Source organism: Apodemus sylvaticus, chromosome 17 (assembly GCF_947179515.1).
Source record: "Apodemus sylvaticus chromosome 17, mApoSyl1.1, whole genome shotgun sequence".
NCBI classification, from domain to species: domain Eukaryota; kingdom Metazoa; phylum Chordata; class Mammalia; order Rodentia; family Muridae; genus Apodemus; species Apodemus sylvaticus.
The window spans coordinates 72014982-72158780 of record NC_067488.1 but is presented as its reverse complement, the minus strand read 5'-3'; the positions used below and the strand labels follow the sequence as shown (position 1 = coordinate 72158780).

Genomic DNA, 143799 nt, shown 5'->3' with positions numbered 1-143799 from the left:
CATAAAGTAAATTAATAAATCTTAAAAAAACAACAACAAAAATTAATTACCAGAGACGGGAATTAGTTAAGGCAAAATCAATCTAGAGTTGAAATGGACAAAGCCGGGATAAAATGGAAATTGTTGAAATTCCGCAGCCAACTCTAGAGTCTCTTCATGCAGAGCACAGAGATGGGACTGAGAAGAGTGGAAAAGGCGCCATCGAGGTAGCCGGAACTTCTGCGCCCTTCTTACTGCGTGTCTCACAGTCCATAACTAACATAGCTCATGGTTTACACAGGCAGTGTCACCCGACCTGACCAACTTGATGCATGCAAACAGAGCAGCTGCTTGGAGAAAACACAAGGAGCGCAGCGGCAAGGGAGCTGGGCCGTGGTTGGATGGAAGAGGCTTGCATAGCATCACGAGGTTCTAACACCAGGAGACAGGAAGGACCGTGCTGATAAAACAGCAGCCCAGGGCTGAGACAAGACGGAGAAGCAGCATAAAATCAGCATGGAGTGTGTGAAACACCAGTGCCTCGGTAAACAGGACGAGGGTCAGTGGTGCTAGGGTGCGCACTGGCTGCTCTATAGCCTCCTGCACGCCCTCACGGTGAAGTCAGACTCCTGAGGGCTAGCTTTCATGGTGACAGAAGGTACAACACACATTTCCAAAGGAGGGACCGACCAAGAGTCCTCCACGCGGCTCTGATGCAGATGAACACAATGACCCGCAGCTCGATGACCCAAGGGTGCAGGCTGGCAGGAATACCTTGCCAGGAACCAGTAGCTCTCTATGTGGACTTTTGAACTTCTTAACGAGAGAGGAGTCGTGCCTGGGACTGAAATGCAGGTCAACTGCCTAATGCAATCATGGATCTTGGAGGAAAGCGTACAACCACCACGTTACCAAACCATCGTAATTTCTAATTACATTCTAAATATTTGTCCTCATGCCCACAGATAAGTGTGGTCCTTGCCCCTTGCGTCTCTCTTTGCGACAGACGGAGATCATTACAGAAAACCACAAACAATCAGAATGCAGAGTTGTGCAGCCCAGTCCCAATGGATAAATCTATAATGCAACTCCCATACCTAAGGCTCAGGGATCACGGCTGAAGAGGGGGCAGGAAGATCATAAGGGCCATAGGAACGGGGAGTTTGCCGTGCGACTGTGTGCCCTGGGAATGCCAGAACTTACACTCAAAGTTTCACCAACATGGCGACCTAACAAGGGCTGAACAAGGACTACAGCGGACATGCTTATAGGGATGCGGGGATGGGAGGAGCCTGAGAAGCTTCAACCCTACACAGAGAACTAGAGAAAACTAAGGAACCCGACAGGGTCGGGGAGAAACAGTGTTCCCTAGGGACAAGCACGCCAGTTGGTTATCAGGTACTGAATGCTTAGCCCAGAAAACATATATGCAGGTAACATTATACAGACTGAGTAGGTTGTAGTTACGTATTTATATTACATATACATTCCTAACACACACACACACACACACACACACACACACTGTTGTTTGTTTGGTTTTCTGAGACAGGGTTTCTTTGTGTAACAGCCCTGGCTGTCCTGGAATTCACTTTGTAGACCAGGCTGGCTTTGAGCTTGGAGATCTGCCCGCCTCTGCCTCTCAAGTGCTGGGACTAACAGTGTGGGCCACTATAGCAGGTTTACATACATTCTCTTAATGTGGAAAACTTTTATGCCAATATCAGATAGGTGAGAGGAACAAAGAACTTTGTCTTCCTTGCTGGGTAGGGGACAGGACCTGATGATTATCTGAGAATGTGACCCCTGTGACATCACTGTTTCCTCACACATTAGGAGTCAGGAAAGTTAGGAATTAAACAGACACAGCCTGTATCTACCCAAAATCAGACAGCTCGGCAAGATGGGTCAGTTAAGTCAGTGATTTATGTTGTATATAGAGAAAATAAGCAGTCCACTATTTTTCTCTCTTTTATGAAGATATTCATTTAGACTTTTTTTTGAGGTGCTGGGGCTTGAACTCAGGGCCTCACACACACTAGACAAGCACTTTTCCGCCAAGCTATGTTCTCAGCCCAAATTTAGACTTATGTAGACACTACCTTATTGGGAAAGATATTAATAGGCATACTGTAAAGACAAGCTCTCTTTCTTTTCCTCTACCTAAGTCCACTTAAAGCCGGTGATAAAGTAAGGAAGGCCCCATTCTGAAGAGGTAAAGCCCGCCCCAAATACGGCAGGCAGTGAATGACAGGCCTCACACAGCCTGGGAGGGGGCAGGCCTGGCTCCTGACAGACACTCGGCCTCTGTTGGCCGGGCTCATTTCAGACAGCCTTTCAAGACGTGTTTGTGTTTACTTTTGGCATTTGGGGCCAGAATAACAGGATCAGGACTGTCCAGGAGAGGGCTTTTCCAGATTTATGGTGTGCATTCCGTTCCATAAGTGCATAAATGCGCTACTATGGGTTCTCAAGTACAAACAGCATTCAGAATCCTACCCAGACCAGGGCCTGTCCCAGGGCCGCACAGACTCAGTTTAGATCTTATGCTAGGCATCAACTTCTCCACAAGATAGAGGCATGGAACGAATCTAGATGCTACCTCTGACTCCAAGGGGATGCAGGAGAAACATGGGGAGGGAGGAGGGGTAGAGAAGGAGCAGGGCGAGAAGGAAGGGAGGGGCACTGGGAGGGAAGAGTTACAGAAGCAAGGGCTGAGCAGAAGCAGGCTTCGTGAAGGAGCTGAGTCTGAGGATGCCTGGGTTTGGGAACTCCTGCGTCCATAAGATCAAGTCCTGTGTGAGAGCACAGAAGAATGGAGCAAGGCAGAGACGTGGCAGGGGTCCAGAGCGGTGTAAACTACAAGGGGCGGGGGAGGTGGGGTAAGACGCAGAAATAAGGGAGGAAATTACAAAGAGATGTGGAGAGCCCCTTGAAAGTACTGGTTGCCACGGAGTCTGGCTCCTACTTATATTGATTGCTTCTATTTCAGCCCCTTCAGTCTGCTTGTGAGCCAGACCTTTGGATGGGGTTGGGAGAATAAAGATGGGAAAATAAAGATGCCTAGTGTTTTAGCCTTCCTTTTTGAAAAAAAAAAAAAGGAGCTGTATTTGTATTCATAAAGATTTTCCCATGTATGTATGCATGTATGTATGCATGTATGTATGCATGGATGGGTGGGTGGATGGGTGGGTGGGTGTACCTTTCATAGCAAACCTTGAACTTTCCTGAAGTAAAATAGCCTTCTGGCTTTAGGAATGTGTGTCTCTCATTGGCTCTCGAGGGTTCTAAGGGCAGAAGGAAAAAATGCAAAAGCCTCAAAGAGAAGAAACTTGGAGCCCCCGGCAGAGCAGATGCTGCAGGTGAAGGAATTGAATCAGTTCTGCATCAAATGTAGCCGTTTCCAGGAGCTGGAAAGCTCCAGCAACCACGTAATGTGGTGGCTCCAGGAGACACCTTCAAAGGGCCAGGAACTCACGAGACAGGACCAAATAGGCTTCTGCTTGTCATCTCCCCATGGCAAGTGCCATGGAGCTGTGCTTCACTCCCCCCTCCCCCAACACCCCTCCCCTCCCCCAACACCCCCTCCCCTCAACACCCCCTCCCTCATCTACCTCAGCTTGATTGGTAAAATGCTTGCCGCACAGCACGGGGATCTGAGTTCAATCTCCGGCATCCCTGGCAAATCTGGGTGGGACGGCAGAGGCGTCTGTGATTTCATCATCGGGGAGGCTCCCTGAGACTCTCTCTACTTGTGAATCTGGTAAGATTCAAGTTCAGTGAGCGGCCTTATCTCAAATAATAAGATGGAGAGAGATTAGCAAATAAGGAAAGCACTTGACCTTTAACCTCTGGCCTCCACATCTATGCTTACACACATTGTATGCACATCTGTGCACACACACACACACACACACACACACACACATGATAAAGAAATCCAGGAGGATAGGCAGACATATGGAGCACCCTGACAGGAGAGAAGGAAGGTATGGTGTGGATGGCCGGCAGTTACAAATGCCAGGGCTCTGGAGGCAGGCAGGTCAGAGAGCAAGGGCGGGGGCTGAGCTACCAGAGGGAGAGTGGGAAGGAGTTAGGAGAGAGAACCCTGCGATTTGAACATGACTTGTTCACCTGAAGGTCATGAGGTCTGTCCTTGTGCCAGTGTGTGGAAATGGGCTGAGCCCTTAGGAGACTATGAAGAGACGAGTTTGTCCTTTCAGGAGCAAGGCTTCCTAAGGAGAGGGGTCCTCCCGGTCTCTCTCCTCTCACACCGCCTCTCGCCTTCCCCTTTCTGCTAAGAGGTGTAGCAATACCAGACGTTAAGACGTTCAAGGCTCCAGAGCTGTGAGCCAAAGCAGCCTTGGTTAGAACATCTCGGGAAGGTTGTTATAGCAACAGCAAATGACAGAGACAGGGTGTTCAAACAAGGCCTGTTTTCAGAGGTGGCGCCGCTGTGACATCTCTCACAACCTTCTCTCCTTCACAAGTAGGTGACGGGTCATTTCTGTGTTCCTGTTCTTTGGTAGGAAAGGGTAGATCAATGCTGGGAGGGAGATTGACACAAGACGAAGCCCTGGCTTGTATAGTCCAGAGTACAGGGAAGAGGGAAGAGGAGAGACCATTCTGCCGTCCTACCCTCCTTCCCACTGTGGCCAGCTCTGCAGAAAACATCTTTATCCATGGTGGGGCAGGCCTTCCAGGAAGTCTAAAAAGCTGGAGAAAACATTTCTCATGGATTCCATGGCCAAAGACAACACAGAAAGGGAGCAGAAGGGCACGGGGTCCCAAACTCAGGAGGGCGCCTGGCCTGTTTTTACCCCAGACCCCTGTCTGGGGCAGCCACTGTTACACTGTCCTCTGCACCCTCAGCCTGACTCCAGCCCTCAGGACTGCGCTCACAATCCCCCTGATTGTCTCTTCTACACTATCTTCTGTCCTGTCAGCTCCCTCCCCCCCACACGAGGCTTCACTGTGCAAGAACACACTTACCTGGAGGTGCGGAGACACACAGAGGGAACTGTTAGCAGTGGCTCTCTCCCTCAAGCCCATTTGCCCTCTCAGGGGAGGGGACATAGTTGTATAGAGTCTAACTTGGAGGTGGACAGGTTTTAACATACCTTATGGCGAGGTGGCAGGGTATAGTTGCTCTGCTCCAGAGTACCTTTGGTGTCACCTACAGACAGCTGTCAGCCTCTGAGCTGAAAGATCTCTTCTTCACACAGGTTGGGCAGTAAAAGAAGCCTGTTTGCATTTGTCCTCTGGGGTAACTGAGCTAAGATCATCAGAGACCTGCTGTCTCTGCACGCTGCCCTCTGTGTGCAATATTGGGCCACCAACAAGGCCCTCGCAGCAGCTTTTGCTCCTCATCTCTGGGGGAGCAGACCTTAGCCTGTAATCCTCATCCGGTTGTATCCGGACTGCATTCCCATGAGACTGAGAGCAAAGTGCCTTCTTCCCCTGACATAGTAAAGCAACAAGTGTGAGGTTTCCACGTAGTGTTGTGCCCAGGAAGCTCACGGGAAGGCTTGTAGGCATTGGTGCCTGTTTCTTTCCCCAGGAGGGATGACAACCTTCAAGGTTGTCCTGCAGCCTAGGAAGACGGAGATAGCAATTGGTGGCTGACAGCTTACAACAAGATGCATTGTTAAAACTGGGAAGATCTATAGTGGGGAAGAGAGACCTGCAAGGTGTTTTGTCTGTAAGAAATCTTAGAGGACACAATTCAAAGGATAGGGGGAGGGGAGAGAGGGAGAGAAGGAAAGGGAAGGAAGGGAGAGAGAGAGGAGAGGTGAAAGGAAAGAGGAGGGGAGGAGAGAGGGGGGGGGACACAAGACAGAGGACAGACGACAGACGACAGACGACAGAGAATATACTCTAGTTTTATTCTACCCTAACTCCCCTGGTAATCTTGGTCATCTTGCTTCCTCCTGTGGCTCAGATTCTCCATGGACAAGGAAGCAGTTGATGACTGACAGCTTCAAACAAGATAGACTGAGGGAGCCGGGAAGACCCCAGCGGGCCGCGCTGCTCGCAAGGCCTTGCTTTTATTTTTTATTTATTTTATTTTACTTATTTTATTTTATTTTATTTTATTTTGGTTTTTTGGATTTGGTTTTTTCGATACAGGATTTCTCTGTATAGCCCTGGCTGTCCTGGAACTCACTCTGTAGACCAGGCTGGCCTCGAACTCAGAAATCCGCCTGCCTCTGCCTCCCAAAGTACTGGGATTACAGGCGTGCGCCACCACCGCCCAGCTAAGGCCTTGGTTTTATAAGAAACTCTAGATTCGCAGGACACAGAGAGAAGTTCCACTTTTACTTCTTCTCTCACCCCTCCCAAGCCCCTCCCCCTATAATCTTGGTCAACTTGCTTTCTTCTGTGGCTTAGATTCTCCATGCATGGAATGAGGTTGCTGAGGGACTCTGTGATGAGAGGCATCAGCTATGGCTTCTGTTCCTTCACCTCTACAACCCTAATGGGATCGTGTGCTCTCAGTAATCCCTTGACTAAATACTAAAATGAACCACTGAGAAGCGAAAAACATGTCATGGCTTGGCCAAAGCTGTGATTCCTACCTAGTGTGGCTATGACAGGCAACTCCTTGCACTTAGGACTCACTCTCTCACACAGGCTCACCTGCTCTTACATCGTTGGCACTGGCCTAGGAGAGTGAGCAATGAGCGAGGAGCCAACTCCCTTCTTCCATGGTCCAAGAGAGATGCCTCAAGGCACACAGAACGTTCCAATTAGCTACACCTGTCATCTTGGCCCACCTCCAGGGCCTTTAGTGACTAACAATGGGCAGATGCTGTGGCAGATGAGACCACTTACACCCCTGAGTGTTGTAGCCTGAGTTGTCTTATCCTGCCAGGATAAGACAGGCCATCTCCATTGCAAAGCTGAGACAGCCGCTGAGCTGTGTCCTCTGTACAACATCAGCAGCAAGCTAATTAATGTCCAAGCAAAGAGTAGCTAGTTGGCTAGTGTTTGCCCAACAGTGCTCTTTGCAAACACCTTAAAAGGAGCTGGCATTAACTAAGCACCTACTACAGGTCTAGCCTCGTTGGAGTTCTACAAAAGATCCATTTCCAAGTCTATGCACCAAGGCCTCTTCCGCCCATAGTCCTAGAGACAACTGTATGGGAGTTGGGGGGCAAGATGCTAGGCTGGCGAGATCTCAGTGGGTAAAACCTTGTGCCACCAAGCCTGAGGACGAGTTGGAGTCTTGGGACTGACCTGGTAGAAAAGATTCCCGAACATCGTCTTCTGACCTCGACACATGCATCCAGGACTGTGAGTATCCTTCTGCACGAATAAATGTAATTTTAAAAATCCAAGAGGAGGCAGATCACTGCCCTAAAACATGGCGGCCTGATGGAACATTTTGATGGTGTTCTCTTTGTGCTGTCCAGTGAAATGACGTGTGTTCTTGAGCCTCTTAGTAGTGGCTAAGACTACTGAGAACACAAGTTCTTAAAGCATGCTTAGCTTTGCTGCTTTTCATCTTAAGTCGCCATGTGCGGTTGGGCGCTACCATCCTGAGCAAGTAAGATGGCCTACTAGTCTGTGTGGTTTGAAGACTAGATTGTCACCTTACCTGAAGACTCTTGGTCCCACTTCAGAACTACTGAATTGGAACTTACATTTAACAAGGCCCTGGGCCAGGTGGTGGTGGCACATGCCTGAAATCCCAGCACTCTGGGAGACAGAGGCAGAGGCAGAGGCAGAGGCAGAGGCAGAGGCAGAGGCAGAGGCAGAGGCAGAGGCAGGCGGATTTCTGAGTTCGAGGCCAGCCTGGTCTACAGAGTGAGTTCTAGGACACCCAGGGCTATACAGAGAAACCCTGTCTCGAAAAAACCAAATCCAAGAAACCAAAAAAAAACAAAAAAACCAAACCAAACCAAACAAACAAACAAAAAAACCAAGACCCTGGGACCATTTGTTTGCACATGAACACTTAAGCATGGTGTAGGGTGGTTGTGTGCGTGCTAGAACCACTTAGAAGAGCTTTTAAAATCCTTGTACTGTAACTGAAGCCCAGATTCACTAGGCCAGAATTTCTCGGATGGGCCCTCCGAGGCCCAAGCATTTCTGAAGGGCCCTGGCCATCACAACCTATGTCCAAGGCGACTCCCTGCTCCCCCTGCCTGAGTTCACTTGTTGGTTCCAGCCAGTTGGGAAGCCAACGGGGTTTATTCATCCCTCTGCAAGTGTAAGAACTGGCTTGGGCCTGTGTTTGTTTCCAGTATCTAAGCGAGATGTTCATTAGTTTTTGACAAAACATGTCCAAATACCACACCAGGAAAGGGTGCTGGACAAGCCGGGGTGACTGAAGGTTGAGTCACTTCCTCCCTCTGAGGCCTGCAGAGCCCTGGCGTCCCACAGCAGTCAGTCCCCATGAACAGAGCCATTCTTCCCGCGCAGGGTTGGGGGAGGCCGCTGCCGGTTTTGCTGTTTTCACGGTTGGGAGCCTGCCTGCTCCTCCTCCTGCACCTCAGCAAGTGTCCAAGAGGCAAGAGTGAAGAGCTGAGCTTTCCTGAAGAGTTGCGTTCTTCCATGGTGTGGATCAAACAGGCCAGGGAGGCCATGTGTGCTTTCTAGTGATGAATTATACTTGTCAGGATCAGTGTTCATCTCTGAGCTGGTGAGGGCTTGAGGAATTTGTGAATGAAATAAGCTTTGAGGAAACTGAGGCTGTCCCAACGGCTGGAGCTGCCAGCGGAGCACGGACTGACAGGTTCGCGGAGGAAGAGCATCTCTGACCCGGATGGTGCAGATAGACAAGAGCTTAACTTTGGAAATGGGATTCCCCAACTGCTCCGCCCGTAGCTCAGCGTAGCGTAGGTGTCTCCCTGTGCCTGTGGGGTTTCTTGGGCTTTGTGGTAACAGCTCTTCCAGTGCATTTGTCTCATACCTTCGAGGATTTGGTGAAGACAAATGTGCTCACAAGAAGGTTACAGGAGGGCGAGTCTTTGTGCTTTGCCAGGGTAAGGGAGAAGAACATGCCATGGCTGGTTGTGTCCTAAGACACCAGAGCAAGCTACTGCCACTGCTGCCCTGCTCTCTGCGGGCAGCTTACCATCATTCTTGACCACAAGCCACACCTGAGGGAAGCCTCTCTGTGCTCTGACTGCGTCTGAGCCCCATTCCCAAGGAGAGTCAAGAAAGGCAGGGAGCAAGGTCTCCTTCCCATGCGGATGACAACCTATCCCAAGTGGAAAGGGCAGGAGAAAGCTGGCCAGCATCTTTATCTCCTCAGGCCACGTTGACTCACTCGCTTCTCTTTCTTTCCATGAAGTGTGCTCTGCCCCCAGCTCCTGTGGCTGTCTGGCTCCACAACTGGGCTCTGTTAAATGTTCCCCTATGTTTAATGGCACTTCGTTTCAAAGCCATAAACATCAGGGCCCAGCAGGCTCCTTGATAGTAAAATGCCTTAACCCTCTTGACTTAGAGACTGGTTGGGGGTGGGGGGTGTCTAGGGTCAGTACTAAACCAAAGAAAACTCATTAATAATGACCCATTAAAATTGGACATTTTACCATGGATTTCTTACACTAACTTATATATTTGAAATATAATATTGTTCATCTTATTTACTAAGCTTTTTTGATGCTAACAGATTAACAGTAATTTGTTTGTACTCTGAGGGTTGAGGATGTAGCTCAGCCAAAGGATTCTAGTTTGGCATGTGTGAGGCTCTCGGTTCAATTCCCAGGACTGCAAAATTAAGTAAAAGCCAGGTGTGTTGGCGCATGTCTTTAATCCTAACGCTCAGGGTTAGGGGTAGGTAGATCTCTGTGAGTTTAAGGCCAACTTGGTCTGCCCAGTAAGTGCCCGAACAGCCGTCATTAACATACAACGGGACCCTGTGGAGTAGTTTGAATATGTCTCCTCCCACCCCCAGTGGCATTATTAGGAGGTGTGGGGTTGCTAGAATAGGTGTGGCCTTGTTGGAGGAAGTGTGTCACTGTGGGGGTGGGCGATGAGACCCTCCTCCTAACCACGTGGGAGCCAGTCTTCTCCTAAAGGCCTTCAGATGAAGATGCAGACCTCTCAGCTCCTCCTGCACCGTATCTGCCTAGATACTGCCATGCTCCTTCCTTGATGATTAATGGGCTGAATTTCTGAACTTGTAAGGCAATCCCAACTAAATGTTGTCCTTATAAGAGTTGCCTTGGTCATGGTGTCTATTCACAGCAGTAAAACCCTAACCCCTCCCCCCCCCCCCCCCGTGTAAACAAACAAATAAATCAATAAATCAAATGCAAAACTGTAACACAACACTGAATCTGTGTAACAAGTACATGAGGATGGCATGGCTGTAAACCCAGGGCCCATGAGGCTGAGACAGGAGTTCATGTCAACCTGGAGAGTGAGACACTGCCAGAATGGGAGGGAGGGGGGGAAGGAAGGAGGGAGAGAGGGAGGGAGGGAGGGAGGGAGGGAAGAGGGAGAGAGGGAGGGAGGGAGGGAGGGAGGGATGACTTGTCCACCTCATTCTTGTCTGCCAACCTCAAGTACTTCCCTGCTTCTCCAAGAAAGGGGAGAGTTCGACCTCGAGGCACAGCACATTCACGGGTTATTCGCACATTATTGTGTAGTCAAAGAACCAAAGGTATCTGAAAGTTCAATAAATTCATACTATTCTCTAAGTTTGTGTGACTGCTGCCGACAAAAGAGAGACAGTGGTGCAACAGGGAGCTGAGATCCAGGGACATGATGTAGACTGGCTGCCTAGCTAGGCCGCTGACCTGCGTGGCCGTAGGAGCCGGGGGCCTCCATTCCTCGCTAACCCAGCCAGAGCCTTTCCAAACCTTGCTTTGCCACACTGTGTCTTCTCCACAGCTTTCTTCCCCACTGGCAACTTGTGGTACACAGCAAGGCCACAGGGCACAGGGTAAGGAAAACCCAGCAGCTAGATGTGAGGGTCACCTCTTCTACTTTTGCAATGACTATACTGCCTGGTGGTTCTGTGTGTGGCCACGCCCTGCTTTTCCAGCCTTTAACTAGTTGTTCTAGGACATTTATAGTAAATTACAGTCAGTAATTTATATTACATTACAGGAATGTCTCCAGTTCCTGCCTCAAAAGGCCTCTACTCCATGGTTATTGAAGCTGTGTTGGGGTGTATCAGTCCTGCCTCTCCCCAATGCATCCAGGCACAAAAATCATAACTCTTTTCTTTGAACATCTTTTTTTTTTTTAATACTTATTTACTCATTATATGTAAGTACACAGGTCTCTTTATGGATGGTTGTGAGTCACCATGTGGATGCTGGGATTTGAACTCATGACCTTTGGAAGAGCAGTCAGGGCTCTTACCCACTGAGCCATCTCTCCAGTCCCTTCTTTGAACATCTTGCAAGGCTTGTCCTTGAGTCTGGGCAGTGGGAGGGGACAGCTGTTGGGTATTCAGGTCTCATTGCTGCTCCATTGTCTCCAAAGAGCCTCTCTCACATATCTAAAAATTCATCTTTTGCTCACTCTTCTTAAAAGAAGAACAGAGCCAGGCATTAATTCCAGGCAGAGGCGGAGGCAAGTGAGTTCCAGGACAGCCAGGGATACATAGCCGACCTCATCTCAAAAATAAACAGAAACTACAAAAGCAGAAGCAGAAAATACAAGCTCTTTGTGGTGGTTTGAATCAAAATGGCCCCCACAGGCTCACAGGGAGCAGCACTGTTAGTAGGCGTGGTCTCGTTAAGAGGAAGTGCGTCACTGGGGAAGTTGTTTGAAGTTTCACCTGCTCAGGCCTGGCCCAGGGTCTCTTCCTGCTGCCTGCTGATGGAGGTCAGTTTGAACCTGGGGGCCTGGTTCAAAAAGTTTCAGAGGAGAATATTAGTGTGTATCTTAAAGACCATTCTTGTGATATTTTCAGCAAAGAATGTGGCTGCTTTCTGCCTTTGTTTGTTTGTTTGTTTGTTTGTTTGTTTGAGACAGGGTTTCTCTGTGTAGCCCTGGCTGTCCTGGAACTCACTCTGTAGACCAGGCTGGCCTCAAACTCAGAATCTGCCTGCCTCTGCCTCCCAGAGTGCTGGTAGTACAGGCATGGGGCCACCACCACCCGCTCTATTTTGGTTTTTCAAGACAGGGTTTCTCTGTGTAGCCCTCGCTGTCCTGGAACTCACTCTGTAGACCAGGCTGGCCTTGAATTCAGAAATCAGCCTGCCTCTGCCTCCAAAGTGTGGGGGTTAAAGGTGTGTGCCACCACTGTCTGGCCAGGTAGTTTGATCTTAAAGACTTTACAAGCACCTTAAACAAACCTTGTAACTGAGCCTGAGCTTCCTCTGCTCCTTCCCCTTGATGTCTGCCCTGGGGGCTGCTCCACTGCCTCCCACACCTAGTCCTTTGTTAGCCCCTAGGGCCTCCCGTGGCCTCCTTCTCCTTGGTCCACCTGGACCCAGGATGGCTGCCAGTGATTGCCAATAAAACAACAACCAGAGTTGCATCTCCTCCCAGGGAGCAATGTGCCAGCACAGGGGTACAGCTGGAGATCCTCTAGTGTGCACAGGAAGCCCGTGTTAGGAGTCTGTGCCTGGCTGTGACTGACAGCTTACCGGCAGGCCTGTAACAGAGAGAGGCTTCTCTTCTTAAACATGGGACCAGAGATTCCTTGCTGTTCCTGAATCCAATGCCAACATGAAAACTGAGCGTCTGTGAGAGAAAGATGTGAACCTAGGATTTGATCCTAAATATCTTAGGGAGGGGAAGGCAAAGATGGGGTGCAGAGCTCAGCTGTAGATTAAAAGCTCTGGCATGAGTTGAAGCTAGTGAGTGACGGGTGCTCGGGAATGTATTATATTATTCTCTCGTGAAAGATGGAGGGATGGGGAGGAGGGCAGGCAGAGGGAGAGGGTGGGCAGGACGGAACGTGCATTGAAAGGCCGAGGCAGCCCACAGCCAGCGAGCCAGCTCCCTACGATGGAAGGAAGCCTAGCATGTCCTCTGTAACATCCCAAAGCTGGGAAACTTACAAGTGCAAACACACATTCCTTCTTCCACTCTGACCCCCACCCACCCACCATCCTCTGCATTTCAGAGAGAAAAAGATGGAGAGAGAGAGGGAGGGAGGGAGGGAGGGAGGGAGAGAGAGAGAAACAAGACCCCAAGGCCATCTTTGTCTAAAGACCTTTCTGCCAAATCTCCCATCAGGAGTTATGTGGGGGCAGGGAAGGGGTCACCTGAGGCCCAGGGCTCTCTCCCCCTCCATTCCAGGAAGCAGAAGTCACACTGGCTGGGTAAGCTTGCACAGGAGAGAGTGAGGGCCACATGTCTGGATGTGCTTGAAGTAGAAAATTCACAAATTCCAAGTCCTGATCCCAAAGCAAACTCGACAGCCCAGGTGGCTGTGTCTCGCTTGTCCCCTTCACCAGCTCTGTGGAGCCTGGGAGGCCAAGCCGGAGGCTTTGAAAACCGGCTTGTGTTTGAATTCTGAAAGCACCAATGTCTGGGGTGTTTGTCCAGCAGAGAAGGGGCCTATTTTCTCCTTTCCAAATGCAACCTCGAAAGATGCTCCATGGACTTTTTTTCTTCAGACTTTCCACAGGAAACATAAACAAGGAAGAAAAATGGCTGTAGGTGCTGAGACCTGAAGTGGAATTTCAACCCCGAAGGAACTGCCTGGTAACAAGCGTCCTCTGTCCCAGTATAGACTGCGAGAGAGTTGGCTGGTGGTGTGTGAGAAGCCTTCCCAGACAGGCAAGGGGAGGCACTGGACCAGTTCTCATGTCTGATTCCAGCACGTCTCCTCTCCATTGAAAGAACAGCCCTTGCTTGGGGTTGAGTGTTGGGAGATTTCCTACCTAGTGTTAAAAGTGTATGTGGTATACACGCCTGTGAATCTGTGTGTTCACAGATGTAGGTGCATGCTGGTGCAGGGGAGGCAAGAGAACAACCTTGGGGTGTTCTCCCAAGGAATGTTGTCCATCTCCTTTGAGGAAAATGTCTCCTACAGAGCTGGACTCTACCAGTTTCTCTAGATGGGCTGGCCGGTGAGCCCCAGAGCCCTCCTGTGTCCGCCTCTCCAATTCTAGGATTACGTACGTGCATGTACCACTGTACCTGCCATCTTTATATGAATTCTTGAGGCTTAACTCAGATCTTCATGCTTGTAGGGCAAGTGTTTTCCCAATGAGACATGCATGCAGCCCTCCTTTTTCTAGATGGTGTTAAGTGGGGTGCTCCCATACCAAGGGCCCCTCAACCTTGGGGACACGCGTCCCGGGGGCTTGAAGCCTACAGTCCACTCACTTTCACTTAGGTACGATGTCCTCTAGTCTGCAGCTTATAGTTTGCAAGCCAACACAACATAAGAGCAGCTATAAAGTAGTGTCTGAGTGACCTGTGTGCACTGGGGAAGAGTCAGGTAGGTATTAACTCTCTCTCTGTGTGTGTGTGCGTGCGTTCGTGCCATGGATGTTATAGCATATGTGTTGAAGTCAGAGTGACACCTTCCTGGGGTAATTCTCTCCTTCATAGTGGGTTCTGGAGATCAAACCCAGGTCTTCAGGTTTGCACAGCAAGTTCTACTGTCTACTGAGTCAGGAATCAGATACTCGATGTCCATAGGTTAGAGCTGCCAACGGACTGCTTCCATGTTAGGAATCTGCAAATGATGTCTAAAGCCATCTGAACCTAATGAACACAGTGCTTCAGACCAAGAGACAGGGCTGCCATTGTGGGTCTGTCCCAGTGGTCTGGGTGCAGCCTGCTGGCTGACTCGTGATAGGCAGCAGGGAAGCTGAGCTTCCTGGTGCCACAGGGGGAATGCCCCACACCTACTGCTGCTGGCTCTTGGCATATGAGAGTATTTCCTCCATGTAAACTCTGTTTAGTAAAGACTTTGGGCCCCCGTCCTAGAATATCTGCATTATCACTTCCTACAGCCCTGTGATAAGTGCCCTAAAGAAAGCTGGGAGCACCATTCCAACTACAGCCTGGCTTTGAGAAGTCAAATTCTGAGAAAGACTCAGAACACACCACTTCTTTTGGCTGAGATTTATCTATTCTATTTATCTGACACCAGTACAAAAATCCAAAAGGCTATCAATGGCTACAAAAGTTCCTTGATTCTAGGCTGATCCTGGGAAAGTCAGGCACCTGGGAGCAGCTGCCCCACACTCGTGTGTGGTGACATGAGGAAGGGGATTTCCCCAGGTATTCTTGCAAGGAGATCCACTAGCTGTCGTTGGCTCTGAGAAGAAAGTTGAAAGAGGCCAGGAAATGAATCATTCTGGTGTGTGAGTGTGTGTGTGTGTGTGTGTGTGTGTGTGTGTGTGAGAGAGAGAGAGAGAGAGAGAGAGAGAGAGAGAGAGAGAGAGAGATTGCCTGTGCTTGCTTCTACAGTCACAGAACAAATCTGGGGCCAGACAGCTAAGCAGGCCCTTCCACTCAATCGCTAAGCAATCTGACGTGTTTTTGCTTCCCAACACATCCGTATTTGGGATCAGAATTATTTCTGATTTCTATTCTCTCAAGATTTTAGCATACTTGAATATGCCTTCAGGCTACATGTTTAATATCTGTAAGAAACGTTGTAAACTTCTGGATTTACATTTTAGTTAGGGATGGTCAACCTGCCTCTTCCTCTCTCTCTCTCCCTCTCTTCCTCTCTATCTCCCTTTCCTTTCTTTCTTCCTGCCTACCTATCATCTATCTATCTATCTATCTATCTATCTATCTATCTATCTATCTATCTATCTATCTATCCTGTTTGTTGAAACAGTGTCTCACTCTGTAGCCCAGGCTGTCCTGGAACTTACTATGTAGCCCAGGCTGACCTCAAGCCCACAGTGACCATGCTCAGCTTCATGAGGGCTGAAATTACAGGGAAAGCCACAGCAGCTGCTCAGCTGTTTTGCTACTGTTGCTTTTCATTTGTTTGTTTCTGTTTTTGTTTTTTACTTTTGAAGTGTTTATATGATTAAGTAAGACAAAACAGAGAACTCTAGTACAATACCAGACCCAGGGCATGGGCAATTAGGGCCTGTTCTAATTATGTTGGGTTGGAAAGAGGACAAAGGGGGAATGTTGAGAGCCACAGTGGGAGGAGGGGCAGAGTAGTGACCTGCAGACAGCAGCCCCAACCCCCAGCTTCTGGATGCCAGCGACAAGCAGCACTCAGTTCAGGGAGCTCTCGTGTTTATTAAGAGACCATCTATTATTTTAAAAGGGAGGAGGAGGAAAGAAGGAAAGAAAGGAAGAAAGAAAGAAAAGAAAGAAAAGAAAAGAAAAGAAAAGAAAAGAAAAGAAAAGAAAAGAAAAGAAAAGAAAAGAAAAGAAAAGAAAAGAAAAGAAAAGAAAATAGCCAGGTGGTAGTTGTGTATGCCTCTATTCCCAGCAGAGGCAGCAGAGGCAGGTGGATTGCTGAGTTCAAGGCCAGCCTGGTTTACAGAGAGTTCTAGGACAGCCGGGGCTACACAGAGAAACCTTGTTTCAAAACAAACAAACAAATAAAAAGAACAAAAGAAAAAAGAGAAAGAAAGGAAGGAAGGAAGGAAGGAAGGAAGGAAGGAAGGAAACCATCTATAAAGTTATCAGAAGGGTTGGAGAGATGGCTCGCCTGCTAAGAGCACTTACAGCCCTTGTAGAGGACCTGGTTTGGTTTCCAGCATCTATGTGGTGGTTCATAACTCTAGCTCTTAGGGATCTGACACCTCTTCTGACCTCCATGGGCTCCTGCATAGATGGTGCAAATATAAACAATCAGTCACACACACATAAAAATATTTTTATGAAGTTACTGGAAATTGCATTCACAGTACCATCTCTGGTACTGTGAATGACAAAGTCATTCACTTCCCTACGTCCCTTAGTCTCACAATGGAGGTCCCCTACTGGGTTTTGTTTACAAACAGATGGGGACACACACACACACACACAAATCTTTCCTCCCCTGTCCCTGAGTGATTTCTGACATGTCTTTTCATGAGAATGAGGTCTCTTCCAGTAAGGTTACTTGACCTGGGAAAGCAAGGAGCAGATCACAAGGCAACACTCCCTGAGAGCAGAGGCTGCTGGGTGACTTGGGGACGGCTCTGTTCAAATGATTAAGATAATATGAGGGGAGATGAGAAGCTGACTAAAGAAACTACTAAGCCAACAGCAGTCTGTGGTGTCCTCTGACGCCACACTTGATCCCAGTCCTCACTGAACACTGCCTGGACGTTGCGATCTGATGTGGGGCGGACGATTTGGTCTGAACATCTATCCTGGGTGTCCCAACAGCACAGATGAGGCTTGTACAGCCCCAGCGAGCTATCCTGGCTCACATGGCCAGGGTTCTTCACAGGTGGTGTCTGCACTAGCCAGACTCGTTCTCTTTAAGAGTCGCCCTCACCAAAGAGACAGCAACTGCTGCACTGGTCCTCAGGACCCAGCTTCCAGAAGCAGTCCCATGCCCACTCCACACCAGCTTCTCCATTGCACCCAGGTGCTTCCTATTCAGGCCGGGGGGTGGTGGTGTCCTTCCTTTGGTCTTCTCGTTCTCCCCTGGGCTTAGGCTGCTCTATGGTTGTGAACTGCCTAGCAGTGTTCTGCCTGTCCCTCAGCATCTCCTGTCCTCCCTGCAGGTGAGAGAGCTAGCACAGCACGTGATCGAGGACAGCTTTCAGTGTGGTCCTGGAACTACTGTGGACTAGCTTTGCATCCTGTCTGTCAGAGTCGTCTCACCCATAGGGAGCGGGAGATGGCAGCAGTATCTACCGCCTCCCTCCCACTCCGTTGGGGTACGTGAATGGCATGGGCACCCAGAACACAATGAGATCTGTGCTAACAGGCGTGTCTTCGATGAAAGTTGTGCTCAGCTCTTGCCAAGAGCATTCTAGTTGTCTTTTGACACTCAGCAGGTATATGATTAACATTTATTGGTTGCGTGTGTATGTCCTGTACTGAATTCCTTGTGGATGATTCTCTTGATTGGAGATCCCATAGAGCTTGAGAGCTGAGTCCCCTGGAAACTTGAGGGGTATCTATTCCTGGCCATCCCAAAGCCTCTTTTTTGCATAGTTTTCTCCAAGGCCCCTTCTCAAGCTTTGTCTTCTCTTGTCAGCTTGCTCCAACAACTGGCATCTTCCCGGGAGTGGGTCTAGCTGGAGGAGGGAATGTATGGACTTTCCCAGTGAAGGATACAAGCAAGGAATAACAGACGGTGTCTGGGGACAGACAGGGTGTATGATCTGAATAGACTAAGGAGGGGCTACAGCATTCACCAGCTTCTACCTGTACTAGGCGTTGGACGAGGAGGTCGGAACCCTGCTTCTTAGCCCTGGCTCCTTCAGTTCTTGCTTACATGGCTACGAAGTATAGGATGGGGCGAGTCCTGGGGCCACTCTGGCACATGCTGACCACACTCCCCGCCCCCATGTCCTTCTGGGTAAAGAGCGCTGTGTGCCCTCCCTGCCAACCTGCCACATCTCCTTCCCACAGGAGCTTGGTCCCCTAGGCAGCAGCCCAGCAGTCACTTCAGCAGAGCAAGCCACTTCCCAGCTACTCATGGCTTTGTTAGGATCTCATTAGCAGTGACAGAAAAGAAGCAGCTGAGTGAGGCGCCCCAGGTGCCCGTGAGAGGGGCCAAGGCAGGAAAGGCTTATTAGACCATAACTAAGGTCAGCCCCCAGAGAACACAAAATTAGAGGCCCAGAGAGGGGTGGGCAGAAGCCAGAGTTGTAGGGTAGGGTCTCCAGCTTAGGTTGGGTCTTAAGTGGGCTGTCAGGTCTCTTGCTTGATTTGGGGTGCTTAAGAGATAAGGCCAGAGCAGTCTTCCTTATGCAAGCTTTGGAAGTCGAGACAGGGTTCTGGAGTCTGGATCTCAGTCTCAGTGTAGCCATTCCCAAGCCAGAGGGAAGGAGTGAGGATTTAGCCAGAGTCCTGGGGAGGAGGGCAGATGCTGCGACTGCTCAGGCCTTGGGGGTTTTGTCCCTGTCTATCTAAGTTCTTAGGACCTCAGCGACATATATATTATTAGCTCTGTTTCAGAGATAAGGAAGCGATAGCTAGATGTGTTATTTTGGGCTCTCAGAGAATTCTCTAGATCTCAACCTCCTAACGAGACTCAGAGCTTCTAAACAAGGGACACATTCCTTCATTCCATGACTAGTTATAAACAGGCCAAATGTGTGTTGAGGCTGAGGTGATTTCTCTTGTAAGGGAATTAGTATGAATACCCAGAATCTGGAGTTCTCTGTCTTGCCCGGGAGAAGGGAGGCTCCTGGAGCTGGGGCACAGGCTCTGCTGAGGACAGTGGCCATTTGTGAGGACATCCCGTGCTGCCCCAGGGATCTGTTTGCCTTTGCTGTGAAGGGACCTGCCGAGGCTGTGTATTTTTGTCATGGCTGGCTAGGAATGTGCATGATTTATGTTTTTTTTTTTTAACCCGAGGCTTCGTCATAAAGGAGCATTGAGACTTCAGTGAGACTGCTTATGAAAGACCTTCCTTTCTGAGGCTCTGCTAGAGAAGGCACTGCTGGCTGCTCCCCTGGAGGGTTCTGGAATGCTGTGCCCACCTCAGCTCTGGAATGGCCTGAGATGCCAACGAATCTGCACACCAGTCTATACCTTGTCCCTACGTCTTCCCTGGCTTCTTGCTCTCTGTATGTATGCTCTGAGCTGAAATCCTTCCTTACAGAAAACCTGCTGGGTACCTTTGACTTCAGTGGCACACAAGTCCCTCCCTGGGCAAGTCACCTGACCTCAGCAAGTGTCAATTTTGCCAACTGCATAAGGAGCATAAAAATATGCACCTCAACCTGTTGTGGTGTGGCAATCCAGGTCCCCTGTCCCAGCTGGTAAGCTCTTGGAGTGTGTGTCTTGTTTATTTCCATCTGTCTAGTACCTAACACAGTCCCTGGCACACAGCAGCGGGCACCGAGTGCTGACTAGTTCCAGCTGATTGTATGCAGTGAATGAAGAATGTGAGGAATGTGTTGGAAGACGCAAGCCCAGCTGGACATTGATCAGCAGTTAGGAAACCATCAATTGTGTTTGACTCTCCATCTTTCCCTATAGATTCAGAGGTAGAGTACCTGGCCTTATGCTGCAACCCCAGAGTTCCAACTGACCCCCAACTCCCTGTGTGTGGGGGGAGGGAGCATCAGAGGCTTTTATCACGTTAATTGCCTGCCTAGACACTCTTCCAGCCTGGACCCTCACTTCTGGGAAAGGCAGCCACTCTGGGCAGTGGGCGTCCTCATGTCGGCTTGGCCAGGCTGGGCCCCTCTTCAGAGGGGCGGAGGGGTGTGAAGGACTGGTGTGTGTGACTTTGTTTATTTTCTCTGAAGGATCCTGCTATAAAAATAACCTGCCTGGAAACCTCATCTCTGAGGGGGAGAAAGAAGCTTTTGTATCCGAGGAAGTGGCTCTAACTGCAGCCCTATGCCTGCCCTGCCCCCACTATCAAGGAGGGGCGGCTAAGGTGAGAGGGGAAGGGCCCACAGAGGAGTGGGAGCCTCTCTTCCCAGTACTGGAGGCCTCTCCCAGGCCAGCGAGGGCTAGCTCTGAAGGAGGCCTCTCCCAGGCCAGCGAGGGCTAGCTCTGAAGGAGGCCTAAGTAAGAACCGTTAATGAAAGAAAAGCTGAGACAGAGAGCCTAGAGGAAAGGAACACAGGGTTCTGCAGAGGGGAGCAGAGGGGGAACTGGAGTCTGAAGTCAGGAAAACCTGGAGGTGCTCAGCTCTCTGGAGAGAGCTGCAGAACCCAAGAACTCAGCGTGACATTGTGGCCAGGTTTCTAAATGTAGCTAAGAATTCGATCCAATTCTCAATTGCCACTATCTTTTCATCACTGAGGGACAATGGCAGGGCAGGAAATAAGCTGGCTGCCTGCTCTGTTGTTGCTCAGATTGTGACAGAAGACAAAGGATTGCAGGCCAGATCCTGGGCTAGGCACAAGATCAGGACCCACTTGGGACCCTCATGGTTTTCTTGCCCAGGATCCAGGCACAACAGCAAAGAAAGACCTGGACTTACAGGAGGCACATTCTCCCACTGTTTAGATGGCTCCTGTCACACAAAACATTTAAACCTTCTCCAGACTAGTTTTCTTCCCTGTGAACTACAGACAACAAGCTTCCCTTGCCTAGTCATTGAGCCACTGAGCAGATCCGAGGCACAGAGTCTTAAGGAAATATCCGGTGCCAACAAGACCCCCTTTTGGACAATTTCCTCTAGGCACAAGTTAAAGGCAGTTGGTTGGTATTGACCTATAAGCCACCAGAATCTTGGGAACCAGCACCACTGGCGCCCAGAAAGCTGTATGATTGACTGTGTTTGCTGTGCCAAGAAGACCATCAAGAAGGCTATAGAACAGCTATCTGGACTAGACTGTGGTATGAACTATAAGTGAGACCATTGTCAATACCTCAAACTTGCGATTAACTCCACAGGACCAGGGGTTGGTAGGAACCACTGAAGGAGCCATTGAAGATGCCCCTGACCATTCTGTCTAGGTGAGAGGTTGTGTCCTTGAGAGAACAGGGCATCAGAAGAGGGTGATGCTTATCTCCTACAAGTGTGGGACTGGTATTGGAAGAATACAAATCAAAGGACAGAACAGGGCAGGGATCCAGGATGCCTTAGAACAATGTTGAGAGGAAAATCTTCAAATGTCGTGGCCACAAAGCTATCGTGATAGAATAGCTGCTGGCACAGCTGGGAGAGAGAAACAGGGCTGCAGATCCCACGGTCAGGAGTGGAATCAGAGAGCTCCAGCGTTGAACAGATTCCCTGGGGGCCTGAGATCACAGCCTGTAGCCCTCGGGCCACTCTGACCCACTGCGGTAGGCTTGTAGCAGTCAGGGTGTCCACAGGCAGATGAACGGGTGAAGCAAGCATTGTACGTACACACACGGAATGCCAGCCTACCAGAAAGAGAATGAAGTCCTGTCATTTGTGGCAATGCGGGTGAAACCTGAGGATAATTATATGTTAAAATTAGCCAGGCACAGCTAGACAAATACCACGTTTTCATTCATTTGTGGAAGCGAAAAATGTCAATATTATAAAAGAAGAAAGTAGAACAATGGTCACAAGATACTGGGAGTGTGGACAGAGATAATGGGTACCAAAGATAAAGGAAAGATGGTTCAGCACTTAGGACCCGGGTTCAACTCCCAGCACCCACAACCACCTGGAACTCTCCTTCTAGGGAACACAACACTCCCCTGGCTTCTGAGGGCAGCAGGCACATTTATGGTACACAGGCATACCTTCAGGGAAATCACACATGTACAATAAAAACAACTTTTTTTTTTTTTTGGATGAGTTCCAGGCTGGCCTCGAACTCAGAAATCTGTCTCTGCCTCCCAGAGTGCCACCACCGCCCGGCTAATAAAAAACGATTCTTAAATAAGAGAAATTCCTTCTTAATTTAGGAGACATTTTCCAACTAGAAAAGAACCCAGCGATAAAGCGCTTAGGGGATGAGAATCCTGGCTATTCATATAGATCATTATATACTGCATACAGACTAAATTGTCTGTGCTCCTCACATAGGTTGTACACAGCAAGCGTATCCCCAAGCTGGTCCTTGGTGAAGTACTGAAAGCTGATTGTGTGTTCAGGGTACCAATAATGCTAAGTTAAAAAGAATGGCAGCATGTCCTATGTGCCAGGCACTGTCTGAAACCCTGAATGTTATCTCACTTAGCACCTGCGAATACCCTCTAAAAATGATTCTGTGGCCCGCGTCTCCAGTATGTCACACTCCACACCACTGTGCAGAAAACTGCTATTTTGTTAAGAGTCCACTCTAATTCCCTAGTGTACATAAAAGCCCTGAGTGACCTGGGTCAATTAGGCTAATTCCTGGTCCCACACAAGATGTTTTTTTTTAAGTGTATGTGAGTGCAGGTGTGTGCAGGGCCAGGGGTGCTCGACCCTTTGGATTTGGAGTAACTCAGTTGTGTGTGCTCAGACCATCTGATACGGGTGCTGGGGAAAGAACTCAGGGTCCTCTGCCAGAGCAGCATATGTGCTGAAGCACTGACCCATCTCTCTAGCCCAGAAAGGTTTCTTCCGGGCTGGTCTATAGAAAGTATGGGACAAAGCTTGGTTTAAAGGCAGGGGAGAGAAAGACCGCTCTCTGTGTGGGCAGCACTTGGGTGGGTACTGAGTTTTCAAGGGAGCTGACAAATCAGGCAGAGCCAAGGGAATTATTGGAAACAAACTTAAGCTTGATCAAGCTGTCCTGAGCCTCCCATGACTTTCAGATTCTCAGTTTTGTAAATTAAGTCCATTATGCAGGCCAACTGGATTTATTTTTTTCATGAGACCCAGTGGATACAGCCTTGCCAGTCTGATGGTCATAGGCTGTCCAAGAAAGGCCAGGAATTGTCTGTGTCACTCTAATGTAGAGAAAATTGATTTTGATCTAGAAAAACAGAAACCAAAAATAAACAAGATGAATATAAATTCAGATCCCAGCCCCATCTGTCTCTGGAGACTACATAAAGGTAAAACTGAAGGGAGCAGGAGTCCTCAGCCCAGTGTTAGGACTTTCCTATTATTGAACATCTGACTTCTCAGTGGCTAAGGCCAGTAGGCCAGGGCTTTGGGTCATCAACGGTGCTGACGCGAGGTGCATGCTGGGCTTGACACAGGAAACATGCTTCTTAAGCTGTCTGCCTCCCAGGCCTCAGTTTCCCCTTGTGCAGTGGCTGGGCAGTATTAGGCGAGGGCTGTGGTCTCATCCAGCTTGAACATTCTTACATTCTGGAATTCCCACAGGCAGGCCTCCAGGCCCCAGGGCTGGCCGAGAGAACAGAGCTGTGGCTGTTTGTCACTGTGGCAGAACAGTGGAACCCATTGAACCTGTGGTCTCCCTGCAATGGCCAAATGGCACATGTAGCAAAGGTAAATTCATCTGTGGGGCTGGTGAGAGGTGCTGAAAAAATATGCAGCTCTTGGGGACTGTCCAGGGACAGTCAACCTTCAGTTCACAGGCTGAGACAACCGTGCGTCCGACAGGCTACACTGAGCTTCATCTTACCACAGCCAGAGGGAAGATGGTGGAGAGTAGTCCTCAAAGACACCGCAGGGACCAAGCAGCCCGGTGTGGTGGGAGTTCTCTAGAGTCATGCCTCTCATGGTCCTAGTTTTGTGGTTGGTTGGTAAAACAATAATCCTTTAAGAAATATACCTTGAATAAAATCTAAAGTGTTGTTCATGTGAAAAAAACTGTTTATTTCACCAACTCAGCCTGCCTTCAGCTAACTGTGAGCCCCAAACTGGAGGGTCTGAGGTCTCCTTTCCTACGGATCTTTGAGCTGGACTTGAGGCCATGATGTAGAGGAATGGCATCAGGAGTTTTCTGGGGGCCATTCTGACTTTCCTTCCATCCCTTTCTGTCAGTGTGCTTTCATATCTGAAACTGATGATGTCATGTGTATGGGTGGAGTTGGAAAGACAAGCCAGGGGCCCCTTAGTGACTGATAGCTCTGGGGCCCAAATAAAGCCTCTAAGTTCTAGAGTTCTCTGGTCTTCTACCCCACAGGCCTGCTCTTCCACCCTCAAGAGCTGTGGGAGAGGGATTCTTTGTTTCCCTTCTTTGGGAATGATACAGAACCCTTTGTTGCAGATTAAAACATTTACAAGTGCTAATCATTGAAAGACTGGCATTTCAAAAAAGCAGTTATAATGGTGAAGAATTCTAAAGTTCCAACTTTTTCCATAATGATGAGTTATTTTGACACTTAAAGAATATCAAACATTGAAGTTAAACATTAAGATTTTAGCTACATAGCACCTGTGCTTACCTGGTGTGTTAAGGTGTTTCTAGACTGCCTTTGACTGTCCAGCCTATATTTCCTACCATCATGTAGGGCCCCAGGGGCCTCTCAAGGTAGGAATTCAGCCTGTGCTGGGGCAGGAATGGAAGGTCCTCGGGTAAACTGGAAGAGGCTCCTGTTCGGGAACATCCTCATGTTCACTCTTGCACAGGCAGGATTAGGAACATGGAAACATCCAGAAACTGAGGGCCCGTGGAGTTGTAATCATATACTTTCTGGTACACAGGATTGTGCTACTCTTCCCAACATCTGCCATCTTCCCTTGGACCCTGCAGAGATGGACCCACTCCAGGAAGTGCTCCATCAGATGACAGCACTACAGTTCGACAGTGGGATTGTTTCCACAGCTTGAGGCATAGGAATAAAGATCATGAAGACACTATGGGAGGGTGAAGTTGACTCTGACCCTAAAGGACTGAGGGGCTTTAATATAGAAAAGCTTGCATCACTCACAGAGAAGCTGACTCCTGGAATGTTCAGAACTATTTTTTTTTAAGTTTTTTTTTACACATATGGGCATTTTGCCTTTGTATGTCTGTTCACCAAATGCACGCAGTACCCACAGAGGCCAGGAAAGGGTGTTGGGTCCTCTGGAAATGGAGTTAAGAGACAATTGTTAGCTGTCACATGGGTGTTGGGAACCAAACTCTAGGCAGGTCCTCTACAAGAACAGCCATTGCTCTTGGCTCTTGACCATTGGGCTGCCTTACCAGGCTCAGCTCCCTGGTTCTTAAATTTCTGGGGGTGGGAATGGGGGTGTACTCAAAGGCCTCTGTGCTTTGTACATCATTCCAGTGGCCTTATAAAGAGCTCTTTCTCACCGTCTTCTCTCCCACCTCACAGCAAGAAGGCTGAAACCCAGAGAGTAAGTATCTTGGGAAAGGTCTCAAAGCTTGCTAGTAACACAGCTGTCACCTGGACCCCTTACTCTTAGACAGGTAATGTCTTCATGTTGTTTTTTAGCTATTTCTCCTCCCAAATCCTGGAAGCTTCACAAGTACCACCCAGGTGGGCCGCCTGTGGTCCAGAAGGTTGTCAGAGGTAACTCCAATGGGTAAAGACCGAGAAGCACAGCCAGAGCCTGAGCCAAGAGGCATGTGGTATGGAGGAGTTAAAGCGCCTGAGTGTGGCTTTTGTGTGTGTGCCTGAGGGCAAGGCTGCATGTGCAAAGATGCACGTCCTCCCTGCACACTGGTGGACAGGGCTAGGACTGCAGGCCAGCCTGAGAGGTGCTTTGCAGCTCCTGGGATGAATGAATGGGCCTCTGTCTTCAAGACTGTGAGAGGCTCTGTGTAGGCAGGTCCCACTAACCCCACCTCAGCCACATGTAGAAAGGGGAGAGGCCTGGGAAGCCCAAAGCACACAGTCCTTCTGATTTTAGAATGAAGTAAAATGTGCGGAGGATGTCACATACACTGCAGCTCAGAGTGTGTGTGTTGGTGCTCCACCCCATGTCCTGTTACTATCCGTCTTCTTGTTCCTACTGCTCATCTCTTCCAGCCAGAGAGCTCTGTTCCTAAGTCCATGTCAACCTCACACAATGCATGTGTCTGTCAGGTGCCTGGGATCCTCAGAGTGGGTTCTCCTCACTCAAACTCCAGGTTGTACACTCAGACTTCTAGCCCACCAGCAGCTTCATTCTCACAATTTTATCTGTAATGGACAAGCAGGCTCAAGTCCTGTCCGGGGCTCCAAGATCCCACTCTCATTTTCAGACCACTCTGGGCCCAGGCCCCTGTTGCTCTTGGCTGTAGTTTGTTTAATAGAGTGACTTCTGTCTGGGAACAGCCTGGAGCACAGGACACAGAAAGACACTTGTCCAAGCTTGCTATTTTTTTTTTTAACCAGCATAGCCAAGCCACAGTGATGGGCTCAGTGACCTGGCTGGGTACGATCCTCATTCCTCCAACCACTATCCTGGCCCTAATTATCAATGGCCTCTGGTTTAAGACTTCTAGTTATCCACTGGAAGACCTCCTAGGTTGGAGTCTGGTCCCTGACATAACAGAAGGGAGATCTGGCTTCTGAAGAAGGAACCAAAGCTGAGAGAGGTTCCTATGGAGACAAGCAACCATACTATATCCTCCCTATACCCTAGAGCCTGGCACAGAGTAGGACCTAAAGAAGCAATCGAGTGAACAGAGGTTAGTAGACAGACAGGCAAATGGATGCATATACTGACAGGAAAACATTCACTTGCCCATAAAGAAATTTTTATAAAAATCTTATATACTGACCCAAACATGGGAAAGGCTTCAATAGACACAGCATGATCTTTCCATCACCGAATCTAAGGGAATGTTCTCGGCCCAGACCCTTCCTGGCACATTTAAGAGACAACCTTAGATGTCTGCAGCTATGTAAAACTGGTCCATTCTCCATTCTTTCTTCTACTCCCCTGGATTTCTCTCACAAAGGATGCTGTGCCCACTAGAAAAGGTCCTGTACAGCTGAATGGAGCTGTAGAGTCAAGGTGAAGGGATTGGGAGATCACTGGGTTGTAGCTCAGGCTGTCAGAAGTCATGGAACTGGGTATGACACTTAGGGCTGGTGCAAGAGCAAGATGTACCAGGGGACAGAAAGCTAGTGCAGGGGCCTGGCACACCACAGGCACTCTACTAAACACTGAACCACTAAACATTTCTATGCCTTCTCTCTGGCTGTCACCCCCAAATCCTTTTCTAACCAGTGTATTAGACTCCATGGGACCCTTTTTTTGAGGGAGAATGAATCAGGATCAGTAGCCCAGATGAAGGAGAAAGGATAGTGTTATCCGCCACCCCTCAAGCTCTCTAGCTCCACTGAGTAGTTGCCATTCCCTCTGACAGACCCCAAAGATCCCTGGTACTGAGCATCTCAGAGAAGGAAGTGCCCAACACCCCAGAACCCTGCTTTCCTGGTCACTGTTCTCTGTGAGCCTCCCCTTTAAATTCCATCTGGAAAGCTGGGGTTTGAGACCCAAAGGGGCTTACCCCCTCCCTGAGTCCATGTTCTAAGGGCAGCCAAGAAAAGCCTTGTAAGCCAGGGAAAACAATTAGGAGCAATTACCATCAAGAGAGGCCTTGGGTGAGGGTGCCAGCCATCTGTGATGAAAAGTGGCAGAAGAGATCTGGGGAGGAGCAGGGGGCTGGGGGTGGGGAAGAGCTGAGAGGGTACTGCTTTTCTAGTTAGAGGCTCAAGACTCCTCCCTGTTAGGTCCTTGAATAAAACTTCCCTCACAGGGCCGGGGGTTGGTGTGGGGGTGTGGGGGGGTGGGGGTGGGGTTGGGTGGGGCTGGAAGACAGAGGGAAGGCCCTAGGTTCCACATCCCTGGGATTCTCAAACCAGGGCAGAGGGGACTCCACACTGACAGGAATGAGTGGGGCAGAGATGGAAAGACAGGATGGACGGCTAGGAATGTCTCCAGGGTTGTTTTGTTTTGTTTGTGTGTTAGGGGTGTACCCTTACCTAGCACAAACCTTGCCTTCTTCCTGAGGCCATGAGTGTAGATAGGCTGGGGCCACCTGGCAACTCTAATTCATCGTCCTCCATCCTTGGGCTTATCTTTTTCTGGGTCAGATGACACCAAAGAAAAATCCTGGCTAGGTAGTGAAGAGGCCAGTGGCACTTGTGGAAGGTGACCTCGTTACCACTTGTCTGCAGAAGCCAAGGAGGCAGGAATCCAAAGGCAGAGGGACCCACCTGTCCCTTCACCCTCCCAAACTAAGGTGAGAACAGAGTGGACCTCATCACTCTGCCTGGGTTTCAGCTTAATAGAGCTAGCGGCAAGGTCCTTTGCTCAGGTGTTTCTCTTGTGAGCACGAAACAGCTTTGAGGAAGCAGCAGACTGTAGTACTTTTAGGGCCCTGCAGTTACCTGCTTTGGCTTGGAAGATGACTTAGGACTTTGGGAAGGTCATCAATGTCTGTGCTTATAAGTGATGGCAGGAGCTCCGACACCACAGGCGTGTGAGGAGCATGGAGTGTTTGGCATGGAGGAGTGAGAGCAGGGCCTTAACTTCTTACTGTTAGTGCATTAGCAATGCTGTTAGGAAATAGCTTTAGCTGCTAAGTAGAGAGGAAACTTGAAGCCAGACACTGTAGCAGCCAGGAAGCAGAAATGAAAAAGACTTAGATGAGGGCCAGTCCAGCACGTGAGAGGCTGAGAGAGGCCGGAGCAAGTGTGGCATACATGGTGAGTTCCAGATCAGCCAGAACTACATAGTAAGACCCTTTCTCCAAGATAAATAGTGAAAGTTCTTAGACGGAAGCCAAGAGATGGAGGTACAAACTACACATTCAGGAGAACGAGATGGATCAAAAGCCCCAACTAGACTGTGAGGCTATCTCAAAAATGAACCCATGGGGCTGGAGGGATGGCTCAGCAGTTAAAAGACTAGCTAAGCTACTCTTCCAGGGAACCCAGATTCCTAGCACCCATTCAGTGGATCACAGCTGGTTGTCACTCCAGTTCCAGGGGATCTGACACCCTCTTCTAGCCTCTTCAGGCAACACACAGGCACTCACAGACATAAATGTGTGCAAAATACCCATATATGTAAAACCAAAATGAATACATTTTTAAAAGCATAATAAAACATGAATCAAAAAGAAAAAAAAGGACAGCTGTGATACACACTTGGGAGACAGGGTCAGGAGTTCTAGATCATCCTTGGCTACCTGACAAGTTTGAAGCCAGCCTGAATTACACAAAACTCTCTCTTTCAATCAACACACAACAGGGAGACGTCAGTAGTAGTAATCCATCCATTCCTTCAACCAGTCTGTCTAATCCACTGTTCTAGACACCTGGAGGTGCTTAGCACAGGTAGTAACAGCATGCCCGGGTGCTGTAAATATGGAGGAAAGATGTGAGTGAGGAAGCGACAGACTTTGGATCTGGGTATTCCAAAAGTACAAGGAAGCAGTGAGGTAAACGAATATTTCGCCTGTTAGACAAACAGGAGCAAGAGGCCAGGGTGGCAACGCCACGCGGCCTGGGAGAGGAGCAGGATGGCCGTTAGAAAGGTGCTGAGCCAAATGCAGGGTATTCCAGGCCACAGCAGACATAGGTAACTGAAATGGCTGACGGGAGGGGTAGGTGGTAGACGAGGAAACTAGCCTTTCTCCCAGGTCTGAGAGGCACCCGGTACATGAAGAGCAAGCAGCCATCTCCTTTCTTTTGGAACTTTCTGCAGAGCCAAGACCAGAGCAGCACCCAGGAGGAGCTGGGGAGAGGTCTTTTATGGACACCAGATGCAGATCATTCCTTTTTGGTATCAGGTGGAGAAGGTTCAGGCAACTGCTAAATATTTATATAAACCATATAATATGGTTTAAAGGTTTCTTTCCTCATCCAGCCATTAGGAGAGGCTTGAAAAAAACCATCTTAATCATGCCTAAAAACACAAGAGTTCAAAAGTCTGTCCAGAGTCATCCTGGGCTCTTCTAACCCAACAGATAAGCGCTTTTCTCCAAGGCTGGGAGCTGTTGTGCTTTCTTAGTTTCACTCTTGTGAGCACAATGTACCAGAAGCACTTGGTAGAGGTAATATGGTGAGAAAGGGGGGCAGGAAAGCACCGAGACAAGGGTGCAGTTAGCAGAGTTGGCTGGAGTCTGACTGGTGCACTTGGCTTCGAGAGCGCCCTGGCAGCCTCTGCAGACAGGTTCAGTTTTAAAAAGCACCAGAAAGCCACAGATTTGCATGCTATTTGTGTTCCAGGCTTCATTTCCAGGTATGTGGAATAAAATGAATGAATGAACAGTATTCAGTCTCTTGGTTAAGGGGTGGATTCAGAAATCCAGACCATAATGAGGAGCCAATCATTGGTACAGATTGGATCAGCAGACAGTATCAGGAGAGGGGGGTAATCTATCTATGTTAAAAATATATACATATATCTAAGTGTATATACATATATATATATATAATACTTTCATAAAAATGAGGAGACAGAACAGTCTCAGAGACACACAAATATATTATTGAGTCCAGGGAGTTCCCAGTCAAAGTACAGAAGCAAAATCCACAGAATTTATTTTAAATAAATCAATTAAAAAAAAACCTAGGGAGTCAGCCGGGAGGTGGTGGCGCACGCCTGTAATCGCAGCACTCTGGGAGGCAGAGGCAGGTGGATTTCTGAGTTTGAGGCCAGCCTGGTCTACAGAGTGAGTTCCAGGACAGCCAGGGCTATACAGAGAAACCCTGTCTTGGGGGGTGGGGGGAGAAGCCTAGAGAGTCACACATACAGAAAAGGCAACATTATCCCTAACACATCTACACCTCAATCCTCTCCTCCACTTCAGCTTCATTCTGAACTGTGTGCTAACGAGCCTGTATTCTTTCTTTCTTATACCTGTGTTTGCTTAGTCTTCCAAATCAGGCAAACTATAAACTTACAGACTGTAAGACCCTGAGGACAAGGTGGCTTTTACTTCCTTTGTTAACCCATCTTTCTCACCCTTCAGGGCTCCTAAGTGAAGTGCTTGACCTCACACTTATGAAATCTTCAGACGGAGGATTCCCTATGAGTTTCAGGTAAGACAAGTGCCTTTACACGACAAGACAAAGAGAAAGGAACCCATCGTCTGAATGTGCAAGGGATATTCCTGTCAATAAAAAGGACGGAGGAGGAACCTAGCTAATGGGTTAAAAAGCTGTTCTGATAAGCCTCTTGGGCTATAGCCCGAGAGCCCCAAATGGCAACATGCCGAACTGATGAGGAAGGTGCTTCTGTTAAAGGCCAAGAGGAGCCCTGTTTGAGGTCGGAATAGATGCTCTGGGCCTACAGTATTTGGAAGTTATGACAAAGGACTAATTCTCTTGCACCCTCACAACACTACTCTTCTTTAAGAAATGTTTCAGAGAATGAGCCCTGCCTTGTTCTTTACAGACAACACAGATGCTTGAACTCTTTGCTAGGAAAACAGCACCAATCCAGTCTCCCGGCCTTGGCAGCTCAATGCTGTGCCAACCAAGAGAAAGTCAGAGGAAGGACAAACAGAGAGAAGTTAGGCCACTCCCTCATCAGGACAACAGAAGTCCAGACAAGAGATTTTAAGGTAGTGTGACCAGGGAGAGCTCTAGTCAGGCCTGGGTGTACACACTTAGTGGGTACTTGGACAAGGACCAGACTGGGTGTGCCTGAGCAGAATGGAGCCTGTGCTCTTGGGTACCATCCTCCCACATGTGCCTTCCTAGCAGCTGGCTCTGTCTAGGGTAAGGCAATCTCTAGCAGTCACTGAACTATCAGCAGCTGTTCCTCAGCTCAGACAGAAGGCCAGCCTACACCTAGGCATGCTGTATTGAGCAAGGCTCTTGTGTAGCCTTAATTCTACAACCAAGGCAGTGCTGATACTAACCGTCAACATTAACTTACAGCATCTTACTCCACCTAGCATCGGGCATGCGGGTAGAGCAAGGAAAAACCAAACAATAAAATGTTAGTCATTTCTTATTCTGACCTTTTCCCAGAGCTTGGAGGATGGCACAGGAGGATCAGAGGTTAAGATTTAAACACAAAGCAGCTCTTTAACAAGCCCCCTCTCTCTCCATCCTCTAATGACTGATCGTATCATGGGTGTATAAGACCAGGTGGTGGTGATGGGCAGGTTGTGAGATGGGGTAGATAGGAACGTTTTGCTGGGTTATCTGCTGTCCCCTTCAACCACTAAATGCTAAAGCAGTGCTGAGGGCATCTAAAGGATAGGAGGAAGAGTGGACTGACAGCGAGTCCCTAGGCTGTCTGTGGACAAGTACACTGAACCCTACAAAGGACTTCTGGTAGTCACAGTGGGTCTCGAGTGATCCCCTGGGTGCAGCCATCTTCCATACATCATAGCATACGTTCTCAAAGGGGCAGAAGCAGTCTCATTTTCTGTGTACACTCTAGATGACGGCCGGGACTGTGGATTTCACTGAAGAGTCTGTAACTGCCATGCTATCATCCTTCACATATGCCTTGTATAGCAGAGGGGAGATGGTTATCAGATTGTTTAGAGCAGGTTAAAAGAGATACTGGTAGCATACCCTGGGCCATGAAATACACAAACAGCTTCAGTCTTGGTCGCCAACGTCCACTTGAACTGGCGAAGTTTCCAGATACTTGTCTGCACTTGGTTCCCATTAAGCCCCCCCACCCCCCACAGTCTGACTTATTCCTATTATTCTGCGTGGACAGTGGTCTTAGGACCATTAGCTTTTACCTGGTACATTTAACCTGCATTGGAGTTAAACATCTGCATTGGAGTTTAAATCTGAAGCCAGCCAACTTCAGACTGGGTCAACAATTCTATATATTTTGCAAAGTGCTTTTGTTGCATGTCTCATATTCTGCAATTCATGGCAATAAATATTTGTTGTTTTGGTCCATACAAAAAGTCTCTGAGGATGATAAAACAGATATTGTCTAAAGGAAAAAACAACCACAGAAAACCATCTTGTGATGAGCCCCAGATAATATTGAGAGAAGTCTGAGGAGCGTGTCTGTGTGAGCGGTCACTTAGTCAGACAGTAGCTTTGAGTCCTGTGCTGAGTCTGCCTGCCAGTTTTCTAAAAGAGAATGTGAAAGGGCCCAGCAACTCATATATAGAAAGCTATTTATTTCCTATGGAAAATCAAGAGAAAAAGAAAGGGAGGAAGAGTGAGGAAGGAGAAGCAGCGAGAGAAAGAAACACCAATGTACAGCGGGCCCTCGGCCCCCAACATGCAGGGGGAGGCAAGAGGGCGCAGGCTGCTGGAGTGGAGACGGTAACATTCATTTAACAATGGAGGAGTAAAAAAAATAGTTGTTGTTGTTTTCAAATTGTAACTTGTGGTAAAACATAGAAAAATGTACTAAACAAGATTGGTATAAAACAGAGCAAAATTTCCAAATAAGCCCAAGGAGAGAGCACAGTGCTGGAAGGGCTGGCATAAGGGAAGCGGGGAGGAGACTGCATAGAAAACTACTGGTCACCATACAGAAAGTAGAAAACGTCCCTGTTGTGGAACTTAAGTACAAAAGGACACTGGCACTGTGTCCCCTCACCATCTCACCTCAGGAGCTCTGTGAGGGGTAGGGGGAGAGGTGCTACAAACAAGAAAGAGCAGTTTAAAAACCTCAAGCCCATCCAAGTTCCACCCCATCTTTAGCTGACAGCGTCATCCACCTTGATAACCTTTACTCCTAAACCAGATTCATCCAGGCCTCAAAATACTCTTAGGAAATCTACAAATGCCCGATACACAGGGCTTGCTGGGATCACTGTGTGCTGGAATTTGAAAGATGAAAATAAACCTACAGACTAAATGATGAACACATTCAGTCTTTTTTCTTTTAAAAGCATATCCCTGTGAAATATATATTTCACATTGTGTGTGTATATGTATGTATGTATACACACATATAGGTATATAGGTATATAAAATTCTCTGTGGTGGTTAGAAACATATTTAAACTAACTAGCCACAGACCACCTAGACCTGTACTCATCCAACTCTGGTATGTGGTGCTAACCACTGGGGTCCTTCTCGGTCAGAAGCAGGCAGTAGTGAAGCTGGGGCCCGGCCGGCCGCTGCACTCAGTGCTTCGGGGTGGGCCCTCCCACAGCACATGTGTGCTTGCACATACAACCCCTGCGTGTAAGGAAAGGACTGCTGGAGATTTTAGGGTCTGCCGGGGCTTGTGCAGTGTGCTCACAATGGGATGACTCTACCAGTGAGGAAACAACTTTGAGGAGAAGCAGTTGGTTTCATGGAGGGCACATAAATAGGAAGGTTCTGGAGGAGGAGACTTATGCTTGTGCCTCAGAGTCCAGTTTGTGGTTCCATTCCTGACTCTGCATCTTGGGGACTATGTGTATGTCTACATGCTGGTGGTTTTTATCCCTACCTGCTGCCCATGCCCTTTCCTACTTCTCGGTAAGGCCTAGCAACAAGAATTTATATGAAACCAAGATTCTTCCCAAGTTTTCCTTGGACTCTTAATGAGGGACTCAGTGATCTGGAGCCCTTGGAAAACAAGACAGCAGAGCTGAAGTGAAAAGCAGTCTCTCTTCAGGAGGGATGTTCCTCACCCCTTTCACAGCACCAAAGTTTCTTTGCAAAAATAGTATCTGAGATACAAAAGGAAAGGCAGATGTGCTTGTGAATGCATCTTGCCTGGTCTGGTCCAGGATCAAGGGCTGTACAAGGACAGGGGGTTAGGAGCAGCTGTTTCCAAGGTCTCCGGCTGTCGATGGCAAAGGCTGGTTCCCCATAGGCTCAATGTCTGTCTTCTCACTGAGACAGTCTTCACAAGAGCTTCCGGTGGAGGATCTCCCAGACCATTCGCTTCCGGAAATATGGCATGTGTTGCTGCAGGGACACAGATAAGCTCTTAGTTCCCACTGTGTGGGCACAATACTCCTTCCTCCTTAAGATTTTCAACTACCAGACTTGGTGACATCTCTGGTCTCTGAAACGTCTCAGCTTTGGTCACACCGCCTTTTCTTTTATTGCTTCTTTGTACTACAATTTTCACTGTATGCCCACAACAGTTACAGTGGGCACCACCTGGAATCTCCAGGGTAGTCCCAAATGACTCCAAGAATTTTGAGAATAGTGACTATCTTTTTTTATGTTTACGATGAGACTAAGGCCAAAAAATGAAAAGTAAGAGAACTTTATTGGAGAAGTAAGAGAACTTCAAACGCTGTCCCAGTTTGGTCTAAATCTCAGTATCTTAATTTTTAGCTTAGTTTTGTTTGAGACAGTCTCTCACTATCTATCCTTGTCTGGCCCGAAACTCTGTAAACTAAGATGCCCTCTAACTCATAGTGATAGGTCTGCTTCTGAGTGCTGGCATTGAAAAAATGTGTGCTACCACGCCCAGTTTTTTTCAAGGGTTTTCTTAAACTCTGGGCTGTGACTCCATATGGGCATCTGAATTTGTTTTTAAAAAAAGGTTTATTTATTTAATGTATAAGAGTGCTTTCATGCACTCCAGAAAAGGGAATCAGATTCCATTACAGATGGTTGTGAACTACCATGTGGTTGCTGGGAATTGAACTCAGGACCTCTGGAAGAGCAGACAGTGCTCTTAATCACTGGGTCACCTCTCCAATCCAGGCATCTGAATTTGTAACTGAATATGGACACTCTGAAAAAGCTGAGGAGAGTAAAAGGTTTCTGGACATACGATGTTAATTCAGGCTCAAACGTACAATGAATCCATGGTACATGACTTCACTGAAGGCCTGACTCTGAATATACAAAGCACATTTTACACTGTATGATGTGTGATGCACAGAATGCTAGCTATTGCTGCTGGAAACACCCCAGTTCAGATTTCAGACCACGATGCATTATGAATAGCAGCTGTTTTACTTATACATAACTTTTTTTTTTTTCTGAGGCAGGGTTTCTCTGTATAACCCTGGCTGTCCTGGAACTCATTCTGTAGACCGGGCTGGCCTCGAACTCAGAAATCCACCTGCCTCTGCCTCTGCCTCCCAAGGCATGCACCACCACTGCCCGGCTTATGTAACACTTTCTGCTTTGACAGAAGCAAAACAGTTTAATTATGAAAACCAGAATTTTAGCTGGGCAGTGGTGGCGCACGCCTGTAATCCCAGCACTCTGGGAGGCAGAGACAGGCAGATTTCTGAGTTCGAGGCCAGCATGGTCTACAGAGTGAGTTCCAGGATAGCCAAGGCTACACAGAGAAACCCTGTCTCCAGGAAAAAAAAAAAAAAAAAAAGAAAGAAAACGTTTAGAATTTTTGTACCTTCCTATGGCCACTCTGGCCTACCTTTGTACTGTGCTGGGCCAGTGACGTGGCTCAGTGACTAAAGAAGTTTCTACCAGTCCTTGGGACTCATGGTGGAAAGAGAAACAATTCCTGCAACTGCCCTTGACTTCCACATTCCTGCTATTCCCACCCTGCATTACTGAGCAGCAGTACTCTCAGCACTTTTGACTGTGAGACCAAACTGTCAGCACTTGGGAAACCAACAGGGATGTGCTATATCCTGTAACCTATATCCATCAGCCAAACTCAAGTCTTCATGAAAAACCAACCATCTATTTCATCTGTGTGCAAACTTGCTTTTATCTTTAACAAACTGTAAAATTATATGTATACCAGAGAACTGTTTTAAAATAATTTCTTTGCATCCTTGTATCTGTTTAATATATGTATACATTCTAGGGCAATATAAAAACATTTTGGATTTAGGCGAATAGTAAGTTTTGTTCCTTTTTAAAGACTCATTCATTTTTACATGTATGAATGCTTTCCTTGCATATGTCTGAGCTCCGTGTGCATTCTGTGGTGCCTGTGGGAGCCAGAAGAGGGTGGTGGATCTCCTGGCACTCTAGTTAGCCATGGCTGTCTAGGCCGTGTGGGTGCTAGGAACTGAACCCATTCCTCTGGCGGAGCAGCAAGTGCTCGTAAGCCACTAAGTACCTCTCAAGCCTCAGCAAGAGGAACATGTCTAAGAGGAACATGTCTAAGAGGAACATGTCTAAGAGGAACATGTCTAAGAGGAACATGTCTAAGAGGAACATGTCTAAGAGGAACATGTCTAAGAGGAACATGTCTAAGAGGAACATGTCTAAGAGGAACATGTCTAAGAGGAACATGTCTAAGAGGAACATGTCTAAGAGGAACATGTCTAAGAGGAACATGTCTAAGAGGAACATGTCTAAGAGGAACATGTCTAAGAGGAACATGTCTAAGAGGAACATGTCTAAGAGGAACATGTCTAAGAGGAACATGTCTAAGAGGAACATGTCTAAGAGGAACATGTCTAAGAGGAACATGTCTAAGAGGAACATGTCTAAGAGGAACATGTCTAAGAGGAACATGTCTAAGAGGAACATGTCTAAGAGGAACATGTCTAAGAGGAACATGTCTAAGAGGAACATGTCTAAGAGGAACATGTCTAAGAGGAACATGTCTAAGAGGAACATGTCTAAGAGGAACATGTCTAAGAGGAACATGTCTAAGAGGAACATGTCTAAGAGGAACATGTCTAAGAGGAACATGTCTAAGAGGAACATGTCTAAGAGGAACATGTCTAAGAGGAACATGTCTAAGAGGAACATGTCTAAGAGGAACATGTCTAAGAGGCCCTGGTTCACACAAAATCTACACAGGACACTGCTTCCAACAGAAGCGAGAGTAGAAAACACATCAGCATAAGCTGTAGTCTCAGTCCTCTTGATTCAGCATGGTATCTAGGAAAATGACCAACTATCTGCTGAGATAAAACTGACCAGTGGCACTGACAAAGGGTCAAGGAAAAGGGTATGTAACAAAGGACACGAGGAGATTTACTTGGGTCTATTCCAAAACCTAAATGCTAAATTGAGGGGACTGCAGAAGGCTGGCTCTGGCTCCAGCTTGTGCTTCCTCTAAGGTTAGAGGGAGGTGGACAGATGGACAAACAAGAACTTCCTTCTTCACTCAGTCGCTATCATATGTGACAATGGTAACCTGGGTGTGAACTGACATTTTCTCCTTTCATGCAGTCTTATGAGACACAGCCTGAAGTATATAAAGGTCAGGGCAGAGGCTCCACAGAACAGGTAGAAGGCCTGCCTCACCTGTGTGAAGTTGATTGGTCTGTCTTTGGTAATGCAGTCAGCATATTTGCAAGCAAACATTCCACAGTCACTTCCATTCATCTGCTGTGGGATTTCCTAAAAGACCAACAACAACACAATATTTTGCAAACTTCTTTATCAATTTTATACCATTTTCCTAAATTCTGAATACATGACCTTGGGTCACCTAAGTAGAAAGTGGTTTAAAAAAATGTAGCATTTTAGTTCCACCTTTGTGTTTTAATTTCATATCAACAACACAGGAGACTCTCAGGGTTTCATGGCACTAAGTGCATAGAAACTGGTCCTTCTGCTAAGCACCAAATAGTCAACAAGTATTTCTCAAAGGAGTAAACATCTTAGCAAAACAGGCTGGCATTTAGAAAATAGTTTTGGACAAGAAACACATCCTGAGCATCCCACAAGTAGTTCATCTTCCTCGAGAAACCAGAGAAAGCTGAAGCCAGGCTAGCCTGGGAGTTAGAAAGTCCATGGCAATCAGACAGCAGCTAAAGCCCTCTTACCCCCAAACACCCCAGCTCTAAAGACTTCTATGACATCAACATGGAACGTACCTGGCTTTTCTTGCTGAAGAGCTGCCAGCCGTTGGTGTCAAACTCTTTCCTCTTCTTGTCAACACTTTCTTGTTTTAGGTATTGCCTAAAGGCATCGGAAGAGACGGAGATAAGTTGTGTGCAGCTTGATGGCAGCTGCCACCCAGATAATGGGGCTGGCCATCCTCACAAGACAACCCTTCAGTTTCCACAAGCAGCCACCCCGCCACCCCACCACCCCGCCACCCTTTTAGGAGGGCCAGGACCTGTACTTCTGATATCCCTGATAGGTAATATTCCTTCTAACCCTCTTCAGTCTACTTATCTTCCTAAAGAACATTTTTAATTTATTTTTTCTTGGTTTGTATGGTCCTTTTACAGTTATCACCCTAATGGATGGATGGATGGATGGATATATATATATATACGTACATATGTATATGTACACACACACACACACACACACACACACATAAATAATTTAAAATGTCTCAAGTAGTATCAGGGTATGTATTTTAACATTTGTAGGGTACGATCTTTTTGTAACAGCTCAATCCAAACCAGCAATTTAACATGTACAAATTCACACCAGGTAATGGTGGCACAAGCCTTAAATCCCAGCCCTTGGGAGGGAGGTAGATCTCTGAGTTTGAGGCTGGCCTGGTCTACTACAGAATTCCAGGTTAGCCAGAGCTACAAAGAGAAAACCTGTCTCAAAAACACAAACAAAACAGTACAAATTCACAGGACTCCTCCCCAATTTTCATGTATATGTGTTGTGGTGTACAATGTGTGATATGTGCAAGTGTTGACACACACCTGGGCATGACTGTGTGCATGGTGTGCATATGGAGGTCTGAGGTCAACCTCAGGAGTCATCCTTGATCACTACTCAACCTTACTCATTACTCTCTCAATCAAAGCCAGAGCTCACCGACACTACTAGTCTTGCTAGCCAGTTGGGTCTGAGGATCTCTGTCTCTGCTTTCCAAGGCTGGAGTTAAGTGGGAACCATGCACACATAGCATTTACATGAGCCCTGGAGATTCAAACTATTGTTCTTGTGCAGAAGCCCTTCAGCCTCAGAGCTTCTCCCTAGCCAAGAGCACTCTTCTGAAGTAGGAAATGCCCACTTTTCAGGTACTTATCCCCTTTGCCATGCATGAGCTGCAGAGGAAGCAACAGGTATTTTACAGAGAGAAGCAAATGGTGTGTAAGAGATTCGCATTCTAATTTCCAAGTGAACCACTAAGTAGTAAGACCAAAGCAAAGTCACCTCTCTGGGATTTTTTTTATCTAAAATTTCAGAAAGCTAAATTAAATATGAGTTCTGCTGACTGTATTTCTATGTATATGGTTACTCTCTATTTCAGTGTGCCAAGACAGCAATTGTCCTCATTAATACATACTGTAGTATTTAAAATATGCATTTATACTGATGTGACAGTGCCATTAACCCTGTCTCTGAAGGTCTCAGATAATGTGTCTGACTGCTGGAAAGACAGAAAGCAACAAGCATTTCTTTTGTCCTCAATTTGTACTTACAAGAGGATCCTGCAGGCCTCGTTGTTTATTCCACCCATAGAATCATAGTAGGTGATACTCTTCTTTCTAAAGTCTACAACCTGGAACAAGACACAATGGTGAAGACATTAACGTATCACCAGCTTTGCCTCCCTTGGCCCTTGACCTTTCCTCAGACTTTCTGGAAAACTATGAGCAGTTTGGTGAGTGTTTTGCATTATATTATGCTGAATATTAGGTGATTATTTATGTAGAGTGGTGCTGGGGGATGATCACTTGGTGGCCTATTACTTATCCTAAAATCTTTTTTTTTTTTTGCATGTCAGTTTCTCCATGATCAACAACACATGATTCAAAGAAAATTAACTATTGTAAGATTATTTCCACAGTTTAAGAAAGATGGTGACAAGATTCTGGGTTTGTCTTTATCCTATTTACTTTTTGATATCTTTTAAATGTAATTCAAAACAGAATATACAATAACTCTTATTAACCTTAAACTGATGTATCCATGCTCCCAGAGTCACAGAAATGCTAACTCCCCACACGCACAAGGCAAGTCACAGCTAGGTAGGAAGTGGCATCTGAAGCTGGAGTTGGTGACATCACAAAGATGCTTGTTCCCTTGTCTCACCTGAGGCAGCTGGATGACCTGTAGCTTCTGAATCTAAGCATCTCCTCCTCTAAGTAGGAAATTCAGTGGTTTACCTGATTGTTAGCCAAGTCATCACTATTAAATTCTACCTTTCTCCTCTATAACCAAGCAAAGATAGAGAACAAATAGCCTTCTAGGTTGGCTATGTAGATTTTTTTTCATGTCATCAAAAATAAAGGAGTTACTCACAGCCAGACACCAGTGCACACCCAAGTGAATAGGCACCAGAAGGATGTCAGCAGAAAATACATCCACTTTCTTTGTCCAACGCTTCACTGCCTGATAACCAGCTGTTTTTAGCTTAGTGAAGAAAAAGGTATTAAACGCATGTACACTTGGAAATCCCTTCTCTTTACTGCGTTCCATTAGCATATTCATGTAGAAATTGATGATCTGCAGGAAGACAATACACATTAGAACAGTCTAAACACTAGCACAACAGGGAAAGAGCAGGTGTCATACTGAGTGATTAGCATGTCATTAACATGTTTATGTATTATGCTATGTATGGCAACCAACTCAATGAATGCTTCAACAGATAATTTTAAAATATCCAGTTTTTCCTTAAGATTTTATTAATCATACTTCTTAAGTACCATACAACTAAATTAACTGCTGGAAACAGGACAGATAGGCAGATGCTAGCCAAACTAGTAGGAAACTGGAGGAAAGGAGGAAGATGAGGATCGGAGGAAGGAGATGAGGGAATGCAGTGGGAGCCTCTGAGTGTTCTCCCTCTGCCCTTTTCTCCTTCCTCTTCTCACTGCCTGTGTTGAGATGAGGTCTTACTCTGTAGCAGACTGTCTTAAGCTCATTATAAAGCTCAAGCTAGCCTTGAACCTGTGGTACATTTTCTGTTTGAGACCCAAGTGCTGGAATTAAAGACTTCAAATGTTACAGTATGTACAGAGGGAAAATCTATCTGAGGCCTTATCAGCCATATGCAATGGCAAACTGCCTAGGTTTCATGCAGATCTAAGTGACCGGAAACCCATGAGACAAACTAGGAAAATACTTGCAATAGCACAGCAATCTTCCCTAGGAGCCTAAGAGTCAAGTCATAGCATGAAGGATCCGGATGGTCCTTCTCATGTGTTAACTGCACTGCCTTCAGTATCAAGTGTGAGTATGATACACGAAAATGTCTGATACTAGAGATGCATGCTTCTTTGTCAACAGAGCAGTGTCTTCTAAAACAGTAACTATGCTGTCTGTGCTTCCTTAAGGTCCAGAATCCTGGTCCTAAAGCTTAAAAGTTATTAGGCCAAAAATGACAGCATACGTACTTTATGTGGACAGCCAAGGCCAAGCCGGCGTCTGTCAACTGAAAGGAATGAATGGCTAACTGAGCCGCAGCTTGGAACCATGACTATGAAAACAGGCACATTTTTCAGAATGTTTTTTTGAGGAATGGGAAAATGCCCCTGTTTTCTGACAAATATTTACACACCAGGATGCCAGAGCAGTGAGCCACTGTCCACAGGGAACCCTGCCAGGAAGACAACCGAGCACAGTCTAGACCAGAGAAAGGGCCTATAGATACAGATGCAGAGGCAGCTCAGGGAAACCAAATGAAGAGCTCTGCGGTGATGGGGCCAGGTCTGAAGACACCGCTCTGCCTGCAGCTCTGATTACTATGCAATAGTCCCTGAAGCAGCAGAGGACTGTGGCTAACTGGTCCTTGGTTGTTTTAAATAACGAAAAGGAATCAAGGTACAATTAGATGGTATGTTTTCAAATCTAAGTGTTCAGCTTAACTGCCAAAAAATAATGCCCCTAAATGATGTATCTCCATTTGTGAAAACAGTTATGAATGCAGGCATATCTGCCTAGGTGAACACAAATTTCTAGACAGTAAACTATAATCTCTATTGAGAGAAAATTACCCAAAGGAATGGATAAGTTTCCTCTCAGAGAAGTGGACAGAATCTACTTAGGCTACTAGGTTATCCATTTTATATTTATATATATTATAAATATATATTATAGTTATATATTCAGTGTATCAAAACCTACAGTATATAGGCAGATAACCAACAGTCAACCTTTTCACAGGGGCAGGTAGGGTACACACTTTATTAAGCAATGAGGTCTAAAGAGAAGGTAGAGAGAGCGCGGGCAGAGAGAGATGGACAGTCAGTCAAGCAGAAAAGCCATGCAGGGATTTCTCTCCCAGGTGTCCAACAGTCATTTCTTCTTGAATCATTAGCTTCAAGTTTAAAAAGACAGGGGGAGGGTTGACATGTTATAGATAAGTATTCTAGTCTTCAGAAGGAAAAGGTCCTAAAAACTGAACAAGTTTTTACATAGGCAGGCTTTTCCTCACTCTCAGAAAGCACCAAGTACACAAGACTGCTAGACCGAGGAGAACAGAGAGTCTTTTCTCAATGCTTGTGTCTCCCCTCCTTCCAAGGTTTTCCTTATGGGGAGGGAAATGACTTCTTCCCACTAGCCACTAGTCAGCTCTGTGGCATGATATAGATTCCTTGCCATTTCCCTCATTCCAGCAGAGAGAGTTTGGTGACCTTGGAATCCCCTTCTATTAGCTGAGAATTTGCAATCTGATTTCCGGGCTGAGTTTAGATGCAAGTCTTTCTCTCCTCAAGTGAAGAAAACTACCATGGTTCTGCAAGATAGTCATCCTCAAAACAAGCTACAAAAAGAATCCTACAGAGGAGGCTGGGGATGAAGGAAAGAGAAACGAGAGACGGGATCACAGTGTTCAAGATGAAAGAGAAGCAGCAACGCCACAGCAGTTGCTTGTATTTTATGAAAACAAAGGTCCCTTACTTCTTCACTGGCAAGAGCTCTGTCAGACACACACGATTATCTTAGCCCAGCAGGTCTTAGATCTCCTTTGAATAAGCAACTAAAAGCCCACCAGCTCAGGGTCTTGCTGTCTGTCTTGCCACCAAGGCCATCTGACAAGCACTGTAGGTGTCCACTTGCCACTGTGCTGGTGGGCACTGCTGCCTGTGGCTGCTGCTGCCTAAGAAACTGCCTTCCTAGTCCCTGAAGAGCCTTGGCCATCGAGAGTCTGCTTGTCTGTGCGGCCTTGTTTGAGGATGGGAAAATTGTTTACAATGTCTTTGTTCCTTTATATTCTATTTGATGACTTGCCAGTCTGAAGCTGGAAAGAAGCTTCTCTTTAAAGAAAAATTCTGCAGTGTTTTGTTTTTTAAGTTAAAAGTATGTATTTATTTACCTCTGCATATCAGTGTTTTGATGAATGTATGTCTGTGTACACTTGCATGTGGATCCCCTGGAACTGGAGTTATGGACCATTTTAAAGTACCACGTGGATACTGAGAAACAAACCTGCGTCTTCTGCAAGAGCATCTAGTGGTCTTAAACACTGAGCCATTTCTTCAGCCCCAGAAAACCCTACAGTGTTTTTAAACAAAAGCTGGGAAGAGAGATGAGAAGTTTTTTCTCTGCAAATGTTACCATGATGACATAAATGATCATTGATACCTGCCCAATAAACCAGACAAATCTAGAAGTATCCTATTCCTAGCAATAGTGTTTTCTTTAGCAGTTCCATGGGTACTCTGAACCACACTGCTTGTCTCAGGAGAAATGTTCCAGCAGTCTTATGTATGCTAATATCCCTGAGCCGACAATGAGACGGAAGATAACAACATAGAAGCCCTTGACTATTAAGCCGAGAGACCTTATCAAGATAAAACTACAGCTTCTCTACTGTACTTGTGATTCTGTCTTCTTGTCTGTAAATTCAAGAACAAATACTTAGAACTACTGCTGATGTATTTTAAGAAGGACAGGCATTTATGGAGAATAATTACTATTTCCCATACGACCTTGCATAAGATCCCGGTTTTTCAGAGGGAGTTTGGGGAACACTGCAGAGGATGCGGAAGGAAGCATGCGTGTCATCCTGGAAACGTTAGCTTCCCTCTGATGGTTTACTCATATGGATACATCACACCTGGCAGGTCTGTCATACTCACTTCTCCAGTCATCTTTTGCTTCGTGGTCTCTTTCCCTCTTACCAGATGATTTCTTCCCTATAAAGAGCCACCTGTTCCCAGTGTTAAGCTTGGTGGGCTGTTTCCTCTCTACTAACTGAGTGTTACTAGGATCCATCTATTGGAGAGAATAACTAGCTATGACCATTTTAACCTTCCCTCCCTCTCCATTTCCATTATTTTGTATGTGTGGTACTGAGGATCAAACCCAGAGCCTTGTTCTTGGGAGGCAGGAGCTCTACCACTGAGTACAGTTATGTCCAGACTTCCACTAAACACTACGTCTGAAAGTCAGAATTCGGGACTAAAAAGCATGAGCTCCAGCTCTAGATCTCAATTCTGCTATAGAAATGCACCGCACACAGTGCCTCCTTACAGCCTTACTTTACATTCCCACAACCACTCAAGCAGCAATGCCGTCTCTATCTACAAGACTACTGCAATGCTGGAAAGCTGAAAGGCATCTTCCTCTTCAAAGATGAAGCTTCCAAATGGTAGCCCAGCTGGTTGGCTGTGCACTTGTCTGTTAGGGATGCTCTACCTTAAGTCCTCCTTCAGCAAGCTCGTCTCACATTTGCTGAGATTGCCCCATGACTTTTCTTTCCCAGGTGAAGTTACAAATACCATATTCCAATATTTCAGTATTTACTTGGAAAATAACTGGTAATTAGTATGAACTTGCAAAGCTCACGCATGCATGCATGCATGCACACACGCACGCATGCACGCACGCACGCACACTCAAAAGGGGCAGCCATATCTTCTGGCTAGCTCCCAGTTTCCAGTTCATGCTTGTAAACTGGTCCTTAGTCATGCGTGGAGACTAGGTTCTTAGAGGCCAAGTGAGGGCAGGGAAGGCTGCAGTCACAGCACTTCTTTCCACTGGGCGCACACGCCTGTCCTATCAGTGTCAGGGAGAGACAGAGCACAAGTCTCTGAGGACGCACAGCTTCAGTTCCACCAGTTGTACTGCAGACGTTTTCAATGTGTTATTAAAATGTATTGTATTTGGGCTGTGACACTTTCTCTATTACTTTGAAATTACTATCACTGCTAACAGTCCTCACTCCAGAATAAACTTTGTATACTATTAGTACACTCACTTTTTAAATTAGTATTTGCATGACACAACTTTTCCCATCCTTTAGTTTGTAAACCTATCTGCACCTCACATTCAGAATGGGATCTTGTATGGCTGTCATGCGGCTCACTACAAAGCACATGGCTAACACACACAGGTCCTGGGCTCAGTCCCCAGCAGCGCAGTGAAGAATGCTTCTTCTTCTTCTTTTTTTTTTTTTGGTTTTTTGGATTTTTTTTTTGTTGTTGTTGTTTGTTTGTTTTTCCCGAGACAAGGTTTCTCTGTGTAGCCCTGGCTGTCCTGGAACTCACTCTGTAGACCAGGCTGGCCTCGAACTCAGAAATCTGCCTGCCTCTGCCTCTGCCTCCCAGAGTGCTGGGATTACAGGCATGCCCCGCCCCCCCACCCGGCTTGAAGGGTGCTTCTTACAGTTTTCTTTTCTGGCCTAGCCACCTCACTCAGTGCTCGTTCTCATTCACGCCTAGCCAATATGGTAGCACTCAGCCCAGGTCAGGTCCTTGGGCTATGACTATTACCAACTAAGATGTAGAATGTAAAACAACTCATTAAAATTTTAATATAGACTACAAACCAAAAATGACATATTTTGGATATAAATGGGTTGAACAAAACATGTTAATAATTTAATTCTTTTTCTCTTTTTCTGCTACTGGAGGGCAAAGCCAAGGCCTCAGGCATGCAAGCCAAGGCTATGCCCACTGAACTACATCCCAGTCCCTTCTGAAAATGGTTCTACTATTCAGTTTAAAGTAAGAGATAAGCATGGCTCATACTGTATCTCTACCACACAAGGCTGGTCTCTGGTTGGATAGTGATATGGCTGAGTTAAATCTACTATCGCATGCATCTTTATGTTTGTACTATTTCTTTTGTCTACCTTTCCCTTACTTGTGGGTTCGTTACTTGCTTTTCCTCTGGGACTGCAGCTGCATGAGGCTGCCTGACAGTATCCTACAACTGCTGGTGGTCTTGTCATCTTTGTGCCTTTTGCTCTATCTCCATATCCACAATCTCACTTCTCTCAGGGACCACTGGGGTACTGCCTTCATACAATGTAAGAAAATCGATTTGTTTAGATATTTTTATGTTTAGATATTGATATGTTTTACATAGAAGCAAAACCAGTTTTATCTGTACAAACACCTAAATTACTTCCATGTATTTCTAAATCTATTTAATGATCTACAAAACAGTGTTCAAGGGGCTGGGCACTGGCTCAGCAATTAAGAGCACTGGTTGCTGTTGCAGAGGACCTACAGAGGTCCAATTCCCAGCACCCACAGTGGCTCTCAAGAGTCTGTGACTCCAGTTTCAGGGAATCCAGAACCTTCTTCTGGTCTCTGTGGGTGCCAGACAGGGAAAAAGCAGCACAATGGCTTTATATGTATGCCATATTCAGGATTTTTAGGTTTTATTTATTTTTATTATTACACTTCTTTATTTATTTGTGTATATATGTATGGACATAGCTGCACCATAGAGGACATGAGTGGAGGTCACAGGAGAACTTACAGATGTTGGTTCTCTCCTACTGTGTGGGTCTTGTAAACCACATACAGGCCATCAGCCTTGGCAGGAAACCCTTTACCTACCTGGCTATCCTGCTGGACCTGGATTTTCTGGTTTTTTTTCCCCTTCCCATCCCCCTCCTTCCTTTGCACTACTGAAGATTTTACTTTCTTTAAAAACTAAATCTGATTATTTTCATTTCCTATATTAGTTAATAGTAAGAATAATTTATGATTTACTTTATTTTGCAGAGAATTTTAACATATCCTATAATAGTGGTAGGACACACAAAACAAAAATGGGTATTTATAAGAGTATTTGAGGAAAGAATAGAATTGAAAACACATGAGTACTTGCAGAAGACTGAATATTCATAACTGATGAAAAAGAATTAAGTATTTATAAATTAAATATCACAATTTAAGTATCTATAATCGTTCACCAAACGTTGGCTATTTAAGCCTAAGAAACAGGATACTCTAAAATTGGTCTTTTTCTCATTATCATCTTGAAGATGTGACTTAACTTACAGTGTGGCTTTGAAAGCACTTCCTCCAGCACTGTAGGCAGGAGGTGGGGATGCAGCAGACAAGGAGCCCTGCCTCTCTGCATGTACTCTAGTCACATAATCCCCACTAACTGCATGCTCACAGTCTAGCCACTGATGGGTTGCAGCAAAGGAAAGTCTGTCCAGATGTAGGCTGCCTCTGTAGGAAATCTTTTAGGTAACTGCCACAGTGAAGGGCAAGAATTCAGCTTATGTCTGACTCACTGCTGCCCCCTAGGTTTTACATAAGTTATAGCAAACAGGCTATAATCCTTTTGGAAAAACTGAGCTTCTTCTCCAGCAGTGGAGAAAAAGAAAAATGGTAAATGATCACACATCAAAAACAATGTATAAGAGGATACTTTTGATTATACTGATTTTTGTTTTCCTCTTTAATTTTGTAAGCTCTTCCCCACTATCATTTAATCTAGCATTCCATTACCTGAGGAGCCAAAAGATGTGAGCGAGGTTTCTAACATAGACATCAAATCATGTGTTTCTTATCAAGTAAAAAAAAGAGTGCGCATAGTTTGTCTAATAAAGTAACCCATGCTACTAACAATGGAGGTGTTCAGCTGGCCCAGAGGAAATCAACATCTTAGGTGTGTATGTACGGTCTTAAGTTCTATAATCGAGTCCCATAACAGATCCAGTTTAATAAGACTCTGAGGCAGTGGCTTACAGTAAATACCAGTGCCCAGGTCTGCTATCTATTAGCTCTATGAACTTGGGGAGTTTCTTAGTCTTCTATGCTTTGTTTGTCTTTTGGATGTTCAACTTGTCATATGTACACAATAATTAAAGGAATAATAAACCTTCTCAAATGAAACAGCTTTTTTAAGGTTTAGGATGAGGACAGATCAATTTAAAAATCATGGCATAATTAATATATTTAATTGAAATTGGGAGGTGAAGTCATTCCCCCTTGCTACATATCAACTATATAAAAACAATTTAATTTTTTTGATGTCAGCTTAAAAATCACTACATACAAATAAACATTATTTCAGAAAGCTTTTCATGCACAGTGTAAGTAACCTAAGGCAAGTAGATGAGAAGGAAGCAGAGCTGGTCCCTGCCTAGAAATCCCAAAGACTCCCCTCCCGCCAGAGCGCAGTCAGACAGTATCGTAACTCTCTGCTCAGAACTACGAGCTGCAGAGCAGGTGCCTTAAGTGCGGGGCCAGCCCATATGAGAGCGGAAGCACCGGTCTTAGCGGACACACAGCATGGAGGGGCTGCTGCTCATCACTCCTCGGCTCCACCTTTGGTGACACAGGGGCGCCTAAGAACCATATTTGCGGAATAGTGAGATAATGCCTTCATTTAGTTTTCGCTATTTGCATACAAAGTAAGCACAAGATTACCTCGTCATTGAGCCAGTTTAGATGGTTTAGAGTCTGAATGTCTTTGCGTGTAATGGTCAAGCGGAATGCCTCACTGAGGACTTCATCCTGGTTGCCATTACGAAATACATTCTTTATTTCTTTTTCCATTTCCTAATAAAACAAAAGACCAAACACAATAGTTTCAGAAAAAACTGGTTTTTCTGGCCAGGGCCCATACTGTGTTCATCATGAGTCATGTGCCTACCAGTTTCCCACTGTCAGCTTACTTGTACCCATTGTTCCGTCTCTCTTCCTGCAGTGGTCCTTCCAGGTTACCTCCCACCCACCTTGCTCTCCTTTTTTATTCACACAACATTCAGATCCTTGTTTTTCTATCACTCCCTAAAGACTGATACAACCTTTGCTCAACTCTTCCAAGCTCCTTTAAAGGTTTAAGTTTTATGCTTCTGGTACAAATGGTTTCCCAAGAAACAAAAGCTATAAAAGGCACCATGGAGTAAAGGCAGCATCCGTAAGTCACATGCTCTTTGCACATGAAGATATAAAGATGAAACTTAGTACAGCTATGCGAAGTCTGTGCTGCTCACTGGCTACAGAGCAGCTGGCAACAGGCTCCAGGATGACAGCCTGTGCACGGGAAGCCAGCACTCCAGCTCCAAGCTGCACCAGGTCCAATAATGTTTTCAAAGAGAGATGAATTAAGAACAGATTTTTAAAACATACATAGATTTCTAAGTATTTTCCAAAATTTTCATAATGGATTACTATTGCTTAAAAAGAAACATTATAAAAACAGAGTATGTATATATACATATATATATATATGTCCTAATGAAATCTATTCCTTTGTATGCTCATTAAAAAATAAAAAATAAAAACAAAAAAATAGTACTTTTCAGCTCATAATTTGCTATCAAATTATCTCCTATGTCAGCATATAGGAAATGGTGGGCTCAACTCCCCTGACTACAATCAAAACAGAAACAAAATCTCCCAAGCCAAACCTAACAACAAAAATTAGTATTTTGAAATAAAATTTATAAAAAACAGAAATATAAATTTACTGCATACCTTCCCACTAAAATTGCTAAAAACCCAACTAAAGCCATTATTAACAATTTTTAATTGCCTTTAAAAGTAAACATTGGTGCAAAATACAAAGTATAGCTAAATTAATCTAAATGTCAGATACTCTACTGAATTACATTTGAAACTGTCCTCAGCATCCTTTCTAGACAAAAAGCAACTTGAGCCAGGATCTCACTATGCAGCTCTGACTAGCCTGGGACATTTGTGTTGACCAGGCTGGCCTCAAATGCAGAGATCCACCTGCCTCTGCTTCCAGGGTGTTGGGATTAAAGGTGCCTGCCATCACACCCAGCTCTACTGTAGACATTTTCAGTCTGTTCTTTACCTCTGTAATTTCAGGAAATTCATCTTCACTATCAGTTAGTTGGTGACTTTTTTTCCTAGTTTCTTGGGCAGCTGTGACAGGAATCTCCTTTTCAAGAGGTACACGAAGGTGAAGTTCTATGGAATCAAGTACAGCGTGTTCCTGCTCCTGCAATCTCTGGAGACAGAACTTTAGAATCAGCGGGACAAAGCAGTCTACTATTTGACCTCTGTGAGGTGAGTCACCCTGGGACATAAGCCACTTACCATAAATTCTAGGCTGCCATATACGCAAACAGCGTCACTCAGGCTGGTAACCTCCCCAACAGTCTCAGCCTGGAGGTGCTATTTATTTTATAATTTTCTTCAATAAAGATCTATCTATCTATCTATCTATCTATCTATCTATCTATCTATCTATCTATCTATCTATCTGGGTTTTTTGAGACAGGGTTTCTGGATGTCCTGGAACTCACCCTGTAGACCAGGCTGTCTTCAAACTGGAAGAGATCCACCTGTCTTTGCCGCACAAGTGCTGGAACTAAGGGTGTGCACCCCCCCACCCCCACCCTGCTTGGTTATTTTTATTTTTAGGAGTTAGAGCTTTGCCTGCATGCATGCATGCGTATCAGGAAGGTGCCTGGCTTCTGAGGGTGCCAGATCCCCTCCAACTAGAGTTGCTGGTGGTTGTGAACTGCCATGTGAGTGATGGGAAAAGAAAACAAGTCTTATCCACACAGTGCTCTTAACTGCTGAGCTGTCCTTTATTCTTAACCCTGCTTGTTTTTTTTTTACCTGGTTTTGAAGCCGTAGTGCCAATGCTTTCTGTTCTTCAATCTGGCGCAATCTTTCCCGAGCTCGAGAATCATAAACACTAGTTCTAGGAAATGAAAGCAACAGTCAGATCAATCACTGAGTATATCTCTGCTACACATAGTAGAGAACCAGTAGTAAACAGCTCATGTATACAGACCTCACTCAGACCTCACTACACTTACAGCTCAATACAGAGTAAAACAACATGGTAATTTAAACTATTTTTACCGCTTTTACTGGACTAATTTACATATAATTAGTGTGACTTCTGTACCTATTTGTAATACACAGTTGTATTTCAAAAGCATGCCTCTTAATGAGACTGGTGAGAGTGAAGCTTAACTCTAGATATCCAAAGGCTGATAGCCCCACAGAAGAAGAGAGTATACTGTCAAGACAGCAGCTAAATATTACATATTTAAACTTACAAGGACCAAGGGCTGAAGAATACTCTACAGGTTTTGGCACTTGAAACTAAATATTTTCAGTTATTACTCAAATTCTCTTGTAACTCAGCAGTGTATGTAATAATAAAGGCATTTACTTTATTCTTTACATAACTATCTTTGGAATATTTTCCAATTCAATTTAGCTTCAACAACTGTTAAATAGTTGACAAATATGAAAACACAAATCTCCTAACTGAGGCTGGAGAGATGGCAGGCACAATGGTTAAGAACTCCAGAGGACTTGGGCTCAGTTCTTCGTATCCATATGGTGGCTCACAAGCACATATGGTTAGTCTGTAGTTTCAGTTCTAGGGGAGCCTACATCCACTTCTGGCCTCTGTGGGCACTGCACGCACAAGATACACACGCATGCAGGCAAAACACACATGAAATAAAAATAAATAAAATCTGAAAAAACTAAATATTTTAGCTCTAAGAGAATCTTAAAAACCCAATAGCTAAAGAGTACAAATAGGTAATTCTTATTGAGTAAAAATAATTAGGATAATTAGCTAGTTGTTTGATTTCTTCCTAAATGAAAATGATGAGAAGAAAAAAACAGTATCAAAAACAATAACTTACAATTCTTTGATCCATAGCTCTGCTTGGAAGAAAGTAGGACTATAGGTGGGGGAAGAAAATAAGCAGAAGGGGTTAGGGGGGATTCAACTATTTTTACAAATAAAAACAATCATTTCAATAGTTTGTAAGACTCCTTTGCAATTATGGAATAAAAGATATCCAATTGACACAAAGTAACTAGTTTGAATTTTAATTGAATCTAACTGAAAATTAAAGAACATAATTAATACATATGTACTAAAAAGATGAGATGAAGATTCTCTAAAGATCAGAGAATGACGTTCAGCCCACTCTCAAGAGATTATAAGAGAGAATAACATATGCTAAAAAAATTTCTTCTAAGAGGATATATTAAGATAGAAAATTACTGTTCCCACATTCTTAAAAGATTTAAGCAAAATTTTAAATTCTTGGCCTTCTCAGTCTGAGTCAAAATATAGCTGTAACAGCATATTTGAACCTGTTACAGGATATTTTCTAGTTAGAGTGGCTCAGCCCTTAGCATACACCTTTAATCCCAAACAATGAAGGTAAAATTAGTTTGTAGAAGGAAGCACCCATGTTTGAAAGTAATGTCTGAATGGCAGACAAAGGGAGGAATCAGAGACAGATTTGACAGAATATGCTACGCCGAACTCTCAAGAGGACAGAGAGGACAGGGAGGCTACTTAGGGAGAGACAGACAGCACAGGAGGAGCAGAGCAGCAGGGCAATAGAGTGAAGATGGTGGGGAGCAGCGCAGTAGAGATGAGAGGGAGAGTGGAGCGGCTCGGAGGGAGAAGACGGCAGTGTTATCTGTAGAGTTTCACAGACACAGATTGAAGAGAGAACAAGCTAGACACAGGGAAAGACAGAACAAGCAAGAGAAAGAGAAGGAGTCAGAAGACTCAAAGAGACTGCTAGAGTTAGTTTGAGGCCAAGTAGAGCAATTCAGAGGCTGAAAGAAAAGTCCGATTGAATTGGTCAGGTGGGAGAGGAGTTTGAGCCGGAACAGCCAGGCAGAGACCAGAAAGCAGAAAGAACCAGAAAGGGGAAGCTTCTTCAGCAGCAAGTCTCGGGCTGAAAACATTTAAACCTAGAGAAGACTGTATGGAGGCTCGAAGCTTAGCTTCCAGGACTAGGCCTAGGTTAGCAGACAGAGACAGTAGGCCTCCCAGACAACAATGACAACAGGAGAATAAAATTACATTTACACATGTCCAATCAATGAGCCAAGGCGGAGGGAGACAGCAGGCAGCTCTGCTCCAAGGATCACAGGCCTATTCCATTCCACAGGCTGTTGTGGACAATCCTAATGAGGAACACTGAGGAGTGGCAGGAGTGTTAACTGTTACGACAGCTTCCTCCCTCCCAACTGCTTTATCTCCTTGAGAATCTCTAACTACGAGATCTAGCACAGAAACTAATACAAGAATAAACTCTTCTGAAGGAGACCTTTGAGGTCCTCAGAGCAAGTAGATAGTTCCTGATTCTGAGCAAGTCACCTTACCTCTATGGGCTTCAGTTTCAAGATGTGTAAAATAGTATGTGGTTAAGAGTTCTTTTAAGTCCCCAGTCACCCATAGGCCATGACTTGGCAAAGAAAATACTGTTCTACCCCCTCAATGTCATTAAGGTTAATGAGAGCTAGTCACCTTTGGCTCAATAAAAACCCCAGAGGGCAAGAGAGACAGAAAACTTCAGAAATCATCATCAGCAGTGTAGTTTTAGTGTGTCACACACACACACAGTCAAATCAACACAAGAAGATATTTATAACATGATACAAAGATGTAAAAAGAAATACACCAGATTTCACATTAACAGGTCATGAATTTATCTGCACTCCTTATTAAAATATGAATTTCATGAAAATACAGATTTTAATCTATTGATAAACTACTGTGTCCTCCTCCAGTCGAATACTACCTGCTAGAGAGCAGAGCCTTGACTGCTGGATAAGAACTAATGTAGGGGCGAGGACGTCTCCTCAATGGACTGTAGGGGCAAGTACGTCTCCTCAATGGACTGAGGTAGCTGTGGGCTCAGGAAGGACAATGATAAGAGAAATTGCATTTCTAAAGAGATTACACATACAGTAGTAAGAGCGACATGCATACTGAACATAGTTGATCCTACTGCTCTGTATGTAAAACTGGCCTAGTGGTTTTATATCGTTAAGCCTCATGAGATCTCTATATTAATATAATATGCAACATGAAATCATTACTCATACTTTACAGAAAACCAAACAAAACCATGCTGAGGTCCAGAAGGACACGCTGTGTCAGAACAACAAGTATTATAAGACTTCTCTGTCCAATTCCAAAGACTGTGTTCCTTCCTCTAGTGCTGAAATGCCTTTCATTGTGCTAACACATTAAGCAACAAGGAGAACTGAGTACTTGGACTACAAGAGCACATTTTGAGCTTTCTCAGATGTTTACTTATTTAGGAAAGATTCATTTACTAAACATCCACCACACTTAAGATTAAGTGCAAAGATATAAGTGGTAAAATGCAGGGAGGTTGCATGTCTAATGTCACCTAGGGCTCAGAGACACCACCTAGAAACACTAACATATGAATCAGATTTTTGAAGAAGTAAGAGTTATTCAGTAAAGTAAAGAATGGGAATCCTAGGCAGAAGAGTGTCTGAAGTAGAGATGTGTACGCCACATTCCAGGAAAACAGGGCAGGTCCTCACTGTCAGAACTGAACTAAAAGGCAGTAGCCAGAAACTGAAGGCTGATCAGCCCAGTCTAGGAGAGCAGCTTAACGTCAAGCACAGATGTCACTCATTACTCCAGCTCTTTCCTCAAAAGCTCACACTTTTCTTCTTCCACCTTACTCTTCAAGTCATTCCGAGGAGAAATTGTCCATAAGGGAAAGCAGACTTAGTAAAGAATCAATGAGAAATTGAGAAATGCTTTGTCTAACACCAACTTCTTCTGGGAGAGGGTCTTAACACTCAATTTTTTTGGCTAGTGAGGAACAGAAGAATAACATATGTTTACCTGAAAACCAAAAAGCTACAAGCAGAAGTCAGACCTGACTCTAAACACCATGTGAGAAATAAATCCAAATCATACATTCTCCTTGAAGAATTAACAGAGAAACTCTGTAGAATACCCAAAGCTTAGAATAAATATCGGAGCTGTAAAGCAGGGGATGGGCTAAGACAGAACCTTCTATCCCCTGCAATCTTCTCCTAAGAACTGCTCCTGTCACCAAACTGGCAGACAGACTGCCAAGGAAGGCTCCGGAGGATGCTGACAGCAGTGCAAGTAACTGACTGTCAACAGAGTCGAGCGCCTGCTGCCTCCAGGAGAAGTGAAGTTGGATCTGGAAGAACAGATTTAAGTTCAGATTTACACCAATGTCAGACAGAAACCATGATGTTGAGACAAAAACATGTATGGTATTTATAAACAAGTCTAGTACATCAAGATGTACAAAAGAATCTATTTACAAAGATAGCTCCTGCTGGGCAGTGGTAGCACACACCTTTACTCCCAACACTCTAGAGGTAGAGGCAGGCAGGCAGGCAGGCAGATCTCTGTGAGTTCCAGGACAGGCAAGGATACACAGAGAAACTCTGTCTTGAAAAAAACCAAACCAACTACGTCTAAACAAAAAGCAACACCTTCCACCCACTCCCCCCCAAAAAAATCCAAACCCCCTCAAAACAACAATAAAGCTACCAAACAACAAACAAATATAGCTCCTTCTTTGACTTCCATCAGCTGCATTTGACCACACTTGTTCCAGCCACAGTAAGTAAGCAGGGCCTCTAACTCTAGTGTCTCTTACTTCAGTTTTCTTCACAACATTGATAGTTACCACCTTTGTTCACTACTAAGTTGTAACCTTATATAAAATGCGGCTCCTTGAAAACAGGGAATCTTAGTCACTGCTGCTGTCCTGATGTCTATACCAATACCAAAAACACTGTAGGTTCTCAATAAAGACTCATGAGTGGGAAGAGAGAGCCAAAGAATGTAAGACATGTATGTGAAGGAGTTCTTTTATATTGCACTACGGCACTCTGCCTTAATGAGGTATCCTTCAGGTAATTTAACTACTAAGCGGTCATTAAACCCCTTTACTGATCAGACATTAAGTTTAGGAAGCTAACTGTGGCCGCAGCATAGAGATCAGAGCACGGACAACCTGGATGGTGCGAGACAGAATAAAGAGTGAAGGCTGGATGGAAAGAGAAGAGGAAGTCACTGAAATAAGTTGAAAAACACATGAAAGAGATTTTATACTATGTGACTGTCAGTAAAGAAACTGAAGCTAAAGGGTGTGGGGGGGGGATGACTACTGACCCTTGCCCTAGGTTTACCTGGAAGCTGGAGTCGAAGATTCCTTCACTTTGAGTAAAATCACAGAGTCTGATCCTAAAAAACACAAGAGTGGTTCATTATTAGTAAAATCCCAGCATTTACCGCGTCTCACTCAAGTTGAAGCGTCTGCATATTGTCATGTTACATGTGGAAAACATAACTTTAAGCATAGGACAGACAACAGTCAGCCTAAGCACACAGTTAAAATGGAAGAGAGGAACAGTTCCACTTGTGCCTCACAGATAACAAGAAACCATTAGAAACACAAGCACATCTGCTCGCCAGCTTCTACTCTTAGACTGGCCTGCTCTATGCTCCCTCCTGTTGCTAGGGAAGAAGACATGTCACAGTTTTTAAGTCTTGAGTTCACAATAAAACACCTACTAGATTAGGTTTACAAAAAGGGGGGAGGGCCGGGCGGTGGTGGCGCACACCTGTAATCCCAGCACTCTGAGAGGCAGAGGCAGGTGGATTTCTGAGTTGGAAGCCAGCCTGGTCTACAGAGTGAGTGCCAGGACAGCCAGGGCTACACAGAGAAACCCTGTCGGGGGGGCGAGGGGGGGAGGAGGAGGAAAAAAGGGAAGACACAGGTAGAATTTGTAGAAATCATTGTAGAAGCACAGATTTTATCACTGTGTAGTTTGAACGCTCACTGAGAGAAGGGCTCATGACCTTCTCCGGTGCTATGACTCCACCTCCCCTCACTTAACTTGGGCACGACGCAAGGCTACATCACATGTTGTCCCAGTCTAGCTCCACCTCAGGATCCTACTACATGATAGGTATTTCTGAGGTTGCAGAATTTTTTAATTTTAGATTTTTGGAATATAAGAAGAAGGTTCATAGTAAATCACTTCATAAAATGTAATATAAGTAATGTGTAGTTAAATAGTGATATCACCAAAAATTGAATCCTCAAGTAAGAATTTTTAGAAAGTGAGGAGTACAGTAACAATAGTAATAATAACAACAATAGTAAATCAACTGAGTTGAGAAAGGAGATAGGTGCTGTGTATGTCCAAAGAGTCCTACTATCTAACCATCTAATCTAAAACGTGCTTTCCATTATAATCTGAATACATTACTTAAAAATGAGGATTAACTACATAACAAAACCTTTACCAGCACCAATGCTTAGGCCGGGTATTTGGGGTAACTCAAAGACAGGCAGGAGACTCTTGTTTCCAAAATGTTCAACCTAAACCAGGTGTGGTGGCACACACCTTTAATCCCAGCACTTGAGAGGCAGAGGCAGGCAGATCTCAGAGTTCGAAGCCAGCCTGGTCTACAGAGTGAGTTCCAGGACAGCCAGACTACACAGAGAAACCCTGTCTCAGAAAAAACAAAACAAAACAAAACAACCCAAACCAAACCAAACCAAAATGTTCAACCACTCTGAAATGCATGAAGCATCTATTGTAATTAAGGGGTATATGATAAATAATTGATTAACGTTTGAAACTCCAGAGAACCCCCCAGGTGCATTACAAAAAAAGAGAAACAAAAGCAATTCCTGAAGCAGCTGGACTGAGTGAACTCTGACTCTTCTCAGAAAGTTAAAACATTTAGCCTAGCATGGTAGAGGATCCTGGAATCCAGTTCTCTGAGTAGGACTGCCACAAGCTGAAGGCTAGTCTACCACACAGCAAGTGCCAAGCAGACAGGGCACGTACATAGTAAGACCCCTTTAAAAAAATAAATAAAATAGTACAGCAAATCATTTGTACATAGGAAAAAGGAATATCCTTTAAAAGAGGAAGGGAGGGAGAGGGAGAGAATGGAGGTGAGAGAGCAATGGACCTGACATGTGCGCTTGGTGTCATAATGGCATAGCTACCTGGATCACATGTATTTAATAAAAATCTATTATGTTCTGAGTTATATGTACCACAGTTTTGCCTGCAACAGATCCAATGAATAGTTAACTGGTTGTTCGTATTATTTACCTTCGGATTGTGTATTTGATGCTGGTAAGCTATCTGGCTGATGAGGTGCAGAGAGGTGATGGTGAGGATCAGAGTCTTTGGATCCAAAGGCAACATCCGGGGTACCAGATGACAGGGAATGTACACTGTGGGACAACTGCTCCTGTGCAGTTAAAATGCTGGCAGATCCAGAGGATGACGTATCAGAACCAATGACATGAGATGCACAAGAGTTTCCGTTTCTCAACAGCGAGTCTTTCAAAGAGTTCTTATTGGAACTAAGACACCGAGACCTGGTAAAAGGAGGGTACAGTTTCAATATCAAGTAACAAACTGTAAAGTTAAATTCCTACGAAAGATGCGTTTGTGACTCACAGGTGTAACGGAAAATGTGTTGTGGGCTTGGCTACAGAGAACTGTTTCCCTGTGACCATCTGCAGCAGCTGTCTGTAGATCTCCTTCTCTTCTTCTTGAACTGTCTATAAGGGAGAGAGAAGAAAGATCTTAAATACATCCAACGAGGGAAACACTTTTCAAATCAGCATGTAGATCTCAGACTTAATGCCAAGCTCTAGCAGTTCTGAAGAGAAAGAAATATCGCGCATTAATGACGCCCTCAAGGTACTGTGCATGGAGGTGATCAGCAGAATCAGATCTCAGAGAGAGCATGCTTTGCAAAGTCACGGTGGACTTAACAGTGCTGAGAAGCTACTGACTAGGAAACCAGAATGCCACGAAGCAATTATTTAATCACTCATATGATAATGAGTCCAAAAATAATACTTCTAAATTAGAATCCTGAATAACCCTTGAGTCCTGATGCTGATGATAAAGGTCCCGAGGAGAGAAGCATATAGCCAAGTGCCATCAAAGGTATCCTGCAAACAGTTCCTTATTCTATGCAGTGCAAGTGTTCTTTAAAAATGGTTTCTATCTCCACCACTCATTTACTTATTTTTCTCTAAGTCTCAATTTAGTATTTTGAAAAAATAAAACAGCACATAATCTGTAGGATTTACTCACCGAATTGAACATCTACTGTGCTCTAGTCATTTGAGATTTACAAACTGAATAAAAAAATTGCCAGCTTTTGTGGAGTTTCTATTAAGGCTGTCAATCAAAAACTTGTTCTTGCCATGAAGAAAATTAAAGGGCAAGGGGGATAAAACGTGACCGAGACAAAGAGCGTGAAGAAGCACGATTTCTCTAAGATAACCTTTCAGCAGAAACCTCAACTAAGGGAGTAAGTTAAGGCTGTGCATACACAAATGCCAAGCTTAAAGACAGGAAGGTGCTTGATGTACTCAGGAGTCTTAACATCAAGGAAGAGAAGAAAAAAGGAGGTCACTGGGAGGGAGACAAGGACTCCATGAGACCTGCAAGAGCAAGCATCCACTCTGCCCACAGCCATGCTGGGCTCACCAACAAACATGGCCCTGTCGCTTTTCTCAGCCACTCATTTTCACAAAATGCATTATAGGACATATGACATTATTCAATAAGAGCATTAACATTTTGTGTAATTGTAAATGCTTATTGAAAGCAGAATGAACTAAGTAACTAATTCTGAAAGTAAGCAGGCACTGATGTTTCTCTTCCTGAGCCTTTCCCTGTCGCTACACTGTCATTATAGACATTTCAATTGTGAAATGTGACCACTCCAACTCTCCCAACAGTTGACAGCTAAATGATTACAACAAAAAGAAGAACTAACCAAGGGTTCAATGGTCAGAGACTCCAAGGGGTCAGGATCCTGGAAAATAAAGGCACTGAAGGAATAATGATAGGAAAATATTAAATGTCTTTGTTTTCTGTGAATTACTCTTTTCCTTTAACCTTGCTTCTTTCTTTTTTCTTTCCTAGACTCCTTTGTTTTACCCTCTAGTTTTTCTTACTTTTCCCTTTACTAACTGTTAAGTTCCCAGTCCCTGCTGTTGCCTCCCTCTGCCCCTATGCTCATGGCCTAAGAGCTGTCCTTCACTGTGTCTTATCTTAGTTTTGCCTGTGTCATGCTGTCTTGGCAGCTTGATTTTTCCCTTGAGTGATATGAGGATGAGTCTCCAAGAAAGACTGCTCCTCCCAAATCAAACCCTGAAGAGCTCCCATCCCAGGCTAAGGGCATCCCAGGCTGAGGGCAGAGCTCGTGCTGTACAAGCCTGAGGATGGGTCTGGCTCCCCAGGAGCAGCGAAATGCTGTTGGGGAATGGATGACAGCCTTCCTACAACTCCACAGGTCACAAGGTGGAGACAGGGAATTCCTGGAGCAATCTAGCTAGGCAGACCAGGTTACAGGTGACTTCCGGGTTTAACTGAGAGACTCCGCTGCAGTGAGTATGGTGGACTGCCACGGAGACAGAACAGCTCAACAGTCTGGAGCAATACAAATGTGACCCAAAGGAAAATAAGAACTGTGGACAAGCTGAATTACTACAGTTGATGTCATTAAAGAAAGGGAGAGAAGAAAAACACTATTTTCAGGTGGGCAGCTGTGGCCCACACCTTTAGTCCTAGCACTCAGGAGGCAGAGGTAGGTGGACCTCTGAGTTTGAGGCCAGTGTGGTGGACAGAACAGCTAGGGCTACCTTGTCTCTAAAAACAAGACAAAACACACAAAAAGAAAAAAAATACATGTATGTATTCTAATAAACTGGAAAAATCCAGAAGGGATGTATATATGTTTGGATATTTATATGACCTAACAAACTGAATGAGGTACAACAATCACCTGAACAGATCAATAATGATACTGAAGCACCAATGACAGTCTCCCGACAAAGAAAAGCCAGGACCACACACTGACCAATGAAGTCTTCCAGACTTCAGAACTAACATCAGTGTTCTTCAAATTATTCCATAAACTCAGAAAGAAGTGCTCTCAAGCTTGCTCTATGGAGATGGTACTACCCTGAGACGAATGGATAAGAACACAATAAGACAGTGATAAACCAAAGTCTTTTTCCTTTTTTCTCTGTTTTGTTTTGTTTTTTGAGATAGGATTTCTCTGTGTAAAAGAGCCCTGGCTTTCCTTCCTTTGTAGGTAAGTCTGATCTTGAACTCATAAAAATCCACCTGCCTCTGGCGATATAATAAACCAAATTCTTTGATGAACATAGATGTAAAAATCCTAAATAATTTCCAAACAAATTCAACAATACATTAGGAATCCTGTACACCATGACCCCATTGGTTTTATTCCAGTGATGAAAGGCTGACACACAAGACTCGGAGCACAGTCTTTCATAAAGAGAAGCAAGAAGAATTACATTATCATTTCAATAGCTGCAAAAGCAAGTCTGACAATGCTCAATGCCTTTCAAGTTAAAAGCCCTGAAGGAAAGATGCCTCCTACCATAAAACCTAGCGGCTTTGCGGATATGACTGCTGTGTCACATTTGTGTCAGTAGGTGGCAGAGAGGAGAGAGGCTATGTCAACCTTCAGTGTTCTGACCTGTGGACATCTGAATGATTAGTAGCTTAATATTCCCTGAGAAAACAGACCCTAGGACCGCCACCAATCTGGCCCCAGGGAGCCTGGACAGGGAGCTGCCTGAGATGACCATGCAAGTGCAAGGCCTGAATAGGCTCCAAGGACAGGAGGTCAGAGACCAGGAGAACCCTGCCAGGAGTCACGGAACCCGGGGCTCCAGGTGTGAATGAGCCCAGACAGATGGCCACTCAGGTGGGCCAGGAGAGGAATGAGCCTGAAATGACTGCCACAGACTGGTACCAAGGCGTCTGAGCTAGTCTGAGATGAACACCAGTCTACCAACCGCCCCCAATCCTGGGGGGAGGACAGGACAGACCATGCTTGAGGTAACCCCTGCCCAGCCCCACAATGCATGAGCAGAGACTCCTGAAACAACCCCCAGACACTCAGAGATCACAGATGACACTAAGAGGAGCAAGTAAGGGGTGGAGAAATGGAGGAGAAAGAGAAACAGAAGGACTTGTGCAAAATCAAGAGGCAGAACTGGAGACTTGAGGGTAGGGAGCAACAGCCTGATGTGATAGCACCTGGGACCATGATGGGTGGGTTCCTGAGCTGCGCTGACACTAGGGGCCTTGTCTGGGTTAGTGGCCCTGAAGCAGCAAGCAAAGGCTAGACAGATGTCTCTGGTCTGGGCTGCCACTGGAGACATGTTGCTGTCTGAGGGCTGCACAAAACTTGCCCCATTCCTCACCTGGGCATTGTAGGATAGCTGGCCTGGGGCGGGGGGGGGGGGGGGGGGGGGGGATGAGAGCTGACTTCACCATAGCCAGCTGCATGTGTAGGCTGCAGGTGAGCTGGCCCCAAGGGCATGACTGACCGAGAGCCAGCCCTGCCTCTTGTCTGCTAGGCAGTGGTGCAGATGAGGGAGAGATATTCTTTCCTCCCTCATCCCTCACCATCTGTGGCAGAAGGGAAAGTTGAATATTATAATCCCAGGATTATGAGAGCAAGAGAACTGGCCATGTCCCTCACTGGCTGCAGTACCTTGCCTTGGCAGCAGGGTAGAGCTGGTTCTGGTTGCTGGGGTTGTGGGTAAGTTGGCCTTGAAGGCAGGAGAGCCTAAGAGCTAGTGGGCTGACTATCTCTGATACCTCTCAGGCCCAGATCCAGGGCTTTCAATTGGTCTACCCCAATGTCTACCCCATCAGTGAACTACTGAAGTGCTGGTCCTACAGATCCAAAGCCACAGGATCTCCATGGCACAGGGTGACAGCAGGATACCTGAGAGGAGCCCTAGTAAGTAGCAGAAGCCAGAGGCCTTGTGCCAGACCAACAAGTCACTGCAATGAACATCTGCAAGCTAAAAAGTGTGGACACAGTGGATACACTACAACATACTGCTACTTCCACAGTGAGCTTTTCTTTCCTGTTGTGAAGAAGGTCACAAGTGCAGAGGGGGGTATGAGGGTAGGGGAGAGAAGTGGGACTACGGTACACAGTGTGAAGTTCACAAAGAATCAATATAAAGTTTAAAAAAAAAAAAGAGTGTATAAAAAACCCTATAGTTGGGCTGGAGAGATGGCTCAGTGGTTAAGAGGACCAACTGCTCTTCCGAAGGTCCTGAGTTCAAATACCAGCAACCACATGGTGGCTCACTGCCATCTGTAATGGGATCCGATGCCCTCATCTGGAGTGTCTGAAGACAACAGTGTACTTACATATAATAAATAAATAAATCTTAAAAAAAAACAAAGCACCTATAGTTTTTATGGGATATGCTGAATGGGGGAAAACTAAAGATATTTTTTCTAAAATAGAGAACAAAACAAGAGTTCTTGTTCTTACTAATTTCTAGCTAGAGCAGTAAAGGCAAGAAAAAGAAAAGAAAAAAAGCATTACCAATAGGAAAGAAGTCACCAAATTACCCCACTTGCTGATGATAGGATCAGATACTTAGAAGACCAGACTCCATTAAAAGACTTTGAGGCTTGGTAAGTACTTTCAAAGTAGCAGGATACAAACTAAACATACTCATTTCCCTAGCAGCCTCCCAGAGCCACCCAGGAAAACTGACCCTAAGCATGTCTGCTGCCCAGGCTTTTCACTTGATGCATGGAAGGCTGATGACCTGCTTCCTTGTAAGGGACAGCAGGAAACCCTGTACTGGACCGGGGATTGCAATAATAATAATCCAAGTGGCTGCTCTCTCTCAAGTTTGAGAATTTCCTTGAAATGAGTACAATTTCTCTTCTGTCCCTGTTATAAGTTTATATACCCTCACAGCTTGTAAAATGTAACCATCTGGGGTCTGCTTTAAATTTTTGGTTGTGAGCCTAGCTGTTAACAGCTGAGCCATCTCTCCTCCAGCTTTTAATTTGGTAATTCCTTCATGCAATAAGCTGAAAAGAGCTGACAACAAAAAGTAAAACCAAAATGAAACAAAAAATAAAAAACAACTCTCTACAGCAGCTTCACACTCACAAATGAGTGCCTAGGGGAGTGTAAACGCAGAACAACATGGAGGGATAAATCTAACCAAATAGATAAAAGATTTCTCAGTGAAAACCACAGAACACTAAAGAAAGTGAAGACACAGAAAACAGCAACAACTCCCATGTTCGTGGATCAGCAGAATTAATACTGTAAAATTAACTTTTACTGAAAGTGATCTATAAAGTTAATGAAAACTTCATCAAAATTCCACAGGCATTCTTCACAGAAATAGAAAAAAACAAAATAGAAAAAAAAAAAAACAATACTAACCTGGGTATGGGGGGACATGCCTATAATTCTAGCTCCTGGATATGGAGGCAAGAAAACTGGAGTGCAAGGTCATCTCTGGCTCTGCAGCCTGAGTTCCATAAGACCATGTTTCAAAAAAATTAAAGGAAGGAAGGCAAATGGACAAACCAACTGACTGACCTAAATTCATATGTAAGCATGAAAATGACTAAATAGGCAAAGTAGTGAAACCTCTGTGGTAAAACTATACTAAAGTCATATAAACAAACCAGCATGCTACTACCAAAAAAGCCAGACATAGACTAACAGCAGAGGCAATTCAGAAGTAACCCCACACAGCTTTTAGCCACTTGATTCTCAACAAAGGTGACAACAAAACATGTTAAAGAAAAGTCAGTTTTAACAAACAGTTCTGGAAAGACCCAATGTCTGCATGTAGCAGAGTGAAACTCGGTCCCTACTTCTTATGATATAAAAACAAAACAAAACAAAACAAAACAAAAACTCAAAACAGATCACAAAATACTTGAAAGATTGAAAATACCACAAGAATTCTGAATTAAAAAACTGGGGCTGAAGATGTAGCCCAGTGGCACAGATCTTGGTAGGCTCAAGACCCTGGAACTGATTACCAGTACTGCAAAAACAGTACAATCCTCAAAAACAACTCAAAAAGAGTAAATAATGCAATTATAAAATGGGCAAATGATGTTGACAGTTTTCAAAAGAAGATAATACATAAAAATTTCAATAATTTTACTCATCAGAAAAATGCAAATTAAAATTACTCTGAGATTCTGTCTCCATCCAGTTAGAAGGACATCATCAAGAAAACAAGTAATACTGGTGAGGATGGGGTGGGAAAAGACCCTTTGTGTGCTGTTGGAGGGAATTCCCACTGGAGGTTCCTCAACAAAACTAAAAATAGAAATAATATATGATTCTGTCATACTACTTCTGGGTATATAACTCAGTGTGTGTGTGGTACGAGGGAGGCGACGATCAGTATACAGTAAAGGAATTTAGGGCTGGGAAGATGGTTCGGTGTTAGGAACACTAATTGCTCTTCCAGAGAACCTGTGTTCAATTCCCAGCACCCACATAGTGGCCCACAACCATCTGATACTCTAGCTCCAAGGGATTAGAATCCCTCTCCTGTCCTCCTCCGGCACCAAGCTTGCAAGTGGTACACAGACATACATGTAGGTAGACTATCTGTATGCATGAAATAAAAATAAAATAAAACATTTAAAGAAAGGAATCTGCATTACCATGTTCATAGCAGCACAACTTATAGTAGCCAAGGTAACACATCCACCTAGTTTCCATGGAGTAATGGTAAAGGAGATATGATATACGGATATACACACACAGGACTGTTATTCAGCTATAAAGGAAAAGAATGTGATCAGCTGCTTGCAGAAAAATGAACAGAACTAGAGATCATCATGGGAAATAAAGCAGATTCAGATAGACAAATATCATGTTTTATCTCACATATATACTTTGGATATGGAGTAGGGGTGGGCATGGTGGTACATGCCTGCAGTCCCACTACTTTGGGGTCTGAGACAGGAGGACTGCTGCAAATAAAGTACACTCTGGACTTCATAGTGGTAAGGCAGGCCAGGAGTACACACTGAGGACAGGAGAGAGCTCAGGACAACCAGCTCCTGTGACGGAGGAAAAGGCCTGGGGGGAGGAGCCAGCAAGAGAGGGTCACCACAAGCTCATGTGACCACACACTTACACACATGTGGAAAAAGAGAGGGTCACCACGAGCTCATGTGACCACACACTTACACACATGTGGAAAAAGAGAGGGTCACCACGAGCTCATGTGACCACACACTTACACACATGTGGAAAAAGAGAGGGTCACCACGAGCTCATGTGACCACACACTTAGACACATGTGGAAAAAGAGAGGGTCACCACGAGCTGATGTGACCACACACTTAGACACGTGTGGAAAAAGGTCACAGCGAAACTCATTGTTAATGGACAGTGAAAACATACTAGCAGAGAACAGAAACTATCACACAAGAAGAACTTAAGGAGACTAAAGGGCACATATCTTTAAAAAGGTTAACTTTGGTTCCAAGCAGCTTGGACAACAAGAGAATGTTTGGGAGGATGAATGGTACGCAGCTTCTGAGAAGAACGAAGCTCCCCGCCATGCAGAGCTGTGGCCTGCAGGGCTGGTGACAAGAAAACACTCACCTGGCTAGCCCGAGTCCCTGGGATGGCAGTGGAGGTGACAGGAAGCCAGGAAGGACTGTTGATGAGCGACAGCTGACAAGAGAATTTACAGCCTGCGCTCCTTGGGAGACAGACTTCTCCTCAGCTGCTACACCGCTGGATCCCCTCCCCCAGACAGCCTTTCTCTGCTTCATTCAAGAATAAGCACAGACCCCTTCAAGTCCAGAAATTAGGAAGAAAATAAGCCAGGGAGGGCAGCTCAGACCTGTAATGCCAACACTTGGGGGGATCAAGAATTTGAAGCCAGCCTGGACTATAGAATGAGCTAAAGGCTAGCCTGGGCTACTGGGTGAGGACTCCCTCTCAATAAAACAAAAACAAAAACTACTTCTGTATGTATCAACTAATACATACTTGGTGCAAATTGTAGTAACAGAAAAGGTGAAATAAAAGTGATGAGGTTGAGAAGTCAGCCGGTGGAGTCACTGCTGGGACTCAGGCTCGGTCCCACAGCCCCTCCGCTGCCCTCGGACTCAGTCTCCCTTTACCCTCGTCACTCAGCACTGACAGCAAATTCACCACTTTCCTGTTCATCTGTGCTCTGTGGATATTTCAGGTTCAGTACAAACCTAAACCTCAGAAAAGCACATCTTTACTAAACATTTACCATTTTACAAATACTGCCCTATCTTCTTCATTAACAAGTCATGCGACCCCTAGCACGTCCCGCTGTCCTCCTGACTGCACAGGAAGCCACGCTGGGCAGGAGTGGTTACCATGCTGTGTGAAGGTAGCATACCACAAGCGACTCCAGAAGGCCTGCACTCAAGACCTGCTGTACCGTTTCCCAGCCAGGAGACTTTCCTTTCGCATTTGTAACATACTGACTATAAACTCACCTTTACCTATTGTACGAAGTCACAAGAATTCAATTATTTAATATACTAATAGAAAGAAAGCCCATTAAACAGCAAACAGTTCGAACTACTAAGACACTGAATAAATATGCAACTGAACAGGTGCCTGCTTCTTGCTGTGCCAAGTGTACGCTCTCAGTCAGTAGCACCCTTTCAGTTACTGAGTGCAAGAACAAGTGACAGAGAACCGCTGTCTTTTGAGAATGTCTATGATCTCCAAGATCCTACTTGAATGAAAAGTAAATAAATTTAACTATGCAAACACCTACATAGAAGCCATATGTTAACCTTGGGTGCTGGTCCTCAAGAAGCTGTCTTCCTTTTGAAATAGGGTCTCTCACTGGCCTCAAAGTTACAAAGTAGACTAGACCAAGGAGCCACTGAGGTGCCGACACCTTCCTGTCTCTGCCTCCCACATGCTGGATTATAGCACAAAGCACCTGTGTGTCTACACAGCACCTGTGTGTCTACACAGCACCTGTGTGTCTACACAGCACTCATGTGTCTAGCTGTTGATGTGACTGATGGCAATTGACCTACAGTCTAATCCGTGATGGAAAGCACTTTACTGACTAAATTATGTCCATAGCCCATCACTGGTTTTCTAAAAAATTAATTTCTTTTTATTTTATAGTTTGCTTTTATAACTGACGAAAAATGTTGCTAGTGAGAGATTTTCAATAAATTTTTAATAAAACAAATTTATTAAAACAAAAACTGCTGAGTGAAGTTCATGGTTTTACTAAGGAAAAATAACAGTTGAGAAAGATCGTGAAACAACAGAACAGAAGGCAGTAGGAAAACTGTTTTTCCAACATTTTAAAACTTAGAACAAAACTTTATAAAGAGTAATTATGGGGAGAAACCAGAGCATCGGATTAGGGATGCACAGTGGTTCCTGAGCAGATGACCGACCGACCAGCTCGCTGCACGATGGGCCTTCCTCCTGGCGTCTCTGGCTGCAGCTTTTCCTTACCTCTTCTACTGTGCTGAAATGTCGCCTCTGAGTTTTCTTAGGGCTTAAAAGACTGCGACGACACGACCCGCTCCAGGACGGACTTGGGACAGGCTTAATGGGAAATGACTTTTCATACGCAGACACGTGGCAGTGGTGATTGGACTTTCCCACAAACGTATTTGATAATCCACTAAAAAAAATTGTAAGAAAAGCTACAGTGATTATTTTTACTTTTCAGAAATAAAAACAGGACTGGAGATGTGGCTCAGTGGTGAGGAGCACTGTCTGCTCTTCCAGGGGACCTGGGTTCAATTCCTAGTGCCCACAGGTGTAGTGACATTTCTGGAATTTCAGTTTCTTTTAAAAAAAAACACAGAAATATAAGAACCTGCTTTCGTTTTAAATCTCAGATGTGGGCTATAGGTCTGCTTTGCAGCGGCTAACCGTGATTTGCCTTGTGTTCTAGCAGAGGCACAGTTTTGCCAGTACAGATAGTTTCTGCAGTTGTGTGACAAGTGGAATTCTGGCAAGTTTTCATAGGGTATTTAAATGCTAGAGACCGAGAGGCAGAGTGGGTTATTGGTAGTTCATGGGGGTTGGGTGTGGTTTGTTAGTAGTCACTCTCAAAAGAGAAACAAAAGAAAACAATAGATTCAAAGATCTCTGTTTTTCTCTTCCCTCCATCCTTCTTCCTCTCCCACCTAGTGATGGGGGAGAAACAGGGTTGTGGAGGCAACAGATAAAAGGTGGGAGAAAAGAACCCGCAAAGTAGTAAAGACCAGCTACACACATGGCTGCTCACAGCTGTGTAACTCTAGTCACACAAATGCCAATGCACATAAAAAGAAAAGAGAAAAGCAAACAGCCAGAATGACAGAAGTACAACTGTGGAAATACACATTACACAGGTTATAAAGCAGGTTTTGCCTCTCAAAAGATCATAAACTGCTAAAGTATATATCTAGCAAATAATCAAAACTGTTTTTCTTGGATTCACAATGTAGAATTTCCTTTCTCAAGAATCAGTTAGCAATATGGCCTGAGAGAACAAACCAGGTTAGTCTTTGTTGAAGAACCTGAAGTGGAGGCACACTAACCACATATATTTCATCTGTCACTACTTCACATTTCTATTCTATGCCCTTTGGAAGGAATTACTTTAAACATGTAAAGGTGGATAAAGCTGAGGTCTTCTAAACCTTTGCAGTGAACCTTAAATTTCCTCCAGGACCAACAGAGGGTGCTCCTCCTTCAGGAAGAACAACCAGAAAGCGTTCTGCCAGGGTGTACAACACTTGATGGATTCTTACTCTCTGTGCCCTTTCTAGTGGGAAAATGAACAAGAAAAATATCTTTGTGAACTCTAAATCCCAGTCTGTCTAAAGCTTGCTGGTTTGAAGCTTCTCCGTCCTGATATGACACTTCCCACCCACCTTCACCTGCAAGCCTGAGGTCCGACTCTGACTAAAGTGAACTGTTTTTTCTTTCATTTCCCCCCCAAGGACTCAAAATAGTTGCATAGCTGTCTAAGCTAGATTCAATAAACTCAACTAATCTAAATGAGATGACCTAATCTAAAGAACCAAAAACCAAATATACTCTCTTAGTTTTCAAAAAAATCTATGACCGTTCCTATATAACACAGTAGAGGAAGGCAGACTCCAAAATCGGCTCAGGTTTCTGCAGCCAGGCTAGGCAGACAGCGACAGTGCAAGTGTCCAGGAAAGAGAAAGGGGGCTTTCTACCTGTGCTTACTCAAATGAGTCTCCTCAACATTAAAATAACTAAACCAAAAAGCAGTATGAAGGTATTTTGCAATGCCAGGAAACAAGTATCCTACCCATATTTAATGAGTTTGTGTCTAACAGAGCCAGTAAGTAGCAAGTTCAAAGGGAACTTGACAGGAAAGATATGTCATTAAAACGCAAAAAGCAAGTACCCCTCAGGGTAAGAGCACTATAGTGACCTAAGAGACTCTGACTAACAGTGAAAGGAAGGCTGGGAATGCAGCTCTGTGGGACAGCGCTTGCCTAGCAGGACTGAGACCTTGGTGCATACTGAGCAGCACAAACCAACCTACAGGACTGAGACCCTGGTGCATACTGAGCAGCACAAACCAACCTACCCCAGAACAAGACAAAGGACAACACGAATGGTGAAGGTGAAGTCTAACACATACTGAACTCATTATGATCGTTAAACTATATCAAGTAGCCATTAAAAAAGAAACAAAACTACTTTGAAAACTAATTTTAAAAAGAACTAATCATTTATCCTACCTTTCCCACCACAGACCATACATTTCAGGGTAACCAAACTGCCTAACATTCTGAGGAAAACAGAATGCCAACTAAAATAGTTTCATTAACTTTAAGAATCATTAGATAAGGGGCTGAAGAGATGGCTCAGCAGTTAAGAGCACCTACTGCTCTTCTGAAGGTCCTGAGTTCAAATCCCAGCAACCACATGGTGGCTCACAACCATCTGTAATGGGATCTGATGCCCTCTTCTGGGGTGTCTGAAGACAGCTTCAGTGTACTCATATACATTATATAAACAAATCTTTAAAAAAAAAAAAAAAGAATTGTGCTCAGGTTGGTAGATGTTTTATTTTTGTTTATCTTTATTTTTTAATTTAAAAAAATACATATTTTTTCTGTAACTTCATATAAATATGGTATTGTCAATTTTTAAAAAAGCAATTTGCTAAATAATGCATGGATATCTTTAGTGAAGACAAAAATCACATGTTGCATAGTATGCAAGTACATGAGCGCTGCTACCCATAGGAAAGACAGACAGGAAGACAGACAAACAAGGAGAGGCTTAAAGGAAACACCAATGGGAGAAGGAGCTCATGGGCAGGGCCAAGGTTCTTTCACTTTACTGTTAGTCTTTTAATGTTTACAGTGTAAATGTCCCGACTCTTACATGAGTAAGTAAGTGGTGAAAATGATCCCAGGAGCCATGACAGACAAATGTCCCCACAACTCATGTGCTGATGATCTTCAAGTAAATAAAAGCCATTCTGGGGGGCTGGAGAGATGGCTCAGTGGGTAAGAGCACTGACTGCTCTTCTGAAGGTCCTGAGTTCAAATCTCAGCAACCACATGGTGCCTCACAACCATCTGTACAGCTACAGTGTACTCACATACATAAAATAAATAAATAATTAAAAAAAAAAAAAGCCATTCTGTTGGTTTTAATCAGTAATAGGAAATTTGGCTAATGAGGAAACTAAATGACCTTACATTCCTCAAATACATATAAAGAATTTAAAAAGTTACAAAAGGAAAAACTTTATTTATATATGTGTTGGGAGTCAGGCATGGTTGTACATGTCTGTAATCTCAGGACCTAAGTGTTAGAGGCAGGAGAATCAGAAGTTCAGGGTCATCCTTGGCTACATATTGTTTGAGTCCAGGCCGGGCTAAATGAAAACTCATCTCAAAAAATAAAAAAAATAAAACTATGCTGACTGGCCAGTAACAACCAGTGGTAGAGTATTTGCCTAGTGTGCCCAATCCCTGGGTCTGATTTCCCAACACTGTCAAAAACTTAAAAATAAGGAAGTATTTCTGAGATATTTATCTTTAATAAGCAGTATCTAAGTGTGACAACTCTGGGATAAAGTACTCCCTGACCCCTTCTTTCTAAGAGTTACAAGATGCTTGGCCCTAACTGACTAGTGCAGGCGTCAGGCAGCTGTGTTCTAAGGAAGGTCACGTGAAGGACTAAAATAGCTGAGTTTGGGGCTGGAGAGATGACTCAGCAGTTAAGCACTACTTGCCTAGGGTTTAATTCCCAGCACCCACATAGCAGCTCACAACTGTCTATAACTCCAGTTCCAGAGGATACTACATCTTCACGCAGACATACATGTAGGTAAAGTACCAATACACATGAAATAAAAATACATACATTGAATAAAATAAAAAAATTTAAAAACTGTGCTAAGTTCTTTGCCACTCCTGTTGCAGAGATCAACCTACTTTCCCGTCAAATCTGCACAGCTGCTTGACATTACACTAAGTCCTAAAGCACTGAGATGCTATCAGGGTTTCCTTCACAAGTGTCTCTTATCATTTAGAAGGTTCTGCTGGTACCCAAGTTCACCACAAAGGAAACAGATTTGTATATACTACGATGGTTTCAAGCCCTAAAATGGTGCTCTCATCGAAAATTCTAATGAAGCATCTATCTTCCTGCCATCCCCCTGTATCTGAGGAAGGGTTTGAGAAGTAGGTAGACCAAAAACTAACCTTGAGGTCTTCCGGGTTTCGAGGTAAAGACTTCGGCTATTTCTTGGTTTTTGCAATGCTGAGCCTGATGCTGGAGTGGAATTTCTCCATTGTCCATTTGCACTTTGACCAAAGGTTCTTATGTCACCTGAGCCAAGGAAACTGTCTGAGGAAGGGTTATCTAAAAGAAAATGAAAGTTTCAATAAGTTGAACAAATAACTAAATCTAGGCCTTTTTATGATTGCAACCATGTTCCATCATTGCATTCCAAAGTAACGTAGCATATCACCATGCCTCTCATGGAAAAGATCCCAGTCTCAACTGCCAGTAAATCTGCAGTAAGGGAACTTCTACAAACTATAATCGATTCAGCCATACTAACCTGAAAATTGATGAAGGAGCTGAATCCTGCCACAGCCATGTGCCTTATCTGCATCAATGTGACTCCGTGGTGTCCACCAAAAGTCAACATTTTACCCCAACTATATCTTGCAAGCACTCCCAGGCCTGGGCCTGAAAGAAGGTAGGCCAGACCAGTGAGAAAGCAAGCGGGGGGGCCAAGGGGATGGTAATTCAAATGCACAACAGTCATTGCTTATAAGCAGCTGGGGTCACTGCCTTCTTGTAATTAGCATGTTCTAGACTCAAAGAATCTCTCAAACTGCTGCTCACACTGGCTGGCTTATGGCAGGAACGACCCACTGTAGACCTCTGATTCTAGTACGACCTTCAGTTTCTTAAAGCCACAATCATTACATATGTCATCAATAATCCAGTGGTTGCTACTACAGTCAGACTGAGGATTATTTCTTACTTTAACTTTATGAACTCTAGATTACAACCTGGAATGACAGCTAGGAATAGAATAATTTCTCTGCCTTCCTTTCTCTATTTGGAGGACCAGATAATTAAACCAGCTCTCACAAGATAATTTTAGCCATTAGGCTATCAAATTCCAGGGAGCATCAGTGGAAAAGTAAAAATGATAATTCTCTAGTTCCAGAATTTGTCTTATGCTAACAATATTCTGAAGCTCTCCTTTCAAAGAACATTAACATAGGACTTTGCACAATAGTATGCATTCATGTTACTGAAAGTATTTAGCATGGGTATGGTGATACACACCTGTAATCCCAGGACTTGAGAAGCTGAGGCAGGCCAATCACAAGTTTAAGGGCAGCTTTGGCTACACAGTAAGATTGTCTCAACACACACACACACACACACACTCATTTGTCTGGTTTTTAGTACTCTATCTAAAGGAAATAGCCTTCAAAAAGAAGACTCCTTAAGTAAACCATGAAACAGAATTTTGGGGTAAATCTTAAGAGGAGAAGAAGCAACCCATAGTACTGTTAGTATCAAATGATTCACTAGTCAGTGTAGCAACTTAGGCTGGCAAAGTAAGTAAATTCATTTTCAAAATGAATTACAACTGTCTTCCTCTGTAGTAAATATGTGGGCTTAACATGTGTGATTACTGTTACTCTAAGAACTGGTACACGAAGCTACTGAACAGTAGTCTCAGTAAGAAACCCAGAAAACAATGGTTGTTAAATGCAAAGCTGTAACAGTAGAAATAACGGCTTTCACGTGGCTTGCTAAATGTCTAACTAAAAATGTATATTCGAGGAGGAAATCTGTTAGAAATACAAATTATCTTGATAGACGTGAAATCTGGGATTCAGGGTAAGTCAGAACAGCCTTCCTAGAGCACTAGAGCAAGCGTCAGCTTTACAATGCTAGGGAAAAGCACTGGCTCAGTCAGGTGGTTCCACCCCCAGCCAATGACATCACTGGGTAACCTTCTATTGCTGGGAGTACGGGACTAACAAGAGGCTGCAAATCTTTCATTACCAGTAAAATTTAACCTGCTATTTTGTCATCGCTAAGAAATTAGTTACAAAGCCAGAAACAAGGTAATTTATCATGTGTTATTACATGCATACAAAACTAGAATAGCCTGAAAATGTCACTGTGGTTATGTTCTAAGGATGAAATGGCTGAGTGCTTTTTTCTGCAGAAACAGGCGATACTTTTTTTTTCTTCCCAAGACAGGGTTTCTCTGTATAGCCCTGGCTGTCTTGGAACTCACTCTGTAGACAAGGCTGGCCTCCAACTCAGAAATCCACCTGCCTCTGCCTCTCAGAGTGCTGGGATTACAGGCGTGCGCCACCACCGCCCGGCTCTTTTTTTTTCTTTTTTTGGTTTTTGAGGCAGTATTTTATAAACATAATAAACTATTAAAAGCAACAGTGTGCTCCCACTATTCAGAGGCTCTTTGCTCTCACATACCCTCAAGCTCCTTCTAAAAAATAAAGAAGAATGTATCAGATATTCATACACTGTGAAAGTAACCCATTATTTCCCCTTAACTCCCCAATTGGAATTGATTAGTTACTGTAGTAACAGCACACTAAATAGACTTAATCTACATGTTATCTTAGTAACCTAATTTAACATATTCTCCAAAGATATTGATACATTTAAAGCACTAGAAAATTCTTTTCATCTCAATCTTTTTTTGTGGCTCTTCAGGACTAAAACACTTTAAATGTCTTGCACTTCATAAGGCTGGCTCTTAAAGGAAGCACTGCGTTCATGCTTTGTAGACAGTTCGGAAGTAGCTTCCTTTCAATAGTTTAATCTGGAGCAGACTTGAGAAGCAGAGTTTTGCCTGGCGTCATTAGAGAGTTAGGTCCAATAGACTCTACAATCTTGACAGATTTTCCCATTTTCATTTCCTCTTGGAAGACAAGAGTACGGCAAAGCAGCAAGCAATAGCCTACACCAGCAGTGCCCTGATTAGAAGACTATGGCAGGTACCAAGAGACCCACATCTAGCCCTGTCAGCAGGGCAGGCTCAAGGTCAAAGCAGACAGCAGAGACAAAACTGTGCAGCGCCTGAAATGAATTGGAATGGGTATGGCAAAGGAAAACATTTCTAAAGTGCATGGTAAAAAGTAGCTTTGTTTTTGTTTGGTGCTGGTGATGAAACCATGGGCTCCGTGTATGCATATTAGATGTAAAATTTCTGTTTGTAAAGTCTATGGCATGTCATAAACTTGTTTAATCAATAACCAGATGACATTTGAGAGATCAGTTCTCAACCTGTAGGATGGGACCCCTTTGGGGTGGCATATCAAATATTCTATGTATCAAGTAGTTACATTACAATTCATAACAGTAGCAAAAATGAAGTAACAATGAAAATAATCTTATAGGTGGTGTCCCCACCCATGAGGAACTGCATTAAAGGATCACAGTGTTAGGAAGGTGGAGAAGCACTGAGCTAAGCAGATAGGTTTGAATCCTGTTTCCAGCTGCAGAGTCAGAGAAAGAATCTAACGATAGCGCAGCACTCTTTCGTCAGCATGTGTCACCATCCACTGCTATTTGTCTCACGTACACAAAACTATTACAAAATACTTTTATTTTCTTTAAAAGGTCACAAATTCAACTGAGAGATAAACTTTAGTGAAAAACTTTTGGTATGAGGATCAACTTGTGGAATGATGGATGATAAACACAGGAAAAGTTTAACTCTCAACAATTTGTGCCTAATGAGAAAGACAAGAACCTGGTCAAATACTGATACTTTCATGAACATGAGGATCTGGGGTAATCTCAAATATATTTTTGTCAGTATTGAGGTTCAATTAAAATTAAAGAGGAAAACTATATGAATACTTTTAAGAGGTATTGTTAACAACTAATAAAGGAGTACTGAACTTAAGCCCTAGAAAACACAATGGTGACACAAACTAAGGTACTGGTCATTGTCCCAAATCACACAGCCTGGGGGTCCAGTAGTACCTCAGAGTTACAGACTGGGATTTCAGCAGATAACCTGCTGCTCTGTAGAACACTGATAACTCTGTAGAAGCACTTAATAACAAACACTGGTACATGCAGCAAAACAACTATGCACTTATATTTACAGGGATAAGTGAAGTCAATCAGAAACCTCTCCATGTTAGTTCACATTAGTTTTAATGTCAAATCTAAAAAAACAGTTTTTTAGAGCTTTGTGGAGTTTGAAACTACACATAAGGGACTATGGCTATGCATAACAATGCCACAGACTAAAAATTAACAGAAAACAATAAATATGAGAAAGAACTTGTGAACTGACAGAAAACAAAAAATACAAACTTTAAGTTACAAAGATTTTGTGTGTCAAATTATATAATGTGTATGAATATACAGAGAAACAAAAATCACAAGAGGCCAAAGAGAATGGCGTTAAGTAATAATTGGTTTTTAGTCAAGTGGATTTAAATCTGATTTTCTATGCAATTGTTTATTATAAAGCAATCACTTAAAACAGAGTGGAATAATTCTATCCAATGGTGAACTAGCATATGGAATAACAAGAAAATACAGCATGATTCAAATGGAAATATGAATGATCTGGTCTTATTAATTCCATAATCATCTTTTTGTAGAAGTTCATTTAACTATGAACTATCACACCAGTGTCTCTGTTACCAAAAGGCCTTTTCAATGACGACGAAAGAGTTACTTTCTCAGTTCTTTTACCATCGAAATTATTAACACATACTAGGTAGAGGCCACTGACCATTCTGAGGGGAAATCTAGTGCCCAGGGTATAGTACCGCCCACCTAATAATGCACACTTAAATATAACATATGTCTAAAAGAACATCATACTAACGTCTTTTTAGGGGAGGAGATCTCATCTTGCTGACAAAGAATCCTGAGGAAGCCAAATAATAATGATTATTATGTGCATATTTATTTCATATTTATCATAAGCTTATCCTTACAAAAAAAAAATCTCATGTAGGCAGGCTCTACAGTATTCCTTTTACGCCCATATTTGTGGCAAAATGAGATCTTAAGTGATGCTCAGTGAAAAGACCTGGAAGGTCACTGCAGTCTTCCTGAGTAATAATGCTCAGAGACTAATGGATAGATTCTTAGTTTTCCAAGTCACAGGCAGAATACTGTCAGAAGTCTACACCGTAGGAAGGGGTTAGATAAGGAGGCCAGATGGCTAGGGAGAGGAGTCACTTAGAGAACGCTAACTTCTGTCATGGATTACAAGTTGAACAGCAAAGTCCTTGAAAACACAAGCACATGGCTGTGGCAGGTGCTACACAGAAACATGTAGTTAATACTTCCTGCCCTGAAGGAAAAACAGACTTGGGGAGAAATAAATTTCCACATTCAATTGTTCAAGAACAGAAATAAGTTAGCTGTGTGGTTTAAGTCAATACAAAGCAAATACCCTTTGTATTACATGCACATAGCAAAACAGAAACAGAAATAAAAACAAAGCAAAGCTGTATTATTTTCTATAATGGAATAGTGGACAAGGACAACAGATTCCAAAAAACTCTCCCACTCAAGGATTAGTATTTGACTGACATTAAATCCAAACTATTATAGCAACCAAATACATATATATAAATGCCTTATTAAAATGATGTTTTAATGGAAAAATGTCATGTTGCTTTTGACAATGCTTTCAACTTTTTTTTATTTGACAATATAAGGAGGAAACCCAGGGCTTTGAGCACAAGAGCTAAGAGCTCTAGCACTGAGCCATGTCCCAATACCTGATCATGTTTTCACTTTTGGAGATGGTAAACACAAAGCATTTGCTATGAGGAAATGTGAGGGGCATGCAATGACTGAATACAAGTAATGAGCCATACCTGAGTGATAATTTGGATTATAGGCTGCACTTCTTGTAGAACACGTGAAAGCTCGGTCTAAAGTCCCCTGCCTAAAAGGCAGGATCTAAATAAAAACAGAAGATTGTTTTCTTAAATCATACTTTTGACAATTAAAGAGAGTAAGTTTATATTAAGAAAAACATCACTAAACAGGACTATGATAAAATTTGCAACTCAATATAACGTATATATCAATTATATTCTAAATAAGCTGCACAGTAACAAGAAGAGACAATTTGAGGAAATTACTCTGATTTAAGGGAACGTTGGAAAATAACAATCTGCTCTACAACGTAAAGGATGCCCACTGAAGGGTATGTCTGCATTTACTATATTCTATCAGACAATGAATTATAAGAGGTTATAGAAGCTGAAAAAGCTGAAAGAGTCAACTTGGTTTTGCTCTTGAGGACTTCAGAGTAATTCTCGTGGGGAGTGCTGCTGCAGTCTTAGTCCAAGTACAAGCTTTAAGCACCTCTGGGACACCTTATGACAGTGAGAGATGAGTGTCCGACCTGCTACAACAAATCCTCTCACTCAAACTACTAATGGTTTTCCTAGTTTCTTTGTTTTAATTTAAAAATTATGCCGGGCAGTGGTGGCACACGCCTGTAATCCCAGCACTCTGGGAGGCAGAGGCAGGCGGATTTCCGAGTTTGAGGCCAGCCTGGTCTACAGAGTGAGTTCCAGGACAGTCAGGGCTATACAGAGAAACCCTGTCTCAGAAAAAACCAAATCCAAAGAAACAAACAAACAAAAATTAACCTATTACTGCCCACCCATGGCATAAGCAAGGAGGTCAGAGGACAACTTGAAGGAGTCAGCTCTTTCCTTCCACCATGTAGGTTTCAGGGATCAAACCAAAGCCATCATGAAAGCCAGCAGAAAGTGTCTTTATCATCCTATCAGTCAGCTAGGGATGCTTTTAACACGTGGCTTCTGTTTCGGTGGTAGATGCTCAGATTCTACATCATTCCCTGGCTCTCAAGCAATGCCCATGCTGTGTTGCATTCTGAGCCTTTACCAATTATGTCACAGCAAGCTCAGAAAGGCTTTGCATTCACTCCTATCCCCCAAGCTATGCTTAGTACCTAGTTTAAAAGAACAGATCTGTGTGTCAACAGTAGACTATTCAGAGTAACAATGAAGACCTTTCTAATGTTATTCTTGCCAGGTAGGCAAGAGCCAGGTGGATCTCTGAATTCGAGGCCAGTCTGGTCTAGAGAGCTAGTTCTAGGACAGCCAGGACTACACAGAGAAACCCTGACTTGAAAAACAAGCAAAAATATTCTTAATTCAGATGCCATGTGTCTTAGTTAGGGCTTTACTACTGTAAACAGACACCATGACAAAGGTAAGTCTAATAAAGGACAACATATATTTGGGGCTGGCTTACAAGTTCAGAAGTTCAGTCCATTATCTTCAAGGTGGGAGCATAGATACATCCAGGCAGGCATGGTGCAGGCAGAGCTGAGAGTTCTACATCTTCATTTGAAGGCTGCTAGTGGAAGGCTGACTTCCAGGCAGCTAGGGTCTTAAAACCCACACCTAAAGTGACACACCTACTCCAACAGAGCCACACCTTCTAATAGTTCCACTCCCTGGGCTGAGCATATACAAACCATGGCACTATGTTTTGTCTTAACTTTCTTAATTCAAGCAGAAATCCATCACTAAAATTATTAATTGTAAAAAGTTCACAGGCTTGGAGATTTTAGTATGGTATTCAAATTGTATCAGATGAATATTTATAGTGAAAAAAGGAATTAGTTACTTAAACGAAAAGAATGATTCTAACCTGCTGGTCAGAAAGCAAAGGCTGGTCCTCTGGAAAGCCAGACTGCCGCAAGAGGCGGGTTCTGAAGGTGGAGCTGTGGTTGACTAAGGTCACCTCCCCAGCATCCATCTTCACCCCGTCAGCTGTGTCTTCTGGGGGAAGAGTCAGATTAGAGCAAGACAATCCTTAAACAACATTTTCCCGTGAGACAATCTTTTCCCCTAAAAAACTGTTCTCAAAGAGGAATTATACAGATAAGTAAAACCGCTCTTTCATAGCACATGAAGACACTGGTCCATTTAGTATTGACTGAGAGCATCTAAGTAGCTCAAAACCTACACACACACACACAAAAACAACAACAACAACAAAAAAGCCTGATTTATAGTTTGTTTTTAAAATAATGACATTTCCCTCAAAGAGAACTTTTAATGTCTTAAGTACAAGAAATTTAATATTAAAAAGAATAGGATGTTGGGTAAAAAGGCATGCTCTAGAAGAGGCAGCTACTGGAAAAGCAAAGGTAGAATTCTGGTCATTTGGTTTGGAATTAGCATGGGTAATTGGAAGCCTGTCACTTAAAGAAGGGAAGGAGGAGCTACAATACCATGCAGAAACACAGTTCACTTTGGCTTATTTTCTATCTTAATACAAAAAAAGGTGCTTTAAAGTTTAACAAGCCCAGGAGTGGGTGCGACGGCCCACTAGGTAGGAGCGCTTGCTGCACAAGTACGAGAGCCTCAGTCTGCACCCCTAGCACCCATATCAGAAACTGAACATGGCCATGTTTGCCTGTAACCCCAGAATTATGGAGTAGAAACAGGCAGATTCTGAGAGCTTGCTTACTGGATTGCTAACATGGCAAAAACAGTAAGCTTCCAATTTAGTGGAAGTCTCTGTCTTAAAGAAATAAGGCAGATAGGATATTCAAAATCTTCTTGGGGCCTGTACACACATTCCCACAGGCAAACATACTTTCACATACATGTGTTTGCACCCTCCCCCCAAATACCAACTATTATTAAAAACCACCCCCCCCAAAAAAAAACCCTTAATTCATTGGATCTTTTTTTCTGTAAGTAAGAATTTATTTGTATTGCTCTTAGAGTCATTTCAGTGACTATAGTACCACGGCAGACTCTTACTTTAGAAACATTTTACCATAGATGCACTAAGACAGGAACAGAAGAGAATTAAGAGACCTCAAGTGACTTAGACTGGTAACAGCATGGAGAAAAGGGGAACAAATGAGCAGGAGAGTGAGAGAGTACATGGAGGAGGGCTGGTGGTGGAATGTAAACAGTAGAGAAAAGGCTAAGGGCAACTGAAAAGAGTCATGGATGTTACAGTCTTCCTGTTTAGCCATTTGATTTATTCCTAAGATGACTGCTTTTCCTGTCTCCTTTTACAGATACAAAATACTGTGAATCAAACAGTGGAAAATGTTCCAATTGCAAAGCTTTACTATCAGTAAAATGAAATAAAATGTTACCGTACTGAAATTATTTATCCTATAGGAGGCAGTGCAGCACAGAACTAAAGAACAGGGACCTGAACTCTGCAGGGTAGGGGATGAGACTCCAGGAAGGTTTCCTAACCTGTATCTCACTTTCCTTGTTGGTACAATATTGCTGACTATGTACATTTTGTACATACTGTTAGGTATTCTTGTAAGACAGCTGAAACAATGAAATGAATAGATATTATATTCAGTACTTATAATAGAGACATAGCATAACAAATACTGCCAGTGTGCGCTCGTTTTTTTTTTCTCAATACACTGAATAAGAAAATGATCTTAAATGATTTTGTAAATAAGGTATTAACCAAAGGAAAATAACACTGAGTATACACCAATGTTTAATTAGGACTAAAATCTTGTAATATTATTTCTACATACAAAGACACAAACAGAACAAATACTGGGCACACATTCTTTCTTGCCACCTAACTAATCACTGTGTAAAAGGACGAAGTGACAAATTTAGTTAGTCTTACCCATTTCAGGTCTTTTTCACATCACTAACTTTAGTAAAAACACAAAATCCTATAAAAGAAGACACAAGACATAAATATTACACAGTGAAACATCTAGTTCAAGTATTACATAACAGGGACTTGCACAGAAGTGACATTTATGCCCTTAGTGGAGGAAAATGGTGAAAGCTACTGACTGGATGAGAAAAAGAGTAAAAACATCAAATTGGCCCGAGGTACTTCCAAACACTGCTGTAAACTATACTGGACTCAACGGCAGCTACAGGAAACCCAGAGAATCACAGACCATCAAAGCAACAATCGAGTTGAGTAAGCCAACCCCCAGGAGATGGAATCATATGCATATAAATCACACTTAGTAGCTTCGATGAAATCACAACTAGAAATTCTCCCCAATCTACTGAGTTTTCTATTACCTCATCGTAAATTATTTTTCTAGGCAGGTGATAGACTTTGTGGTCCTAAGATTTCTCTTCCATAAACTTTATATAGTAGACAAATAAAATCCCACAAATTTATTGAGTACAAATCAAGGAATACTTTCAGTTGTACAAAGCACTCTTCCACCCTACATTATCCACCAACCCGCTAGAAAAGGGCTGGAATACAGCTCCCTTGTGTAGCATGTACAAGGTCCTTTATTCAATCAATCCTTAGTGCCAAAGCAAGTAACCAAACCAAATTAAACCTGCTTAAACCAAGGCTATATCTACATAGAAGTTCCCCTCATTCAGGATATATGTTCCAAGGCTTCCAATATATGTCTGAAACTACAAATGGTACTGAATTATGCACACAGGCATACTTCCTATACACATACAAGAAAATATAATTCATAAATTAGAGCAAAAGACTAACAAAAGTAATAAAAACAGTATGTCTTAGGGTTTTACTGCTGTGAACAGACACCACGACCAAGGCAACTCTTATAAAGGACAACATTTAATTAGAGCTGGCTTACAGGCTCAGAGGTCCAGTCCATTATCATCAAGGTGGGAACATGGCAGCATCCAGGCAGCCGTGGTGCAGGAGGAGCTAAGAGTTCTACATCTTCTGAAGGCTCCTAACAGAATATTGGCTTCCAAGCAGCTAGGGTCTTAAAGTCTACACCCATGGTGACACACGTACTCTGACAGGGCCACACCTTCTAATAGTTCCACTCCCTGGGCTGAGCAAATACAAACCATCACATCCCACTCCTCGGCCCCCATAGCCTTGATCAAACATATGAATCTATGGGAGCCATAACTAAACATAGCATAATGAAAAATACATTTAGTCCAACTAAATGTATTTCAAAAACCCCCCATAGTCTATAGCAGTCTCAACAATGTTAAAGTCCTAAGCTCAGGTTCTCTTCTGAGATTCATTCATTTAACTGTAATCCCCAAAGTCAGACATGAAACCAGCTGGGCAAACTCCAAACTCTGCATCTCCATGTCTGATGTCAAAGCTATCTTCAGATCTCCAACTCCTTTTTCATCTTTGTTGACTGCAACAAACTTCTTTCTCCTAGGCTGGCTCCACTCCGCTAGCAGCTTTCCTCAGAAGAGAGCCCACAGCTCCGGCATCTCAAACATCTTGGGGTCTGTCTGTGAGGAAACTTCAATGTTACAGCTTCTTGTTCCAATGAACATGATGTTCTGGGCTCCTCCAAAGGGCTGACATCACTTCTCCAGCTCTGCCCTCTCTAAGCTCAGGTTGGTCCACTCCACTGCAGCTGCTGTTCTTGGTGATCATCTCATGGTAGTGGCATCTCAAATATCTTTGGGTCTTCCACTGCAACTAGGCTTCACCAATAGCCTCTCATAGGCTCTCTTTATAGTACCAAGTCCTTTGCATGACCCCTGCAGTCCTGAGCCATCAACTACAACTGAGGCTACAACTTCACCAATGGCCTTCCATAGCCTCTCACAGTACCAAGCCTCAGCTGCTCTTCATGACCCCTTCATGCCTTCAAAACCAGTACCACCTGGGTGACTCTTACATATCGACAAGTACAGTTGCAGGACAATGTGCAACCTTGGCTATGTCTGGAACAGTTTCTTTGTGCTCTCAGAAAACACTTCCCAGAGTTCACCTCAGTGATGCTGGTCTCTCCTTAATCACTAATTTCTTAGCTCCAGCTAACTCTCTTCTATTCTCGACTCTGATGCCAGAGCCATATAGCCAAAGCTGCTGGGTTCTGCTGCTTTCAGATGCTGGAACATTGGCCCCCTTGTTCTATTACATTATCACCAGCTTTCTGTTTTCCAATGCCTTCACTTCCTAAGCTTTGGCTGTCCTGGATCTTGCTCTGTAGACTAACTAACTCAGAGAGCTGCGTGTCCATCTCCTGGGATTAAAAAGTGTGTACCACCATGCCTGGAATTTTTTCACTTATTTTCTAAACAAACTTGACTGTAACTGAAACTGCAAAACGTGAAGTTGCAGATATTGAATTTTCCCAGAAAAGAGTTGAGAGTAGTTAAAACCCTAACTGCTTAGAACTACTTAATTAGCAAACCATGTACATCCACTTTTATCCACGTAGTTTAAGGAGACTGAGCAGTTGCTTATTAAATCCACAGCCACTCTGAATCCTCAAAGTATTCAAGAAGACTATGTGATGTCAACAGGCATTCTTTTTTTTTTTTTAAAGAATTATTTATAATTATTTGTGAGTACACTGAGGGCGTCAAATCTCTTTGCGGATGATTGTGAGCCACCATGTGGTTGCTGGGATTTGAACTCAGGACCTTCGGAAGAGCAGTCAGTGCTCTTACCTGCTAAGCCATTTCTCCAGTCTCCCAGTCAACAGGCATTCTTAACGGTCACAATAGCAAAACGAGCTTGAAAAGGTAGGCTGCTTGAGTGAGCAGAGTGCCCAGGCTTGCCAGGAAGGATCCTTAAAAGGTTTAAACCTTAGATTTAGGATCACATACATTTCTAAGCTTCCATCTAGAATTTCTCCAGGCTATTCTTCCTCTTTCTTCCTTAATGGTGTAGATTTTTTTTTTACTGCTTTATTTTACATGTATGAGTATTTTGCCCAAATGTGTGTCTGTGCTCCATGTGCATGCAACTTGTGGAGGTTAAAAGAGGGTTTCAGATTCCCTGGAACTGGAGCTAGGGATGCCTGTGGGTCACCATGTGAGTGAAGGGAGTCCAATCTAGGTCTTCTGGAAGGGCAGCCACAGCTCTTAACCATTGAGCTATTCCTCCTGTATTAGGGCAGAATTCTTTAGGGTCCAGATTAAGGTGGGGAAAAAAAATCCAATCACCCAAAGTCACCTTCTAACTGTGTCTAGTCCATTCTAAAAGGGAATGGACTCACTTTTCAAAAAGAAAAATGCCAATTTAAAAGTCTAGTATCCACAACTTGGAAGATAAGATTCCAAGTTTGAAGTCACAGCAAGACACTCTCTCAGAAAGAAAACAATTATCTGGTATCCAGCAGAATAATCCCAGTTTAATTCCTTTTTCATTTTAGAGATGTGGAAGGAGAAAACAGGCTAGAAATTCAGTAATTCAAAAAGTTAACTGACTTGCATAAAGCACAGATGGGGCAAAAGGAAGGACCCAAGAATCCCTCAGCAAGAGCACACTGAAGCTTAGCACAGTCTCACTCTCTAACATCTTCAAAGATTCATACTGAAAAGCAACCTTTCCAACGAGCTTTGAGCAAGATACCCTGGCTCACATGTGTAAGTGATCAAAGCCCCATATTTATACCTTTTTACAAATACATCTTGCTTCTTTGGTATGCTTCTAATACCTTCTTTAGCAATGATGTTGGAAGAAGAGATTTAAAAAACAACAAAATCAAGATTCTACATGAGTCTTAAATACGGAGTCTTAGATGTCATCAAATTTAAGAAAACCTTTCTTGCTGGGTGGTGGTAGAGTCACACATCTTGAATCCCAGCATGTGGGAGGTAAAGGTAGGTGGATTTCTTGTGAGTTTGAGGTCATCCTGGTCTAGAGCGCGAGTTTCAGGATAACCAAGGTTACAAAGAGAAACCCTGCCCTCCCCACAGTCATTCTAACAATTCATCCCTAGTATTCATCATTCATTTAATTTATAGAATGTTACTAAGCAGCTGCTTATTAATGTGAATCAAGTCAGCAGTTGAACACCAAGTGAAAGGGAAATCTGGGGGGACGGAAATCGCCTGCAATAGAATACAAAGGAGTAAATCATTTGTAAGTCTGTATATTTTGGAAGAGATCTTACAAAAATTAATTTTTAGAGTACTAACCTGTATCCAAAACCAAGATGTGAAAGGAAGCATGTGAACAGCCCTACTCTGAGTTTTGGAAAACAATTCTGTGATACAGTTTACACTTTGTCAGGTCCTCACCATAGTATTTCTAAGTGTATTCTCTCCCCCAGTTAAATTAGTGCCTTAAGCGCCTTAATATTCTACACCTTTAACCAGTATTTAACTTCTTACACACATATACTAAGTGTGGGGTTCTGGGATATAAGTACAAGAGAGCTCTGGCCTTTGCTCTTTAGAAGTTTTCAGGCCAGGCGAGGACGCCAGATCTAGTCACACAGATAGCAAAACGAGTATGACTGGTAGGAGAAAGAGAAGTCAGTGGAAGAAAAAAAATTACATCACCTTAGCCACAAGTGGCAGAACCTGTTTGTAAACTCATCCACTCCCTCTCCAGACTTATTTATCACATGAGTGATAGGCACCCGCTTTTGGAGTTTGGAGAATCGACTGAAATCTGGGACTGGAGCTCTTTAAAAGAGGCTGGGGCCAGGTAGTCTAACTAGAAGGAAGGCTCAGGTCAATATTACAGGTGTCGCTGCAACCTCCAAGGCAGCCATCCATCCACATGTCAGCAAGAGTCCTGAATACAAATCATCTTTATGGAGAATACGTATGCGTGTTCTACCTCATCCAGAAATTCCTGCTACAACGAGAACCCTGCATCAAGTAGTTGACAGCCTATAAAAGGACTATACAAAATTTTACAAGAATCACCATCGCTCCACATACAATAAGCCACGTGAACTAAGTAATTTTAACAAGCGTGACTTAAAAGTGATAAAGGTGCAAAGTTATTGCCAACAAGATAACAGAAACACTGTAGAGGTACTGATAACACAGAAATCACCAAGCTCAAGACAAGGGAACCCCAGCACATATCCGGAAAGATCACGTTAGGGTAAACGAAGAAAAAGTCCGAGGCAGTTACCAAGAGGCGATGAGCCAGGTAAGAAACCTGGGCAGTTAGGGGGGTTTTCATAACCTGTGCACAAGGGTCCTGACGTTTCTCTGGTGGTGGCTCTAGCGATTATCACATCCCAGGGAAATACCGCGGGGTAAAAGAGTTGGAGAATTGTGTAGGTGAGACACGGCAGGCAGGAGGAGCATTCAGGTTTCAAGGAAGAAGAGAGGAGAAGCAGGTGGGAGCCGAAGCTCAACTTCCCGGTGGAAAACAGCTCTCCCTCAGGAGGACCCTGCTCTGGCGGGAAACTCCCGGAATCCCAGCCGGCCTTCTCTCTTTGGAAAAGTGGAGATGGGCGCGGAGAAGGCCCTGCTGCGACCGCAGGGAGATGGCCTCTCCGCGGGTCGGGAGACGGAGGCCTGAAAGGGCGGCCTCAGTCAGCCCAGCTACCAGACCCGGGCCAGCCAGCCGCCGCCGGACCGCAGGGGGGAATGGAGGTGGTCCCAAGGGGCGGGGCGGAAGAAAGGGCACGGTCCCCACCGCGGTCCTCTCTTCCGCTCAGCCCAGCGGACGCCAGCGGGCCCGGTCCGACACAGCCTCCCGGCCCAGTCTCCCTCCATCCTCACCCCTCCCCCAGTTTCCCGCCGCCACTCACCGAACCGGAACCGGCTGCTAGGCAAAGGGGTTTCCGGCCGGGCGCGGACCGCAAAGCCCGGGAACCTCCGTGAACCGGAACCGTCTTTACACTACCGGAAGACCGTTTGGCGGGCGCGGGGGAGGAAAAGGGGTGGGGCAAGAGGTCAAAGAGCGACATACAGGCTCGTGGGACGCCTGCGCGAGGTGGCCTGGGAAGCGGAGGGAGCGTTAGACTCTAGGCTCAGTCTCCCTGTCACCCTGTCAGACTGGGTTTTTTTCCTTCGCCTCACTTGGAGTACTGTTGGTGCGCCCGCCGTCCTTTGGTTTTCTCTGTCCCTCGACTCCTTGACCCGCTGTCTTCGGGTTCCGTTCGTTGACCTTTTTTGGGCTTACACGCAGGTTTCCATGGCAGCTGTTCGCTGTGGCCCTAGATGTTTGGAAACCTACGCCTTCCCTGACAAATGAGGACTTGAGATCTAAATTGATTTCTAACTATATCTTCAGAAAATTAGTGTGCATCTTCTCACGCTTGACTGGTCACAGGAAGTGGGGCTGGGGGAAGAGTATAGACTAAGAAACTTTGGGAACACCTTAGCCTAGACTTAACAGCATGCCAAACCTTATATAACTGGAATAATTTAAAACGGTGATTTCTAATGGGATTCACCAGAGGTCTTAAACATGTAATCAATGCCAGACTTTTAAAGACAGAATAATGGAGGAAACGTTACATTGTTCATTCAAATTATTTACCGAGCTTCTTAATTTAGTACGCTTCTGGCCCCAGACCCTATTTAGAAGCTTTGGAAAGGTGCTTCAGAATAATATTCTAGATACAGTTGACTGCATGTCTGAATTCACTCTTGAAATAGGAAAGGCCTCTGGAATCTACCAGTCTTTTCCATTCTCTAAGCACAAGGAGGTAAATTTGTTTGTTCAGGGGATCATGACTTGTTATGTATATACAAGATTATATCACCTTATATGCTGATATTTTTATATGGCCAAGTCCTAAAACCCGGTGGTATTAAGTATACCTAGACCATGTCGACCTTTGACACTTTAAATATTCTATGGATCTATTTATTTGGATTAAACTCTCTTTATTTCTAGGAAATAGCCATGCATAAAGACGAATTTCAGCTGAAATTTTTCATGTGCGTGTTTGAGTCTCGCCATGTAGTCAGGACTTCTCAGAGCACAGGTACCACTGATCGTGTTACAGTGAGAAGGGATGAGTTCTCTCAGAGCTTTCCAGGATTAAAGCTTCTGGCATAAGATAAACTTGAGGGGTCAGAAGACTTGTTTTATATTCCTAGTTGGAAAAATGTGTGTCACTGTGTTGTGTGTTCTCCTTGTACAAGTATAAGGGAGGTGCTATCCTTGTCCCAGGCAAATAAGGAAGACTTGGGAGCTGAGAACAAATATGGAACATGGGATGGGTGTTGATTTCTATTTAGTGTATAGATTATTGTAATCTATCTGGGCTCAGTTGCGGGAGTCCTTCTTACTCAGTGGGCACCCCCAAACACCAAAGTCAGGACCTAAAGAGAACTTCCCTCCACTCTTTTCTAACCAGTAGTGATGTGCTCTGCTTGGCCTGTTAGTGCTGAAGGAATAGGATCTTTTGGATGTAGTAAACCAGTTATTGAGGACAATCATGGCTTCTCTTAATCTTCGCTGTATTTATGCTAAAGAAGTTTTGAATAGCTAGGCCTCTTAGAGAAAGTAAAAGAGTAAGGAGCACCCCTCCAACCTCCCCCACCCCCCCACCCCCGTTCTTACCCCGAGGGTGACCGACAGTTATCGCTTCCCAGCTGGGGGAGCTTCAACTTCCAACATGATCATACCGAAGCTACAGCCAAAGACAGATTTCTTGAAGGGACTAGGAAGCATGGATGACCCCAACACCGTGGGACATATACCTATTCTTGAAATCGGTGAGGCATGTGAGTAAACGGTGGGGACTGGCGGGAAAGAAGCAGGAAGAACAAAAGGTTCCTTCACAGCATTATGATCATGGTAGGCCGAGGTTAGGGTTGAGACACCAGGGAGAAAGTGTGTATGGAGGAGGGAGGGAAGGAGAGAGACAGAGAGATAGAGAGAGAGAGAGAGAGAGAAGCTGCAGGAGGAAGACTAGTTCTTTGTATGAACAATACTTAATTCTATTTATTCAATATTTCTATTTGTTTTTTTGTTTTTTTTTCTGTTGCTGTAACCAAACACCCAATGCGGGGAATGTATAAGATGAATTTTACTCACAGTTTAGGAAACTGGAAGCCCAAGAATAGGCAACTCCTTTAGTTTGGCCTCTGCTTAAGATTCCCTTGGTCAAGCTGCATCACAGCGAGAATATAAACAAGAAGGAGGGGTCACGCCATGAGACAGCTTGCAGGAGGTCGGGAGGAGTTGGGAGGAGCCAGTCTATCTGTTTTATAACCGCTGTCTTTAACAAGAGCTAACTGGGGTCCACGAGGACCCCTTAGCCCCTGCCCAGGCCGCTTCCTCCCACCCGACCCCATGCTCAGGGTTCCCCCAGTTCCTAACATTGCTGCCCTGAATGCCGTGCTCTCAACACACGAAATCTTGAACGGTACACTCACATGGTTTCTGAGCCACAGGCATGCTAAGTCACTTGACTCCCTCGTTACCCTAAGCTATTCAGTCTGGCTCCTGTGTTGTTAGTAAGCCTTCTATAGAAAAGATGCGAAACTCCCACCAATGGATTAAATTAAGGTATTATTATTATGTTACAAAATTATTCCAAAGACTATAAAATTTACCCTGGGAAAAATTTAATAACAGGTTTCCATTGTATATTTTAATAAAGGTTTATCTCACCAATACTTAATATTAAACTTTAGAAACACATCTATATGTCCCTTCTCAACTTGAATGCATCTGTATTGGAGCCAGTTCACTGACAGTACTTCTTTAGTTTCCACTGTGTGCCAGTGACCTGTTAGAAATAATACATTATAAAATATGCTATGTTCTTCCATTACTGTGACAAAATGCTCTCACCAAATAGCTTAGGGGAAGAAAGGTCACTTTGTACTCACAGCCTCAGATGTCTCAGTCCCTGCTGCGGGGAGGGTGTGTGGGGAGAGCGGCTCGCATTGTGGACAAGCGTCCTGTCTTAGTTAGCGCTCTCTGCAGGTTCCCTCAGAGACCTACCCAGAGGTCTTACCAATTGCCTGTATGTATACCCAATCCAATCAATCTGCCAGGCAGGAGCTAGAATACAAAACAATGCATTCCATCATGACATTTGTGCTAATCAAGGCTGACTCATGTTGTATATGTATGTATGTATGTGTGACATACATTTGTAGACATATATATATATATATATATAAAAAGCATCATTATGTTATATTGTTAAAATTATACTATTATATTAGTTAAAATTCAGAAATGTCTTAGACATTACTTAGCTCAACTTCTATGTATTTCCAGAAGGAATTCAGGGCTAAAAATGTTTTCTTTGGGAAGTTAAAGGCTGGGGCCTAGAGAGATGGCTCATCAGTTACAAGACCCGCTGCTTTTCCAAAGGATCCTAGTTTGATTCCCAGCATCCCCAGTCCACTTGGTAGCTCACAGCAGCCTGTAACTGCAGTCATCTGGAGATCTGGCCCCCTCTTCTGGCCTCCTTGTGCAGTGCATGCACATGGTGCGCACATACACGAAGGCAAAACACCCATACACATAAAAGTAAAATACAATTTTAAATAGAAGCTAACAATTCCATTAACTATTCCTGGTCCTATGCAATAGATGACAATATTTATCCATACCTTTTGAGAACATGCTATCTGAACTCATTGTATTAGACTCAATAAGAGATGAGAAAATGGTTTCCCTATTCCTCAGAAGCCTCAGTTCAAGGAGAAGCAATATATGAGATTATGTATAAATTGAGAGATTGGTGATACTGTTTCAATATATGGAATTTGTAAAGATCCCATAGAGTTGTGGGGACGAGCGGTGCCTTTCGGGGGCTTGGGCTCTCAGGATAGGTCTGGCATCGCGGCGGGACCATTATCCCACATGATATCAAATATCATGCTGTTTTCTTGATATACCTAGTATAACCAAACTGATGGGAAAGTGGTTTATACCCAAGAACATTAACTTGTTCAAATACTTGGGGTCTGCATTTGGCAACTGTGGGTATTCCTTTAATCCGGTGCAGAGTTAGCAGCTGGTGCCAAGGAGTGGCTCAGCCGGCAGCCTGTTCTACTCTGAGCGTGCTCCGTTTGCCTCCTGGTGGCCCTTGTCGTTGCCACTTTCCCTTCTCATCGCTCTACACCTTGTACTCAGGTCAGGCCCCCTTTGCCCCGATGACTGATTTGGACAGCCTCTGTGGTCTGCACTCTCCATTACCCCAGGGACAGAAGCGTGATATTCAGCTCCTGGGTTTGAACATCAAGGCCTCAAGTGACAGCCACTCCCAATCTTTACAGCTTTCCTCCAAGGGGAAGGAAATCAAGTATCCTCCAGCCTCAGTGGGGCTGCCGTGCTTTCTTTCATGATTGCTACCATCATTTTATTCTTCTACTGTCTGTCTGTCTATTTATTTTTGTCTTCCAACCAAGGAAGTCTGTTGACATTACAATTCATAACAGTAGCAAAAGTACAGTTATGAAGTAGCAGCATAAAATAATTTTATGGTTGGAGGTCAGCCCAACACGAGGAGCTGTACTAACAGGTCGCACACGGATTCAGCATTGGAAACAGACGTAACAAAGCACACACCTCCTTCATGAAGTCTACAGTCTATAGTGTGGCGAAGCAGCGTCAGACAAGGTCATAAGATGAGACTGGGGTGAGTCTGGGGAAGGAGAGCAGTACACAAGCAGTGTGTCAGCCAGGGCACTGAACTGGGGAAGGCTAGGGGGGCCTGCGTTACCCAGGCGGCAGATCCTTAAATTCTGGTTCTCCTTTCCAGTCCCACACCCACACTGACGACTCTGAGACTCATTTATTATTAAATGCCTAGGCCACCAGCTTTGGCTCATTCCCCGAGTAGCTAGTAACTTATTTAACCATTCAAACGATCCTCTCTACCACTTGGTAGTTACTCTCTTCAATTCCGGCCTGCTTCTCTCTTCTTGTCTCTTCAGCAGCTTCCCTGAGTTCATTTCCCTGCTCCACCTCCCATTCCTGCCTCAGCTCATTGGCCATCGGTTTTTTTATTGACAAGTAATGCTTACAGGAGATTCTACAAGGCAGAGCAGAGAGGATCCTTTTCCAGAAAGAGCAAGTGGCTCTGATCTTGGGAGAGATTGGCTCATTGGAAAGGTAGTGCGATCCAGTAAGACCCAAGCACTGGGGAGACTGCCCAAAGATATTATAAGAACAAGACCATGCAGTACCTTCTAAACTCCGGAAATACTTCTCTACTATGGGAAATCAATACTGACAGGATCATATTAAAAAGAAGAACAAAACCCCAAACATCTAACCACAAATCCACTTCCTTCACAGATTCAGGCTTAATGCAGTGTTGTTTTATGATAGATATTAAACCCAGGACCTTGTGCATGCTAAGCAAGCTCTAACATAGATTTACATCCCCACCCCTCATATTTGCTTGCTTCTTAAAATGATCTTTCAACCTGTGGATAGCAGCCCCTTGTGTGTGTGTGGGGGGTGTTGTCAAAGGGCCTTTCACAGGAGCTGCATATCAGATATTTATACTATAATTCACAACAGTCGTGAAGTAGCAGCAAAAACAATTTTATGGTTGGGGGCCAGCACGACATGAGGGATGTATTAAGGCATCGCAGCATTGGGAAGGTTGAGAAGCCCTGGCTTAGAGGGAAGCAGAAGTACAGTCATGCTCAGGTGGCTGGACTGCCTTGCTCTGCTCTTTTTGCATACAGGGTATCAAGGAGAAGTGGTGTCATCAAACAATATAAGGGAGCCCAGGGCTAAAGCACAAAACTGTGCACCAACCCTGGCTTACTTATGATCCTGCTGCTGAGGGGAAACAGAGACCCTCATCCCAGAGTGTGCTGGTCCTTGTTCCAAGCTCAGTTGCATAAGGAGGAGCTGCACTCCAGTCTCTAGGAAAACAGAGTATGTGTTTGCTTCACACTCAGTGGACGAGCAGCCACAGCTGCTGTTTTCTCTAGCTCTCTGCCCATGGTGTGTACACAGCCTTGCCCTATGCAGTGATGAGACTGGTGTGCGTATGTGTGTTTCTGACATACAGAAACTCAACCACCCACAGGAGTGGGCCGCATAGGCCTCTCTCCCAGCTCCTGACCTTTTGTAATGCACAGCAGGTAACATTCCAAAATAGCCAGGGTGCTGCTAAACATCCCACACGCACAGGAGTCCTCACAACAAGAGACACAGACCCACAAATGTCAGCCTCGCTGACCCTGATAATAATCTAGGCTGTCTTTCCGTTCTTTCTACAGCCTTGAGATTGTTACGAGCATCACACTAGGAGACATTTCTTCATGCATGTTTCAAACTTGAAGCAGTTCTTTCGAAAGGTGTGAGTGACACTGTCACTTCTTCTTGTGTGAGGGGATGTCACTGCAATTCTCTCAACCATGTGACAATTCTCACCAGAAGAGAAACGCCAAGAAACATGAGAGTGCAATTTTCAATGCTTTATCATAAAAATTGATCCCAGCTCACGAATGTGTAGTCTTTATCCTTAAGATGGGGCCTCTGTAAACAGCAAGCCACCTTCATGGTTAAAGGGTACATAGTATTTTTCTTATAGCTTAATTCTCACAACATCTCAATTTCCTTCTGGATAACTTACTTCCTCAGTGGGCTATTGAGCGCTGTGATGAACTGTGTGACACCTGGTATGTAATTCAAACACACGGTGATATCTGTTTTGTTTTGTTGAGACAGGGTCTCTCTACACAATCCTGGCTGTCTTGCAATTCACCATGCCGACCAGGCTGGCCTTGAACTTGTATCGATACACCTGCCTCTGCCTCCCAAATGCTCGGATGAAAGGTGTGCTCATGCCTAGCCTTGCATGTCTTCGTCATACAAATCTTGTAGTTTATTTGTGGCCTCATAAAATCTCGCATAGCTTTCCTTCGATTATAGTCTATTCGCCATAGCCAAGACAGGCGCCACTGGGGGCGCTCCTGTGGGTCTCCTCCGTGCTGCCTTCTTTGTCCTCATTATTCTGACCTCGCAAGAAGAGTCCAGTGTCTGCCTTTAGAGGCTCCATCTTGTGACCATGACACAGGGCACTCCAGAGGCATCACCAATAATCTGCCCCCCCCTTTTTTGCATGTAGGTATGACCCCTATGTTATTCATTCATTCATTCATTAATTCATTCATTCAATCTTTGGACTTCCTATTACATGAGGGGGAAAAATTGATTACTTGTTTAAGCAGCAAGAAACACAAAACCAAAAGCCAAGATAACTGAATGTAGGACAGATCAAATCCAGGACAAAAGATTTTGGGCAGTTTTGTGGGCCAGGCTCTGGTCCAACAGACCCAGCTGCCCACTTAATGTATGAATCCTGCCCTGTGCCTAGGAACTTCGCTGGTCAGCAGCTGGCCTAGGTAGCCACGGACTCGCATGACTGCTTATTTGTTGCAGGATATTTGATCACATCATGAGCCTTGATGTTGTGATATTTACTGAAAAATTCAGTTTCTAGTGGTGTGTGGCTTAGCCCTTAGCACACACCTTTAATCCCTCTGGTTAGAATATACCCGTGACCTTAGCGCACACCTTTTTTTTTTTTTTTTTTTTTGGATTTGTTTTTTTCAAGACAGGGTTTCTCTGTATAGCCCTGGCTGTCCTGGAAGTCACTCTGTAGACCAGGCTGGCCTCGAACTCAGATATCCACCTGCCTCTGCCTCCCAAAGTGCTGGGATTACAGGTGTGCGCCACCACTGCCCGGCCAGCACACACCTTTAATCCCAAACCATGAGCATAAAGTTAGTCTGTAGAAGGAAGCACATATGCTTGGAAGTGATGTCTAATTGAGTGGTAGACAAAGTAATGAATCAGAAAAAGACCTGACAGAGCAGGATATGCCCAACGCTCACAAGAGGAGAGAGAGGAGAGGGAACCTACGAGGCAGTGCAGAGAAGAGTAGTCAGTTTCACTGGTAGAGTTTTACAGACTGCTGCAGAAGAGAGGCAAGAACAGCTGCACAGAGACAGGTCGCAGACAGAGAAGCTAGGTGGTAAAGACAGAAGGAGCTAGAGAATAAGGAGGAGCCGGCCAGCCAGAAGATTAGAGCAGATTGCCCTAGTTAGCCTAAGGCTAAGCAGAGCAATTCAGGAGCGGCAGAGAGAGAAGCCAGGTTGAATCCATCAGTTTGGAGAGGAGTGTGAGCCAACAGCTGAGTTGAACCAGCCAATCAGAGATCAGAAAGAACAAGAAGAATAAGCTTATTCAGCAGTAAATCTCGGAGGCTGTACCATTCAGGCCTAGATTAGATTGTACGGAGGCTGGGAGCTTCCAGGACCCGGCCCCAGTTAGACAACGGGAGCAGTGATCCTCGGAGACCACAGTGGCTTCAGGCAAATAAAAATTACTTTTACACTTACTATTGAGTCCGAAATGGGAGAGCATTCAAAGGAATGATGCTCTTCCCACGATCTTCCGGGCTACAGCATCTCTGTAGAAGACCTCCGCCATGCTCTTCCTTTGTCTGACCCTAGCATTACTCACGCCCACTGCTGCTTTGCTGGTCTTTGGGCAGGTACACTCACACACAGGTGGTCTGTATAGACCAAGATGCAAAGTTTTGCACACATTGTGAGTGCACTCAGTGTGTGGAGTATTACTACTGCCTATGGCTCACCTCCTCTTTAAGAAAGAATTTTTAATTTCTGTACCAGAAACAAGAGCTTCCATTTATATGCTGTTATAAGAACCTAAAAACCTAGACTCCTGTTGAAGAAAAACGGGAATCCTGGTTCTACGAAGATTACCTTAATATCAACAAGATTTAACATTCCAGACTCAATTTCACAGAACTGGAATTTTCATGGAGCTAAAACTCTAAGGGCATATCTTAGGGTTCTTATTGATGTGGTAAAACACCACAGTCAAAAGCCACTCGTGGAGGAAAGGATTTATTTCATCTTACACTTGGCAATCACAGCCCATCATGAAAGGAGTCAGGGCAAGAACTCAGGCAGTAACTGAAGCAGAAACTGGAGGAGTGCTGCCTCCGGGCTTGCTCCCAGAGCTTGCTCAGCTCGCCTTCTTGTACCATACGGAACCACCTGCCAGGGTTGGCACCCCCAGAGTAGAACTGGCCCTCCACACATCAATCACTAAATAGGAACCGCCCCACGGGCTTGCCTAAGCCTCTCTCATAAGAATTCTTTCTCAAATGTGGTGTTGTCTTCTCAGATGGCTCTAGTTTGTGAGGGATCCTTCTCGTTTTGTTTCGTTTTTAAGACAGGGTTTCTGTGTGTAGCTGTGGCTATTGTGGAAGTCACTCTCGGCCTCACAGTGCTGGGATTAAAGGCTTGTGCTACCTCAGCCACCATCTACAACTCTAGTCTGTGAACAGATGACAAAAGCTAGCTCCTTCAACATTGTCTCAACTGGGAAGTTCACTGGGAGTAACAAGGAGCCTTGCACGCTCTTCTTCCATATGCGCAAACATGACATCAGGCACACAGGTAGGCACGTCTCTCATTGTTTGGTGGAGATGATCCTTTATATAAACAAAATCCTTTATTGCACCATATTTTGATCAACAGCACAACAGACATATTGACTGTCACAGGCTATCGTGACGAAACGACACAACCATCTAATGTTTTGTAGGTGGACCTATAAGTATTCACCATTGCATGTTTTCATTTGCCTGTCCACAGCATCAGGCAGGGCAGGAGCCAGGTAAGTTAGAGCACCTAGCTTCTCTACGTGCATGCCCCGACCTCCAGTTACCAGGGAACTTTTCTAAGCATCTCACACTTGGTCTCTCAGAATGTCTTCTCTTGATTTTTTTTTAAAACTCTGTTGTCTACTTGTACGTGATACTTTAGTAGCCAGGTGAATCCTGTAGAGCTCTGAGAAGCTTAGCAGGATCTTCTGAATGTCTTCCTGCACACCGAGGATCCACATGAAGAACGGCCTTTGGGGGAGGGGGCACCTGAAATGACTCAGAGAGTAAAGCCCTTGCTGCTGATATGCTATGTGAGCCAGAGTTCAGATCCCACAAAACTCGGGTGTAATCCCTCAGCAAAGCCGGGTGTAATCGCAAAGTGCGACAGGAGGAGGCTGGATGCCCAAGGCAAGCTGGTTAGCAGGATTGGCTGAATTAGCAAACTGGGTATGGTGAAAGACCCCTCCTCAATAAATAAAGTAGAAAGCAACTGAGGAAGACATCTGATGTCAACCTCTGGCCTCCACATGAGCATGCACACATGTATACCTGCACACACATGAGCACCTGCATCTGAACATACACCCATCCTATATGCATACACATGCAAAAGACAAAAAGAACAGGCCTTTAATTTCTGGGTACCGGGGTATGGCATAAGGTAAGATATCAGTCATTGTCCATTCTTTGTACAAGTTATCTTTCCCTGGGTGCTAAAGACAAGAAGACCACTGACAGTGGAAGGTAGAAAGATGGTGGACTATACCCTCATGACCTAGAGCACCTCCTCTGACCCACTTTCTCCCTCCTGGGGTCCACCATCCTAAGTCCTGAATTAGAATTTTCATTTTCAGAAGCTGAAGAAATCTGGAGTATATTTTGGCCCAAACCTAGTCTTCGAGCAATACCATGCCTAGTCCTTGTACTTTAGTCCTCGAAGTGGACCAGTTCCCCAGGCTTGTCTCCAGTGCAAACCAAGGCTTCTTTTTGAACGGGTACAGCACATACTTTTTTGTTTTTGTTTTTGTTTTTTTTTTGTTTTTTGTTTTGTTTTGTTTTGTTTTTGTTTTTTTGGATTTTGGTTTTTTCGAGACAGGGTTTCTCTGTATAGCCCTGGCTGTCCTGGAACTCACTCTGTAGACCAGGCTGGCCTCGAACTCAGAAATCCGCCTGCCTCTGCCTCCCAGAGTGCTGGGATTACAGGCGTGCGCCATCACCACCCGACCAGCGCATACTTTTATAGCTTCATTAAACCCTTCCAGCAGTGAAAATGGCCTTAATTTAGTTTCCTCAGGAAGTTGTGGCACCATCTCACTTTCCGCATCCTTTCCTGATCCATCTCGAAAGTCTGCTGACACTTCTTGGTCCACTCTGACTTGTAGGACGATGTTAGCCGCCTTCCTTAGTCACCACAGTTTAACCATCCTCCCCACTGCTCCACTCTCAGGAACGTTTCTCGATGCCAGTTAGATGGAGCCTGAGCACACACCGCATTTTCTAGAACTGCTTAGATCCAAGCATTTTCTCCATCAGTCCACCACCTGTGTACAGGCAAGTGCCACCACCGCCTGGCTCCAAGTTGTTAATATTTGTGGAAGAATTATTTTGAATGTAAAAGTTGTCTGATGAAAATTCAGAAAAATAAAGACATTGAGCTTGGGAATTTAAAATTACAACGCAGGAAAAACTGTTTGTAATGAGCTGTCCCTGTGTAATTGTCTCCTCTGTCTCTCTAATGTTGGAATATTTGTATCCACTTGTGCCTTTCCCTCTAAGCAGTACTGAGTAGATATATCAAATATTTACTCTCCTGGTCTTTTGGGGTTTTATTTACCGTCAACCAACATGTTTATGTCATAAGAATTCGATAGATTGCCAGGAGCATGCCTGTAATCCCAACACTCTGGGAGGCAGAGGCAGGCGGATTTCTGAGTTTGAGGCCAGTCTGGTCTACAGAGTGAGCTCCAGGACAGCCAGAGCTATACAGAGAAACCCTGTCTGGAAAAAATCAAATCCAAAAAACAAAACAAAACAAAACAAAAAACAAACAAACAAAAAAAAAAGAATTGGATAAATTACAGGTGTTACAAGGTTACTAATTTATTCAGTTATATTCCAAGTCTAATAAAATAAATAAGATCCCAGAGAGAACAGTTTTTTTTTTAAATGTACAAAATAAAAGTCCTACCCTGCTCAATATCCTCTTTTTTTTTTAGCATATTACATGGATACAACACAGCATATTTGCTGCAATTGATGAACCAATATTGATACACTGTTATTAACTGAAGCCTGTGGTTCACATTATGTAGTTCTACAAGTGTTGACAAATCCATATGCCCACTGTTACAATGTTACTGAAGAGTTTCACCACTGTATCTTGTACTTCTTACCTGGTTTTAAGCTCAGGGTGGACCATGTTACCAGCCCCACCCAGGTTCCCTTGGATCTGAGGATGAAACACACACACACACACACACACACACACACACACACACACACACACACACTAGCTTATTTTATTTTGGGTATGCTTTAGTTCAATGGCCAGGCTCTTCTAAGCCTTCTTCAGCTATCTTACATCCTTCTTTTCACTCATTGGTTGTTCAGTTACCTTCTCCTTGTCCAGCAACCCAAATCTGCCCTCAGTTGAATTATGTTTCTAATATCCTGCCTGCTACCTCAGGCCCTATTAGGGAAACAGTTGATGACCACTCCACCCAAGATCTTATATGGTTGATGGCTCTTTCTCCCTCCAAAGCATGGTGAATTCTCTTTTTTCCCTGTGTCTGCTAGCCTGCCTGCAGGAAAACTCAGAAGTCCTGCCTATTCTGCCCAACTCATTGGTTGCTAGCATCTTTATTGATCGATCAAGAACCAATTGGGGAACAGGACCTTCAGTGTTCATAGGCAGATTCCTGATCAAAACATCAGAATCACCCCCTATACACCACCTTTAAAGTCCTGTGTCTATGCGTCTATGCTCTACATAAATTCCTCTCCCCTCTATTTCCTATTTCTTCTTCTTCTTCTTCTTCTTCTTCTTCTTCTTCTTCTTCCTCTTCCTCTTCCTCTTCCTCTTCCTCCTCTTCCTCTTCCTCCTCCTCCTCTTCCTCCTCCTCTTCCTCCTCCTCCTTCTTCTTCTTGTTTTTTGAGACAGGGTTTCTCTGTACAGCCCTGGCTGTCCTGGAACTCACTCTGTAGACCAGGCTGGCCTCGAATTCAGAAATCCTCCACCTGCCTCTGCCTCCCAAGTGCTGGGACTAAAGGCCTGTGCCCCCACTGCCTGGCCTCTGCTCTATTTCAAATCCTAAGTAACCACTGATCTTTTCTTAGTTTTGCCTTTTCCAGAAAACTGGAATCTTATATAGCAAGTAGTGTTTTCTGAGATATTTGCTGAGAAAGGTGGTGCATTTAGGCTTTCACCATATCTGTTTACAGCTTGATAATTAATTTTCTTTACTGTTGAATAATGCTTTGTCATATCAGTATACCATGCTTTCTTTACCTATTTACCTCGAGAGATGTCTTGGTTGCTTCTATTTTGGGGCAAGAGTGAATAAAGCTGTTGTACATATGTATGAGGACATAAATGTAACTCATTTAAGTAAAATAGTTAAGTGACTGCCGTGTCTGTGGCAAGTCCACATTTACCTTGGCTGGAAACCGCTAAGTTGCCTTTAACTAACATGCATTCTGCCAACAATGAATGATGTTCACTAATGTTCAGGGTGGCCTTCCAGTCTCCCCGTGCTTAATATTATCCTCTCCTCCTATTTGAGCCATTTGGGGAAGGACCTCTCAGCTCCCTGGTGGTAGAGCAAATAAGTGTTCCTTCATATGCTTATTTTCCACCTGTGTGTTTTCTTTGATGAAATGTCTGCCCAGATCCTTTGCCATTTTAAAACTGAGTTATTGCCTTTTTTTTAAACTATTGAGACATTAGAGGGTTTTATTTGTGTATGAAGTTTTTTTTTTTTTAAATTAGTTCTGTGAGCGGTTTGAGTCTCCTCTGACGTGTGCATACTCTGTGTGATCAAATTCATCCCCTTCCCTTTGCTTTTCCCAATCTCTCGCCCTTTGCTGCCCACCCGGTTTTGTGTTCTTCTTTTCTTTTAGCCCTTTAAGACCAATCTGTGCTGCTCAAACAATCTTGGATGTGGTCTTCCACTGGGGTCAACTTATCAGGAGCCACACTCTCAAAAAACTGTCTCTTCCTGCCCCCCAGCAGCTAAGTTTGCTTTTTGCCCAGTCCCCTCTCCATGCTGGTATTTGGTCTGGTCTTGGCTTGCACACGTTTTGTAAATGCTGTCGAAATTGCTGTGGATCCATATCTGCAGCTGCCCTGATGTGCCCACAGGATAGTTTTCTTTGTAGCCACCCACTGCCTCTGGCCCTCAAGTTCTTTCTGACCCTCTGTTGGAAATGATTCCTGGGCCTCCCCAGTGGAGATGTGAGCTCTTAATTGTTGCACTTTGTCCAGTTGTGGTTGCTGTGTTAATCACAACCTACTACAAATAGAAACTCTCAGATGAGGGTTGAAAGACAATAGGAAACAGTCGGTGTGTGGGGAAAGGGATACAGAAAGGCAGACACAGGGTGGGATTACTAGGCAGGTCTGAGGGGTCTTTCTTCTACACCCCAGTCCTTTATGAGATACACAATTTGAAAATACTGCCTTTGGTTTTATAGGTTGCCTTTTTTTTTTTTTTTTAATCTTCTCGCTGGTATCATTTTTCTCGCTGGTGTCATTTTTCATTGACTGTTCACTTGCATTCTCATTGCTGGCAGCCGGAATGTACACAGCAGAGGCAAAGCGAGCAAGAGAAAGGGCAGTAGAGAAATCCGAAGATCCTGAGAAGCAGGAGTAGAGTTAACTGTGGGCAGCACTCAAGCGAAGGCAAAGGGTGAGGCAGAGAGAGAGCGGAGGATCTGAGTTGGGGATGCCGGCAGTACTCCGGGAGCAACCACCCACTGTTCTTAGAGCCCATGCTGCTCAAGTCTCACGGAGGTGGCTGCACACTTCCAAACCTCTGCAACCTGCTGCTGCGGACTTGAGAAGGGGCCCTTACTTCTTTGGTCCTTGGTAGCATGCCAGCTGGATTCGCTCTCTTTCCTCTCTTAAAAATGATGCAAATCTGGAAGGATTTTTGAGGTTATTGTATAAGATATATCACTGTTCTGTGCTTCTTAAAGGTGGGATCTGTCTTAAGACAAAGCCTGGCACACAGACTCCAGATAAAATGTTCCTTGAAAGAGCGATAAAGGTGGTCAATTGCTGTGGTAGGATTTTAACAGTGGCAGATGCATTTCAATTCAAGGAATAGCAGACAGACCAGGAGAGGAAAAGTTGGCTTAGTTGGAAACAAGATTAGCAACTACATAGATTCTAACTCTCATCACTTACACGAGCAGATAGCTCCCAAAATAAAGACGTGGTCCCCGGGAAGCAAGAGTGCAAGCCTCAGCCACAAGGCAGCAGAGTTCTTTTGGGGTGGAGGAAGTGGAGGAGGGAGGCGAGCAAAGGGAGGCGGAGCCTCCTTGCCGTCTTTGGCCTGTAGAGGTTTGGAAGCCTCCCCTCCTCCCGCGGCTGCCTCCACCTGGCTCCTCCCCGTGTTCGCCTAGCTCCCCTTCCCCCTTTCCCCAAGGACAATCTGCAAGAAGGCAGCGGTGGAGGAGAGCAAAAACTACAAGGCAAGAGGGAGGCCTTGGGTGGAGAGTAAGGGGCGAAGCCGAGAGTGAGGTGGGAGCGAACGTGCCGGGAGCAGGCGGTGGGGAGGACGGAAAGAAACAGAGGGCCAGACGTGACAAGGCATCCGAAATCGCAGGCAAGAGGGGGATGGGTGCTGGGCACTCGTGAAGAAGGGGAGCCTCTCGGCTAACGTCCCAGCACTTGCACGCCCAGGTCCCATATGCATGGCCAGGGATGTTCAGCTGCACTGCACTTGGTTGCCTGACCCCTCCCCTGGCACATATCCAGTTCAAATTGGTGCACCTATGATGCTTCCAAGCCGTGTTCCTGCTTCCTGCGAGCTCACACACACACACACGCACGCACACACACACACACACGATTTTGTATATTTATATTTAGCATCAGTGACTATGTCACATGCGTGTCACTTCGAGTCCATGAAGTATGCGGGTGTACAAATTGCATGTATTTTTGTGTCCTGTGCCTCTTGACATGTAGACTCAGGAGAATGTGAGCTGTTTACAGACCAGCTAACCTGGGTAGGGTGAACTCTCTCCCATTGAGAGAGGAGCTGTGGAGATGGCTAGGGGCTTCTACAGGTGACGAGCCAGTCTGGTGACGAAACTCAGGAGGAAAAGAAAAAAACCTCAGGGAAAAAGAGCAGGACAGTTAGATGTCTGTTCTTCTTTTTCCAAAATTTTGGGTTCCCGATTTCTCTGATATGTAGTCTTTCTCAAGACCAGCAGAAATCAAGACGTTAGCATTCCAGGTTTATGTCTGTTCATGTTGCTTTCCCAGTTTGTCACTTTCTAAGTCCTACATGTGCCTGAGTGTTTCCTTTTTATTTTTATTTTATTTTTTTTTATTTAAAAGTAGTATACGAGCTATTAGATATCTTTGTGACATTTTAGAACAAAATGTGTTTAGTAGCTCCTCTTTCCCCTTATCTCCCCACCCCTGCCACCTCTGACCTCACCTTGTACCCCCAGTCTCTTCTCCTTTCATGGCCACCCCACCCCCCTCCTTCATCACCCATTCTTGTCAATCTTGGTCTCTTCTCTAATTTTTAAGGTTTCACCCACACTCAGTCCTGTTCCTGGATATACAGGTCTACTTGATAGGGTAGGAGCTTCATATGAGAGACAGAGAAAATGTAGTTTTTGTCTTTTGAGTTTGGGTCACTTAATATTATACTTTGTAGATCTATCCGTTTTTCTAAAAAAGTAATGATTTAAGTTTTTTTCTTTACAGCTGAGTAAAATTCCGTTACATACGTGTACCACATTTCCTTTACCCATTAATCTGTTTATAGCCATCCAAACTGATTCCATCTCTTTCCTTTCTTCCTTCCTTCCTTCCTTCATCCCGTCCTTCCTTCCTTTCCTTCCTAACCCGTGATGTGTCGAACCCAGGGTCTTACAAATGCTGTACAACTGTTCTATATTCCTAGACCTGCGTGTGTTTTTAGCAGTAGAACATGAAGCTGTATCCATGCCGAGCCTGCTCTTCATGCGTTTGTGGTCCATCGGTTGGTTCGATGATGCTTTTCAGCAAGCGTTACTGAGCTTCCCTGTGTGCACAGACTTCAGTGCATAGGATCTGGAACTGGCCTTGCTTGCCTTTTCTTGGTTATAAGTTTTGTCTATGTATGTTTGTGCACCATATGTATTCCTCATGCTTGTGGATGCCAGAAGAGGTGCCCGGTGGGGATGAGCAACAGACAGCTGTGAGCTGCCATGTGGGTGCTGGGAATTGAACCCAGCTCTTCTGGAAGAGAAAACAGCCGCTGCTGAGCCATCTCTCCAGCACTGGAAGGAGATTTAAAAATAAACAGCCCTGGAGGAATTTTCAGTCCATGGAGAGGAAGTGCCCTTAACAGCAGTGCAGTCCAGTGGTCGGGATACTTTACTAAGAGGATACAAGATTTCAGACTTTGCACAGCAGGAGATCTCTCTGCTCCAGTCCCTGCCCCAGTGTGAGAGCACAGAATGGGGATGAACAGACAACTTGAACGCTGCCTTTGCTTTTTCATTTTTGTACCTCTGAGATGGGGTTGTGATGTGTTGCCAGGTTCGGCTTGGACTTTTGAGCTCTGTCTTGCTTCAGACTCTGGAATGGCTTGGACTACAGGCAAGGATCACTGTGCCCAGCTATACAGGAATTTGAATTTCAATAATTTTTCATGTCATAAGCTATTTTTACAACCATTTGAGATATGAGGACCCTACATAGTTTGCTACCATGCAAATTTGTGAGAAAGGCTGAATCTGTCCTACAGGCTTTAGTTTGCTGGTCTTTGAGCCAACCTAGCTCTCCTAATAGAGTATTAGAAACAATTAAAGTGTCACTAAAATCGTATATAAATGCTAAATGAACAGTTACTTCCAAACAATATGTGACTTGCCGGAGATTAAAAAAGAAGCCTTCCATGTCCTTCCATAGCTAGTAAAGAGTTAGTAGGTTAGCCAGGCGTGGTGGCGCACGCCTGTAATCCCAGCACTTGGGAGGCAGAGGCAGGTGGATTTCTGAGTTCAAGGTCAGCCTGGTCTACAGAGTGAGTTCCAGGACAGCCAGGGCTATACAGAGAAACCCTGTCTCAAAAAACCAAAAATAAATAAATAAATAAATAGTTAGTAGGCTAATGAGACTGAGGAGGTGTGGCTTAAAATGGAGTGAGGTATGTATATATGCATGTATGTATGAATGTATGTATGTATAAATGTATGTATGTATGTATGAATTCATGTATGTATGTATAAATGCATGTATGAATGAGTGCATGTATGTATGGTTGGTTGGTTGGATGGATGGATGGACAGGGACAGGGACGGGTTAGCCTGGGCAAAGATGCAGTGTATGAAGACACCAAAGTGGGGCTGAGGAGAGTAACATCAAATCGTAGGGGGTCAAAGGGTCCATGGGCAGTAAGAAGGCTGAAGCACTGAGCAGGGACTCAATCGTAGCTTTGAACCTCTAATCAGGAGCTTTGGACTTGACCCGTCAATGCTAATTTTGTAGTGTGTTTGTCTCTGTGTTTCTGTTATCAAATTTGTCTCACTACATGTATTTTATGCCATCTATGGGTTTGTATGTTTATGTGACTTAGTCTCTGTACGAAGCTTCCCTGATTTTCCCAGGTGCTGGACAGAATGAGTCCTCCCTCCGCAACTCAGGTAGAAGGAGACAGCAAGGAGAGAAAACAGAGGATGGGTAGGGAAGAGAAAAGGGAAGGGTAGTAGCATTTAGTAATGGGCAGTTTCTACTCTGAGAAGCAGGTGAAGTACATTTTAAAAGTAACAGGTTTTAACCTGGGTAACAAAGAGTGGTGCTCCTATTGGCATTTTATGGATATGTATGTATGTATGTATGTATGTATGTATGTATGTATGCATGTATGTATGCATCCATGCATGCATGTACGTATGTATCCTGTAAACAGTATATAAAGGTCTCCTCATAACACCAGTATGTTTGTGTGTGTGTGTTTGTGTGTGTGTCTGAATGGGTAGAACTGTAGACAGACCCCGACCACTCCTAAGATTTGTCTGGCTCTAGCGGGCCTTTATGACCTCCAACCCCGGTTTCTGCTTCTGTCACTGAGCCTTGCTTACTCAACTCTCCTGTTAGCCAGGAGCCAACCTGCGTTTCACTGTTTGCTTCCACATTGCTGGTTCTCTGTCAGTGCCTCAACTTCACCTGATTTATGCCCTCTGCAACACCTCCCCACTTCATGAAAAGGGAGCATCCCAAAACACACCCCGATTTGCTCCTTGCTTTTGAATTCTCTCAGGTCAAGTGCCCTTTCCTCTCGCCCTCAGCCTGTTTTGATCACAGTTCCAGTAGGGTGGGAGGGGACAGGAAGGATAAGCCAGGACTTACACAGTCTGGTTGGATTACTCTGACCTGTTAGCTTGTCTGAGGGTGTGGCTCTCCTCTGGAAGACTTCCAAAGGTCTGTGGCTGCGCAGCCCAGCTTAGTGGGAGAGCCTGACTGGGTGGCTCGAGCCAGTCTGAGACAGACATCTCTGGAGCAAGTGGCACCGAGATCCAGTGCATCTTAACCGACCATTGTCTTGAATTCTAGAGTGGATCATGACCCATGAAGAGCACCATGCAGCCAGAACCCTGGGGGTTGGCAAGGCCATCGCCGTGTTGACCTCTGGTGGAGATGCCCAAGGTAAGTGAAAGGGACAGAGGCATGGTTGTGTCCGTCAGTTTCTACTCTCGAGTCTGTAGGCAAGAGCTGTTCTCACGGAGGCTCACACTGAATTCTGAGTTTTCCTAGAAGTTTCTGACATGAGCCTCTAAGCAGAGTTAGATATCGTTGCTTTACTATTGTCGACCCAAACTTTCCCAGTATTCCTTCCTATCCAAGCTTTTCTGGAAGTTGGTGCTGCTGGTCCTTGAGCAGCACTGGAGAGGATTTGAGATAAGACTGAGAGTGGTTGGTCTGTGGATGCGTTCAAGCGCCTAGGCCAGGAGAGCAGCATCAGTGAATCGCTACAGCTGCAGTGGGGCTGCTGGGGCAGGCACCAGAGAGCCTTCCTCTGCATAGAGTCTAAGAAGCCATAAACATAGAGTGTGTGGGGGGGAAACTAAGTGGGAGGGATGGATGGATGACTTAGAAACAAAAACCACCCAATTTCATGTTTTTATGTGCTCAAGCTGATAGTACGTTGTCGAGGAGAATCTCTCTGCAGAGTTGACAGGGCACGGGGACAATGATAGGAAAAGAGATGGCCCACTTCACCTGGTGCTTCTGACCCGAGGCTTCCCAGACCTTGTACAAAGTGCTCAGCTTGTACAGAGCCCTTCTGCAAAGAAGCTGACCTCCCCTGAGAGATCCTACTCTGAGAGATCCTACCCTGAGAGAGATCCCACCCTGAGAGATCCCACCCTGGGAGGGATCCCACCCTGAGAGATCCCACCCTGAGAGATCCCACCCTGAGAGATCCCACCCTGGGAGAGATCCCACCCTGGGAGAGATCCCACCCTGAGAGATCCCACCCTGGGAGAGATCCCGCCCTGGGAGATCCCACCCTGAGAGATCCTACCCTGAGAGAGATCCCACCCTGAGAGATCCCACCCTGGGAGGGATCCCACCCTGAGAGATCCCACCCTGAGAGAGAGATCCCACCCTGGGAGATCCTACAGGCTACTAGGGCTCTTACCCAGGCACGCAAGTAGAAGTAAGCCAGTGTGCATTAGCCATGGTCGCTATGCTGATGCAGCAAAGTGAGAGCAATCGAGAAATACCTCACAAGAGAAATGCTTAAAAAAACACCCGATCATTTTAATCAAGTACAGTGCCTCAAGGGTGGCTGGCCATAGTACACACTCAGTGAGTGGATTGCTAATAAATAAAATCAATTACTGAGCACCTATGTGATCAAACAATGACAGGTGCTAAGGGCACATCAATGGAAAGGACTGTACTTGTTCTCCTGGTAGTTCTCTGTGTGTGCGCGCGCGCGTGTGCATGCGCGTGCGGGTGCATGCGTGTGGTCAATAATGGATGCCTTCATCTTCCTCAGTCCCTCTCCTATGTGTTTGTCTGTTTTTGAGACAGCATCTCTCTCTGAAGTTTAAGTACACGCATGGCTGGTCCCCTGGCTGGCCAGCTCCGGGGCTCACCTGTCTTCACACTTCCTGCACTAGGCCTACAGATGCAGGCTGCGACCTTGCTGTGCATGGTGCGGGAATCTGAGCTCTTGGCTAAGTTACTTTCCCTCAACCTCATGCCTATTAGCATACTTAAAAACCAGATCTTAAATTATTAACCTGCTCATTGATTATAACGTATGTAACGATGATATGATCAGACCTAATCGTGAAGGAGCTGAGGGAGGACGCCATGGCGCAGCCGTCTGAGTGACCAGTGTAGGAGCACAGAGCTAGAGGCGCTGCTTGCCCAAACCCTACAGCTTCCTTATAGGTAGGATTCCATGCCAGCACTGGGATCCTCAACAGACACTTTTCAGTGGTGACCCTGTATCCTGTGCACTTAGATTAGGAAAAGAGAGAGTCTGAAAAGAAACGTATGGGACTGTATGTATGAAAAGAATGAAAGACGACCTTCTCTGGAGAGAAGGGGGGAGAGGAGGAGAAGTGAGGGGAGGGGAGACAGGGGAAGAGAGCCAAGGCCACTGGGACTTTCTGAGAGTTACCATAAGTGTCCCTTGTGAGCCCATATAATATGATAGGTGCATGTCAGTGGGATCCAGAGAGATAGGGAATGGAATTCTAAGGAGACTAGGCGCCAGAGTGGAAGGAGCAGAGCCACTGGGCGATCTCAGCTGAGGGAGCAGTCCCAGGACAGAGGCAGTGCCAGGCCTGCCTGAGAAAGAGCACAGGAGCTGTACCAGGGGCCGCGGGCACGGTGGCAGAGCAAGACCGAACTCCACAAACTCCACAGGGACCTCAGCTCTCATTCCTTGAACTCAGCAAAGCCACCGTCTTGAAGTAGAAATGTGGAATTGGATGTCCTGAGCTAAAAAGTCAAGAATTCTGGCATGTTGGGCTGCGTGGAATAAGCACTCCTCTTCTAACCCAGAAAGGACCCAGCCCCACTAATCTGGACTCACTGGGCCTCCTGACATTGGCATTTCCTGCCTTGGAAAAGACCTCAGCCACCTGCTCCAGCCCTCTGTCTCCAGGCCACAGCTCCAACTGTGCACATATCCTATTTTTAAAGGAATAGGGCTGGGATTCTGTTACCTCTCTGGATACTTATCCCAGGGTTTATAATTTTTAGCATATATCCATTAGAAAGTACAACTCACATATATTAACATTTGCCATAATTTTTAATGTTTCCAAAGCTTAGGAAGAAACTTTTCAGTACTGACTTCCAAAAACCTTATGATTTGGTTGAAGATGTAGCTCAGTTGGTGGAGTGCCTGGAACATAGTGGGGTGTGGTGGTATGCACCTGGAATCCCAGCTGGGAGGTAGAGGGTCAGAAATGCAAGTCATCCTCAGTAGAGCAGGCTTGTATTAGCTCCTGCCTTCTGCCTAGTCCTGTGAGCCAGCTCTTCTCCAGAGGAGAGCTGCCGTTGGCTGCCTCACACTGGGAGCTTACAGCATTCTTCAGAACCCCTTCTGGTTGTCCCCAGAGTATCTCTTGCATGCTCCCTGTAATCTTATCCTTCATCTTGCTTCTAATAAGTCATGCAGCTGCTCATAGAGGGTTATTTAGGGAAACATGGAACAGCCAAAAAAAGTCTGGCCAGGACTGGGTTAGAGCCAGACTGGGCTAAGCAGTGAGGTTGGGTAGGAGGGACCAAAGACTTCTGGGAACTCCAGGTTAGACCATCCTTCCCAGTCCTATGCGTTTAGGAATCTAGGGTGAGAGCACAGGAGAGCAAAGGGGATCCTAAAACCATTAGAAAGCACTGTCAATTTAGAGGCTGGCTAGGTGGCCCCCGGACAGTGGCAGGGTTGCAGTTGGGAAGCAGGAGGAAATGAGAGAACTGATTTCCCTTATCATGGGGTTTTTCTTCTTCCCAACACCAACCATTGGCTGCTCCTGCCTACGCCTACCAACGACTGCTGCTTTCCAGGGGGACCGCTCAGCTCATGCTCAGTTCATAGTTGTTCCCCTCCCACCTTTACTCAGCTTGGGGGTCAGAAAGAAATTCTTCACCCTGTACATGTCAGACCATACTTCTTTATTTCCTAAGATCACCAGTGAGTCCAGAGCTGGAGATTCAGTAGAGCGGCCCACTGGCTTTATTCATCTTCCTGAGGCATCGAGGGCTCTGCCCTGTCGCTCATATTCCCTCACACACACTGGATGTCCTCACGCCTCTCCGAAGCTTCTCCCAGGGCAGATGTTTGTTGTTCTGAATCATTCCAATGATGTAATGAACTTAGACTTTTAGATGTCATGGGACTTTGCCTCAGTGACTTCATGAGTGAACATGGGCTCACAGGTGACAAGTCAGACATTCCTGTCTTATCTGAGATTGTTCTTAGATGCATCTAGAACTGTTCCTACTGCCGGGTGGTGGTGGTGCACGCCTGTAATCCCAGCACTCTGGGAGGCAGAGGCAGGCAGATTTCTGAGTTCGAGGCCAGCCTGGTCTACAGAGTGAGTTCCAGGACAGCCAGGGCTACACAGAGAAACCCTGTCTCGAAAAAAACCAAAAAGGAAAAAAAGAAAAAGAAAAAAGAAAAGAAAAAAAAAGAACTGTTCCTACTTTTGGAACTGGTTCTTTTGGCTCCCAAGCTGTTGCTAAGCCCCATTTCCTCCTGTCTCTCTCTTGCTACTCTTTATTAGCAAGCATGGCCGCTCTCACAGCTCAGTTCCTTGTCCTTTGCATTTCTAATCATGTGTGTTTTCTCTTCCCAGTCGTTGTGGATGTGCCATGAGAACTTTAATTTCAACACATCCCAATGTGAACACAGCACTCCCCACATCTCTCTTCCCAAACCAACGCAGGCATCTGTTGAGCACGTGAGCTTACCATTTGCCTCAGTCCCCAGGCACACAGCTGTCCTCACAGTGTGAAATGTAACCACCTTGCCCATGGGATCCAAGCCCCCTTCTTTGTTCTCCGAGTGTCTTCTGTCCAGTATCTCCTTGTTCCACACGTCCCTGTCCCGTGAGGCCTCCTCATGTCTTATCTAGGATGCCAGAGGCAGCCTCGTCTCAGTGACCCCCCTACTCAGCAGCCTGTCACCCTACTGCCAGAGCACTTCCGATATTCAACGCAAATCTTATCATGTCCCCCAACCCTCGAAATTCTTAGAGATTCTTGGTTATCTGTGAATTTTTGTTTTGTTTTGTTTTGTTTTGTTTTGTGCATGCGATAAGCATCACGAACGCTACGGGCCTTCGCCCAGAGGGACTGTATGACCATGTAGTTTTCATATGGTTTTGTGGGGTTTATGGACGAGCTGAAACTAAGCATACATCATGGGTTCATAGCTAAACCCAGACCTACAAAATAGAAGTCAGCCTTCTTCATATCTATACGGGCACCTTCCACTCGTAGCATTATCTCTCCTGACTTTCTATTCTGAAGTTGACTCTTTATAGTACTAAAATATCTGAAGCTATTTCTTGGTGCTCCCCTTTCTGCAGTTTTTCCTGCCCAAAGCAGTCTTCCTTGTCTTTCTACCTGACAAAAAGAGCAGGAAACTGTGTTATAGGTTTCAGGACAAATGCTGCATTTCCGGGCCGCTCCTGTTCATGTTGGGCGTTTGCATACCCCTCCCTTAGGGATCCTTTGAGCGCACTGTAGTATTTAGGTCTGGACACAGTGGTTTCCCATGTTGCTGTTCACTGTTGTATTCTCAGCGCCCAGCACCAGGTAGGGACACGATGGGCCTTCTGGTCATCTTTGTTCAGTGGCTGAATAGACCTGAATCTGATTTGGAGCCAATGACTACATAATAGATACTGTATTTGCCTGCAAGAGAGGAGAGCAGAGGAGAGGAAGAGAAAGAAAGGGAACCTATTCTTACTCTGTTCCAAGTAGCTCTGGGTTGTCCATTGGTTTGTGCTGCCCAGTTGCCAAGCGTACCATCCAGTAACAACCATACTCAAAAGCAAACTGCATTCTATTGGATTACTTAGCCTAGAAAATTCATGTTTCCCCACAAACATCATCCTAAAGCTCTACTCAAGTCTCTAGTCAGGCGCAGAAAACAAGGGAAGCCCAGTAAAGTCCCTGAGGATAATGGGTTTCAGTCTAGAGTGCTGAGATGGGCAAGTGGGACCTTGGATTCAAAGTTAAACTTGGTAAGGTTGTTGGCCTCATGACCTCAACCCCTTGACTGAAACTGGGGCGAGTAGAAGACTTGATCGAGAAGAGGGTTCTAGATTCAGAGCAAACATGAGCCAAGGACTAACTCCAAGCTTTAACCCAACATGACTGCTATGGATTCCAGGGCTGCCCCTCTTCAGAGTGACCAATCCCTATCTTTCTTCTCCCTCCTTGCAGGTATGAATGCTGCCGTTAGGGCTGTAGTCCGAGTTGGCATCTTCACGGGCGCCCGCGTCTTCTTTGTCCATGAGGTTGGTTCTCTACTTGGCTCTCTGCCTCTCTCCTCTCCCACCTTCTCCTCTTCCCCTCGTTGCGTTGCTGTGGTTTCTTTCCCTTGGCTCTCTGTCTCACTGAGTCACTCCTTCCCACTGTGACTTCAACAAGAATGCTGGGACCCAGATTTCTGCAGACTCTGTCCTCACACTGGCTGTTAAGAAGAGGAAATGTACACAGAAAGAGCTAAAATGGCAGGTCTTTCCAGCGAGGGTAGTGTGACTCAGGGCTGAGCCCCGGCACCGCAGAGTCTCACAATCTCGGCCTCTGAAGTGTCCCGGATTTCTGAGGTCCCCTCTCCTCCCTGGCTTCCTTTCCTCAGTTTCTCTAATGCTTCGCCCACATTTTTTTCCTGTACAGTCTGTTTGCCCCTCTGTCAATTTTGCTACTTTTATAATAAGACCTGTTTCTTCTTTTCCTTCTGTCAGTATTTAAATCTTTCTTTTCTCTTAGGTTATCAAAACTATCTGTCGTCTCAGTCTCCTGGGAATCATATCAGAGATGGGGGGTGGGGATTAAGACAGAAGGGTATTTTGTTATTTCAAGAATGAGAGAGAGCCCAGGCATGGTGGCCAATGTTTTTAATCCAAGTACTCTGGAGGCAGATGCACGCAGATCTCTGAGTTGGAGGTCAGCCTGGTCTACAGACTCTACATATGGAGGTCTAGGCCAGTCAGAGCTATACAGTGAGACCCTATCTCAAAATAAAAGGAAAGAAAAGAGAGAAAAGAATGAAAGAAACTGGAACATCAAAAAAGTTGACACGTCCTTTCTTGGACTGCTTTAATTAATTAAAGCAATGCATCCAGGGGTCACTCTTAGGAGGGTGTGTCTTCCTAGGGAAGCTGTCTTAGTCATGGCATCTAGAGGAAGCTTAATGGAGGCTCAGTGAATACACTGCTCCCCGCAGGGTTACCAAGGCCTGGTGGACGGTGGTGAGCACATCAGGGAGGCCACCTGGGAGAGCGTGTCCATGATGCTTCAGCTGGTATGTTCCAGAGAGCCCGTGCTCTTCTGTTCTGTCCTTGCTTCCTCCCGCTTTGCTATTCCAGATCCCCTGCCACATGGCTCGGTGTGAAGGGTTTCAGTGACAGAAGAAGGGCTTATATTTGCCCTTTACTCTTTGCATTTGAAAACATCATCCTGGCTCCTTGCAGTGGTGAAGGGGGTGGGAAGGTGGCTCCGAAATTGCTTGCCCTTTATTGAAAGGTCATAGTAAGCAAGTCCGACTCTGGGGTCATGGGGAAAGTCTGGCCCTGAAAATAACCTTAGAGGATTGAAGCCAGAAGCAGACTTAAACTCTGTCCTCATGTGATAGAGACATGACAGTCTGAAAGCAGACTATGTAAGGGAGAAGGGATGGAGACAGTCTTGCAGAGTCTCAAAAAATCCCAAGGAAGTTAGTTTTTGCTCTCTACAGCCTTCTCTGATGTAGTCCTTGTTGATCCTGCAGAGTTGTAATCCACTCTGCTAGCTTAGAACTATAACCATTTGCTGGTCTAGTGAAAAACTTACAAATTCGTATACCATTCTTTACATAAATCCACTAATAATTCCATGGGAAGCCACTTAATAAGTGCTGGTCTAGTGACATTTTAATACAGGGAGTACTGCCCAGCGCAAAGTGACCTGAGGATAAACGAGCACTCTCTCTAATACCCTAGAGTCATGAATGCCCAGGAGCACCTATTGTTTATGAGAAATCTCTCAGAGTATCTGCAAGTTCCTAGGAAGTCAAGACTCCCTCCACACAGAGCATTTTCCCTCTGCAAATACCTGAATACTGTGGCTCCTGCCACTAACACCATACATGCCAAGGAACTAAGGGGCATAAACTGGTAGTGTCTGGGTAATCTTAGGTAGAATTAGTGTGTTAGTGAGGAAGATGTACTACCAAGTACACTGGGGTTTAATTCCTTAAAATAGTTTGGATCTAAGGTAATAGTGCCAGACACTAAGTAAAAGTGAAAGACTGAAGTTAGCGTGAAAGGTGGAGATAATTCTTGAATAGAAACTAGTATGTATGCAAATCCCTTTGACAACAATCCTTTGATGAGTAAATCAATGAGATAGATGATCTCAGTAGGCTCCTAGGGAGTGTGACAGGTAACCAGCATCAATTTCTTTTCCTTTGTGAGGGACTATGATCTAGGGATGTCAGGGAACTTAGGGGACTGGCATGGTCACACTGCTCTGTCACTGAGTTGGAATGGGGACATCTTAGCATGTTGAGCCCCAGTGTGACTGTGCCCACCTCCTGTCTCTCCCCTAAAGGGAGGCACAGTGATCGGAAGTGCCCGATGCAAGGACTTCCGGGAGCGAGAAGGACGACTCCGAGCCGCCCACAACCTGGTGAAGCGAGGGATCACCAATCTGTGTGTCATCGGAGGCGATGGCAGCCTCACTGGGGCTGACACTTTCCGTTCAGAGTGGAGCGACTTGTTGAATGACCTCCAGAAAGATGGTGAGACATTTCATCATCCGAACCGCTTATCACGTGACTGTGTATGCATGCATTGTGTGCACACTCTCATGGCCCATCAGAGACATGGTAACCACACACACACACACACACACACTCCTTGCCCTCCTTTCTACCATTGCTTACAGTCTCTCTAGGAACCTGCTCTGTACCTGTGTGATTCCTCACTTGCGGGGCTCCGCTTTGCTCCCCTTGCAGGGAAGATCACAGCAGAGGAGGCTACAAAGTCCAGCTACCTGAACATCGTGGGCCTCGTCGGCTCCATCGACAATGACTTCTGCGGCACCGACATGACCATTGGTACTGACTCTGCCCTGCACAGGATTGTGGAGATTGTAGACGCCATCACCACCACTGCTCAGAGGTAAGAGCACCTAGGAGGGAGGCAGTAGAAACGTAGAAGCAGGAGCGGACGAGCAATGAGAGCTTTGGACTGCAGCCACTGGGACTGCTTTGCTGGAGCCACAGCACCCTTTTCTGAGACTCAGCCCTGGAGCACTAAAGATGCTCTGCCCCCTCAATGCTTTCTGCCACTCTCCAGTCTGTCCTTAGGCATGTTACTCTGGGGTCCTGAATACCTGTGATCTCGTAGATCAGTGCTTCTCAACCTTCCTGACACTGCGACTGTTTAACACCGTTCTTCATGTTGTGGTGACCCCCAAACATAAAGTTATTTTGTTGTTACTTCATAACTGTAACTTGGCTACTGTTATGAGTTATAATGTAAATATCTGATGTGTAGGATATCTGATATGTGACCCCGTGGGGGTTGAGACCCACAGATTGCGAACCACTATCTTACATGGTTGTGGTCCAGACTAAAGCAGATCTGGAGAACACACAGACTGTGTGGATGCTGTAAACACCACTGCTCAGAAGTAAACAGGTGGGCTGAGGGTTGGTGGGGGAAACGGGGAGCCAGCTGGTGGCCAGTCTACCCAGGTAATCTTGTGGTACTCCAGTTCAGCCTAGTCCTGTGCCTGCTGCTTTTCTATTTATCTCTGATTTGGGGACTCATCCTTTCTGTTGAAATGGAGTCTCCACACTGCCCAATCCACAGAATGGCTAGAAGCAGAGTCCATCTCCCAGAGGCCAGGCCTAGGGCGGATAGTGCTGACTGGGCCCTGGCCACAGGGACATGCAGGGTGTACATCCCATCTTTCTCTTGCAGCCACCAGAGGACATTTGTGTTAGAAGTGATGGGCCGCCACTGTGGGTAAGATCCCCATCCTGACCTGTGAGTTTCTAGAGATGGCCTTTTCCTCTTCCTAGAGAGTCAGTCCACTTGGGATCTCTGGAGTAGGTCTGGAAGTCATGCTCCCCATGACATGACCCTCTTCCCCTATCTCTGCACCGTTTCTTTTACCTACTTATCCATGCATATGGGCACATGCTCAGGTACATATGAAAACATGGACAGTCTCTGGGCTGGGAAGCCTGGGAGGTAGCAGTGACCTCCAAGGATAGCATCTCCTCAACAGGTCTAGTGCTCGTCTGCCTTGAGGATGAAATGCTGGGTCCCTGTATCTTTCATCAACAATGGAGGCTAGGCGATCATTGTGGGTGTGAGGAGGCTAACTGTGGAATATAAAGGTCTCTAGTGCATGTTTCTGCCTCTCATCCTAGATACCTGGCCCTTGTCACTTCCCTGTCCTGTGGGGCCGACTGGGTTTTCATTCCTGAGTGTCCACCAGATGATGACTGGGAAGAACACCTTTGTCGCCGGCTCAGTGAGGTATTGGCACTTCGTCTTGCCCTTGAGCAGAACCCTCACCCTGTTCCATGAGTGTCTATTTCCTACCCCTCCATTTAATTCCATTAACACTTTCTCTCTCGCTCTTGGCCAGACAAGAACCCGTGGTTCTCGTCTCAACATCATCATTGTTGCTGAAGGTGCAATCGACAAGAACGGAAAGCCAATCACCTCAGAAGACATCAAGAACGTTAGTGTGTGGCCCTCACCCCCAGCACCCTTGGCTGCTCCTTTGGTGGCTTCTGGGTTGTGACCCTGCGTCTCCTCTTGCTCCTTCTGCCCTGCTTTCCTCCCGCCAGGAGCCATCACAAGACAAAACAGTTTTGTCGTTGCTTGCCTCAGTAAGCCACGCTGATCTTCTACCATTGACTTCGACTTTCCCTTTCTTTTTCCTTTTAGCTAGTGGTAAAGCGTCTTGGATATGACACCAGGGTCACTGTTTTGGGACATGTACAGCGGGGTGGGACACCATCAGCCTTTGACCGGATCCTGGTAAGTCACGGGATTCTGAGGTTGCCACGCCTTAGAAGCCCCAGCCTTGCTGTCCTATGGGGCCTATGCCATCAGTCATGCTGTCCCTCCTCTGGCCTCTAGGCCACAGTGGCTTTCATCCATTCCCACACACAAAGATGATGGCAGGCACTAGCAGCCCTCGTCCTGAATCCGGATCACTGTCTTCAAGCTCTAAGCATCAGCAAAGCCCCTGGGCTGTAACCCTGGATTGCCAGTTTGGTCACTATTAGCTCATTTCACTTGGAAGAAAGGCAATCTTCTTCTTCAGCAGTCAGAAGAGGGCATTGTTAAACTCCCACAATCTGATGATCACAATGTGCCATGGAGATGCTTCTCTGGAACCAAGTACTATCCTTAGGGTTCTGATGACAAGAAGGTAGAAAGGGGGGGGGGAGGCGGGAGCGGAGGTACAGCAAGTGCCTGGTGCAGCCTTCCAGTGTGCACTTCAGTTGAGGATTCGGAAAGGCTCCTGAGCATCCTGGCGCTGAGCTAAGCAGATCCTTTGTTCCATGGACTCTTGCAGGGCAGCAGGATGGGTGTGGAAGCAGTGATGGCACTTTTGGAGGGGACCCCAGACACCCCAGCCTGTGTGGTGAGCCTCTCTGGTAACCAGGCAGTGCGCTTGCCCCTCATGGAGTGTGTCCAGGTGGTGAGTACTGACCCCACTCTTCTCCAGAGATGCATGAGATCCATGCCTGTGGTCCCAGTAGAGAAGGCAGGATGGTTAGTACGAGACGTACAGGAAGGACACAGTGGACTGCAGTCCCTCTCGGTCCAGGAGCTGGGACCTCCACATACAGAAAGGGACACAGTGGAGACTTCAGTCCCTCTCTGTACAGGAGCTTGGACCTCCACATACAGGACACAGTGGACTGCAGTCCTTCCTGGTCCGAGAGCTGGGACCTCCACTCACTCAGCATCAGTTCTCTCGTCTGTAAAGTGTTACTAAGAAAGATGGAAGGGTTACATACACTCTGATATAAGTGCCAACCTCACACTATTTTCATATAGTTATGTAGGGACACAGATTCAGTGTACCCTCCTATCAATGCTATGTCTCAGGGAGTGCTAATTGTTGACTTCTACCAGGCTACCTCTCATGTCTACATGACATCTGTAGCAGGCTACCTCTGTCTATATGACACCTACCTAAATATGTTTCTCTAAATCAACATAGGGTAACCACTACTCACCTCCATGGTGATAAAGATTGGGGGGGACTGTGGTGCCTTTGACATGGTATCTTGAAAATGGTAGGTTCTTGACTCCTTAACAATTGGCCAATTGCTTAACTCGAATGTTAGTCCTGATTGTCGGGGCTGCCTGAATTTCCCTCATTTTGGGACCCACTTCTCTCTGAAATGTGAGAATCCCAGTAATGTCCAGTCATGTTTGAGACTGCATCCCAAAGAGAAGAAGCCACAGCCCCTAGGAGACGCTAGGCAGTGAGCAGCAGTGGCGGGGACCCTTCTCACCTGGAGAATCTTCATTTCCTCGGTGGTTTCAAGGCTGGGCAGGGACCTGTGTGGAGAAAGGAAGCTCTGCCACCTGTGGACACTGCTCCACTGTGCCCAGAATTCTAATTTAGCCCCTGTTGCTGTTTGTTATTCAGGAAAAGTTAAAAAGAAATAAAGATGCTTCTGAGATAGTTTGGGAGACGGAAAGGGGTGCGGTATAGATAAGCAAGACCCCATCAAAGCAGATTTGGTCATACAGAATCATCGTGCCTTGGGGTTGTGACTATTGCTATATTCCTCCCTTAGACCAAAGACGTGACCAAGGCTATGGATGAGAAGAGATTTGATGAAGCCATTAAGCTGAGAGGCCGGTGAGAAGATAACCAGAAACTGGCTAACTATAGCAGATGCCAGAATGAAGCCAAAATTATTTACCACTCTAGGCCCAAAACACGAGCTGCCTTTTCTAATTATTGTCTGTGCCAATTTCTTCCCAAAGGCAATCAGTTGTGAGGTGCCCAAAAGGCTCAGTTCAACCAGGGATGCTCTCCTTGGAAAGAGCCTTTTATTCTTATTGGTCATTTCTAGACTTGGAGCTCGGCTAGGTTCTAGGTGTTGCTAAACAAGGAGTCATCTCCTGTGCTGAGCACAGCACCTGGGGCAGGAATGTTCGGGGAGCGGTTGATGAATGAACACCCCTCGACAAGTCCCTGCCTAGTCCCCACTGTGCCTGCCTAGTTCCTCAGAGGTGTACTCTGTGGAAATTCATTGAGACCCAACTCCACAGGGAGCAGCCTGAAGACGCCCTGCTCTCTTTGTACGTTTTATAGGAGCTTCATGAACAACTGGGAGGTGTACAAGCTTCTAGCTCATGTCAGACCCCCAGTCTCTAAGGTACGAGCACCTTGGCCTTCCCCGTCCTCACTTTCTCTTTATGAAATGCTGCCTGTGGGCCACACAGCCTTAGCCTTGCTAGATCTTTGTCCTGCTCTTGTTCTGCAGCCCTGACCCTGTTTGATGTCTTCCCTTCAGCCACCCCAGATTCTAGTCCCATGCTTTTACCTTGTCCTGACCAGAGAACCCAAGACTCAACCCCATTCAGGTTAACAAAAGTGCATGAAGACACAGGAAAGGGCTTTGATCCTGTGGTCTAGTCACAGTCTGATCCATGTCAGCACTGTCCCCTTGAAAGAGGGGTTTAGTGTTTACTATTAGAATTGTCTGGAGTGCTTATGAAGTATGCAGATTGCTGAGCCCTTCCCTCAGCAGAGCCAGGGCTGGACCAGTGGCAGGATGTGCTGCCCAGTCAGCTCCTCAGGTTACCTGGGACGGACTTGGTCCAAGGACCATATGCTGGGAAATGCTCTTCTACAAGGGCTGCTTGTCTGTTACATAATGATGACAGTGCTGCCCATGGTGATTTATGGTAAAGAATTTTGATTCTGTAGGATAAAGTTACAGGCTCTGTGCTAGCTCCTTAGGGAGTGATTGTCACACATGTCCCTAAGGGCTCAGAGTTCTGCCTCTCGGTGATTTCCCGTCTGAGGGTGTCTTTCTTCCTTTTCTCCCTGAACAGGGTGGCTTGCACACAGTGGCTGTGATGAATGTGGGGGCCCCAGCTGCTGGCATGAATGCTGCGGTCCGCTCTACTGTGAGGATTGGCCTTATCCAGGGCAACAGAGTGCTGGTCGTCCACGATGGCTTTGAGGGGCTGGCCAAAGGTCAGGTATGGAAAAACAAAGGACATGGCACAAGAAATATGGGGCCATGAAGGGTCAGCTTAGAAGTGGCCAGTCTCTGCCTCCTCGACACCCTAACTTCTCTCCAGGAAGCATGGTTAATTTAATAAAGATAGGAACCATGAAACGAACCTTGCCAAATATCACATCTTATTTCTTTGTCTCAAAGCTCAGCACAGCATCCACTGTCTTAGGTGCTTAATATTCCCGAGAGAGTCACAGGGAGGAAGAAGTCCAGTGCAGGGGACAGACCACTGTCTGGGACATCTTCCTGCTCAGGGGAACTCTGAAGCATCAGAGCCCAAGAAGTGGCCTTACTCACACATGGGCTTCCTGGCGCTCTGGCCATGGTGCAGAGCAGTGTGGCCTTTCCCTGCAGATTGAGGAGGCTGGCTGGAGCTATGTTGGAGGCTGGACTGGTCAAGGTGGTTCCAAACTTGGTACTAAAAGGTAAATGGTTTGTGGGAGCACCTGGTCCCAGTTACCCTGTCAAGATGCTTTTGAATGTGGGCGTCAACCCATTGTATCAGGGCCTATGTCTACTGCTCTTCAAACGCATAACATCTTCAGTAAGGATGGAGAGGCCCAACCATACGTCATGTAGTAGATCTGACCACTTAAAAGGTCCACTGTGTACTCTAGAATGCAAGAGAGTGTGGGGAGCACTTTCTAGTTCTCTTGTTGTTTATTTGTTTTTTCGGGAAAGGCTTCCTCTGTACAGCCCTGGGTGTCCTGGAACTCACTCTGTAGACCAGGCTGTCCTCAAACTCAGAGACCCGTCTGCCTCGGCCTTCCGAGTGCTGGGATTACAGGCGTGTGCCACTCACTACCGCCCAGCTCACTTTCTAATTCTTAACTTTCCTCTCCTTCCATCTTGCTGTCTCACCCCCAATCTTCCTGTCCCCTGCCCATGGTCAACTAGGACTCTCCCCAAGAAGAGCCTGGAACAGATCAGTGCCAACATAACTAAGTTTAACATCCAGGGCCTTGTCATCATTGGGGGCTTTGAGGTGAGTGTCCCAGCCCTCCCTCCTCCCTCCCCCCCGCCTCCCTCCCTCCTCATCCTGTTCCCGCTGTTCTCTCTCTAGGCTTACACAGGGGGCTTGGAGTTGATGGAGGGCAGGAAGCAGTATGATGAGCTCTGTATCCCGTTTGTGGTCATCCCGGCTACGGTTTCCAATAATGTCCCTGGCTCAGACTTCAGCATTGGGGCTGACACAGCACTGAACACCATCTGCACGGTGAGTGCCTGCCACCTCCCATTTCAGTCAGCCCAGATTGTTGTCCTGGTCCTAGAAAGTGAACCTCTTTCTTTAGGCAAACAGCAGTGTTTGAGAACATCTCTGTTCAGCCTAGACATCTGTGCTGGAATTCCTTCCTACCTAGAAATAGATCACTGCTATCAAAGGGCCTTTTCCCTTTGTCCTGAGGTGATACAGTTTGATATCCCTATTCTTAGCAACATTAAAGACAGAACAGTTTTCTTCCCAGGAGAGAAGTTCTGCAATGCAGTTCCTTCTTTAAATACAGGAGGGACCCTAATGAGGTCCAGGGGCCTCACTGGCCTGGGATATAGCTCCGGAGTTGAATTAATGAAAAAAGCTGAAGAAAGATCAGACTTCTGACCCTGCCTTTCCATGGCCCGTTGTCTTTACAGACTTGTGACCGGATTAAGCAGTCTGCAGCAGGCACCAAGCGTCGAGTGTTTATCATTGAGACTATGGGTGGCTACTGTGGTTATCTGGCCACCATGGCCGGACTGGCGGCTGGGGCTGATGCTGCCTACATTTTTGAGGAGCCCTTCACCATTCGAGATCTCCAGGTAGATGGCCACCAGAGCCTGTCTCTCTCCCATTCCAGCCTATCTCCTGAGTGTTCCTTCAGTAACTGGAGCTATGAGAGTCAAGGGGAGGGTGGAGCTGACAGGCCCAGCTGAAGACTGGAAGGGCTCCTCACAGGGCGCTCTGGCACAGCCTCACAGACATGGACATAGCTGCTAGTATGAGTTGCATTTTGTCAGGTAGCTGGTAAGTCCTTTGGTGGAGTTTGAACTTGATATTCCCAGCAGGCATCCGAAGCCATTGAGTCTGTACTGCAGGGGAGAGAGGTTTAGATGGTTTAAAACCCTCAAAACTCTTCAGAGATCAGGGATTTTAAATGCTTGAGGAGTCCAGGAGGTTCTCTCAGTTCTGAGGGAAGTATCTCTTCGCCTCTGGGCAGGACTCAGCTCAGATTTTAGAGAGAGGGTGAAATGATCATGATTTTTCCAGTTTTGAGTTCAGTGGAGGAGAAGAAAACTACAAAGTAGAGACTTAGCAGCCAGTGGGGACTCCAGCTCAGGCCCGGCTGGTCCTAGCAGAGCGCAGAAGTCTTTACATACCCACCTCAAAGCTCCAGTGAGAGTCCATCCCCAACAGCCGAATCGCCGCTGGACATACAACCCACCATGCCAAAAGTGCAAAGACACATGCTGTGCACAGTTGGCTCTGTGAAGGAAGAAGGGGCAGAAGTTCCTGGACAGAGAGGCGGGAGGGGGAGGGGCTGAAATGTACAATCAGGGAAGCTTCTCTGATGCTCCCCTTAGATCTGCCTGTCACAGTTTGGTTCTTTCTAAGTCCCAGCAGCACTAAACTTCTTAAGAGACAGATTCAGTTTAAACACCAGCTTGGGAGCACCACCCGCCACCTCCCAGGAAGCTGATGTAGAAGAGGGGTGGGGCGTTTGTCCATCCTGAGCAATCCCAGCTAAGTGTGGGATTTGCTGTTTCACGGTCAGGTGAACGTTGAACATCTGGTACAGAAGATGAAAACAACTGTGAAGAGAGGCCTGGTACTGAGGTATCTCGGGCAGCTCAGGAACTGTGCTTCCAGTTAGGAGAGACCAAGCAGGGTGGCCTAGGCTCTGTGTCCATCAATGGCTGAGAACCTGAGGGATTTGATGTCAAAGGGGGAGGAGTGAACTCCACTATCCCCTGAACCTTGGGAGGAGATTAAACAGCTTGTAAAGGCAAAGAGCAGAGAGGAAGGATTGACCCCAAACTTCTGGTTCCCTTGGGGGAGGAGGGATGGACTCACAGACTTCTGGTTTCCCTCAGGGGAGGGTGGATGGACTCACAGACTTCTGGTTTCCCTCAGGGGAGGAGGGATGGACTCACAGATTTCTGGTTTCCCTCAGGGGAGGAGGGATGGACTCACAGACTTCTGGTTTCCTGGCAGGAATGAGAAATGCAATGAGAACTACACTACTGACTTCATTTTCAACCTGTACTCTGAGGAGGGGAAGGGCATCTTTGACAGCAGGAAGAATGTGCTTGGCCACATGCAGCAGGTACTGAGACAGACGCCCAGCCTTGCCTCCAGTGCTCACCAGAGCCCCCAGCAACTAAAGAGCTCCCACTGGCTTTCTCCATTTACCTCACTGTTAGCGTGGAACAAGGCTGGGCCATAGCATCAAACAACCTTATCTTAGACCAACCTGTCTCAGTCACTGTGCTATTGCTGTGAAGAGACACCATGACCAAGGCAGCTCTTATAAAAGAGAGCATTTAATTAGGGGCTGGCTTGCACTTGCAGGCTTAGTCCACTATCATGCCAGGGAACATGGCTGCACACGTGGTGGCAGGCATGGCACATCTGGAGTGGTAGTTGAGAGCTACATCCCAGTCCACAGGCTGAGAGAAAGAGACACTGAGCCTGGCTTGGGCTTTATGAAACCTCAAAGCCCACTCACTGTGACAGACTACCTCTAACAAGGCCACACTTGGTGGTGGAACATTCAAATACCTGAGCCCATGGGGGGCATTCTTACTCAAACCACCACACGGCCTTAGAGATGGAGCCATTCTCTTTGCTTAGGATACGGTTCCGCACCTTGGCATCATTGCAACTGGGAGACGGTTAGTTCTTTGCTCTGAGCATTGCAGGAGCTTAACATCACCCCTGGCCTCTACCTACTGTAGGCTAGTCAGTTATACCTCCCTGTCAGTATTAACAAAAAACATGCCGGACGGTGGTGGTACACACACACACACACACACACACACACTATGTCCCTTTCTACTTCTCCTTTTGCTTTCTCTTAGTTCATAGAAAAACTGACAGAATATTCTGAGGTCCTCCCTGGATCAGCTAGGTTGGGTTACAGAGGACATTTCTGTATCAGTGATGACGGTGACTGCCAAGCTGGCACACTAACAAGCAGACAGACAGAAATGGGATCTGTCACCTGTGGAGTGAAGAAAGCCATGTGATTACCATGTCCTTTAACTGACTGTCCCTGGGCTTGATCACAGCCCAGCTCACCTCGGGTCCCTTCAGAGTCTCAGAGTGTCCTTCCATGGTCTGACCTCCGTCCGTCTTGTACACCCAAGAGCCATTCTTTCTTCACCCAGTATATCTAGATATCTGTACTTCATTAAGATCCTGTCCTCTAAGTTTTCTGATTTTCTCTCCCTCAGGGTGGAAGCCCAACTCCCTTTGACAGGAATTTTGCCACTAAGATGGGTGCTAAGGCTATGAATTGGATGTCTGGGAAAATCAAAGAGAGTTACCGTAATGGTATGTATGGTGGGAGGTGAGCCCCTCTCCTGGGTCCACTCCTTAGCTGATAGAGTAACTGACCATCCTTTGTTCCAGGACGGATCTTTGCCAACACTCCGGACTCAGGTTGCGTTCTGGGGATGCGTAAGAGGGCCCTAGTCTTTCAGCCAGTGACTGAGCTGAAGGACCAGACAGATTTTGAGTGAGTCATTACTATTACATTACTATTGCATTAGGACCATCCCTCCCTTCTCTCCCTGCCAAGGCCTCCTCTCCATGGCCTGTTACTCACTAATGCTTTCCTTTGTGTAGCACCTGTGGGTACCACAGCCTCTTCTGGCGACCTTCTTCCCACAGGCAGAACCTCACTGGGGCACAACGACATCACCCCACCATTTCTTCATTTCTCTGTAGGCACCGAATCCCCAAAGAACAGTGGTGGCTGAAGCTGAGGCCAATCCTCAAAATCCTAGCCAAGTACGAGATTGATCTGGACACCTCTGACCACGCCCACCTGGAGCACATTTCAAGGAAGCGGTCTGGAGAAGCTGCTGTCTAGACCTCTTTGGGGTGAGGGGGAAAGGTCATCTGATCTTGGTCAGCTCACACCCTGGTAGATCTAAGTCCATGGCTTCTCAGTGGTCGAGCCCAGCCCCCTACCCTTCTAGGTTTCCCTGTACTGTACCTGCAACCAGGATCAGCTGTGGCCGAGCTGGGGGAGGGGTGGTGAGTGGCCCTCTTAGGTGGCTGTCCTTCCTTCCACCCAGCTTCATCTGCGGCACAGGCTGGGTCTCTCTAGTGCTACCGCTAGATTTCACCTACCCAAGAGTTTCCCTAAAAATAAGCTTTATTTATTTCTTTGTGATAACAAAGAGTCTTAGGTCCCTTCACTCATACCACAGTGATGAAGTGTAACCACACTAATAAATGCAGGCTGGCCACTGTGCTTTGGGCACTCTTGTCATTATCTTCCCAAGGGGACTGTGATATCAGCTCTGTGTCCCTTCCCAGACATTGCTCCCCAGAGAGCAGCACATGTGACTGTCCTGTCACTTCTGCTTGCTGCAGGCTTGTTGTTGGTTCTGGTTTTAGCAGCACCGCTTGGTGCACCCAGAACCCAGGGACTGACCCCAGCTTTGTCTCGCACTCGTCCCTCTACCCTGTCTACAGATGACGCGCCTGTCTCAAGTACCAAGTGATCGTTATTTCTTGGTCATGTACCCACTACCCAGTTTCACTTTTCCTAGCCCTCCCATAATCTCTGCTCAAATCAGCCTGATTCTGACAGATCCTTTGTGGGAAGACATGCACATTTTGTATGCCTGGACGACAGAGACTCCGGCGCTGAGCCTGTGTTGGTTGGAGTTCATGGTTCAGAAAGATGTCAGGTGTTATTTAGCTGAGCTCTGTCTTCTGTCCCACAACAGCCGCTGTACCCTCTGTACTGAAGGTGGGCTTCCTGCAGTCGAGCTTCAGGCTTGGGACTGTCCGCTGTACTCCAGGTACAGGAGCATGTCCTGTTTTTAATTTGAGGTGAAGATTAGCCTCCATACACCAGGCCGTGACTCTCAGTTGCACATAAGCCTACTCCTCCCAATCTATACAGCACTCTTCTTGCCTGCTGAAGCAGGAAAGACACTCACTATAAGCCGGGTAAGGGGTACTGGCTGTCTGAGGTGCTACCTTAATCCTGTTTAGCAGTTCTAAATAGGCTGTTGCCAGAGTCTGAAGGCAGCTGTGTGTGTGTGTGTGTGTGTGTGTGTGTGTGTGTGTGTGTATACACCTCTTTCTCTGTCTCTGTCTCTGTCTCTCTCTCTCTCTCTCTAGATGCCAGGTGTAGTGGCACCTTTAATCCCAACACTCAGGAGGATCTCTGAGTTCGAGGCTAGCCTGATCTACATAGTGAGTTCCTAGACAGCCAGGGCTACACAGAGAAACCCTATTTCAACATAATTTTTTTAAAAAGATTTACTGTATGTGTAATGTGTAATGAGTGTTTTGCCTGCTTGTTAGTATGTGTACCACATATATGCCTGCTGCCCACAGAGGTTAGAAGAGGGGGTCAGATCCCCTGGAATTACAGATGGTTCTGAACCACCATGTGGGTGCTGGGAACTGAGCCCAGGTCCTCTGCAAGAGCAACACGTGCCCTTAACTGCCACACCATATCTTTAGTCCCAGTCAAACTGATGTTAAAACCATTCTGCTCCTCACACGCTACCAGAGCCTGACCAACTAAACAGACTAGGAAAAGGAAACGGGGGTGGAGGGAGTGAGCTCTGCACACTGGGTCACAAGTGCAGCTGCCCTGACAATCAGGAACAATGACACTTGACAAAGAGCAGTATTTCAGGATGACAAAAAGATCTGAAAACAAATGTAGACAAGGACTGCTTAGGAAGGAAAAACAACCTACGAAGGACATTCTGTCTTCCCAAAGTCAAAGACTGGTGAGATTGTTGACTGGACACATTTGTAGCCACTGACTAATTAGGAAGTGACTGAGAAGACATGGAGCCCATGCAGACAAGATGTCTTGTTCCCCAGTACCACAGGTGTCAACAATGAGAAAGGAAAGGGTATCTTCAGTGGTTCCCAGGCAGAATGGGCCTGGCTGCCTTTCAGAAGGGCAGCACCTAGTTCACTCTAAACAGATTCACTCTCGGTGGGCAGAGTTTGGGCTTCAGCATTTCACTTCTGGTAGACTGAGACGCGCTGCCTCAGTGCTGGATCTCAGCCTTGGAGACCTAACGTGAAGCATCTCTTACCTGGGTAGCGGGATTCTGAGGACTCTGGAGGCTTTCTGCACACTACTCCCTCACTCTCCTGCCCACTCCTGCCCACGACCACTTGCCGGGAGAAGGAAAGGCAGGACGAAGAGCTAAGCAATGTCTTATAAATGTGCAGAAGAGAAGCAGAGAAAAGCAGAAACTCGAAGGTGCCAAATTTGCTTTTAGAATTATTTATTTATTCTTTTTTCAAACGGGCAAAACCCAGCAACAGCAAAGAACAGAAGCAGGCCGGCTTTCGAGTTAGCTGCTGGCTCTTGAGTTAGCTGCATCAGGGCCTATTCATTTGGGTGCAGTCTCCAGCCAGCTTTTTAAAAAGTGCTTTCCAAACTTGCATACAGATCACTTAAGGTCAAAATCAACTTCATCTAGTTTAAGAACACGAAAAGGAAGAGCATTGTTCACAGAAATGGGTCTTTTTAGGTCGGCGGGCCAGTTCCAGAGAACCCCTTTTGTATTCTGTCCCCAGCTCCACTTACCCCACCATTTTCTATAGCTCAATAAAAAGCAAAGGTTCCAAGAGAGTAGGAAAAACACCAACTGCAAACTCTTAGGGAGTGAAGCTCTGTGGGAGGCTGCTGCCCACCCTCCACCTTACTAGAGACCTTCATCCAAGGTGCAGGATGCACGCTCAGCTCATTAGTGCAAAGGAGTTTTGAGGGAAAGGGCCACATCAGAAGGGTGGCCTGGCAATTCTGGGACTGCTGGGAATTCATGTCTCTTCTGGGGGGCAGCCAGATATCCCTGTGAGGCCCCACTACTGGATGGCCAGCCCTGGGTACCACGTGGAAGTGCTCCTGAATGCCAGATTCTGAGTCTGCACCCCACCTGAAGTTCAAGCACTCATCCTTGGGACATAATTCTTGTTAATTGGAGTGTAGATTTCTTAAACTTCAGATCAACTAGAACTTTTTAGAAGGAACTCTTTCACATGCTACACCACGGCCCCAAAGGGAAACCATGTACTCTCAGTACTTTACACCTTCCTAGGAAATGGAGTTACACTGTTGACTAAAGGATCCTACGGGGAATTTGGGGAGGACTTCTTTTGCAGGGCTGAATATAAAAGGCAACTAAGCAATAACACAGCAAACAGAAGTGAGGTAAATTTTTTTTGGTTTGGTTGCTTGGTATGGGAGGGGAGGTGGTACGTACATGACTGTTATGTGTTGCCTCAAAATCTATAAACCACACACCAGGAACAAGTTTTTTTCTGTGTTCCACAACAAAGAGACAGTATTGCAAAGCAAACCTCACCCAGAGTTGTCTGCATGATGGCCAAAGTGTCTCCTCCAGGCTACTCTAGGAGTAAAAGGTATTCCTTCAGGGATGCGGGCAGTGGGAGGGCCTTCACCGCATCGGGCAGGTACTGCAGACCCAGGCTACGGCGCACGGCGTAGCGGGCAAGGGTTTTAAGAGTCCCTGGTGCTGAGCACAACACAGTCAGTTTTTCACACAGCTGCTGGTCTTTGGTCACTTCTCGTGGCATGATGCCATTTTTCCTTAACTCAAACTGTCCAACAGCTCTATGGAGGAGCTCAAAGCAGGAGTCTTCTTTCTCTGTTCCAAGTCCTCTCACTAGCAGAGCCACCAGGCGGGAGATGGGCGTCTGGCCCTTTAAGTTGATGACTCTGACCTCAGCACCGTAATCAAGAAGGATGCTGACACTCTCGAGATTCCCCTTCATAGCAGCCCAGCTGAGCGGCGTATCATTGTTGTAATCCAGGGCATTGACAGAGGCCCCACTCTCCAGGAGAGCCCGCACACACTCAGCATTGTTCTTAAAGGCTGCCCAGTGAAGCGGGGTGTCTCTGTTGCCATCCAGTGCATTGGGGTTTGCCCCATATTCTAATAGGACCTCCACGCAAGCCTCGTCTTTCTCTGCTGCATAGTGGAGAGCTGTGCGGTTGTAACCATCCAGGGCATTGACCTGCAGAAAGGGAGGGACTGTTTTACACTGCATCCAGGGCATCGGCCTGCAGAAAGGGAGGGACTGTTTTACACTGCATCCAGGGCATTGACCTGCAGAAAGGGAGGGAATGTTTTACACTGCATCCAGGGCATCGACCTGCAGAAAGGGAGGGAATGTTTTACACTGCATCCAGGGCATTGGCCTGCAGAAAGGGAGGGACTGTTTTACACTGGGCAGGTTACTGGGGAGAAGGAAGAGGCTCTAGAAGAATCCTGTATTTATTTTCCCACTGCCTTCACCATGTAATGCTCTCAACAATACGGTAATATGCAATTGAGCAAGATGAGACGAGGGACACAGAGCTGTGTGAGCGAGGCTGGCCAGCAGGCTGACCAGAGTCCACCTCTGCTCATCGGCATCGCTGCCAGGGCAGGGAGGAAGGAGGGAAGGATGAAGGCTGCAATGCAGCTCTCAGAGATGCCTCATTAGCTTTCCCTGACACTTTTCGGGTGATGAATGGAAACCAGAAGGAAAAACAATGAGGACAGAACTCAGTCCTTTCACTTGGTTGTGCTTTTAACCCTGCCGAGACTCAGATGACCTCAGCGGCAGGAAGAGCACAAACATCCAGTGCTGAGAAGGCAGCTGCCTCTCTGAAACTATCATTATCTCAAACTCCTAATTTACAGAGGGCTTCTTCACACCCTGTGACTTAGTTTGGGTTTCCATTGCTGTGAAGAGACACCATAACCAAGGAAACTCACTTAACTGGGGCTATCTTAGTGTCAGAGATTCGGTCCATTATCATGGTAGAATCATGGGGATGTTCAGGCAGACATGGTGCTGGGGAAGGAGCTGTGAATTCTGCATCTCGATCCACAGGCCTCAGAAAGAGACTGCTGTGTTTTATACTAAACATAATTTGAGCATATATGGAACCTCAAAGCCCACCCACCCAGAGATGGACTTCCTCCAACAAGGCCACACCTCCTAATAATGCCACTGTCTCTGAGCCAAGCACTCAAATACATGAGTCGATGGTGGCCAAACCTATTCAGACCACCACATTTCCATTCCCTGGCCCCCAACAGGCTTCTTTCCATAACACAATGCAAAATGCATTTACTCCAACTTCAGAAGTCCTCATAGTCTATCACAGTCTCAGCAATGTTTAAAATTAAAAGTCCATGGGATGGAGAGATGGCTCAGTGGTCAAGAGCACTGACTGCTCCTCTGAAGGTCTTGAGTTCAAATTCCAGCAACCACATGGTGACTGACGCCATGGACTTTTGGAGTGTCTGAAGACAGGTACAGTGTACTTACATATGATAAGTAAGTAAATATTTAAGAAAAAATTAAGCTGGGCGGTGGTGGTGCATGCTTGTAATCCCAGCACTTGGGAGGCAGAGGCAGGCGGATTTCTGAGTTTGAGGCCAGCCTGGTCTATAGAGTGAGTTCCAGGACAGCCAGGGCTACACAGAGAAACCCTGTCTCGAAAAAACCAAATCCAAAAAAACCCAAAAATAAATAAATAAATAAATAAGTGACCAAAGTTCAAAGTTATGAGATTCATGCAATCTCTTAACTGTAATCCTCTATAATATCAAAAAGTCAAAAAGCAGGTCACATACTTCTAACATCATAGGATATACATTACCATTCCAAAACATCACAGTGAGGAGATCCAGAACAAAAGACAGACCAAAAACCAACTGGGCAAACTCCAAACTCTGCCTCGCCATCATCTTTCAGCTTTGTTGACTGCAACACAGCTCTTTCTCTTGGGCTGCTTCCTCCCTCTTCCTGTTAGCAGCTTTCCTCAGCAGATAGCCCATGTTGGCATCTCTAACATCTTGGGGTCTCCAAAGCAACTTCAGCTTTGCAGCTTCTTGTTCCAATGTCTGGGCTCCACACATGATCTGGGCTCCTGCAAAGGCCTGGCGTCACTTCTCCAGCTCTGCCCTCTGTAGCATTCTAGCCTCTGCTTGACTCCACAGCTGCTGCTGCTCTTGGTGGTCACCCCATGGTGCTGGCACCTCCTTTACCAATGGCTTTTCATGGCCTCTCACAGTGCCAAGCTTCAGTTGTTGTTCATCATCCCTTCATGCCTTCAAAACCAGTACCACCTGGGTGACTTACACAGCTGCACGGGGGCAACCTTGGCTATCTCTGGAGCACAGCTTCTTTGTGCTCTCAGAAAACACTTCCCAGAAGATTTTACTTCAGAGATGCTGGTCTCTTCTTAACCAATGATTTTTTACTTCCAGCTAACCAGCATCAGTTGTCCCAGTAACCCCTTCTACCCTTACCCAGAGCCACATGACCAAAACTGCTACGTTCTGCTGCTTTGCTGGGGCTGGAACACGACCCCCCTTTTCTATCACATTATCACCAGCTTTTTCTTTTCCAACTCCTTCAGCTTGGCTGTCCTGAAACTTGCTCTGTAGACTGACCTTAACTCAGAGATTTGCTTGCTGAGTGTCTCCTGAGCGCTGGGATTAAAGGCATGTACCACCATAACTAAACCTAAACTTTTCTATAAGCTTTTCCTCTTCACAGGATGGAAGCTTAGCTGGTGGGATCTTGTCCCAAAGTCACCACTCCCTTAATTTCATTTAATATCTTTAACCTATTAATCTTCTTGAACACAAGATTTAGCTTCATTCTACTTCCTGGTGTCCTTTTAATCCTCAAACTATACATTTTCTTTTTTTCCTTTCTAAGCTTACTACATTTCATGAAAATGTTCTTCAAAGGACTGAACCACATTCTTCCAAGCTGAGGTTAGGCTGTTTTGAGATTTTGTTTGTTAATTGGATTAATATAAATCTCTTCACTTTAGCCTCAAGCAGACTCTTCCAGACAAGGACAAAAAGCAGTCACATTCTTCACCAAACTATCACAAGAATGATCTCTGGGCAACAAATTAAAATTCTCCTCTGAAACCTCTTGAGCCAGACCCTTATAGTTCAAATCACCCTCAGTACAGCTGTCTTCCCTGTTCTTACTAGGACAGCTCACCAAGTCACAATTAAGGCATTCCACTGCCTTCCTAATCCACAGTCCCAAAATATATATCCTTCCAAACAAAAGCATGGTCAGGCCTATCACAGCAGTACCCCAGTTCCTGGTACCAACTCCTGTCTTAGTTTGTGTTTCCATTGCTGTGAAGAGATACAAGGAAACTCTTATAAAGGAAACTATCTAACTGGGGCTGTCTTATAATTTCAGAGGTTTAGTATATTATCATGGCAGGAAGTATGACAGCATCCGGGCAGACATGGTGCTGGAGAAGGATCTGAGAGCTCCACATCCTGACCCACAGGCAGCAGCAGGAGACCACTGCGTTTTACACTAAGCCTAACTGGAACATGAGATTTCAAAGCCTCCTACACAGAGACACTTCCTCCAACAAGGCCATACCTCCGAACAGTGTCACTCCCCATGGGCCAAGCATTCACAGACAAGAATCTATGAGGGCCATACCTACTCAAACCACAACACCATACAATGCAATAAAGCAAAACCAAGCCATTTAATGAGTTAACCGTTTTATTTCATTAAGCCTCGCTTTCACTCTGGTCACTGGTATTAATCAGGCAGGATATAACCAGTTTTTCACTTCAGGGTCACCTACGTTGCAAGCAGGCCAATCACAACATTATAGGCTAGCTAGATCTATAACTACTTTGTTTAGTCACTTATAGACAGACAGACAGCATCATGGCTGTATGAGGTGCTATGGTGGGATCGGGTTCTTTGGCTTATTGCCCAGTGTGTTTGGGACTTCACACTGGTTTGATGGCTTGTCACCTCAGCATATGCCACCTTCAGAGCTGCTCACTGACAAACTTGCCACATTAATTTGTCATGTATTTACTTAGCAGCAGCTGTAAGCCAGCAGTCCAAACACTTTCAACCTTACTACACACCATTTTTATAGGTGAGGCAAAGGGTTTTTGGAATCCATTCAAGGTCACACACTGCAAGCACTTGTGTCAGATGGAATCCATGAAATCTGGTTCCAAAGTCCTTTTGGGGATGAGGGATTGTCAGCTTCAGACAAAATCTTGTTACATAGCCAGCTTGCAGTCTGCCTGACTCAGCTCTCCCAGGGCTGGGACTACAGCTGAATACTTAGCCAGCACGCCTGCGTCAGTCTAGTCTTTTAATCATCCTTTACCTTATGCGGCTTCATGCCAATACCAAGAGTCTACTTTCAAAAATTAATTTTGGATTTTAATCTTAAGATGCATTACAAAGACAATAAGACCAAGCTATGCTAAAAATAGCTAGTGTGAAAGAAAAACCCCACAAGTGACCAGATCCTGAGGAACGGAGAGTCCCGTGGCAATACTCTACAGAATCTCACGTGTCTAAGACTGTCTCACAGGGCTTAAACTGAACCAGAGCTGAGAAGCCTCTGTACTTATGGGACTGGACAGCCAACAGGAGAGGGAGGCAGCAATGGAAACATGACCAGCCCAGGAGGGAGGCGGGGAGGGAAAGAGACCAGGCTCCGTCCTGGAGCCATGCGCAGCTTACGTGGAGGGAGAACGAGAAGGGCAGGGTAGAGCTTTAGAATCACCTCAGATCCGAGGTTACGCCTTACCTCTGTAGCGTAAATGCTAATGTCACCATGAATTACAAAGCAAGTTGGAAGGTGAAGAGAGAAATTCTAAGAAAACATGAGGGTTGAGTTTTTATGACTTGTGAATGCAGAAGCATTGAAATGTCACTCACCTCTGCTCCTTTCTCCAGGAGTAACTCCACGCAGTCGGCGTCGGACACCATGCAGGCACAGTGCAGGGGCTTCAGTGTGCCATGTGTGCAGTTCACATCTGCTCCCTGGGGAAGGAGTTCAGAGGACACGAACTGACCGAATGCAGAGGGGCTAAGCCCGAGTACACCTAACTATGAGTACCTATCCCTCTAGTAACGAGGCCCCAAATCCTCCAACTGGGGGAATATGGAAGAGGAAGAAAAGGAAGTTAGTGACCTAGAGCAGGGGCTGGAGTGTTGGCTCGGTGGTTAAGAGCACTTGTTGTTCTTGTGAAGGACCCAGGTTCGATTCCTACCACCACTTCTCAGGTCAGGCATGCATGTAGCGCACAGTTCCCCAGATTAAGCTATTAACTTTCTCTACAACACAGCCTGCCGAATGGCCACCTGGACACCTCTGAGGACATGACCTTAAAAAGACCGACTGCACGGGCGGTGGTGGCTCACACCTTTAATCCCAGCACTTGGGAGGCAGAGGCAGGTAGATTTCTGAGTTCGAGGCCAGCCTGGTCTACAGAGTGAGTTCCAGGACAGCCAGGGCTACACAGAGAAACCCTGTCTGGGGGGGGGGGGGGGGAGGGAAAGACCATCTGCCTACTGTCTATGGCCACCATGCTCTGAAAGTTATAAAAATGAGTCCTGCAGACTGAGGCCAGAACTTTGGCTCTTTTTGCAGGTTCAACAAATGACCCTCGCCATCTATGAGGCCACCTTAATGTTCTGTTTGCAGACCCTTCAAGGCAGCCTGCGTCTCAGCACTGTTCCGAGTCTGATAAGGAAGACTCAAAGTATGGCAGTCAGACCAGAGCCCAGTGACTCAGCAGCAGCACTGGAGTTAGGACCCAAGCAATCTCCTACTACTGAGTCTTCGGACCCCGCTCTGCTGAAAGCGAGCTGTCCGCACACCTTCCTTTGGCAGGGGTACAGCGTTGAAGCATTTACAGAACTGGACTTACAGAGAAGATCCTCGAGTTGTTTTAAACCATGAAATGCAGAGTAACACATGGTTACATTTTCTAAAACATTGTTACTTCTCTTCAAAGGCGTAAGGGCACCAAAACTTTCTAGAGTACCTGTCATGTGACAGAACTATAGAGAGCTGTGTTTAGAGAACAGAGAACCTGTTTCCTTTCTCTTAAAAAAAAAAAAAAAAAAAAAAAAAGGGAATTATTTGCTATTATGTGCATGTACCCCGTGTAAGTTTCTGCGGGACCTCACACCCCTTGCAATCCCTTGCAGCTACGGCGGTTGTGAGCTGCCTGCTATGGGTTCACAATCACGGTGCCACCCACCTATCCAGTCTCTATTTCCTTCCTTCCTCCTCCTTTTTCTTTCTTTCAAGATTTATTTTATATATATGAGTACACTGTGGCTATCTTCAGACACTCCAGAAGAGGGCATTGGATCCCATTGCAGATGGTTGTGAGCCACCATGTGGTTGCTGGGAATTGAACTCAGGACCCCTGGAAGAGCAGTCAGTGCTCTTAACCACTGAGCCATCTCTCTAGCCTCCTCAAATTTTCTTAATCTCTAACTACTATGCACTTTAGGGAATGGTGTCTTCTGTGGAACTAAAACTGGCTGGTAGCTGTTGTAACCGAGCAGGAAAGTGAAACCCCCCATGTAATCACCATAATGCAGGTTTGAAGGAAACCTCCAAGGATTTACAAGCTGACCCCCCTCCCCCACCTTCGCTTGCCTCCTGCCTGACGCATGCCTTTCACAGGCTGGCATGCACCACATGCGGGCAGAGTTCACAAACCCAAAGGAAACCCTGAGGAGGGTTGTCTAGGACATATATTATGAAGGGACAGACGGTGAGAGGGAGAAAGCAGGCAAAATGTAATTAGGGAGAGCACGCCTTAATAATCAGGCGAAAAACACTGATGAACACCGAGCATGTGCTAAACCAAGGTTTCAGTTGAAAACCCATAGGGATTAGCAGGGCCTCCCCACCTCTGCTCTCCGCCCGCACGCCCTGCCTCCTCACCCCCCAGCCTCAACTCCCAGCCCCCTGCTCTGTCAGCAGTGGCCCACTCACCCCTCTGATGAGGTCCTCTACGTTGTCATGAGGGAAGGAGCGGATGGCAGCGATGGTCCGGATCAGGCGCTCGGAGAGGGAGTACTTGCTCTGAATACTCTGCATGACATACCACATGCTGGAGCTCATCAGGGCTCAGAGTGCGCTCACATGCTCCGAGCTGCCTGAAACAAATCACACAGCACCGCCCAGGTCGCCTCCCCGTACCAGTAAGCTCCCCACTATAAAAACAGATTCTAGGAACGTCAGTGATGGATCAGTGTTACCTCCTGGGACAGTAAGGCACTAGATTATGACAATCACTAGGATGTTACGTGAACCTGGACATTCTGATGGGTCCCCTGTTCTACTCTCTCATTCGACTAAGATCCCCCTAAGGGGTTGGCCCTAAGATTCCCCCTGGAGCACTACGTGGCCTGCAAGGCTAGCAAGGAGTGAGAAGGCCAAGAGAACACGCCACTCTTTTCTCATTCTCCATCTTTGTTGTTTATTATTGGCAGCACCTTCAGGCTCCTTAAATCCCTGTCTTACAATGCACATGTCATCGTTTCTGTCTTCTCTGCTTAGCAGAGCCAGCCACCGCATCCCATACAATGTAGATAGTTAACAAATACTGGCTGCTTGACAGACTATGAAGATGTGTGATACCTGTGAGGAATGCGAGGCAATGGAATAAACCTATCTTGATAAGTCATCTGTGAAATACTTTCAAATATTCAAAAGAGAAAAAAAAAACCCAAGAAATAAGGTAACATTTTAGATTAAGGGGGAGAGTAAACATATAACCACTCTGGAATCAACATAAATCTTTAAAACTTCAAGCTAATAAAAAATACTTTCAGTTCTGGGTAACAAGTGGATTTAAAATAAAAACATTTTAATAACAGGCTTGTCAATGTGCCTGAGAAATATGATTGTGCAAATGTGTTTAAACTACATTATGGAAGAGAATTCTAGGACAAGAGGTGAAAGGAAATAATTCAACATATTTAGAGTCAACTACAATAAAAGCTTTAACTAGCTGGACAGTGATGGCGCACGCCTGTAATCCCAGCACTTGGGAGGCAGAGGGAGGTGGATTTCTGAGTTCAAGGCCAGCATGGTCTATAGAGTGAGTTCCAGGACAGCCAGGGCTACAGAGAAACCCTGTCTTGAAATACAACAACAACAACCCCTCCCCCCAAATGCTTTAAATGACATCTTAAAATAACAGTTATCGAGGTGATGCAAAAAAAAAAAAAAAAAAAAAAAAAAGCACCTATCAGAAACTGGAGAGAATGCATAATAAACAGCTGCAACTCTTTGGAAGATTTGCTTCGGGATCTATGTTCTTATTAAAATATCAACCCCACCCCCAAGAGTTAAAGATAATGGGAGGGTTTTTAACGAGTGCCTGGCACATGATGGTCAATATAAATGTGTTAAATCCATATTTGACTTGGCATCAACAGCATCGAGCACCCAGAATCGAACTTACCAAACCCCTGCATTAGGTAAGTTGCTGTCAAGATGTGACTCAGAAGCAAAAGCTTTTACTGTAGAACCTACTAATCTTTTATAATTACACATGCAACTACTAAGAAGCACTAATCTGAAAAATACTTTTGATAATTTGTAATACATATTTGCTTTTGGGATGGGGTAACCCTTTATACATTTGATAATGTGGTATAAACTTTAGTAGTTTCTTTTTGCTAATCAGTAGCCATTTACAGCTGTCTGAAAGGTATACGGGGGTGTGGGGATGGCTTGGTAGGGGCTGCTTAAAATTCGGGAAATCCTTTTATCTTAAACTTTGTAATAAAGGGGACAAAAAGCATGGGGTCGCGGGGTGGGCGCAAAGTTATAATCCGGGTCTCAGCAATGGTGTTGGGCAGAGGGGACGAAGCCCAGACTATCTAAAGCGGCAGGCTTGGCCCGATGTGGTTGTGTTAAGCTTCTGGTACATTAAGCAGATGACACTGAAGCCTGCATTTATTTTAAGGGTGTTCCTGGATTCCAGGCTAAGAACTCTAAACTACCCTGAAGCTCCAGGTGAAACTGTGTGCCCTTCAGCGAGGACAGCATCTGCTGTCAGGATGGATCAAGATAATCTACCTCCCCGCGGCCCCGAGGGCAGCAACCCTGCAGTCTGATCCCAGGTGCGTCCTTTCCTCAGCTGTGACTCATTTGCCCCATGCCCTATTTCTCCCCGTTCCTATGGAATGTACAGAAAACTTTTTTTTAAAAGCAATGCACAAATACACTCAACAGACCCTGCTCTGGGCCCCGGGCCTCGCCGGAGGCTCCCTATCCCACGATGCTGACAGCTGGAGGCTCGCAGCTGCCGGGTCTGGACGAACGGAGAGGGGCGGGGGCCAGAGCAGCAAAATCCAGGGCTGCGGCGTCCCTTGCGGCAGGGACCCCCGGGCGCTCGCAGCAATCTGGGCGAGTCCCGGGAGCCTCAGCCTGCACCCTGGGGCGCCGACCAGCACCCCCCGCCCCCACCACTCGCAAAGACCGGGAACGGTGGCCGGGTCCGGAGGCACAAAGCCGGGGCAGGCGGCTAAGGGGCGTTAACAGGCTGCGGAGCACCGGCTGGGGGGCCTGGCTTCACTGTCCCGCACCCAGGGCCGCACTCACCGAACCGCGGGGCAGATCGGTCCGGGAAGCCGCTGTCAAGGCGTGACCCGGAAGCAGAAGCGACCCGGGTTTACAGCGCAAGACGGCCGAGTGCGTGGGCGCCTGCGCGCAGGCCAATGCGAGCAAGGCCGAGTGCGCCTGCGCAGACTGTGGAAGATGCTGGCGCTTAAATTTTCCTAAGGAGTCGGACGCTTTCTCCTGTCACTGCCTATAAGAAAGGACGTGGGCGCGATCGCTAGATTACTGCTACCTAGCCTCTGGCTTCGCGTTCTGGTTCAATGGTGGAGGAAAAGTCCCGAATTTTAAGCTTAGTCTATAAGTCTGAGTCTGTGTGGACCAGGACATCCCACTGGTCTTCCTCCCAGAGTCTATACCTGCAAACAGTCCTGACACCCCATCCCCCACTGTCTTCTCTGCTTAGCAGCATCCATTTCAAAGTAGTGTACAGGCATCCCATAACTGATAAAGCAAGCGACTGGTGACTGCCTCTCTTGAGCTGATGAAGCCCGTCTTATTTGAACCACTGTTCTCTCTGAGAATTCACCCACTAAATAACAAAAGCAGGTTTGCATCTACACAGCAGAGGGTCAAAGGATCTAGCAAGACAATGTACTATCACCTGGAGGGTGGCAGCCACCTCTCTTCGGAGGTTCTGGGCCAGCTCTGGTTCAGTGACCCAGCACAGAAGAAACTGATTTATTTCATTCAATTTCTCCTAGTATTAGCATTCTTGAGTGTTGACTGTAATAATACTTAAATATCCTTCTATTTCTAGAGATTTTGATTTTAAGTACAAAAAAGTGTTGCTTCCAAAGTGCGTTCTCCGTTGCCCAAATTCAAACAGCTATATAGCTATTGTGATGGTACTGTACTACAAAATGGAACTTGGAAGCACTTCATTATAAAATTGTTCTATAAAAATAGAACAGTGTCTGCTCTGTTTTTTCTTCTGGTACCTCCTTCCTGAAGAAAGATAAGGACAACGATTCTCAATTTTAAATTTTAATATTTTTGTTATAAAAATATTCAAACACACAGAAAAATTAGAATAGTAACATGAAATCTTTATAATATTACCTATTTGTAAAATACTTTTTGTCACATTTAAAATCTAATATTGTTTTTGTTCTTTTTCAATTTTAGATTGCTCTTGGTTTTCTTCTTCTTTTTCAGACAAACTATTCAAAACATGTCTATAATTCCTGCTGCACTGGGGATTTTTCTTTCTGAGAAGACAACTATTTGTCCTGATGGTTACCTACTCTCTCCCCAACTCAATCTCCAAATTTATTGAGTGGTAAATACGAAAGCTTTTAGGCTGTGAGAAAAAAAATCAGCATTTTATAATGTATGATATAATTGATAATTATAATTTTATAATGTATGATATAATTATATATATGAGCTTTTTGCTAGTGGTGATAAAATAGACTACCCATACAGGTTGTTCTGAGGTGTCTTGGAGACTTTGCTTTAGATTTGCCAGGACATCTGCAGAGCGTTTACTTCCGGGATCTCATCTTTACAGGGGACAGAGATGAAGTGTGGTTCCTTTTCATTACGGATTGGAAGACAAAGAATGACCACATCAACAAGGTTTTCACGTACAAGGTCCATGGTGAGGAATAGTTCTACCCCAAACAAAACCCAGAACTAACCGGAGGGAGACCTGTGAGGCCTTCAGAGGGAAAACCAGCGCTGCTGACTCCCGCCCGACCTTGCACTCAAATATTTCTCTGTTCTCAAGCAAACGAGGTTCTTTGCACGAGAGTTTGAAAGGTGTTGCCTGCTGTGGTCAAGCCAGTAACTCCGTTCTCATTTCTGAGTGCCGGTGAGTGGGCTGGAGCTGTTCCCCGTGGGCAGGCAGCAGCACAGAGCTGCCGGCCGCCTAAAAGTATGGAGGAACCAGACGCCTGAATTTGGGGACAGACAAAGGAAGCCTAAAGCCCATACTTTATTGCAGACCAGCATTTCCATGTCTCTCTAAGAGAAACGCAGTTCCTTATAAGGTCTTTGCTAACGGGAATCTCCAAAGAACAGTTAAAGGCCTCAAGGGGGGGAAACCCCCAGCGTTTCCCATCTGTTGACCTTCCACAGAGCAGCGCTCTGGACTCCGGCACCCTGCCTCCTCCTGCTTTTACACAGGCAGGGAATAACAGCAGGCCGACAGGGAGGACAGCTTTGGTGGCGTGGGTGGAGGGAGACGTGACAATCTAGAAGAAAGCACAAGGCTGACGGCCACCAGCCGTGGGCCCCACTGCGGGAAGGAGAGAGGAGGCTTGGACTGATTAATACCTTAACGTGAAGATCCCAGAGTATGACTAACATTTTGGATTAGAAACATTCTAATGAATCTAGATTTTTTTTTTTTGTGATTATTATTTCAAGAGACTATTCTGTAAAAGATTGATTGTCAGAGAATGAACCAAACAGTAAAGTTCTAAGTACTTTTCCGTTCAGGAACCAAGGAAGATAACCTAACCCGGCTCCCAGAAAAGATGCTAAAAGCCAAAAGAACAAAGTCACATTTTGACCACACTCCATGACCTGTGCATTCCACACGTGAATCTCATCTCTATGTGCTCCTTGTGCACAGTTAATTCTGTCCTTTGTAGTTTGAATAGAAGCAATTTATGATATTGTTGGTTTTTGTTTTGTTTTTTGTTTTGCGTGCTGTGTTTCCCATGAGACTTTTAAGTCTTTTCTCCCTATGTTAATTCCAATTCTGCCCTTAAGAAGGGCCCAGGAGATGGTGTTAACTGGCAGACAGTCT

At 45.5% G+C, this 143799-nt stretch overlaps 3 protein-coding genes and 1 non-coding gene across 9 annotated transcripts; 2 read left to right on the top strand and 2 right to left on the bottom strand.

Annotated features, from left to right (window-relative positions):
* Positions 1 to 30752: 30752 nt before the first annotated feature.
* On the bottom strand, positions 30753 to 88803 carry Senp1 (SUMO specific peptidase 1). Its single transcript, XM_052161473.1, is given in 20 exon segments — positions 30753 to 35076; positions 38311 to 38406; positions 38886 to 38970; positions 40410 to 40489; positions 41233 to 41436; positions 49557 to 49688; positions 50953 to 51108; positions 51726 to 51810; positions 52778 to 52816; positions 57105 to 57159; positions 59052 to 59323; positions 59406 to 59509; positions 69298 to 69469; positions 73542 to 73701; positions 79206 to 79290; positions 81025 to 81155; positions 83002 to 83017; positions 83019 to 83050; positions 88195 to 88218; positions 88221 to 88803. Coding segments are annotated over 20 exon segments (2016 nt in total). The 5' UTR covers positions 88246 to 88803; the 3' UTR covers positions 30753 to 35013.
* Positions 62386 to 62512, top strand: LOC127668259 (small nucleolar RNA SNORA17). The gene has a single exon (XR_007974040.1). It is a non-coding gene; the product is annotated as a small nucleolar RNA SNORA17 (small nucleolar RNA).
* Positions 88106 to 127826, top strand: Pfkm (phosphofructokinase, muscle). 4 transcript variants are annotated; one of them, XM_052161470.1, is made up of 24 exons: positions 88106 to 88212; positions 90621 to 90743; positions 108438 to 108530; positions 114303 to 114376; positions 115309 to 115386; positions 116673 to 116862; positions 117079 to 117244; positions 118052 to 118096; positions 118507 to 118615; positions 118728 to 118823; positions 119033 to 119125; positions 119670 to 119795; positions 120910 to 120974; positions 121434 to 121497; positions 122180 to 122329; positions 122722 to 122792; positions 123265 to 123352; positions 123431 to 123583; positions 124000 to 124164; positions 125118 to 125179; positions 125558 to 125669; positions 126799 to 126898; positions 126977 to 127082; positions 127295 to 127826. In XM_052161470.1, the coding sequence occupies exons 2-24, from the start codon at positions 90644 to 90646 to the stop codon at positions 127437 to 127439; spliced, it is 2451 nt and encodes an 816-aa protein (XP_052017430.1). In that variant the 5' UTR covers positions 88106 to 88212; positions 90621 to 90643; the 3' UTR covers positions 127440 to 127826. The 4 variants fall into 4 exon arrangements, with proteins under 4 accessions (XP_052017430.1, XP_052017431.1, XP_052017429.1 ...); XM_052161469.1 differs by lacking the exon at positions 88106 to 88212 and adding an exon at positions 89911 to 90007; XM_052161471.1 differs by lacking the exon at positions 90621 to 90743.
* Positions 127827 to 129826: 2000 nt separating this feature from the next.
* Asb8 (ankyrin repeat and SOCS box containing 8) lies at positions 129827 to 141103 on the bottom strand. Of its 3 annotated transcripts, none has more exons than XM_052161007.1 (4): positions 141027 to 141103; positions 138405 to 138568; positions 136325 to 136429; positions 129827 to 131599 (listed from the first exon to the last, which is right to left on the bottom strand). In XM_052161007.1, the coding sequence occupies exons 2-4, from the start codon at positions 138531 to 138533 to the stop codon at positions 130967 to 130969; spliced, it is 867 nt and encodes a 288-aa protein (XP_052016967.1). In that variant the 5' UTR covers positions 138534 to 138568; positions 141027 to 141103; the 3' UTR covers positions 129827 to 130966. The 3 variants fall into 3 exon arrangements, with proteins under 3 accessions (XP_052016967.1, XP_052016969.1, XP_052016968.1); XM_052161009.1 differs by having other exon boundaries at positions 138405 to 138503; positions 141027 to 141100; XM_052161008.1 differs by having other exon boundaries at positions 138405 to 138564; positions 141027 to 141099.
* Positions 141104 to 143799: the final 2696 nt, after the last annotated feature.

Excerpts from the sequence above, each read along its gene's own strand:
- Pfkm (XM_052161469.1), top strand. The coding sequence starts at position 89,926 with ATGCATAAAGACGAATTTCAGCTGAAATTTTTCATGTGCGTGTTTGAG. Across the intron at positions 118,097-118,506 it reads GTGATGGGCCGCCACTGTGG|ATACCTGGCCCTTGTCACTT; the intron begins GTAAGATCCCCA and ends CTCTCATCCTAG. Across the intron at positions 120,975-121,433 it reads GCCATTAAGCTGAGAGGCCG|GAGCTTCATGAACAACTGGG; the intron begins GTGAGAAGATAA and ends TACGTTTTATAG.
- Asb8 (XM_052161007.1), bottom strand. The coding sequence starts at position 138,533 with ATGAGCTCCAGCATGTGGTATGTCATGCAGAGTATTCAGAGCAAGTAC. Across the intron at positions 136,430-138,404 it reads TAGAGGACCTCATCAGAGGG|GGAGCAGATGTGAACTGCAC; the intron begins GTGAGTGGGCCA and ends CTCCTTCCCCAG. Across the intron at positions 131,600-136,324 it reads TCCTGGAGAAAGGAGCAGAG|GTCAATGCCCTGGATGGTTA; the intron begins GTGAGTGACATT and ends CCCTTTCTGCAG.